This window comes from Brienomyrus brachyistius, unplaced genomic scaffold (genome assembly GCF_023856365.1).
Source record: "Brienomyrus brachyistius isolate T26 unplaced genomic scaffold, BBRACH_0.4 scaffold68, whole genome shotgun sequence".
NCBI classification, from domain to species: Eukaryota; Metazoa; Chordata; class Actinopteri; order Osteoglossiformes; family Mormyridae; genus Brienomyrus; species Brienomyrus brachyistius.
The window spans coordinates 760,809-885,538 of NW_026042343.1; the positions used below are offsets into that span (position 1 = coordinate 760,809).

The 124,730-nt window shown below is 44.6% G+C and overlaps 4 protein-coding genes, 1 long non-coding RNA gene and 1 other non-coding gene across 17 annotated transcripts; 3 read left to right on the top strand and 3 right to left on the bottom strand.

Moving 5' to 3' along the window:
* The first annotated feature begins 43,746 nt into the window (after nt 1-43,746).
* txnrd3 (thioredoxin reductase 3) lies at nt 43,747-54,113 on the top strand. Its single transcript, XM_049002432.1, has 16 exons — nt 43,747-44,139; nt 44,935-44,995; nt 47,179-47,288; nt 48,346-48,450; nt 49,041-49,113; nt 49,196-49,315; nt 49,475-49,617; nt 49,877-49,992; nt 50,530-50,755; nt 51,208-51,300; nt 51,516-51,592; nt 52,092-52,248; nt 52,360-52,467; nt 52,604-52,699; nt 52,779-52,913; nt 53,102-54,113. The coding sequence occupies exons 1-16, from the start codon at nt 44,026-44,028 to the stop codon at nt 53,162-53,164; spliced, it is 1,797 nt and encodes a 598-aa protein (XP_048858389.1). The 5' UTR covers nt 43,747-44,025; the 3' UTR covers nt 53,165-54,113.
* A 7,484-nt stretch (nt 54,114-61,597) lies between these two features.
* LOC125725495 (carbohydrate sulfotransferase 11-like) lies at nt 61,598-83,973 on the top strand. Of its 3 annotated transcripts, XR_007387503.1 has the most exons (4): nt 61,598-62,109; nt 76,387-76,457; nt 78,428-81,608; nt 83,445-83,973. XR_007387503.1 is itself a non-coding variant. In XM_049002445.1 (3 exons), exons 1-3 carry the CDS (start codon nt 62,016-62,018, stop codon nt 79,277-79,279), a joined length of 1,017 nt encoding a protein of 338 aa, XP_048858402.1. In that variant the 5' UTR covers nt 61,598-62,015; the 3' UTR covers nt 79,280-81,703. The 3 variants fall into 3 exon arrangements, 2 of the variants coding, with proteins under 2 accessions (XP_048858402.1, XP_048858403.1); XM_049002445.1 differs by lacking the exon at nt 83,445-83,973 and having other exon boundaries at nt 78,428-81,703; XM_049002446.1 differs by lacking the exon at nt 83,445-83,973 and having other exon boundaries at nt 76,390-76,457; nt 78,428-81,703.
* Nucleotides 71,917-71,990, bottom strand: trnat-agu (transfer RNA threonine (anticodon AGU)). Its single transcript has one exon. It is a non-coding gene; the product is annotated as a tRNA-Thr (tRNA).
* Nucleotides 81,649-100,116, bottom strand: LOC125725491 (solute carrier family 41 member 1-like). Of its 4 annotated transcripts, none has more exons than XM_049002436.1 (10): nt 98,642-100,116; nt 91,407-91,514; nt 91,253-91,324; nt 89,875-90,019; nt 88,477-88,623; nt 86,797-86,941; nt 85,841-85,920; nt 84,259-84,393; nt 83,971-84,119; nt 81,649-83,215 (listed from the first exon to the last, which is right to left on the bottom strand). In XM_049002436.1, exons 1-10 carry the CDS (start codon nt 98,981-98,983, stop codon nt 83,042-83,044), a joined length of 1,497 nt encoding a protein of 498 aa, XP_048858393.1. In that variant the 5' UTR covers nt 98,984-100,116; the 3' UTR covers nt 81,649-83,041. The 4 variants fall into 4 exon arrangements, with proteins under 4 accessions (XP_048858393.1, XP_048858396.1, XP_048858395.1 ...); XM_049002439.1 differs by lacking the exon at nt 98,642-100,116 and adding an exon at nt 93,924-94,109; XM_049002438.1 differs by lacking the exon at nt 98,642-100,116 and adding an exon at nt 93,855-94,109.
* LOC125725501 (uncharacterized) lies at nt 84,240-86,916 on the top strand. Its single transcript, XR_007387505.1, has 3 exons — nt 84,240-84,343; nt 86,429-86,638; nt 86,783-86,916. It is a non-coding gene; the product is annotated as an uncharacterized LOC125725501 (long non-coding RNA).
* A 2,870-nt stretch (nt 100,117-102,986) lies between the features above and the next one.
* aldh1l1 (aldehyde dehydrogenase 1 family, member L1) lies at nt 102,987-120,239 on the bottom strand. 7 transcript variants are annotated; one of them, XM_049002424.1, is made up of 24 exons: nt 119,868-120,093; nt 118,945-119,062; nt 118,641-118,786; nt 118,115-118,349; nt 117,641-117,806; nt 117,262-117,363; nt 116,149-116,238; nt 115,655-115,792; nt 114,163-114,288; nt 113,946-114,037; nt 113,232-113,379; nt 113,001-113,120; nt 112,165-112,292; nt 111,642-111,792; nt 110,734-110,804; nt 109,813-109,918; nt 108,467-108,554; nt 108,264-108,357; nt 108,072-108,171; nt 107,698-107,796; nt 107,322-107,487; nt 105,361-105,466; nt 104,591-104,790; nt 102,987-103,955 (listed from the first exon to the last, which is right to left on the bottom strand). In XM_049002424.1, the coding sequence occupies exons 3-24, from the start codon at nt 118,765-118,767 to the stop codon at nt 103,900-103,902; spliced, it is 2,709 nt and encodes a 902-aa protein (XP_048858381.1). In that variant the 5' UTR covers nt 118,768-118,786; nt 118,945-119,062; nt 119,868-120,093; the 3' UTR covers nt 102,987-103,899. The 7 variants fall into 7 exon arrangements, with proteins under 7 accessions (XP_048858381.1, XP_048858382.1, XP_048858384.1 ...); XM_049002425.1 differs by having other exon boundaries at nt 119,937-120,091; XM_049002427.1 differs by having other exon boundaries at nt 119,983-120,000.
* Between the last annotated feature and the right edge of the window lie 4,491 nt (nt 120,240-124,730).

Sequence of the window (124,730 nt, forward strand, 5' to 3'; positions counted from 1 at the left end):
ATAGAAAAAAATCTTGTTAGTTTTTTATTGTTACTCCTAATTGCATGTGTTTTAATGTTAAATTGTGCTTTTTTGAGCAAACACTTGCTACCCAGATAAATTGCTTTAAACATGTCTTGCACATTACTGTATACAAAAGACAAAAGAATGCTAATTAAACCATATTCAGATTATCGGAAACTTTTTCAGTCATATGTGGGCACTGAGGTCTTAACAAGATTTTAACAAGCCACTTGAAAGACCTTTTCCGTCCGCATTGAGATGTAACGATGCAACAGTAGTTCAGGCAAGACACACCTCCAATGTCTCCGGTAGGTTCTGTGAGAGAATATCAGGGGAAATCACACTCGGGCAAAAATTAGGGCAATAAAAATGTATAACTGGCAATGGTATGTCTGCACTCTCTTTGAAAGGTTAGGTATGCAACTGGAGACCATTAAAAACATTCCTGCTGGTCGTCCATTCATCTCACTTAAAGGGCACCTCATGCCCTTTTTTGAAAGGTGCCTTCAACAAGCTGTCACCTTCCCTGAGCTACCTGTGACCACAGTGCTTCTCACTCTTAGTCCAACTATCCCACCTCCAGCATTTCCACTGGGTATTTTTTGAAGAAGTCAGCCTGTTTCTATGCCTTTTGTATTAAACAATACATACATACCGTAACAGATATATATGAAATATTTCATCATAAAAAAAAGCCATTTACACTGAAATATTGGACCACCAGTTGAAAGGAGATTACTGCTATTATTATCAGTTCTGTATAACATTCCTGATTTGAACCTTATCTGATGCATCATGAACATGCCTTATATTTCCTGTAGCTCTCTGATCCTGATGAATGGTTAGTTAAAAGGTCACTTGACCACTTGACATGTGAGGAACAGCTGCAGCTAGAAGATGGACTGAGAATGACCTTCAGTTCACAAGTTTTAATTTTATCTTCAAACTGAGGTATGGATCAGGGGCATAGGAACCAGAAAGAGTGGGGGAAGACTTGTACCCCCCAATATTTATTTTGGCTGCACCCATCTCCTCGAAAAACTAGACCTTTACATTTAAAATATCAAGTTGTCCCCCAATATCAAATCCTCTCCTGCGCCCTTGGTCAGAACAATCAGCAAACCCTCCTCTTACATTAAAGGGCTTTGTGCCAGAGTTACGAATGAAGCAGATCTTTGGCGCCGGATCCAGTTATTCGATCTGCCCTAAAATGTGCCCATGGTATGAGGCATTTAGGACGATGAACATGTGGCCCGGCTGTCCTTCAGGCTCTTCTGTTCCTCAGTACATCGGCTGGCGCGAGTCTCGTCTGAGTAATGGGGGAGAGTCACTCTCATCCTCTACTCCGCGGTGACGATGTACTCAAGGCAGATAATGGTCTGGAGTACCATTCCATCTGCAGCACCCCGTCAGAATTTATAAAAGGGAAACAAGACTTTCTGCCTCTTTGAACAAGGCTAGAAAAGCTGGATCCAAATCTGTGGACTAGATCGCGTCCTCCGGAAAGCCGGGTGTCTCATCACTCCTTCGTGTTTCAGACCATTTCCTGACTTCCCGCCGCTTCCTGCTTCTTCCCAGTGCCGATAATGAAGGCGGGCGACTCCTGCCGCACAGAAGACTGAATGTCAATTAACTTCCCCTTCGTATCCTCTGCTTCTTAAACGTTGCCTGAAATTATGTGGAGGCGTGTCATTAAGCAATAAATTGTGTGTGAGCACGAGCTGGAGTGCAGAGATGACTTCCAACTTTATTTATTGCAATAATTACCGCACCTGACTTTACTTGATGTAGAATGACTGTGTTTTCTGAGAAGTTACGAACTGCCGGTTAAATTTCTTTTTTTTTTTTATTTGTCCCGACGCCGACTCTGCAGGACCCCACTGTTGGCACTGAGGCAGCCCCGCAGAAGCTGCATTCTGCTCATGTATAATGCAATTATGGACCACAACGTAGCCAGGGTTCTGGTGTCAGGAAAGCCAGCGTGTATTAATATTTAATACAGTTTGGATGACAGGGCTAAGAAATGAGCACAGGGCTACCATGCGACTGGAAATGCAATTTTTTTTTGTCCACTATTAAAAATGCTTATTAGCATTGAACGTGGCAGGATATGCATGGCGTACCTGTTCCTGTTATTCGGCAATGATTATACGAGCTTTTCTCCAGTAGCAAACAGTTAAAATTGAGTTTAAAAGGCCTCAAACCCACTATTAGGGATAGTGCAGGGACCGCCAACCTGTCCGTGACAGACGGAAGTGTCCATGCCAAGACTTCTCCACGGCAACATGATTCGATTGAGAGAGAGAAAAAAAAAAACTTTGTAGGTAACGTTTTAAATCTGCGGTAAAAATTGATATAAACTTTGCATCAGAATTCACCATTGTGATGACCTTTGGTTATGCGTTTTCAATTATTGACATGTAGCTAATTCTTATATGGTTTGTTTGCTTTGGCTACTTCGCACCAGAGGTGGCTATATAAGGTTGTCTAGGCCTTTCTGTACGTGGAGTGCAACCTCTCCTACCTGGCCAGGGTCCAGGCCCTGATAACTGTGGCTGCATGTTTACTTTGGCCGTGTGTGTATACGCGTAAAGCTTGTGCGTGCGTGTGTGAAATCCGTGCGTGGGAGGTGTCGTCACGTAGTGTGGCAGCCCTGCGTGCGGCCATGGTGACTGACGGCCACACGCGTGGCGTCCGTGCGCCGCGTGCAACCACGCTGTCAGCGTGCCCACGTGCCTCCCACCACGGACCCCGCTCTCGCCATCTGCTCCCAGGGTCAGTCGCATGGCGTCATTCTCAGGAGCGTCCAGGTGGTCGCTTGAGACTCGGGGGCAGTGAAAACACTCCCGCGGTGTCTGGGTGCGCAGACGGTATCCTGGCATCCGTCGCGGATCTTCACCGTGTACCGCTTGCCGGACGCTACACATACAGATACAACACGATTCTTCACAGAAAAACCCCATATCCTATAAATCCTTGGACCTGCCAGCCATGGGGTCTGGGAGGTCCTTGAAGCTATCATGCTATTCAGACGTGACTTTATTTTCAAAATCCCAAGGTAGGAGACACAGGCGATTTTACCGGGTGTGCAATTGCACCCCCTACTGGTCAGATGAAAATGCCATTCTATCATATTAAGTTCAATAAAAAAATTTATTTAAGTGTTCATTATATTTCAAAATGTGGTGTATAATGTATAATAATTTATTGTAAATGTATTTACTTTTTTTTTTTAACAAATGTACTTACCTGGAAATGATTGGTTGAGCGCTCTCTCTCTCACCTTGCACTACCTGGGAGAAATGCCTGGAGTTGCCTATGGGAGGGGAGTTTGCATGCTGGCCTCTTGGCGTTATCATCTCAGTTATAAAGTATCCATGTTCCTGTGGAGTGTATGTAAGCCCCAATACCTAATTGCCCCTTCTTGTGGTGAAGTAAGTTAATAATTGATTTTAGGTGTGATTTTGTTCCAGTGATATAGAGCATATAACACAGGCTACTAATATAACTTTGTCAGTAATGATATTTGTTGATTCACGGCCTGTAAACTTTTTATATGCCTCTCACTACCCAGAGTGACGTTTTTTTTGTGTGTGTGAGTAAATGTGTTTTAGCGGCTTGCAATGCTTTGGCCTCCCATCTAGGGGGTGCCACAGCCACACACCCTGTGCTTCCAGGGATAGGTTTGGAATAGAATAGAATCATGTCACAGTGAGGGACAAGTCAGCATACAGGATGCCTGGAGCTGGGGGTTAAGGGCCTTGCTCAAGCGCCCATGGACATGTGCCTATTCTGTCAAGGCTGGGGCTCAAACCAGCAACCTTCTGGTCACAGGCACAGAGGCTTAGCCCAGACACTGATCTAACCAAACTGTGATTGGACCGTGGATATAATGGGAAAGGCCCTGGATGGTAGCTGGTTTTTACAGCAGATGGGAAACCTCAGTGTATGACAACCGGCAGAACCGGAATCTTTGCCGCACGGAAATCTCAGACGGCACCTCGTGGGGGGGTGGCAGCATGAGCCTGGTCCCCCCCGCCGCCTTATCCGGCTTACAGCCTGTCCGTATTTTTCACGCCCAACAAGGGTCTGTGTTGTGACCTTTAAGAATTGTTTTGTCACACAGCCCCCGGAGCGAGTGTACACACAATCATACACTTCTCCCATACAGCCTCCCTACCCACCAGCCACCTCCACAGCTAAATGCCACCATGAATATGTTCATCAGGCAAGGACACCTCAAATGGTAATAAGTGATCTACATAAGGAGACATAACCGACGCGTGAAATACGAGCTGGGATGGTGCATCCCTTTCATTATCCCCTTTCAAAAGATTCACGTGGAGAAGCCAGTTCTGGCCGTGTAGATTAGGCTTCCCTGAAGCCCCCGAACTTCCTCATAGCCTTTTTGGCATTGATGCAGGGTTCATTACATCCCAAGGGCTTCAGATACAAAAAAAAAAAGGTTAGGTATGTTACCACAAACAAAGAGCAGACCAGCTAAATTACCGTGTCGCTTAGTGCTTGCAGTATTGATACGGATTCTTTTGGAGCCACATTTGATGTGTCTCGTGTGTGCATCTGACTGCCTTTGCTTCAAAGACTTTGGGGGGGGGGGGGGGGGCTTTTGTTTCACAGGAGGCACGTGTCACGGGAAGGTGAGTTTCACGTCCTTGTGGAAGTGCACCCCCCACACACACACACACACACACTCCCCAAGTCTTGGGGAATTTACATATTCTACCGCAATGTTTACCAACCGAAGTAGTGCGGAAAGGCACAGAGAGCCTGGCATTTGAATTCCACAATTTGTTTAAATGATTAAATTCCGATTTAATTTCTTCAAAGCGTCTCCTTGCTGTAACATCTTCCTCGCGGTTGACGGTTACCGTGCGAACGCTGCGAGGCCATTGGGGAATAACGATCTGATGAATAGACAAGATCATTCATCTCTGTCGGGTGTCGTGACTCACCCTGTATTTTTACTGCATGGATGAAAAGAGCTGGGCATTTAAAAAACAACAATGTGCACAGCAGCACATGAGGGGGGGGGGGGGTGTAATGAAAGATCACTAAGAACCGGTTTTTAGGTCAAATGTGCATAACTGAGAAAGTAAAGATGCCTTAAAACAACAAGCAAAGGAGATAGGCAGTAAAATCCATTTCTGTTTTTTATATTCAGCGTTCACCTTATACCTCAGAAAGAATATATGGAGTTCTTAAAAGCAATTTAAATGGAGCGGCATTCGTCACAATGCTTAACAAGAAGGAATGTGATTTCACTCGCTCTTTCCTCCATTTGAGCACAACATTGCAGTTATTACCGATCTCCATACTTCATTAAAGGAAATGCGCTCGGTGCGTTCTGCAAATGTCACGTTAAAAAAAGAAAAGAAAACGCTGTTCATTGCTGTAATTTCTCGAACGCACACACTGGTGCTCAATTTGGGGGAAATAATCAAAATTGAGATCTAATTTCCGTTTTCGCCCTGGGTGAGTGAGCAAGAAATATATAGGTTATATATCAGTGGAGGTTTCTGTAACCTGACTGGTACACGGCACTCTCATATCACTCGTCGAAGGGGGATTGAAAATCTCCCTTGAATTACAAACCTTCATACTACCGTAACTCACATTTGCACACAGGAAACCCTTTCATCTTTATCATAGACAGACGGCTATTCACTGGGAATGTTTGGGTGAATAGCAGTGTTGGTAAATACAACAGGTGCCTTTTTTCTAGTAAACATCTTTGAAAGCTAATTTTTAGGGGAATGTTGTGTTTTCGATTCCAGATTACTTTAAACCACCCATAAAATTCACGGCAGGTTTATCCAATTACATGAGGAGCAGCTGAGTCTGGATGAGTACAAGGCAATATGCATTTAAAATACATAAATAGGCATGCTAAGATATGGAGACTGGGTGAAAAATTGAGATTTTAATAGGTTATGTGTGGATGCAACAGATTGCATAAAAGTGAACACGCCCCAGTATTACAGGGTATGTGATGGCACCAATTTGGATTAAACATTTTAAGGAAGAAGTGTGTGTGTGTGTGTGTGTGTGTGTGTGTGTGTGTACATACACACACATTGAATATATAGAAATATTTCACAAGGAAGCGCTTGAAGATGGGGGAATAGTCTTTGATTGGGAAGGGAGAAAAGGCATATATCGATTAGCTGTGCACCTATAAAGCAGAGAAATTTGTTGGAGAATCAGATGGAAAGCGCTTTTAAAAGGCGAAGGATAAGTAGAGAAACCTAAAAAGAAGGGATGCAGTCACACCAAGGGAGGGGGGTGTTTATTCATGCACCCAGGGACTGCGGGGAGATTGGCTAGGCGGACAAAAGAAATGCGGCCAGAAGAGATAGATGAGTCTTGCGAGTAGCGCCTGTGCTGACTCACTACCCCCCGCCATCGTGCGGCCAGCCGGAGTCCCAGGCTATTTGGCGTCTCAAGCTCCGCAACGCTGCGGGGTGCTGCACCGCACTGAGCGGGCTTCAGGGGAAAAGCCCCACTGGCTCCAAACAAACGCAGCCATTTTACAGGGCAGCCGTCATGCTAAACGAAGAAAGACAGCTATTAATGGTTCCCCGAGACTCCCTTAATTATTATAAGCTGTCATGAGCAGCGTTCGCGCGATTTATTTGGGAAACGCAATGATCTCGTTCTCCCGATTAACTGTGACTAAAGCGCATCAATACGGAGCGAAGGCTGCAAGACTGTCAGCAGCTGTAACATCACGATAAAATCCAAATTAACAACGTCTTTTTGATTTTATAGTTATGCTACATGGGTTTAATGTAATTTGGGTTGTTTTATTATTCAAACGTGAAAGAAGACAGCTCACTTTATAAAAACTTCGTAAAGACGGAAAGGGTCGGCGGTCCCTCGTAGGTATTTACATTTGTACTCATCTTGTTGAATAAAAGATCTTTTTTTTCGATTTTGATTCGTGCAGAATATTTCTCGTGGTTAAACACTTCTGAAGCTTGCACGATGACTATGATTAAAATCGAAGAAGGATTTTTCTTATTGTTATCGACGGTCTATTATTGTGAGTCCTCACGCTACCTGCGTAACTCACCTGCAGTTTGAACGCAGCGTTACGCTCCGCCAGTAACTTTAGAAACATTTCATCTTGAACTTAGACTGACTCGGCCACGGTGATGAAAGTAACCTGCCGCAGGGAACAGAGAAACTTCTGCGCTCCTAATGGCATTTTCGTCATCACAAAGAGGTTTCTCATTGCGGCAGCTTTTCAGCATTAAACGGCAAACAAGTTCCTCTCCCCGTATTTCAGGATTACACAAGATCCATATAAAATTTATAGTTAAATGAAACGTTGTCTCGTTGCCCTACTACTACCTTCTTTTTACATTTGACATTCTTGCCAGCCACCTTCCAAATAAATGTTCATCTTGAAAAGCTAGCGGTACATCACTTAATCAAATACGCAACCAACACAGGCAAATAAATGGGGTAGGTAGTGTTTTGCACTATTTTACCATAAAATAGGTTTCTGGGGAAATAAATAAATAAAGTGAAAGGTCGGTTCCTTGCAGTGGAAACACTGTTTAATGTATAAAGTTTTCTGAACTGAATTCCCTTATCTGGAGTTTAATGGGACGAACTGTTAACACCACGGGACAGAACCGTTTCTGTTTTTTTCTGTGCGCCACACACACAGATTCACCTTGGCTGCATGAGGGGAGTGTTTTAGTATGTTTGTGCATTTTCTGCTATTACCGATAAAAACATAACACGCAGCTCTTGGACCTTGGGAACCTGTTTCCCGGCTTTAGTGTCAGTACACGCAGTATGAATATTGCATGGAATCGACAGCCGGTCCGGATTTTTAGCTGTCAGTTGCCACGTTGACATCGTACAGCGGGTCTCGGAAGATGTGCTGCTTGGTATTAACGGAGTATTCAGATCTGATGCAGCCGGCTTGCCACACGCACATGCGTGTCCTCCTGGCCGCTTGGGCATCGGCCGATCTAATAACCGCGTATAACACCGATCTTATAAGCAGGGGCGCCGTAAAGTTACAGTTAGGATGATTCCATGGGCCCCTGTTGCTGGGCCCCTAAAAATGTGGAACATAGCATGATTGATGGGCGCCCAGTATGACATGGGGCCCCGAAATCTCTAAGTACACCCCTGAGTGTAACTCATAACTTACCTTAAATGTTACACAGGAGGATTTCACTTGGGACACACCATAACTGAATTTAAATTCTCCGTAGTTCAAGTCAAGTCAAAGACTTTATTGTCAGTTCTGCCACATACAGAATACATACGAGGACTGAAATGACGTTACTCTCAGACCCCATGGTGACTGCACTGACAATGACAAGCAGGACAAGTATTCAAGTATATACATGTATGCAAATATATAATTGAACTAAATTAAATACTTTGTGCAAAATATATAAAGCAATGCAAATATGGTGGATTCGTAGTGCAAATGTCGACACCTATATTGTAGGTAAGTATGCAAAGTAAAATGAGTAATGTGGCTAGGGCTAGATATGAGTGAGTGGGGGTTATAGTACAGACTTTTTGGAGGCAGTGGGGTTAGGGGGAGAGAGGGGCAGTGTTCATCATCCTGACAGCTTGGTGGATGGGACTGTTCCTCAGTTTGGTGGAGCAGGTGTGGAGGCTCCAGTACCTTCTGTAGATGGTAGGAGACTAAAGAGGCTGTTCAGAGTGTAAGGGGGTGGGTGGGGTCTCCCAGAATGCCGACTGCTTTGCGGGTCAGGCCGGTGTTAGAGGGGTCAGGGGGGGTCTCCCACAATGCCGACTGCTTTGCGGGTCAGGCCGGTGTTAGAGGGGTGGGGGGGGTCTCCCACAATGCTGACTGCTTTGCGGGTCAGGCCGGTGTTAGAGGGGTGGGGGGGGTCTCCCACAATGCTGACTGCTTTGCGGGTCAGGCTGGTGTTAGAGGGGTGGGGTGGGGTTTCCCACAATGCCGACTGCTTTGCGGGTCAGGGTCGGTGTAATGGGAGGATGGGGTCTCCCACAGTGCTGGCTGCTTTGCGGGTTAGGCGGGTGTAATGGGAGGGTGGGGTCTCCCACAATGCTGGCTGCTTTGCGGGTTAGGCGGGTGTAATGGGAGGGTGGGGTTTCCCACAGTGCTGACTGCTTTGCGGGTTAGGCGGGTGTAATGGGTGGGTGGGGTCTCCCACAGTGCTGGCTGCTTTGCGGGTTAGGCAGGTGTAATGGGAGGGTGGGGTTTCCCACAGTGCTGACTGCTTTGCGGGTTAGGCGGGTGTAATGGGTGGGTGGGGTCTCCCACAGTTCTGGCTGCTTTGCGGTCAGGGTCGGTGTAATGGGAGGGTGGGGTCTCCCACAGTGCTGACTGCTTTGCGGGTTAGGCGGGTGTAATGGGAGGGTGGGGTTTCCCACAGTGCTGGCTGCTTTGCGGGTTAGGCGGGTGTAACTTGTAAAGACACCTTACACACAGAAGGACTGGAAGTCGAACCCTCGGCCCTGAAGCTGTGAGACCACCTTTAAGCAGAAACACTGAAATTGTGAAAGATTTTTCCCCTCCTGACGTCTGTGGCTTTTATGTGTGACTTTTGTGTTTGTGCAGTACGTGAGTTAAGAGCCTTTGTCTGTAAGATCAGCAGTTGAAATCCCACAGCAAAAAGAGAAGTCATATTACCCTTGGGGCCCTGAATATGATCCTAAACCCAATTGCATCAGCACCACTAGATAAATGGCTAGCCATGCAGTCTGACCCCAAGCATTCCCAGTGGGATGTATGCGTGTGTGTCTCATAATAGAGTAAGATGTGGCATGCTAAGATTGAGATTTCTTTGCAGTTGTTACCTGTACAATTGCAATAAAAGATATTCTATTTTTAAATAAACGTGCTGCAGAGTGCATTTTGCGACCCCAGGAACACATGTATCGATGCGAGGGCCTCGAATTCTTCTCACCTCTTCTGATCTGCTAACTCCTCACATTGCTTTGCTTTAAAAATAACAGAAGTGTAAGTGCTAATTGAAAATACCTACAGTGAAATGATGTAATTGGCAGTGGGAGAGAGTTTACAATGCTTGGAAATGCTCAGAGATGGAAAGTGAAATTTCTCTTTGTTTGTAGAGTTTGCATGCCCTCCTGATGTGTGTATCTTTCCTTGTATGTTCCAGAGATACTCTTTTTGTATGAATTAGTCATGTACTGTATGACTGACATCCCTTCCAGGGTCTCCCCTGCTATTTGCCCTCTGCTTCCTGGTGTAGGTGCCGGGTTACTGCGATGCTGTGCTGAATATGGGGTTATGCACAATAGATGAACAAAGAAGAGCAAAAGATATGGGTCGTTTGCTACCTTTCAAAAATGTCTTGTAAGTACCATATTTATGTCTCATTACAATAGTAAATCTGGTTGCCTTTCACACTCCTCCATCTTCCATACAGCGTATCTTTCTTCCTTATCGGTTGAAGAATCTTGCTCTTCGCAGCAACTTAGCTGCCCGCCCCGACAATTCTCACTGCTAGATTGTTGCTGTAGGGGGGAAGTTAAGGGGGGGGTGCATGCTTCTGCAGTGCCCTTCAGAGCTGGTTAGGAAAAAGTCCAGCTTGGGGCAGACACACCGCCTGGGTGTTCCCGCTGATGCAAGAGAAGAGATCAACAGCGGTTCTTTGGTTTCCAGTGGCGTTGTTTGGTTTTGCTTGTTTTTGTCCCATAGCACAAGCCAAACATAAGTGAAAGGCAAAGCTGCAGGGTATCGCTTGTTGAATTATAGGTAGAATTACGGGGAGAAATGTCACTATGGGTAGAATTCTAAACTACGATATATGGTTTTTGGCTCGTGTTTTATTTATTTAGTTCATGCCCTTTCTAGGGAGCTAGTGATAGGTGCAGCTTCCAAATTCATTATTTTCTCTGATGTTTTATTGATAAATGAAGAATATTAATTTCCGCTGGCCTCTTTATTGTTTGTTATTAATTATTATTTAGCAGCTAAGTCAGAGACAATCACAAAGAACCAGGCAAACAATTAACTCAGTTCTTCCTGCGAAGGGGAGAGTCGTTCCCTCCTTGACACTGGTGTTATTTGATATTGTGAAAGGGAAAGTCTCATTTTATAATTCAAATGAAGCAATTAAGTTCAGCTTCATAATGGCTCCCCGGTAATACATGCTGTCTATTTTTTAAGGGGGGGGGAGGTGTGTGAGGAAGTGACAGCCTCACTTTCAATCTATTACACCCCATTGACAAGAATCAGAAAGTGCGGGCAATGACCATAAGTTAATGAGAAAGTCGGTGTGTGAAAGAAATTGGCTTCAGTGGAGGTGGCTGATGGATCCCTGAGCCTGACTGTCCCTTGAAGGTGACGACGCTCCTCGCCTGATCCCAGGTGGTGGCTTGGCGGGGGGGGGGGGGGGTCAGGGAAATTCTTGGGCTCCCTGTGAGGCCGATAAATTCAGGGGCTTTGGGTGAGATTCTGGCTTCGTAAGACATGCGGATGTTTGGCTGGCACCTTTAAGAGACGCGAATACAGCCTACTTGGGCGTAATGAACCTCTTTGTGTGGCTTAATCACTAACCTGCAAGCTGCCCCATATGCATCAACGTTAATCACCAGGAGGTTTCATCGTTCCACCCTGGTTCAGGTTCCTTGCATGGCCAAGCCTGTTGCATGGTAAATACATTTGGGAATGGTGAGGAAGGTCACCAGTGTTAATTAAAGGTGAGGGGAGAACTTCAGTTTATAGAGGTTTGCATGATTTTGGTAACAGTGGGTGAGAAAAGGGGGAGGTGTAACCATCTTTGAAACCTGAATTATTGTGCTGATTCACTTTCCTTCTTGTGCTTCCCTGCCTAATTGTGCTGTCCCAATTCTTCCTGTCCCCATAACCTAGAAAAAAAGACTCCTCCCCCCATTCAGCGAATGACCTGTGCCATAGCCTCTCTCCCATGTCATCTGGTTTCTGTTCTCTTTCCGGAATGGACCACTTCCATAGAGGGGTGGATAGCCTCCAGTCTGGACCAAATATGTCTCTTCTCCTTGTGACGTCAAGTAAGAACTTCTGAATTTCTTCCAGCAAGAACAGTTTTTGTTTCCCTCCCTCAGAGATATTGAATGAATGTCATCATCAGCTGAACAAGTCTTTGAGAAGCGTATCCCTCCCCAACTTGGATTGCAACTTCTGCCTCCGACACAAATCCTTCACTGCTTGCAGACAAGACTACTGCAGGCTTACCGACACGATGTTGTTTCCTCATCTTCCGGTTTTAAAATAGAATTTAATTTTTAAGTTTAGCAGCACGAGACAGGCTCAGCGCCTCGGTGTGTCTGGTTAAACAATTATGACAGCAAGCTGTGATCAGGTGCGCAAATGTCATTTGCATCAATTGCATCTGTTGAGGACAGCTTGACAGACTGAGTGGATGTGGCGCAGTTTTGAAAGCAAATAAGAAAAATCCAGTCATTTATAACCCTTAAGACAGGTGACGTGGTTCATCTGTTTACAGAGCTATTTGATGCAGATGTTCCACATCCCTCAGCCATAAAGCCACGTTCTTAAAATGAGATTGACTTTTTTTTTTTTGGAGACCATGTGTGACTTGGGTGGAGGAACTCGGAAGGCTTGCTTGGCTACAGTAGTTGGCGCGTTAAGGATATAATCACCTTAAGCCATGTCTTTCTCTTGAATCTGTGGTTATTTATATGAAAAAGCACATCCTGCCTGGCGTACTGTTTTCTCACCCGTATCCCTCCTCTTCCTTTCAGCTGTTCGGAGAATATTAAACCTGCGTGTTCTGCTTTACATCACAATCTTATCTTACGGTACAGATTTAGCTCACTGGGGTAAATTTACATTTAGTCACTTAACTGGTGCTTTTGTTTGTGGTGGAGTGCTGCCTTCACCCATTTGCTCGGTTGGATGTACCGTACTCAGAAAGGTGCCACAAAAGGGCCTCGTTCTGGAACTTGACCCAGCACACTGGAGCTGCTATCCCATATAGTATTAGTACACTGTAGTAAATTGGGCAAATTATGTTCAGAAATTTTTGGCTGCAAATAAGGATTAATGAACCCATAGGAGTGTAACATCACCCATTAAACCAATATAGTACGGCTGGGGTGTCTGTGGTGCATTTTGCCTCTCGACTTGGTAACAAGATGCAGTCATTCTTTTTTTTTGTTCATTAAGTATTTTTACTAGCCGGTTTTGGGTGGTCAAATGAGCATTAGTGCTTAGAAGTGCTGCCAGAGCTGACAATTAGAGTCCACTTCATCAGTACAGTGAGAATTCACAGGGAAAGCCTAGTTCATCAGTGCAGAGCTCACTGTGAAAGTTCAGTTCAACCGTGCAGTCGGAGTTCGCTGTGAAAACACAGTTCATCAGTGCAGTCACAGTTCACTGTGAAAGCTCAGTTCATCGGTGTGGTGAGAGTTCACTGTGAAAGCTCCGTTCATCGGTGTGGTGAGAGTTCACTGTGAAAGCTTCGTTCATCGGTGTGGTGAGAGTTCACTGTGAAAGCTTCGTTCATCGGTGTGGTGAGAGTTCCCTGTGAAAGCTCCGTTCATTGGTGTGGTGAGAGTTCACTGTGAAAGCTTCGTTCATCGGTGTGGTGAGAGTTCCCTGTGAAAGCTCCGTTCATCGGTCTGGTGAGAGTTCACTGTGAAAGCTCCGTTCATTGGTGTGGTGAGAGTTCACTGTGAAAGCTCCCTTCATCGGTGTGGTGAGAGTTCACTGTGAAAGCTCCGTTCATTGGTGTGGTGAGAGTTCACTGTGAAAGCTTCGTTCATCGGTGTGGTGAGAGTTCCCTGTGAAAGCTCCGTTCATCGGTGTGGTGAGAGTTCACTGTGAAAGCTCCGTTCATTGGTGTGGTGAGAGTTCACTGTGAAAGCTCCCTTCATCGGTGTGGTGAGAGTTCACTGTGAAAGCTCCGTTCATTGGTGTGGTGAGAGTTCACTGTGAAAGCTTCGTTCATCGGTGTGGTGAGAGTTCCCTGTGAAAGCTCCGTTCATCGGTGTGGTGAGAGTTCACTGTGAAAGCTCCGTTCATTGGTGTGGTGAGAGTTCACTGTGAAAGCTCCCTTCATCGGTGTGGTGAGAGTTCACTGTGAAAGCTCCGTTCATTGGTGTGGTGAGAGATCACTGTGAAATCTCAGTTCATCTGTGTTGTCAGAGTTCACTGTGACAGGGTTGCCAGCTCTCACACATCTGGTGTGACACTCACATTTTCAGGCTCTCACACTCAAGCAAGAAATCTTACAGCAAATATATATTATTCCATCATAGACCTAAAATTAGTCACATCAAAAGCGTTGGGGCAGTTTGCAAATCATACAGACTATTTATAAGGAAATAAAACTCTTACATGCATGTAAATGAGTGTGCAGACTCTCGAACTGAAAATCTCACTCCAGCCAGCTGACCAAAGTTGGCCACCCTGCTGTGAAAGCTCCGTTCATCGGTGTGGTGACAGTTCACTGTGAAAGCTCAGTTCATCGGTGTGGTGAGAGTTCACTGTGAAAGCTCCGTTAATTGCTGTGGTGAGAGTTCACTGTCAAAGCTCCGTTAATCAGTGTGGTGAGAGTTCACTGTGAAAGCTTTGTTCATCTGTGTGGTGAGAGTTCACTGTGAAAGCTCAGTTTATTGGTGTGGTGAGAGTTCACTGTGAAAGCTCCGTTCATTGCTGTGGTGAGAGTTCACTGTGAAAGCTCCGTTAATCAGTGTGGTGAGAGTTCACTGTGAAAGCTTTGTTCGTCTGTGTGATGAGAGTTCACTGTGAAAGCTCCGTTCATCTGTGTGGTGAGAGTTCACTGTGAAAGCTCCTTTCATCTGTGTGGTGAGAGTTCACTGTGAAAGCTCCGTTCATCTGTCTGGTGAGAGTTCCCTGTGAAAGCTTTGTTCGTCTGTGTGATGAGAGTTCACTGTGAAAGCTCCGTTCATCTGTGTGGTGAGAGTTCACTGTGAAAGCTCCATTCATCTGTGTGGTGAGAGTTCACTGTGAAAGCTCCGTTCATCGGTGTGGTGAGAGTTCACTGTGAAAGCTCCGTTCATCGGTGTGGTGACAGTTCACTGTGAAAGCTCCTTTCATCGGTGTGGTGAGAGATCACTGTGAAATCTCAGTTCATCAGAGCAGCTCAATTTCATTTATGGTTGCTTTGAGTCACTGCGCTTACTGTGGAGTCTGCATGCATTTCCTTGTGCTCTGGTGTCCCCAGGAGGGCCTTCCTGAATGGATAGGCGCTCACCCCAGCCATTTAGATGAGGATGCTGTTTCTAACTGGGATACAACTTTTCTGAAAGTGAGAACATTACTCAGGGTGATAGCATGTTTTGCTACAGCTAGTATTATTTAAGGAGCAAATAATTAATTCTGTGTTAACTATTTTCATTCTTTCGTCATGGTATAAATTTCTGTAACTCATTGACAGTGTCTCCACCTGGGATTGCAGCACAATGTAAATATAACATTTAAGATACCTGATGTTTTCAGCTTTGGGAATGAGTGTAGAATTGATGATATTAAAAGTACATGTTTCCTTCTGGCTCTGGCAGTCTGAGAGTCACTCTCCACATCCATTTCTCATGGTGACTAATGTACATGTAGCCGTCTTCAGTCATCCTGACCAGCTTCTTACTCTTCCTCATTAATATTTTTCATTTCAAGTGTCTGCCTCCTGCCTTTGAGCCCATCCGACCTCTGCAACCTCTTAAACAGAGAAGCATGTTAATCCATTTATCTCGTTGCCACACCGCTTCAGATTTTTTTATTATTATTTTTTAAGCCTTAGCTGTGTGCAATTGTTACCGTGCAGCAGCCAGTGAGGAGATCTACTGTAGATGAACACACACACACACACACACACACACACTCACACACATGCACTCTGGTGCTGCCAGTATTTCATTGTCCGCCTGATGGCGTATGTCTGAATGAAGGTAGTAGAGGGAAAAACTCGTCTCACGCCAGCCTCATCATTTCACCTTGGATCGAGCTGGTGACATGAACAGGCACCTTGTCCCTCCATGGCATCTCATTAGCCTAACATCACACACCGGCAGGGTGGCCTCACAACGCACCCACAAACCCATGAGGTCAGTGCACACCCTACACTTCGGAGTTGACGGTGACCCTGTTCAGTGTGGGCCGTGGCGCAGCCCGTCGTCGAGTCACTGGAGCTCTGGTTGGACGTGGCAGTGGCAGTGGGATCCCACCCCCGCCCAGCACGGCATACAGAGCTATAAGACCAAGAGTCCAGCTCTGAATCTACAGGCAGACTCATCTGTTAGTGAACTGACTTGGACTTTAATCTGATATTTGGGGTTGTAATGACTTTCAGTCGAATGCTGATCTCTAAAAATAGACATATCCAAGTGGCGCAGCACTGTGCTGTAGCGGGCAGCACTGTAACCTCACACCTCCTGCACTGTGCTGTAGCAGGCAGCACTGTAACCTCACTCCTCCAGCACTGTGCTGTAGCGGGCAGCACTGTAACCTCACACCTCCAGCACTGTGCTGTAGCGGGCAGCACTGTAACCTCACACCTCCAGCACTGTGCTGTAGCGGGCAGCACTGTAACCTCACACCTCCAGCACTGTGCTGTAGCGGGCAGCACTGTAACCTCACACCTCCAGCACTGTGCTGTAGCGGGCAGCACTGTAACCTCACACCTCCAGCACTGTGCTGTAGCGGGCAGCACTGTAACCTCACACCTCCAGGACTGTGCGTTTGATATCCAGCCCAGTTCCTTTGTGTGCAGGGTTCCCATGCTCTCTTTGTATTTCCTCCAGCTCCTCTGATGTGCCCTTAGTGTGCGATTGTGCCAGTATGTGTTCTACAATGTCCTGGCTTTCTATCCAGGTGTCTTCTGCCTCACTCACACTTGCCTGTAAAGGCTCCACTGTCACCCTGGATAAGTAGGCGGATCATGGATGAAATACATAATGACAGTGAAGCAGCAGTAGAAAATGGGATTTATTTTAGTACATACAGCATCTCCGCAGATTACGATGGGGTTGTGTTCCGATAAACTTATCATAAGGCAAAAATATCATAAGGTGAACATGCATTTCAATACAGTTCCCCTAACCTAACAAACATAGCCTAGTCTACCTTAAACAAGCTTAGAACACTTACATTAGCCTACAGTTCGCCAAAATCATTAATACAAAGTCTATTTTATTATTGTAATTTATTGAATAATGTACTGAAAGTAACATTTACCCATCATAAAGTCGAAATGCTGTAACACGGACCATCGCAAACCAGGGAGCGTCTGTATATAGGTATTTCATATCTCAGCACCTGCAAATGGTAACTCTAAGTACAGGCCAGAGCTAGACTACAGCTGGATAGAAGTGTGTAACCAGTGTGCAAAGACAGCAGTCAGGCCAGCAGGGAAACGGGGATGCAGGTCAGCCACACACATCCCGCTGCTTTTGACGTGTCCTGGCAGACGGTTTGGCTTCGCCAAGTTTGATATGCAATTGGAAACTGAACCGGAAAAACACTACTTTGTTTTTATTAAATGATGAAAGACCAAAGTACATCGTCCTTATTTTTCTTTTCAGGTGTATTTGGGGAACAACAGCAACCTCTAATGTCAAAATTGTGCATCGCACTAGCAGGCTGAAGACAAACTCATTTATTAAGTGCTGGCCGTAATATGTTAAGATGCCAAATTGGTATTTTTATAAAGCTGAATATTCTTAACCCGCATGAGGAGTTAATTAACCTTAAAAAAAATCTATTATTTTTGGCCATTTATATAAGCAGTTGACAGGGAGAGACGTTTAAGGTAGAACAAATTAAACAAACTGAGTGCTGCAAAGCCAGATCATCCAGTACAGGTTTAAGGCAGCATAATCAACTGTTCAATTACCACAATATCGTTATAAACTGCATTGTTCACAAAAGTGGATGCATTACAAAGCAATGCTCACGGACTGTGGATGCTCACCACCTATTTAATATGCATTTCAAGCTTGCATAGTAAACATACTGAGTGTCATTTTCCAGAAAAGCCCCCTTTGCACCCATCCGGTAATAAGCAGGTTGCATAGCCGTTAAAAAGATGCTAAAACCTGACATAAAATTTCAGGGTGGTTTCCTCACTTACCTCAGCTCAGTGTTTGAAGTGGGGGGCAACTGGGGCCTGTACTCCTCATTATTCAGAAGATACGGTACTCAAGAACATTCCTGGCACTACAAAGGGAAAAAGGGTTTTTTGCCGCAATGTCATATTAATGGATAAGAAAATATACAGAGTCATTAAAATAAATCAATGAAGCATTAATTTATGTATTGTTTATAAACGAGGCATGGTGCCACTGTTGGCCTTGTGTAGAGGTACAACACCAGGGTTGTGGGATCGAATCCCTTTTGCGTGTGCCATCCTACAGTCTGAAAACATGCCATTAAGTGGGTTCGGTGTCTCCAGGCACGTGGGATCGAATCCCTTTGGCATGTGGCATCCTACGGTCTAAAAACATGCCATTTAGTGGGTTAGATGTCTACTGGGTTGTGAGATTGAATCCCTTTTGCATGTGGCATCCTACAGTCTACAAACATGCCATTCAGTGGGTTAGGTGACCAACCTCAACTTTGGTCAGCTGGTTGGTGTGAGATTTTCAGCTCAAGACACTCATGCACACACATTCATATGCATGTAACAGTTTTATTACCTTGTAAATAGTCTGTAGGGTTCGCACACTGCCCCAACACTTTTAGACTTGAATTTAATTGAATAATATGGATTTGCTGTAACATTTCTTGTGTGAGAGTCTGAACGCCTGAGTGTCACGCCAGATGTGTGAGAGTCTGAACGTGCGACTGTCACGCCAGATGTGTAAGAGTTGGCAGCCCTGCATCTCTAAGCAGCCCTTAGTGTGTCTGCACCTTCTGTTGGACTGACAGTCAGGGTGTCCCCTGCCTCGTGCCCTGTGTTTTCTGGGTTGAGCTCCCTGCTTTGCACAAGCAGTTATGGAAGATGCATGCATGGCGTGAGGTCAAAGTATCAGCAAAACAAAAATTTAGAAACTTTTCTTGCTTGTCTTGCGGCCCTGACCTGCAGTACAAGCTCAGATGGATTCTGAGCTGAGACCTTTTAATGAATTGCTCAGCGTAGTGTAAAGATATACGAGATTTTAACGCTGTTTTCCCAGCCTCTAGAAGGGGTGGAGAGGAAGCAATCAGAGACTCCACTGCTGTGTATTGGAAAATATTTCCCGGAGTCTGTAGCAAGACAGATGAGGCTGCCTGAATCTGACTCAACCTTGTATAAGAGCACGTAGCCAATGTAAAGGGAGATACAAATCAATTCTGATATTTCACCACCTGAAGGCAGCCGTCCTTCATAATCAATTTGCCCTCATCCCATCGCATTGCTGCTTCATAACTTCTTCATAACTCCACTCTGTCCGCGCCGTAATGGCGAAGGCCTTCAATCTTGCAGGCCAACCCTCAGCCAATCCATGCTCTTGGAGTGCTGCCGTTCAAATTGAACACCTGCCTGATAGTAGCGCCGGGATCGAGACACCTTATCAGCTCCCAGAAACAGATAATGCTCAGAGTACATTTTGAAACCCTAAATGACGGCCAGCTTGTGTTCCATACGACCAGGACAACAGAACGTTACCCATCTACAGTACCTGCTCCTACTTGGAGATTCAATTGAATTTGTATGGCCAGCATGTCTGGGGGGTGTTTTTTTCCCCCAGTAGTCTAAAACCTAAGGGGTTTTTATGCCTGTCCTCCACTGTCTCCTAGCTATTTTCGTTGCTTGTTGTGTGCTGCGTGTGTTTATATATGTATATGTAAAGTGCTCTTGGGCAACTACACTGGGAAGGTCACTCCATAAAAATGAATTGAGCTAGCATTGATTATTAGGCATTGTACCATTCTCTCTTAGTTATCCTACACAGTTTACTCTGGAGGATATTTCTGGCACAGAATTATTTAGGTTATGATAATAAGTTCCCAATTAATGAAGCAGCCTTTGTTTGGGTTAAGCTGACAGGTTCCTTGAGGACGGCATCGATCTGGTTCTATCGATATCTGGTGCGGACCTCGGCTTCTTTCTCAAATGGGCAGAGGGGATAAACATTTCCTGTATGTGAGAGGAAGTGGTTCATGTTTGCTTGTGTCACTGATCACATTAGTCTGTTACTGTTTTCACACTGAATGTATGTGATCTGTATATAGGCATGTGTGTGTGTGTGTGTGTGTGTGTGTGTGTGTCTGTGTGTGTGTTTGTGTGTGTGTGTCTGTGTGTGTGTCTGTGTGTGTGTCTGTGTCTATGTGTGTGTGCGAGCGGGTATACCTTACCTTATGGGGACACAATGTCCCCACAACGTGATGAATACCCGTTTTGCAAGAAGGGGCTTTATGTGTGTGTGTGTCTGTGTGTGTGAGCGAGTATACCTTACCTTATGGGGACACAATGTCCCCACAACGAGATGAATACCCGTTTTGTGAGAAGGGGCTTTGTGTGTGTGTGTCTCTGTGTTTGTGTGTCTGTCTGTCTGTCTGTCTGTCTGTGTGTTTGTGCGAGCAGGTATACCTTACCTTATGGGGACACAATGTCCCCACAACATGATGAATGCCTATTTTGCGAGAAGGGGCTTTGTGTGTGTGAGTCTGTGTGTGTCTACGTGAGAGTATACCTTACCTTATGGGGACACAATGTCCCCACAACGTGAGAAGGGGCTTTGTGTGTGTGTGTGTGTATGTGTGTGTGTCTGTGTGTGTGTGCGTGCGTCTGTGTGCATCTGTGCGTGCGTGCATGTGCTGTGTGTGTGTCTGTGTGTGTGTGCGTGCATGCATGTGTGTGCGTGTGTCTGTGTGTGTGTCTGTCTGTGTGTGTGCGTGCGTCTGTGTGTGTGTGTGCGTGTGTGTGTGTGTCTGTGTGTGTGTGTCTGTCTCTGTGTGTCTGTGTGTGTCTCTGTGTGTGTCGGTGAGTGAGTGTGAGTGTGCGTGTGTGTGTGAGTGTGTGTGTGTGTATTCCTGCCCGTCTGTTGAATATAGAAACAAAGTCCTGATCCTTAGACCTTGCTGTTCTCTCCATGCCATTAAATATTCAGCAAGAGTCTGAATTTTAAAAGGAAACAGTGAAGAATAAAACAACACTTAAAAAATCTGAAAGAGAAAAAAAATCTCATTGAAATTCTATTTTCATCCCACTGTGTCAAATTCCCTCCCTGATCTCTAACTTTATTCTGTAGATCAGTCTGTAGATCATATACTTTGACAGAGTAAAATACAAATATGCTGATTAAATACGCTGGAAAGTAAAGTAGTAAATAAATGGAAATCAAGGGAGATGTCATTGAAAAGGGAGACGGTCAAAAGTGGGGTAGACACTTCTGTAAAATGTAATTAGTTACTGTAAATACACACTTTAACCCTCAAAGTCAAGACATGCTTATAGGCTCTTCCCGGGAAGGCTGATTTCAGTTTGGAGTGACTGAACAGAGGACAACTCGAGACATTAAGAGTGGTTTGAAGAGAAAAGCAAAACAACTGCAGAAAGGAAAATTAATTAAAAATGTATTTTAAAAAGACAAGCATAAAAGGGTGGTTAACTGGAGAACAAACAAAGAAAATTAAACAATATACACCACACAATACAATCCAATACACAATATATTCCAAACAATAGACCAACAACTATATATGCCAAAAACATGGTACATACGTTGCAAAAATACAGACCACTAAGGCAAAAAAGCAAATAACATAAAAAATAAACGACACAGTACAATATAGACTGAAAAAAACAATATAGTTCAAACAGCCATTAAAACAAATTGAACAATAATAGCTAATAAAGAATACAGAATAAAGAATATGGGAGCAATAAGCTATTCAGACTTCCATTCTCTCAGATTGGTGAGTTTGGTTCTTATTTTGTTACTGTTGTTCTCTTTTGGTATTTTTTTCCAGTTCAGTTCAGCTCTGATGGAATCAGCAATCTGTGCTTCGCTAGCAAGTTAAAAATCTAATTTAAAGTGCAGCCTGGAAGATTTTCAAACTTTTATACCATGGAAGGGTAAATGTATATATTCATTTTACCATTAAATTGCATAACAAGCTAATCAACTAACTTGATATGGTAAAAGCAGAATTAATACAGTAAATAACTGGATTACCCTTTCAGTTTTCCGCAGCTGGTTCCTCCCACCATCCCCAGAAGTTGAAATTACTTGGTGTCTGTGTGTGGATGTGTTTCAGTGTGTGTATGTCTGTCCTGCAGTTAACTGGCATCCCACCCCTGGGTGGGGGGGGTGTATTTGTGTATCATGGGCTGTCAGTCCAAATTACTGTGTTCCTATGGTTAGATAAGCAGATATTTCAAAACGGATGGAATTATAAATGAATTATGTTGAACCCCTTATTGTATTTGTTGCCTGACATGTGCACAGCAGCCAGTAGCAGGTGCCGAGGTAAACAGTGGCATGAGTTTGTGTTGCTCTGCTGAGTTCTGAGTTCTCCATCATCCCGCACAGCACTGCTCTTGCTGACATGCTGCAGGAACAGCATCAGCTGAATGACATAAGAAATTAATTCGGCGCTAAGCTAAATTAATTCTAAGAAATGAGGCCGCTAATGGCGACAGGCTAGACGCAAACCGCAGCATCGATACATAGGGCCGCAGTGGGAGTGCTGTCAGAGGTTATGCTCCACACCTTCGGCACTGGACATTATTAGCATCTCTCAGCAGATTGAATCTCACCCATTAATGCAGTTTTACTGCTGTCATGAATCCCACTGCTCGTCCCAGCACTGCCTCATTCAGACAGTCCTATTTAAAATGTATGCATGTAAAATACAATCTCCCTAAGAGATCAATTAAAATCAATTGATTGATTAATTAATTAAATTTTTTAATCAGGGTATTAATTTCCTGATTCATTAATTTCTAATATAGTATTCTGTCTGGGATAACCCCTGCCTTCCAGTGCTGAGCTCCGCATTCACCATCACCCTGCACTGGAGAAGTGGTCTGCAAAGTCGATGGATGCATGGATACTTCACTGTCGACTCGTTCCCAGATTCCTTTCTCGAACATTCTTGCCCAGTCTGGGTCTCTGTGCAGTTTGGTAACTGTCCTCATGCCTGCATTACAGCCAGGACATGTAACTGGATAGCCCCCAAGTCTCAAAGTGCAGACCCAGCTCCTGCCATTTACATTTTCAAACTTAATATTAAGACAGTCATTATTAATGCCATCTCTTACTGTTTTTTGTTTACTGTTTACATAGTTGTTTTGTGTCGATGGCAGCATAAGAGGCAATTAACACGCACACACCTATCAGCTGGAATTAAAACCTGTTAATTACAGATGTATTTTTGTTTTGCCATAATCGTTTACGTCTTGATTTAAAATAAACAAAGAGTGGTATCTAAAATGGACTATTTTCAAACTCTTCATATTAATTTGCTTTGAGAACAATCAGGATAGTACAAGTTTCTGTTTAGGCTTTTAAAATAAAATTAAGTGAATATATATTGGTTCAATTAAAGCACACACACACACACACATAAACCTGTATTCATTTGAATAACCTCAGTTCTATAAAAATCTGTGATTGCAATCAAAAACTTAAAAATGCCAAAAGTCTTGTATTTTGTTCGGTTACTTATGAAGTTAGGGCTGGGTGGGGGTTAAGGTCGGCATGTTGGGATTATAGAAATTGTGTGTGTGTGTGTGTGTGTGTGTGTGTGTGTGTGTGTGTGTGTGTGTGTGTGAGAGCGTGTGTGTGCACGCGTGTGGTCCAGGTATATACCTCACCAGTTTCCTGCTCCCTATATGGGAAAACTCAATTTTACAAAAATCCATGACTGAAATGAAAAAAACTAAAAATGCAAAAACTCTTTTATTTTGTTTGGTTACTTGTGGTTATGGTTATGGCTGGGTGGGGGTTAAGGTTGTCATAGTTAGCGATAGCATTTTTCCCATAGAAATGAATGAGCAGTCCCAATAAAGATATGATTGCATGACTGTGTGTGTGTTTGTGTGTGTGTCAAGATTCTCATTGATCTTTATCAGTTTTGTTTTAGGCCAAAGCTACCTGCAGTACAGCTCTATCATTTATAATTAAAATGGCATCAACTTGACACGTCTGACATGTGATTGTGGCTCTTGAGGCTAGAGGCCAAGAAAGCGAGTGGGAACACGACGGAAGAAATTCTATGTATCCTGTTTCGAGGAGTTTCCATTGGGTGTCTTTAGAGGGGTGGGTGACTGGTGCCCTGATGGAGGGAGCTGGTCTCTCAGCTGCAGGTCTGACACGTTGTCCCCTACATACTGGCCCTTGGAGCATCCCAGCAATGATGAGCTGCAGGTTCCCACCCGAGGCTGTCATGTCGCAGGCCAGCGATGGTGCATGCTCGTCTGAGCGGCTTATCTCCTCCTCCAGCTGGACGTCGGAGAACACTGGGCCCAAGTATCACTCTCGTGCCTCCGGGAGCAGAAGGCGTCTGTCGGGCACCGGTGTGTTTCCTTAGCTGCCGGAGGATTCAGGAGCTGCCTTCACTCTATCCACTGAAGCAGCTCTGCCCCTTTTTAAGGACGAGAGCCTGCTGAACGGAGAGTCAGAGTCGAGAAAATAAGAACGTCGAGGCCCATGGGAGACGGCTGAGGACGCGGCACCGTGTAGCACGTCGCCGTGGAGATGGAGCGGCGGCTGGCCGGAGGCCAGACTGAGCATTCTGCCGTCATTCAGCAGTCGATATTTCATCACAGATGACAGGCTTCGCTCAGCATGTCTCTCAAGTAAAAAATCGAGTGCCTGCCGCAAACTGTAGCGGCACAGATTCTGTTCATACCTACATCCCCTTAGCCATATTCAGACGCCAGGAACACTGCGGCTGTGGATTCAAAACGAAACCGCTTCGCTTGTCACACTATTAACGTGCCCATCAGAATTCCCGCTTCTTATGCCATGTCAATGGTCTAGTGCTGTAGCTGATTATTTGCCTCTGACATGATTATTTCAAGGTAATTGTCAGGATACTGTGCACACCACAGTTACTCCAGTTAAGCTCCTGAAATTACCAGTTACTGGTTAGCCAGTGAACTGTATGTCGCAGCTTACTGTTAGCATTGAGTCTATTAAAACCCATTAGTGATGTAATGAGGGTTAAAATTGTTAGGGACCCTGGCCTACAAGCCGAAAGGGTTCTTATGCACTAGATTTTTGTGTAGCTCTGAACAATGTTTCCATCCTATCACAACAGTGCGTCCTATCCCAACAGTGCGTCCTATCCCAACAGTGCGTCCTATCCCAACAGTGTGTCCTATCACAACAGTGCGTCCTATCCCAACAGTGCGTCCTATCACAACAGTGCGTCCTATCACAACAGTGCATCCTATCCCAACAGTGCGTCCTATCACAACAGTGCGTCCTATCACAACAGTGCATCCTATCCCAACAGTGCTTCCTATCCCAACAGTGCGTCCTATCACAACAGTGCGTCCTATCCCAACAGTGCGTCCTATCACAGCAGTGCTTCCTATCCCAACAGTGCGTCCTATCCCATCAGTGCGTCCTATCCCAACAGTGCGTCCTATCCCAACAGTGCTTCCTATCCCAACAGTGCGTCCTATCCCAACAGTGCGTCCTATCACAACAGTGCGTCCTATCCCAACAGTGCGTCCTATCACAACAGTGCGTCCTATCACAACAGTGCGTCCTATCACAACAGTGCTTCCTATCCCAACAGTGTGTCCTATCACAAAAGCGCATCCTATCACAACAGTGCGATCTATCACAACAGTGCGATCTATCACAACAGTGCTTCCTATCACAAAAGTGCATCCTATCACAACAATGCGTCCTATCCCAACAGTGCGTCCTATCACAACAGTGTGTCCTATCACAACAGTGCGTCCTATCACAGATACATATTCTGCTGAAACACTGACTGGGAAAAAGTGATTTTTTTTTTGTTCCTGAATTTCATAATTTTTAATCAATTTTAATTTCTACAGTGATGATTATCGTTAGAATTTTCACATTAACCTTTTATTACCAAAGTTATAAATAATTATTGAGTGCGCAGGATGGAGAATATTAGTTATGGTCGGATGTACGATGCTGGGATACTGGGCGAAATGAATCATCATAAAAATAATTGACTTCTGCTAAACATCTAAACAGCTTTTTTTTAAATATTTATTATCATCTGGGTTTATTAATCCATGCTCAACCCTTCAGTAGGAAATCAGTAAACGCATTAACCAGCACATTAGTTTGTAGAGCAGCCTTTATATTACCATCTTGAAACACCTGAATCTCTCTCTTAGTTCAAAGGCCTGGAATGTTTCCAGGAGTTCGGTGGGCTGTCGGGAATAATGGGTGATCATTAAAGGTCCCATATCATTCAGAGCAGCTGTGATGTAGTGCAGAGAATTAGCCGAGCCCCAGTGCCTCACTGCCAAAAGAGAGAGTATGATATTAATAATTAATCGTATTAACAATAGAGGGTGGTGCAGAGACCCAGTGGGCTGGGATGCGACCTCATACCCTCAGGCTGCGGGTTTGATTATCACTGTTTGGTTCTATGCAAGAGGAGTTCACACATGCCCCATCGGGTCCCTCCCAGGAACAACGACATGCCGGTCAGGAGACTAGGTAGCTCCGGAATTCCGTCCAGAGTGTCCTTTGCCCTGTGCCCTTAATTTCTGGGAGAGTCTCCAAGCGCACCTCAAATCTGCATCGGATATTGGAACTTATGAAAGATAAATGGATTAATTCCATTTACAAAAATGTTGCATAACTGAGTTGTCAGAGGTGATGATAGATGCATCATATCACACCCATTTTAAAAAGCCTTTACATTCTAGAGTAAAAATGTATTCTAGAAAAATGTGTCCATTACTAATCATAGTAAAAGGATCAATGACCCAGAAAAAATTAAGTACCACTCACACGATCCACTGTAATGTAAGAAGGCTTCATCATTCCAGAGAAACACTTTGCTATATGAAGATCATTAAGATCAGACTTCCCGAATGTGGCACCATGTTTACAAATGATTGTGTTTTGTCCACATCCTTCTAATGACTGGGCTCTATGGATATCAGACTCTGTGCCGAAATTCCTGAGCCGAGCTGGGGGGGGGGGGGGGGGGGACTGTTGTAGCCTTTACCCAAACTGGCTGTTGGTGGCCATTTTCTCTCTCCATCCACTTGCACATGACCTGCCGGGTAGAGTGAAATAGTTTTGCTATAGCAATACGGCAGCAGGTGCCTTATTGTGCAGAGAGCACCCTGCCCCAAAATGCAGATCTCCTCGATCTCCGAGTTTGACCGCTTGCTTCCATGAAATCAAAGCGGTTTCGAGTGATGTTTCCAGAAGAGTGAACGTGTGTGCGGCACATCAAAGTAGAGAGAGGTGGGAGTGGAGGAGGAAACTGAGGTAGACATATGGGTAGGTGAGAGGTTAAGCAAATGCAGATGATTTTCCAAACTGGAATGGAGAGATCCATATAAAGAGGGGGGGGGGAATTAATGCAGCCATTCACCGTACCCAGGCAATTAATAAGGCTTTTCGGCATGCGGGTTTAATGGGGCAGAAGATTTATCAGGCAGAACCTGGTGCTTCAGCCAGGCAGCGATGCTATTCGTCAGTCGCCAAGGCCACGCCTTCCTGCCCCCCCCGTCCCCTGCCGCCTCATTCTTGAAACGGCAAAAAACCCTGAGCACTTGCTTACTGAAGTACGGCTAATCATTGCATCGCTGCGGCCTTGTCTATCCCGCTGCCTTCATTAGCGTCCTTTAAAGTAGATGGTCAGGATCACTGAGCAGAGACATGAGAGTGCTGACCGCCTGCATCGTTCATTTCTCTGCTGTATTTCCTTGAGTGGCAGGTCTCGTCTCGACCTCGGGTGATCGCGCTGTCGGTGTTTTCCTTTATCGCTGGGTAAAAGCACAGGAAAAGAAAAATTAGGGGGATTGTGCTTACACTGCGAGAGCACTCAGGCAACAAGTACTGCAAATTGGGTAACAAATTTCGGTGCTTGTTTTTTTTTTTTTTTTTGAATTGCATTGTAGCAGATGGTGATATTGTGGCCCCTGAAGAACTATGAGGGGATTACTGATGTTTTTATATCAAAAGTGGGGAGTACATTTTTATTTTTTTTTTCGCGGATGTAATAATTAAAGTAATAAGACGGAGGGTGCTACAGTCTGCTCTTCGGACAGTTGCTTCGGACCCCTGTTTCTGTACACCCACCCAATGAGCTTCACTGAATATACTGGTTTTGCAATGTTTGGTATAAAATGTGATATTGTGAGCCAGCAGCAGGCAGAACGATGCCTGGATCATCTGCAAGGATCTCGTGTTACCGTGTCACATTCCCATTGATAATCAGCCCCCCCCCCCCCAACCCCTCCGCCAAAAGGTGCTTATGGGAGTTTAACTTACATTAAAGTGTTCTGATTGCAGAATGAAAAATGATTGGTTCAGTGGGATAACCAATCAGATTGTAGAGGAGGTTGGTCCAAGCAACTAGAGAGAGAAGGCAAGACCGATCAACATTTTTATGTTTTAAGTCCAACTGACTGGTTTGATTAAGTAATTTACAAGAGTTAAACCGGCTCAGCCGGGCACATTGAAGAGGCTGCTGGAGAGGTTAAGGCCTGCTCTCGATGAGCTGCGGTTTGTCCACATATTTGACCACCTTAGAGTTTTTCCATGTGTCCATTGGCGGTTTATTGAGACAAGCTAAAGGTAGCTTTGCACACCGTATAGCTTCAACAAATTTAACGTAAGACAGCTACATTGTTGGAATGCCTTTGCAATAGATGCAATTCTGTGTACAGGCTGGATTCATTTGAACATCTTGATCGTGACACCAATACCACAGCGACATGCCTGTGAGTCTTATGCGTTCATTAGCTATTTAAAGGGGCCACAACCCCATTTTATTTTCATTGTTTTATAAAGGAAGTCTTTGTTAGTTAGAACAGTGCAGTTTGAACGAACCCTCCAGCCCAGTTCCAGCAATGTGGTAGACTGCCGATCCGCTGCATGTCACACTGTACCATTTGTGAATTGCGACACGCGCGTTACATTTTTTAAACTTCTGTAATGCTGCAATGCTAATTTCTTGTTTCTTCTCTCATCTAACTCATTTCATTGTAATTTTGATAAAATACTCATTACACACGTCAAATTGCACTTCAGCTGTGCTGTTGACTCATTGAGGATGTCGGGCCCTTGGACATGCAGGAAATACACTGGTAGAAAGAGATCACTGGAATATGGCACTGCACGTACTGGTACAGAAGAGAAAACCAAAGGAGGTTTCGACCCAGAAGGTGGCGTCAGTGCTGCTGATTGGACAGGACTAAGCCTTTGTTTTAACTTGAAGGCCGAAATGCACATTAACATGGTCAGAGGCCCCTTGGCTATTTAAGTTGCCCTGCTATTTTCTACAATGGTGAAGTTGTAGACCAGGGGGGTGGCAGGGACTGGAAAAGTTGTTTATTGGGGGAGGATTCAAGTTTTATTAAACAAGGTTAGCTGAGATCCATTTTTAGCAGAGGCCCCTGGGTTTCAGCCTGGGTAAACCTGTGCATTAAAGTGTCCCTGCTGGAAGGTCATTTCAGGAACACTGATAAACATGCTGTTAACACACGTTCCAGTGTTTCATGGGAAAAGAACGATTTTCTGATAAACAACACCTGTGTCTCAGACAGATGGCCGGCCTAAGAACTACATTGTAATAGGAACGGCGCTGCGAGATATCGGGTTGGACGCCTCTGTTCCCTTTGATTGCCTGGCGTGTCACTACATAAGGACCAGGCACAGGAACTGTTCAGAAGGGGCGTCTGCTTAACAGCGTGGTCAGCGAGGCGCAGGCCGCTGGGCCAAACCGAATCAGACAGGCTAAATTTGTTTTCATTCCCTTCTAACAGCAGTTATCCTTTGTGTTGCAATGTATTTAAAGTGATCCAACGACGGTCATTAAATCATATTCTTCCGCTTGCAGCGGTCATTTAGCCTAAAATACAAGCACAAGAGCGTTTCTTGCACAAAGTCATTTATTGTGAAAAATGAAAGCAATTTGTTATTGTTATTACTGCTGCTGGCGCAGCTACAGACGGGTGTCCTGCTTAGAGAGCAAATGGCTTATGGTCAGTGATTGCTGGATTATGAAACTGGTCACACATGGGTTAATTACAGTGGGTGGATTAATGCACGGGTGGTTGAACAGATAGACGGATGGACAGACTATGAAAAGTAACCGTGACTATTGTTGTTTGAAGAGCAGAAGGAGACAAGGATAAGAGTTTTCTATGCAGCATTTTGTCCACTAGATCAGAGGTTAGCACCATGGCAACCAACCTGCATCCATCATCTCTCCTATTTCCATGTCAGTCTTGAGGGTGTGTTAACTTTTTTTTGGTAACACTTTACATTAACTGCACCTTCGTAATGCATTCATAGAACATTCAGTGCACCTTCATAATGCATTCATAGAACATTCAGTGCAGCTTCATAATGCATTCATAGAACATTCTGTGCACCTTCATAATGCATTCATAGAACATTCAGTGCACCTTCATAATGCATTCATAGAACATTCAGTGCACCTTCATGATGCATTCATAGAACATTCAGTGCACCTTCATGATGCATTCATAAAACATTCAGTGCACCTTCATGATGCACTCATAGAACATTCAGTGCACGTTCATAATGCACTCATAGAACATTCAGTGCACGTTCATAATGCATTCATAGAACATTCAGTGCACCTTCATGATGCACTCATAGAACATTCAGTGCACGTTCATAATGCATTAATAGAACATTCAGTGCACCTTCATGATGCATTCATAAAACATTCAGTGCACCTTCATGATGCACTCATAGAACATTCAGTGCACGTTCATAATGCACTCATAGAACATTCAGTGCACGTTCATAATGCATTCATAGAACATTCAGTGCACCTTCATGATACATTCATAGAACATTCAGTGCACGTTCATAATGCATTCATAGAACATTCAGTGCACCTTCATGATGCATTCATAGAACATTCAGTGCACCTTCATAAAGCATTCATAGAACATTCATAAGCAGCATGCAAGTACACCTTAACATCCTATCAAACCTTAACAGCTTTAATTTGCATTAATACCACACATAATATGATAATAAAAATATTTTAATCATATAATCATATAATACGGATGCATTATAAAGGCATTGTGAAAATGCAGTTAATGTAAAGCTTGATCATTTTTTCTTTAACTTTGGCAGTTAAAACAGGTGGTGACCCAGCTGAACTGGACGTTTTCCTTTCTGTTTTCCTGTTCGGTTCTTGCAGTGCGGTGTCTCATTTCCAGCCTTGGGCGATGCTACCAAAAATGTATTTTTAATGGCCTGGCTTATGCAATACAGGTCTGTCCATCTGCAGGACCCAGGCAACACAGAATATAAAATCAGAATGTAACTTTTTTTTGATGAGTTATTTCCAAATGGATCCATATTACAGTCAGTTCACCCATAATGCCTCAGACCTTTAGAAAAAAATTAAGTTTGCTTATTTTCAAATTATGTGACCGTACCACAACTGGATTACTTTAAATTTAAATAGCTAAGCCTCACTGACAGGCCTTGAAGAAATATTTGAAAGTATAGATTTTAAATTATGCAAGTGAATTGACCATTGGAGGCTAACTCAAAAAATCTCCACAGGGGGAAAACACTGACTTAGATGGATTTATATTCTCGCCACATTATAAATTATAATTCTGCTGCGAAGCAAATCTGTTTATATTCTGCACAATTTAGCACAGAGCGCAACAGCCTGAATGCCTAAGTAACTTTTGATTCCTGCACTTTCCACGTCTTCAAGGTGTCATCTGAGCATCTCTGCCAGCTTTGTGCTTTCGGCACTCCGCCCCTCCCCCATTCATTATGGATCTTACCCCGACTCTCATTAATTTCCCAGCACCCTATCAGAAAAGACCCTCGAACCTCACACCTCAAATCTGTACCTATCCGCTAGGAATCTTGCCACCATCTTCTATGCCCAATGGGACACCATCTGACACACCCAGTCTCTGAAACCAGACTCCAGTGGTTCCTTTATTAAAATCACAGCTGGCTTCACCTCTGCCATTTCTGTAACCAATAAACCAGTCGGCTGCGCGCAAGATAGTTTACCATTTCCACTCTGGGTTTATCTGTTTCACGCGCCTCAAGAAATCTTGTGTCTCGCCATGCTTGTAAGAGGGTCAGTATAATGATTTATATGCCAACGTGGGTGGCTGATTCACAGCTGATGATGAGATTCCCCCCAGGGCGACTCAGTATGACCCGGCGCGGGCCTTGTGGTGAGATAAAGAGGGAGCCAGGCAGGCGAAAGCAAACAGTCATGACACTTTAGCGATTGCCCTCCGGGCTGTGCCCTTCAACCAGCGGGAGGGGGGGGAGCTCGTCTAGGTCTGCTGCTGAATTCTGAAATGTGTTCCTGAGGTGTGTTTTTGTTCCGTGGCTCTTAGAACGTCAGCCGGGGAGCGGTTCCGGCCAGTTTTCACAGGCTTTGAAACGCAGTCCGATTCACGCTGAACGGGCAGGTGACGTGTGAGCTACACCTGCCACCTGCTATTAGGTGTGTTTTGGTTTTCCTCTTCGGATAATGACAGACTCCGTTTAATGCGTCGGCGGCATAGAGTGATAATGCGCCCGCAGTGTGGCCGCTAACGGAAACATCATGTCGCATTTATGTCTTTTTTGCCCCCCTCCTTCTTTATTTAGAGCTGCCGCTGAGATTCAGCCCATACGTCTGTCACACGTGATGTGAAATGTGTCGTCGCTGTACCGGATTTTCAAAGCATCTGACTTTAGAAGCTGCCCAAAAAAAATTTCCGCTGGTTCTCGCCGCTGGCTTTGAATGCAACGTGACGCCTTTCCGTGTCTGACTAACTTCCTCTCCCCTTCACTGGATTCGCTCCATAGCTCATCAACTGATGATCTGGGCAGTTGGAAATAAAAAATAGAGCTGACTGAACAGTATTTTCTCTTCACACTCCCAGACGGTGGAAATTGCTAGAGCAAATTGCCCACAAAATTTGGGAGAAAAAAAATGTGGAGTTGATCTTCTCCTCAAGACCTTGATGTGATGTGACAGCTATTAACATCCCCATCTGGCCCATCGGTAAACTCTCCTTTCTGATTTGTTTTCTGCTCTCCAAATTCTTCTTCTCTCCTCTAACAATCATGACAGGGTATATAATTTCAGACTCATATCTGCTCATGTAACTTCCCAGGGCTGTCATCTAGGTGTTGACATAACGTCAATGTTCCTGTAAAGACAATTCGGAGAAAAGGTCACTTTTGATGATTTCGGCTTTAGCGTCAAGCTTCGAAGGCACGGCATCCCGATTTAGCTGGTTTCAAATTCGTTGATTGTGAAACAGGTACCTGAGTCTGCATCTGAAATAAGGGAGAGGCTAATAAAAGCGAGAACGCCTGATCTGCAAATGGTCGGGAAATGAGAAAATCAAGCCATCGATTCACAATCTGCATGCGGCGGTTACGTTTAATTCATTACACCCTGAGGCAAGTGAATGAATGGACAGGAGAAGGTCAGTTGATAACATCGGTGGGGGAGGGTGGGGGGGGGGTCAGATGAGTCAGAGCTTGTCATTAAGTTTGATCAAAGATCTGTCTGAAGGAGGAAATACACCTGAAGAAGTAAGTTTGCTAACTGAAACGCAGCAGAATTCTAACTGTATCTTTGTGCGAGAGTTGCTGTGTGAACTGACCCACGTGAGATGGAGCACAGGAGAAAGCGAGGGGTTCACTGGATTGGGGATTGGGGGACAGCGTTTCCCTTTTCTTCAGGGTTGACTGGGACACTGCACAGGGGCAGGATTGCAGGTGAACATGGGTGGAGGAGAAGGGTACATGGAATGGGAGTCCATGACCGGCAGCAGAATCAGGACAAGTGTACTGGCAGAGAGATAGAGCAGGAGGAATCGAGGTGTACAGTGTGTGTGTGTGTGTGTGTGTGTGTGTGTGTGTGTGTGGTGGGGGGGGGGGGTCAGGTAAATGCAGATAATGCCACTCACCTGCTTCACAGTATGCATTCAGTTGCAGTTTCCACAACGTAAAATGTTCCACTGAGTGTCTCAGGAAATCTTTGCTTATCAGACTGTACTACCAGTGAATCACTCAGCGCATGTGCAATGCCACCTATTTCGAATCAATATATGTCCATTTATCTGTCTTTTTTCGAGCAATATTTTGCCTGCAAAATTTATGTTATTTTCACAACAGTACTGTATGTATTTTGATTTTGGTCCTGTCTTGTGTAGCTGTGTCCTATGCAGTCTGTTACAAGCAGTTTCCTCTGGGATTATAAAGGTACTCGGATTCTAATTCTGATTCTAAACATAAACAACCAACAAGCTCAGTCACCTGATTCCCCCCCCACCCCCCCCCCCCCCCATTGGGACCTCCCCACAACTCCAGTCAAGCTGCCATTTCAACCAGTACAAACAGGACAGAGAGCTTAGCAGAATGATGAATTCATCTTTAATAGCTGCTGGTGTATCACTGGGGAGGGAGTTACTCTTTTTCATTAAGTACGCCGCAGCACCCCCCCCCACCCATTTTATTGAGATAATTGATTTCTCAGTGGTAACAAGGTATCGACCGAATGAAAGATTCTGCAAAGATAAGACCTTCGATTCAAAAGAAAGAGAAGTCAATACTTCAGCACCGGCCTTGTGATTCATTATAAAGGAATGACATTATTATCCTTACCGTGAAAATGCATGGAAAGTGGAATGTTTGTTTAAAATGTTTTTTTTTCTAAGCATTGTGTGCATTCAGTGTGAATTATTCGTGGGCAGTCTATTATTATACTGGATTTTGTAGTTTTACCAGCCCTGCTAACAGATTGATCCATTCATAATACTCAAAACATCACTTTTGCTTTTCTGTCATAATGAAGATGAGATGGAAGGCTGAGAGAGGGAGGCTGGCCACAAAATATCATTTTAATTTTATGTCTTCGGCAATCGCAGTGCATTAACACTTTGCGAGATGGCTCTGCCATTATGGGAGTGACAGACGATCACTGTATGAGGCTGTTAATCCAAACACCTGTCAGCCATTTTCTCCTAAGGGCCTATTCAACATTGTATTGGCACAAAGGAAATGAGTTAATTATCTGTGTTAATTTTTCATGGACAACACTGGCTTAAAACTGTTATTATATTCTTCCTCTCCTTTATTGACGTTGAAGAAAAAAACAATGGTTATTTGATTGAATTTAACTCTTTATTGTGTTCCTCAATTCAAGATAAAGTTATCAGTGTTCCACCAGCACTATATTCTTATTAATTTGAATCAACAAAGGGTGGTTTAAGCAAGAATTAAATTAGGACGTGCCATTCTCAAAATATAGTAATGAGGAAAAATACCATACTCTACTAGGGAATTCATTCAACAAAGCTAAATGCACATAAAACAGACATTACTTAAGAATTTATCCACAAGCTACAACCCCAAGTACTGTACACATGCTCTGATACAATGTGTGTCTGTGATGAATTATATGTGAGAAAGTTTTTAAAACACCAACTAATTAAAGAAAATCACACATCTTCAAAATGTAGCCATGCAAATGACAACCATTTTGCTTAACTCTTTTTAATTCCTTTTTTGGTTCATAATAATAAGAATTAATCCAATTGTTTTTGGGGGTAGAAAGCTCTCCAGTCACATCTTAAGGAAGGTTAAGGGCTGTGACTGTGTCTCCCCTAATCCCCTGTATGGTTCTGTTCTCTGACTTTAAACACACAGTCATTGTCGGGATTTACAGAGATAAACATCACCTTTTGACGTTTTATGAAATATGTCAACAACATTCAGAACTTTTTTGTTGCCGAAAACTAGCAATTAATACACTGTGACTCTACACAGCTGAGAGCTTTTGGAGCTTATCTCAGTTATTTCCGCTGTTGTTGGGCGTTCATGTGCAGTAACATGTTTAACAAGTTCAAGAGAGTAGGAAATTGAAGCCCCCAAGAAATGGGCTGATAAAATATTATCTCGATAAACTGTAGGAAAATATGTAGACTGTGAACCGTATGAAAACTGTGTATATAAACTGTATGACATATGGAGAAAAAAATCTGAGATTAGGCCTTAGCTTTTGACTTGCTATTTGCTGTTTTAAATAATAGTAGTTCTTTTTTTTTGGGGGGGGGGCAGTATTTTCTATATGATTTAACAGCACTAACAGTTGATGAGTCACAATGAAAGAAACAGGTCATCGTTTTGGTCCATGTACAGTCCTTGGAAATAAGCAAAATCCTCACAATGCTACTTCTGAAAGTCCCATTAAGTCTCGTGAAAAGGTTGGTGGAAAGTTTTAAATATGTCATTGATATTGTGTGTTGGGGAGAAAAACGAATTATTATCAGCTCAGTGGAAAAAGTCATCAAGCTTCCAGGTCAGGGGAACAGGGGGTCCAAAAGCCGATCCCGAAAATCACCGGACACAAAGCTCAGCGGCACTCCAAGCAAGATGCTGGATGCAAACACACAATCCTTAGACACTATCATACACTATGTGCACTACAGGCAACTGCTAACCTAACTGCATGTCTTTGTTCCTTCTTGAGTGAAAATGTTTTAAAGGTTTTAAAAATGCTTCTTTTTTGTGCCTCACAGTCATATTTAGCTTTAAAAACTTAATGTACAATGTGTGTCTTTTGTGTTGTTTTGTGCTGTGTGATATCTGTGTCTACCTGCCTTAAAGGAACAATTAATAAATATCTATTCATCTGATTAGATTATTGAGCAATGATCGGTAATTAAAATTTGTACAACAAACCAAACTAATAACTTTATTGTATTTTGTAATTTGAGGCCTTTTCCGAAACAAAAGGTAATGTCTCTACAAGGACAGCACTTTGTATCCGGTCACACATGCTCAGTGCTTATGCACAGCACAAATGCTTTGGTAACCATGAGAATTAAAAGGTTTTACAAGAGGAGAGTCAGAAAAAGGTGGCGTGATGGTTAAAGATATGTATTTACAGCCTGCTTTCTGGTTCACATCCTTAGAAAGACCTTTCAGCTGTGTGCTTCAGTTAAGCACATATACTCTGCCTGAAATGATCTATTCAGATTTTCAGCTGTATTTTAAAAATATGCTGTTGGTTTGGGGCGGCATGGTGGTGCAGTGGTTAGCACTGTTGCCTCACACCTCTGGGTCCCAGGGTCGAGTCTCCGCCTGGATTACATGTGTGTGGAGTTTGCATGTTCTTCCCATGTACCTCCGGGTACTCCAGTTTCCCCCCACAGTCCAAAGACATGCTAAATTACCCATAGGAGTGCATGTGTGAGTGAAGCCCTGCGATGGGCTGGCCCCCCATCCTGGGTTGTTCCCTGCCATGTGCCCATTGCTTCCGGGATAGGCTCCGGACCCCCCGCGACCCAGTAGGATAAGAGGTTTGGAAAATGGATGGATGGATGGATGGATGGTTTGGGTAACAACATTAGCTACATGGGAAACAATAGAAGGAAGGATTTCTTGAATGTTTTAATTATTAATTGTTTGCATCGCATTGACAATAGACACAATCAAAAGATTGATTCTACAGGTGTATTTTTTTTCTGCGACGTGCATGATTCTGCAGGGACTCTGCTAAGTATATAAGAAAACGTTAAATACTGGTCTGCCCTGCTGTAACTCCCAAGCCACGGTCTGCACTAATGACTACATAATTGCACTCATTGGGATTCAAACTGGGAAGGCAATGTGAGGAACAAAATTGCCGCGGCTCACATTTGCATACAAGTCTCAATTGTAATTGCAGGAAATAAATAAATAATAACTTTTATAATTGCCCTGAACTCTTACAAGGCGGATTTAACTTTACCTGTGGATGCGGAGAAATCTGAGCTGTTTACATAACAGTGGAAGGCTTACCTCAGGTGCCTTTCTTCAATTTAGTTTTACAATCTTCTTATGTTAATTTTAAAGCCTTGGGGGCAAAAGAAAACAGGCTTTAGAAGCCTTGGCGTGAATGATTATGTTAATAATTAATATAAATAGATGTCAATGCTCAGGATCTGAATGCTCTGACTTATTGTGGCAACACTGCAGCCTCACTGCACCGGAAACTATTCCCTCGGCGCAAGTTTAGAGTGTGACATTTTGCCTTGTTTTTCCCCCAGACTCTTCAGCTACCCCCCCATTTTACCAATATGGTCCTTTGTCTTTTTCTATGTGTTCTGGTGCCGTGACAAAGTTTCTGTTTCAGCTTCAAAGAAGATGGTTCTGGCCGACTCGTAATCAGTGAGAGACGACAAACTGAGACATGCCAGAAGTCCTGAAGTGGCTTCACAGAACTGGCTGGAGTTTCGACGACCCAGTGACACGTAGGGCCTGTGAGTCTTGGTTGGTGTGGTCGATACGAGGCCAGTCACTGGAGATACAACTGTTTAGCGGCTGACTTTCATGGCCTGAGTCATTGAGGGCTGGCATTAACTTGCAGGAGGAAGCCGAATAAAGATCATCTGCAACATCTCTAAAGTTGGAATCTTGGAATTTCCTGCCTGTAAGACATGACTTTTCTCTATGTATTTGCTAAGCTAGAGCAGGATAGAATAAAAAGTAAGATAACGGTAAGTTATCTTACCTCTTCTTCTATTTCATGTCACATAGGAAGATTAGATGAATCCTTTCTCACCTGTTGCGTTTTCTATTAAATTATTCATTTAAATTCTACAGGGTATCATGCTGGTTCAGTATGATGTACTGTGGTCCTATTTCTGCCTGGTCGTGTGTTTTATTTTTGCTGTCTGTGTCGAGTTTGTTTTGCTTTTTGTTTGTTTGTTTGTTTGCTTTTTGTTTGTTTCCTTTCACATGCACTCAGGTCACATCCTGTACAGGTTGCCCCCCTGCTCTGTGCTTCCTAAGATGGACTCCATCCTCTATACTGGATAAGTAGTTTTGGAAGATGGATGAATGCATTTTACAGACAGGAACCCCATTTCCCAATGTACATCTGACCATGTCTAGGTGAAATTGCTTCCAGTGCCGGTGTGGCTTCTGGTTTAGGCAAACAGGTCTTACCTTCATCTGAGAAGTGTCTTGGGGTGGAGTTCCATGACATTTTCCCTCCTCACGTGTCTTATGTTCCCTGAGGCCATTCCCAATGGTTTCTGAACAAAATTCGGTATGTTCCGCTTTACATCACCGATCCAAGTGTGGCAAGCCTTCAGAACCAGAGTTAATTCTCACTGCTCTTCTGTAACCTTACTATAAAGAGGCCACAAGCTCTTTGAAGGGAGATTCTAGCTGAGATCTTAAGAATGCAACGCTCATTCTCACTGCAGTGGCTTCTCTTACACAGGCCTCCAGATAAACACCTTGTTTTCATTTTTGTCTGTTGGGTTGCAGTGCTGTGATGAAGATTACAGGGCATCTGTGGAAATATCCAAACCTTTGTCGAGCTAAGTCTAACCGTACGGTTACAGGGCTAATTAGCCTACAGTTGATGAGGGCTGAGTTAGGGTTCCTTCTATTCCCCCTTTTATACACAGACTTCAATTAGCTTACTTAGTTTAATTAGTTCGTCTCCCTGCCTGTTGGTCCCATTTCCATCTGTAATGATTCCTAAAAAAAAACATTAGCTGTAGGCTTTTAGGCAACATCTCCTTTATATCTGATGAGAAAATGCATCATGTTTACTTAAAATTAGGTAAGCCCTGTCACTGTTAGATAACGAGGATCCTACTGGCATGTTCCTTGAGAGAACTCAGATGTAAGACAATGCCAAAAAGTAGATAAAAAAAAAAAAAAGCTCTCATGAAACGTGGACTTGCAAGCTCTCTGCGACTCAGCCACCACAGGAAATGTCCTGCCAGTTATCGTAAACTTCACGTCCCTGCCACTGTCTCTAATGGCATAATCTTTAATGACACATCCATGTGGTTCTTTACCTCTGGGCCCATCAGTCTTTAACTCATCATGTCAGGGGAAATTGGGCTTCTGGTTGCCTGTATTGTGATTGTTGACTGACATGCGTTTCAAGGAAAAGTCTTTCTTCATCTGACATTTCACAGCCAAGGCTCAATGACCATCTGGCGTAGGAGAAATCCAGCACGGGTAGATTTCCAGCTCCTTCTGAAAAGCAAGTATTCCCCTCATGCCCCCCCACCCGCAGTCCCCCAGGTCAACATGGAAGGGGCTTGCATTTCACTTCTTTGACCAAATAAACCAATTATAGTCTTCATCATATGACATCAATGCATTGGTCTGTTTTTTTCTCATTTCCAAACTCAAGGCTTCCAGCTATGCAGGGCAGAGGTAGTGTGTGGCTCAGCTATGCTTATGGTCGCAATTTTGCTGGTTCAAGCCTTGTTACTGTTGTTGTTGTTATTAATATTACTGTTATCATTGTGAAATACCATTCAATTGCTCTGTACAGCCTTTGCAGATGAACATATTCCTATATTTTGCCTATATGTATCTATGACATGTCATTTAACAAGAAGCATAAACAACAATTCAGGTATTTCAGAAATCTGTGCACTTTGCCGCTTAACAGAAAACACTGGTTTAAATTAATGTGGTAATGTCATGCGATTAAAACTGTAATTGGTTAAAGAAGTGAAATACAACAGTATGTAACTTTGGAAGAGCCTCTTGTCCTAACTTCTAGTTGTATTATTAATATTCTGTTCGCTTCAGATTAAAGAATATTTTAAAAGTAATAGGTTCGTTTAAGATGCTGCCTACCAGCTGCTCTAGAATGGCGAGGGGTCCAGTACTGCAACTATACACAACAGGGTCATGAAACAATCTCAGACCTCCATTCAGCAAATAGCAATTCAGCTTTGACAAAGTTTAAATGACGTCATTCACATTGTGCATTAAATAAGGAAAATATGTTATGTACCATTAACTGCTGCACGCATACTTTACACACAAGACAAGGACACTCGACTGAAGTGAAAATCTCCAGGAATTTATTTCCCTCCCGTTCAATGGGCGTTTTAAACACACAGGCATCTCAGAAACCTTTTCAGCTTCATGCTTTTCCCCCCGTGGTGAAAAAGGAAACTATGAAATTAGATAATCTTGTCAAATGTTTCATTGTTTTCCTCTGGGCACGGGTCTGTTGGGAGTTAGGCTTTGTTGCTGATTTCTAAACTCTGGGTTTTTGCAGCACGCCGTTTCAGTCCCAGCGGGAAACCAGGAATTGTACCGCCATTAGAAGACCTTCACACTCAGGTTGTTCCGCTGAAAGTTAACACGTCGTTTTTTACCTTATTTACAAAAACGCAAGTACAAAACATGCCAAGGAGGATTCAGGGGCAAACGTGTGGACACAAGGCTCCACTGCAAAAAAGTAAAAACACAAAAACACCTGAAACGTAGAAACGTATCTTTTTCACACGTTGTGCAAGAGTACCCTCTAGTGGAGAAACGTGACGCTTTCTTTAAAGTACGTCCACATTTTATCAGGCAATATCATTTATATATTTTAGGATGGGCATGGTGGTGCAGTGGTTAGCACTGTTGTCTCACACCTCTGGGACCCAGGTTCGAGTCTCCGCCTGGGTTACATGTGTGTGGAGTTTGCACGTTCTTCCCATGTCGTCGTGGGGTTTCCTCCGGGTACTCCGGTTTCCCCCCACAGTCCAAAAACATGTTGAGGCTAGTTGGAGTTACTAAATTGCCCGTAGGTGTGCATGTGTGAGTGAATGGTGTGTGAGTGTGCCCTGCTATGGGCTGGCCCCCCATCCTGGGTTGTTCCCTGCCTCGTTCCCATTGCTTCCGGGATAGGCTCCGGACCCCCCGCGACCCAGCAGGATAAGCGGTTTGGAAAATGGATGGATGGATGTTATATCCTGTGTAACCTTTTCTCTCACTATACCTCCTTGTCAAGCTTCATGTCATGACTTCTAGTTGGATTACTAATATTCCTTTAACTTCAAATTAAGGAATATTTAAAAAAAAAAAAAAAACAGATTCCTTTAAGATGCTACACGCTACCAGCCCTAGAATGGCCAGGGCCCAGTACTGTAACTATACACAGCAGGGTCATGGAACAATCTGAGGCAGTCCTAGAGTCATCATTTTTCTTAAAGAAGAGGAAATCACCCTAAAATAATAGAGGGGACTCATCAGTGGGGCTTTGTCGAAAGAGAAGATGGATTTAAAAGTGAGTGAGGAAGCAATTCGTGTCCTAGGAACAATTTAATAATGTCTTAGAAAAAAGGCTAAATAAATGTTATGGTACTGTAGAGGGAATGCGATGTCCAATTAGGATTCCTTTCGTCGACACCTAGATCCTGTAATATCCTTTTAGAACTGGGGTCTCAATCTCTGGTCCTGGGGGGGTGAACATTTACCTGATATTTGCAATCCTAAAATATTTAAATGACACAATATTGCCTGATAAACTTTGCCTGGCAAAGTTTTTGGTTTACCCTCATTTAACACACCTGCTTCAACTCCTTGTGTTAATTATCACACGGTTCCTGAGCTGAATCATTTGTGGTAGAACAGGGAAAGAACTAAGCTACACAGGGCTCTGGGCCTCCAGGACTGGGGTTTGAGACCCCTGTTTTAGAACGAAGTAATTATCTTCTGCATTTGCTAAAGCAAATGACTTGTAAATCGCACATGAATGTTTCTTACGACAAGTATTTCTTTCTCCACAGGTGATACCGTACGTGGGTAGTGATACCGTACGTGGGTGGTAATTCGTCGTGATGACCATGTCCCTTACAGTCCTTCATTTTCATTTAGTCATCAGAAAGAAAGAAAGGGCATTTTACTGATTTTGACATGGGAAAAAAAAAACATTGTACAACATGGAGAAAGCTGGAAGAAGATAGAGAGGAAGTGGACTACAAACTTCCCTTGAAAGTGTACTCTTAATCCGTTTATAGATTGTCCAATGAGTTGTCATATTGTCGTCGTGTATTTCTTTGTCGTGGGAGGTTGCTGAATGCATCTGTCTGTAAGACTTTCCTGGTCGATCGCGACACCTTCTGCGCCACCTCCCCTGGTCTTTAAAATACACCGTCACGACTAGGTGGATCCCTACGTTAGCCGGCATTCTTAGTAAAAAAACGACCACTGCCCTAGATTGGAGTATGGGCTCTACAAGGTGTTTCCTTCGTCCATTTTCTGTAACCGCTTATCCAGCGTGTCGGGGGATCCGGAGCCTATCTGAGAGGCTAATAATAATAATAATAACAAAATAATAATAATGCATGTAATTTATATGCTCCTATCAGGGCACTCAAGGACACCATTCAGTAATAATCACATAATACATGGTACCGGCGAAATTGGTCACCAACCCAGAGTACACTCACACGCCATTCCCTGTGTGACATATTCACACCTATGGGCAATTTGGCAACTCCAATTAACCTCGGCGCGTTTTTGGACTGTGGAGGAAACCCCAGGACGACAGGAGAACACACAAACGCCGCGCACAAGGAGCCCCGGTGGAGACAGTACACGACATCCCGGAGCCGGTCGATCTATCTACTTAGGCACTATTGCAAGACACGACCTCCTGACTATTTATTGTGAGCGTTTCACCTAAGAATCTGATCGCTGAATGTACGCTGTCGGCAGCATAATTTTAATTCAACAACGTACAATTCTCTTAGTGTTTGTGTTCATCGGTTCAGGCAAGTGCGCGGACAGCCCTCTATTTCCCACTTCCGGCTACAGGACACCGTCTCGCGAGTCATAGCGCGAGAACGTCGCGCGGTGGCTGAAGGAGGCATCCGGTCCCACTGCTGAATTTCTAGCGGGCTTCTTTGGTGAGCGGTTGTGTCGGTCGTTCGCTCATTTCAAGGCCACAACTTTTAACAGCTGACTCCAAGGATCGAAGTGCGGGCAGCTGTCATTACGCTGCCGGTATTTTATGTAGGTGGACTGAGAGACAAAGGAAGAGAGAAAACATTGCTGTACAGGATTCGTCACTTGGCGCTGTCTGGTAGTTGTCCGGGTATGCCTCCAACCGGCGCCGGCGAGCGGGGCGAACTCAAAGCCCGAATCAAAGAGCTCATCGACACGAACCAGGTCCTCATCTTCAGTAAAAGTTACTGCCCGTACTGCAATAAGGTAAAAATATATGTTCGTGGCTAGAAGGTTTACTAGAAAGTTGCGTTGAGGTTAGGTGGTGTTCTCAGCTTTTACTTAAGAAGTATCCAGTAACGCTTTAATTGGTGCTCATTATTCTTTAATTGTCGGTACAATCATATTTTTGTCTGGAAGACTAGGTAACACTACTGAAGGGATAATTATATTGAGTAAATCTTGCAATATTGCCTATCCGTGAGCCTGAACAATTACTTTACGCATTGTACTTATAAATACTGTATCTGCTTGCTAGCTAAAGACAAACGTCCGCATTCTTGCATCTCATTGTCTTGCAATCATATTTCAGTGGCGGGCTAACAATGACTTAATGGTGATATTGTGGCTCTAAGACATCTAGACTAATATAAACTTATCGCGATGGCAGGCACGGAGACAATGGGAGCACTCTGCAGTCCATTTGCGGTGTTCCCTTCCACAAAGACGTCTGTACTGAGTTATCCTAAAGTATCTCCTTGTTTGCCTCCCTCCACACAGTGCTAATGTTATCATCACCTTTTTTTAATCATAGCCAAAGAATGTCAGACTCCTGGAACAAGGCCTTTCATTTGAGGAGAATGTAGTGCGCTGCAGCCTTCGTTAAAAATCAAACGAATTTTAACATTTCCTTTTATTTCATGCTATGGATTTAAGTTGCAATCCTTCATTTCACCTTTTGGGAAAATGTTTTACACTACTTATTTCAGGACGTTATCAGTGTTCAGTTTTTCAGTTCAAGGAGTATGAATGTATTAATTGCGTGTTATTTTTCTGTGTAAGGTGAAGGATCTGTTCAATGAACTGAATGTAAAATACAGTGCATTGGAGCTGGACTTAATGGGTAAGTGGACAGCCCAAGGCATGTATAACTACTATTTTCTTCTTTACAGTTAATAATTTGAAAGTGGTTCTTTATTAACCTGAGCCGAATCCCACTAATTTAGTCTTAAGGAAAGTGAATTTACTGATTTGTTGGGGAAAATTATTGGCTGGTTTAAATATACTTTCACATCCACAAACAGATTGTCTATAGTGGGGTGCAGGGAAGTTTTGGGGGAGAGAGAAATTGGTGACCGGGCTTGCTGTGCTAATCCCTTTCTAGAGGAAATCCAAAAGGCACAAATCCGTAATCCTGAACCTTTCCTTTTCCCATTACTGTTTCAGTCAGTTTATGGATTTAGCTTTTCGTCTGTCCATATTACCAACCCTGACCCTCTGGCAGGGGAATTAATTCGCCAGATCTTGTTACCTGCCTATGTTTTGCATGGCCCTGTTCATTTTATTGCTGCAGTCTAGCCTGTGGATGTGGTGCAGTCTGTACCATTTTTAGGTGGTGAGTGGCAGGCTTGGGGTGGAACGGTGGTGCAGTGGTTAGCATTGTTGCCTCATACCGTTCAGACCTGGTCTCTGCCATGGCTCCATGTGTGTGGAGTTTGCATGTTCTTCCCATATCATCTTGGGGTTTCCTCTGAGTAGTCTTATTTCCCCTCCACTGTCCAAAAAGTATGCCTGGGTTAATTGGAGTTTTGAAATTGTTCGTAAGGGTGTGTGTGTGTGTGTGTGTGTGTGTGTGTGTGTGTGTATGAATAATATTTGAGTTGGCTTCGTTGAGTTGGTGCTCCATCCTGTGCTGTTCCCTGCCGTGTGTCCGTAGCCTCTGGGACAGGCTCTGGATCCCCTGTGACCCTAAATGTGACAATTGGTTACAGAAAATGGACGGATGGAGTGATTGGCTCCGACAAGGACGATATTTGCCACTGGGGACATGAGCAGACTGGATGTTTCTGACCCTCTGCCCAGCATTGTGTATCATGTTCCCATAGAATTATGTCACCATCACTGCTTTCAGAAGTGTTCTAATCTGTAACATGGATCAAAACAGAGCTTGCTGTTTGAGTCCTAAGTACATGGTCTAATAAAGGGTTATATATGTGGATTAACTTCACCCAAGGCAGGTGTATCTTATTACACTCATCACAAAGCATCTATGCTGTGGCATAGCGTGCTTAGGTTTTCACTCGATACTAGAAGTGTCTGGTTTTGAAACTTTTCGAAATATTGGCTGTGGATGTTGCAAGCCCTTCTCCAGAATGCCATTATTCATTCATGATCCTAAAAGGTTGCTTGTGGGTTGAAATGTCGTTTTTTGCTTTGTCATTCTCCTAAGACTGACTGTCTTGGTTATAAGGTGTCTTTGTATTGCAAAGCAAATTATGTTGTACAGTTAAGACCATGCAAGTCTCATATTGTGAAACTTGCATTACAACATTTTGCATTTGAATTCTATTGCAGTATTAGCAATGTGGAGCCACAAATTCTGCTGTGTCACATACAGTAAAAATCTTAAGTTCATGACACATTTCATTCTCTCTACATCTCTCTAGTATGTACTTCCTGCGTCATATCTTGAAGTTGAAGTGCCTATTATCTGATGGCATTTTTAAATCTGCTTGTCAGCAGCTGTGCTAACATTAGTCCTTTTGGAGGATTTACACTTGATCCAGGGTGTGTCAAAATAATCCCGAAACACTGGTTGTTATGCTGAATCTTTCCTCTATTACAAGCTGTACTTTCTTTAAGGAAACAGTTTCTAGAATTAATGTTAAATGTTTTTGTATTAATGTTGAATATTGTTCCCAATCTTCCTCTGCTTCGTATGTGGCATTCAGGATAGTATACGTCAGCTTGTTGTGTTATGGCTTTAGTGTAATTGGCCAAAATGGTAATTAAGCAATTTCTGTAAGGAAAGGCTTACGCTTGCATAAGATTTATCTTTTGACTGTAGCGGTTTTTACTGCTGCACTTATTGCTGATCATATCTTACTTCCTGTCGAATGTTGAAAGGCTTGCAAAAACTAGATTTATAAAGTATATCCTTGCAAATGATCCATCTTGATCAAAAATGAATCAGATTATGATGAGATTAATGGGGTATTTGACCACTTGATTGTTCAAAATATGGAATGCTAATTATCCATTTCATGGAAGTGGTCATTATTTTAATATAATATAACGTTTTCTCAGATGATGGCTCTGACTACCAAGAAATGCTGCTTGAATTGACTGGACAGAAGACGGTCCCAAATGTCTTTGTCAACAAAACCCACATCGGTGGTTCTGACAAGACATTGCAGGTGAGTTTAATAACTTTTAATGGCTCTATTTCTGACTAGTGTCACATTCAAGTGGAATTGCAATAATTATGCTTATTTTGCATTGTAGCAAAAGTTCTACACTTCTACAGTATTGTGCAAAAGTCTTAAGCAAAAGAAAAAAAATGTTTAAAGCTATTTATTTGGGAATTGTGTGTTTGCTCATTAAAATAATTTGACATTAGAATATATGGACATGAAAAGTACACATTCACACTATAACAACCCAACAATAATTTAATCTGTTTTACCAAAAGTTGCTGGTATATTGTTGGAGCTTCCCGAACCTCTCCCCAGTAGCATCTTAGCCGTTCCATGTATTCATTAAATACCACCAGTTCACTTAATTACTTAAATGACTTGACGAGGTAACTCTATAAAGTTCCATTATCAGTAATGGAAAGGTTTCAAATGTCTTGCTAAAAAGGCCATTTCAGATTATTAGGGTCGTATGTTAGAAGAGTTTTATATTATTATATATTAGTTTGCTCATATCTTAGTTTTCCAATGGATTAAGGAGGTAGCTGACCATGTGGTGGTGTTCATGGTTTAATATTGTCAAGGTTCCTCATACAAGTCCCTGAATTCAGTCTGTGTTTTTAAAGTATAAAATGTCCAGTTTGTTTTTAGAAAATGTTTATTGCAGCATGAACCTGCCTTTTTGTCTAGAAAAAGGCCATTTTGTTCACTTACGCATGGAAAGTTGAAGCTTTTTGCTTTAATTTTATTTCCCCAACTTGATCTCTGGCTTACAGATAAGATGCTTGCCAGATTGCGGTGTTAAAAAGCATATCTTGTATTTCATTTTGGTAATTAAAATCATTCTTCCTTTACAATGAATTGGCATCTTTGTTTTCTCGTTTTTCATTATGGTGACCAGCCCTTGGCACGGTGGGAGCATGCAGGCTGCCTTGCAGCCCCCGTCTTGGTGGCGCTTAATACTTCTCTTTTCTGAAATAGCATTGTGTGGTCACATCCTGCCTTGTCTCATCTGTCAGCCTTTTTTTTCCTGTCCTTTTCTCTCCCCCACCCCCAAAAGGCTCACAAGGATGGCCTCCTACAGAAGCTTTTAAGTGGCGAGGAGCCTTATGAGTATGACCTCATTGTAATTGGTGGTGGTTCTGGGGGGCTGGCCTGCTCTAAGGTGAGTTTTAGATAAATGCAGTCTGCCCTCCATAACACTCTAATACTGGACATGGCTGCTCATCATTTATTCCTGCAGGGTGCCATTAGACTTTTTCATCAGTGACTTTATCCAATATAAACTAAACAGACCATCTTCTGCAAGTGATTGGGAGTGTTTGTAGTTGTATGTTTAGCAAGACAATGACCTTTTGATTTAATTATTTCTTATGGACGACAAATATTGTGGTCCTCAAGGTTCTTAATGGTTGTGAGTAACGTTGCCAAATTCTTAGAATTTTCCCATTAATTCTCAGATATTCCCCTCCAACTTGGAACATTTCCTAAATTCCCCCACTTCCCATGGAATGGAAAGTTTTGGGAAGTTGCAGTCTCTTTGCATCCGTAGTTGTAAGATAAAAGCCACATCTTGATGAGTCTCTGAAGAAGTACTCCAGACTTCTACTGCCTCTAAGTGTAATATTGTGGACAGTGAAGACAGGCCACAGCTGGCAGTCATGTTTGTTCAAAGTTACAATTATCTTAAACTAAGACCATTTCCTAGGCCTCATGAGGGTTGTGTGCTGTAAAGGGTTTGGTTTTTGTCAACAGGAAGCCGCAAGCTTGGGTAAGAAAGTCATGGTCCTAGACTATGTTGTCCCCACACCCAAGGGAACCACGTGGGGTAAGTACCTACTTCTCAGATGTCTTGCTCTATTTTCACCCTCCAGTATTCGTCCGTGAGAGTTTGGCATTTGTCTCCACAGGTCTAGGTGGCACATGCGTCAATGTGGGCTGCATCCCCAAGAAACTGATGCACCAGACTGCCTTGCTGGGAACAGCACTTAAGGATTCCCGCAGTTATGGCTGGGAATTTGAGGAAAATGGTGAGTTGTTCAGGAAGGTATCTGCAAGGAGAGGGTCATGGATGTGACAGGTGTCCTTTAATATGGTACAATCTATAAATCTTTGATTTATATTTATGAATTTTAGGTCCTAACTTCTTGATTTTAGAGCCCTCATAGGTCTTGCATTTGTGTTTGCAGTCAAGCACAACTGGGACATAATGACGACATCTGTGGCTAACTACATCGGCTCCCTCAACTGGGGCTACCGGGTTGCCCTGCGTGACAAGAGTGTCAACTATGTCAACTCGTATGCGGAGTTTGTTGATCCACACAAAATCAAGGTCGCTCACGCACTCCACGTCTATACACATTCAAAACTTCATATATACTTGCAAAAATAACGACTGGTTTCTTTTGCTTTCAAGTTGTTCTAATTCTACGCCTGTGTGTAAATCACAGCAATGACTTGCCACGAGTTTCCGTTCATCGCGATTAAGATTTAGAATTAGCGTTATGTTGTCTAAGCTACTGAATATGAAGGAGCTCTTGGATGCATGATGGCATTGGCTCTGAAGAGCTTGATGCAATGTCTCCAAGCAGGCTACAAACAAGAGAGGCAAGGAGACTTTCCACACTGCTGCTACGTTTGTGCTGGCGACAGGAGAGCGCCCACGTTACTTGGGTATTCCAGGGGACAAGGAACACTGCATCACCAGGCAAGCCATATGACGGCCCCTCCCCACACGCACACAAAATCCCTTTTGCCATAAGTTTTGCTTTCCCAGGCATGCTAACTAAAAATCCCAATGAGAGGCCCATTGGATTTCCTGCCTTTCCTGAGGGTTTATGTTTTAAAGGAGCTATACTGAGCCCAGTGGTGCTGGTGGGTGGGGGCAGGGGACCACAGCACTCATGAGTTCAGCCTTGTCCTGTTGGCCAGCCTCCATAATGTTTCCAGGCTAATGATTCACTCTGATTGTCCCTTTGCTGCAGTATCAGCTATCCGTCCGTTATCAGAATCTTACTTCCTGCTAAACGGGGCAGTGACAGCGGTATATATGACACCCCCTCACTTACAAAGTCTCACTTCCACCTTCACTGCAGTTTTCAGGCAAAGAACATCATACATATGAAGATATATTTCGGGGCAAGTAAACAGCCACTGTATAGTGACTTGCAGTGAGGTGCGGACATGATGAATCCAGGGATTTGCTGCTTTTTACATTAGTTCACACTTGCTCTCTCACCCACAGCGACGACCTTTTCTCACTGCCCTACTGCCCTGGCAAGACGCTGGTGATCGGTGCCTCCTACGTGGCCCTGGAGTGCGGTGGCTTCCTGGCGGGGCTGGGTCTGGACGTCACCATTATGGTGCGGTCCATCCTGCTTCGTGGTTTTGACCAGGACATGGCCGACCGTGCCGGGCAGCATATGGAAGAGCATGGCGTCAAGTTCATCCGCAAGTTTGTGCCCACCAAGGTGCGAGAGCCCCGCAGGGCTGAACATATACCTCAAATGGTTATCCTGAAGAGCAGCGCTAATGTTACGGGTCCTTTCAGTACAGGCCTGCATTTCGCTGTAGCGTTTCGTTAAAAATCTAGACCTGAATAACCCAAGCAACAGAACTCTAAGTGTATATTCATATTTAACAGAAAAGAATCTTTGCACGAAATACGACGTCTGTTTTTCAGGGAACTTCAAAGGATATTAAATAAAGGTCCACAGCTGCCTTTGTGCATTTCACTAAATTTCGGCTTATAATGTCTATAGTCTTATGCCTAAAAAGGGATGTGCAAGTTAATTCATTTAGAGGTCTGCCTCCGCACAAGCCCTCAGCCTACAGCCACAAGTCACCCACCTCACGCCCTGCCAGTCATGCCTTGTGGCAACTATTTTGCCCATTTCCTGCATCTCTCTCTCTCTCTCTTCAGGTGGAAGAGTTGGAGAAAGGTGAGCCAGGGAAGCTGAAGGTGACAGCCAAGTCCACTGAGACGGATGAGATCATCGAGGGCGAGTACAACACTGTATGGAGAAGCTTCATTTCATCTTTATGCACACGGAATTGACTTAAAGCAAGAAGCAGCTATCCTATGTAATAATTATTGCCTTTATTTGTCTGTGAAGCCCAGATTTTGATAGAGTTCAGTCCAGATCGCTTGTCTTCAGTTAACCTGTCAGTCAGTCTGTTTGTCATTGTGTAGCTAAGATGACAGTGCGAGTCCCTTCTGTACATCCACAGGTGTTGATAGCAGTGGGTCGTGATGCCTGCACCGGGGGGATTGGCCTAGATAAAGCCGGGGTCAAAGTCAACGAGAAGTAGGTTCCCTTTTCTTGCCGTGTGACTGTGCCTTTAAAGACTCCCGTAGTCACCATGATTCAGCACAACCTGGGGAAGGGAGGGGCGGGGAAGGGGGCGGGGGACTGCTCAATCTGGCTCGCCGGCAATGCAGTGCGGCGTTGAGAATGACGTGCAGCAGGAATGTTTTAGTAAAGATCATAAAGGCATTTCTGTATGCTTAGCTGAGCAGTTACTGGAAATGCTTGTAGCTGCTCATCTAGGTGTGCTGATAAAAATCTGAAATTGCGGGTGATTCCAGTACAGGTTATTTTAAAATTGATATTTAAAAGATAAATCAATCTTGTGCTGTGGATATGGGCAGGAGATGCTCTGTGTGACGGTATTAGTGTGGTTAGTTCCTGCTTTATTAGCAGGAAATAGGGACACTGAATATTTGGATATGGTGGGATTGTGAGGCCCAGAGAGACCTTCTGCTGTGCGACGATCAACCTAACGTGAGCTTCTCTGGCCGTCCAGGAACGGGAAGATCCCAGTGAACGACAAGGAGCAGACGAACGTGCCGCACATATACGCCATCGGTGACATCCTGGAGGGCAAGTGGGAGCTGACGCCTGTGGCCATCCAGGCCGGGAAGCTCCTGGCCCGGCGCCTTTTTGCGGGCTCCACCATCCAGGTGTGGCACGGGGCAGGTGCACGGGGGGGCGGATGCGTGGGAAAGGGGGCACTCCCCAGGGCCAAGGCAACACGGGTACCGAAACCTAACCTCTCCCCACTTTGCGCGTAGTGTGACTACATCAACGTGCCCACCACGGTGTTCACGCCACTTGAGTATGGATGCTGCGGGCTGTCGGAGGAGAAGGCCCTGCAGCTGTATGGCGATGACAATGTCGAGGTGACGAGATGATATCTTTGTGTGGATAATGGGATGAATGTGTACAGAACACATCTCCATGGTCTTCTCGTTCATCCATATGGTTTTACACAGTTGTAACACATGTGTAAATGTTTGTTCTTTGTGTCCTCTCTAGGTCTATCATAGCCTGTTGTGGCCTCTAGAGTATACAGTTCCAAGCAGGGACAACAACAAGTGTTACGCAAAGATCTTGTGCAATAAACTGGACAATGTGAGTTTCTCCTCAGCCCCCTTCCTTTGCATGATCCCCTTCGTTTGTGTTTGTGACGCAAGGTCTACCTCCTTCCCAGGAACGTGTGGTGGGGTTCCATTACTTGGGCCCCAATGCAGGGGAGGTCACCCAGGGCTTTGGAGTGGCTATGAAATGTGGTCTGACTAAGGAACAGTTGGACAGCACCATTGGCATCCACCCCACCTGTGCTGAGGTGAGTTATGCCCTCAGCGGTGACAAAAAAAAAACGATAAACGCATCCTGGTGTTTATGTGAAGTACAGCAGAAAGAAATGACCGGTTTGGTTGTTCATTTACAGCTCAGGAGAGCTTACTGCTACTAGCCAGTGGAATCGAACATGCGTACAGGTGAAGGAGCACATTGTCTTACTTTCTGTTGTAGATCTTCACTACTTTGGCGGTGACCAAGCAGTCTGGGGGAGACATCAGTCAGGCTGGCTGCTGAGGTTAAACCCTGCTGTTTTAACGCGCTGTCCGCACCACCCTGAGCACGCCCTCATCCACGCCAGTCCTGTTGGCGGTGTGTGAGCCAGGCCCTGAGGCCTGAGAGTGTGGAGACGCGTAGCCACAAGGACAGCCTGTTAAACAGCGGGGTTACTCTGCTGAACCTGAAAAATCCCTGAGGAATCTGCTCTGAAAAGGCGTTTGCTGCTTGACGTCTTGGCCCTTAACCCCGTCACTTGTGGTGGGCCAGGACTGATGTTTTTTTCTGAACAGAACCAGGGGAACAACCTCGTCCAACTCCAAGATGGCCGCACTTCTCTGTGAGCTGTATGTTAGCCTGTTGTTTCCACGTGGAACGGTACTCTCCCTTTCCTCCCATCAAGGTGGGAGTTTGTCATGTGACGAAATCTGTTCCTCACAGTGACAGCTGGGGAAAGCAGCCGAGCCCCCCCCCATATACACGTGCACACACACATAATGTACCACGTTGGTTTTGTCTATCACTGTTCCACCCCAATTCATTCTCTATGAAGGCTGTGTAAAATAACTTGGGTTATGTTTTTTGGGTCTTTCACACTTTACTTGAATCGAGATCTGAAATAGCCCACATTCTTACCACAAGTGAGGAATATGTCTGCTTTTGACATCAAACAGAGACACTAAAGCTCAAATTGTCACCTTTTGTCGTATCTGATTTCATTATGATACGTTTCATTACGTTTGATTATTAAGTTAATGCCTCTTTGTATCGATTGGGTTTGAATACGATGTCGGTCTTTTGAAGTGTGTGTCCATTTGTCTTGCATCACTATGAACCGTATAGACAGTGTTTCTGGGAGAAGTCTGTATTTCAATATGCTCTTAGCAACTTACACCTGTTAAAGATGATCACTCTTTGGCTGGCATCTTGCTTTTTGTAGAGAAATAACCACAATAAAATGTCAGCCATTGTTGTTGTTTTTTGTGCGTTAGTAAGTTATAGCTTAGATTTAAATGGCAGAACCAGCCCAAAGAAATTAATTTTCCTTCATATTGTTCTACTGAGGAAGGCCTGCGTGTGTTCTTGTCTGAATTGTGTGCTTTCCTGTGTTCGCACACTTGTGTAAAATTCAGATCTTTTCCAAATTCCATCTGTTCTTGGTCTGCTCATGGTCGAAGGTATGTCTAGTGTATGATCCGACAGCTTCATGCTGAAACTGAAGCAGGTTTATGTCCCTCTACAATCTCCGGTGAGTGCATGACTGTACCATCTTCTCATTGTTTTGAGGGTGGTCATAGCCCTTAACACTGGATGTGCATCAAAGCAGCGGGATTCGTTTTTATGTCTGCACGCCCCCCCCTCTCCTCTGTTGCGGATTTGTGATGTTGCTATGGGAACTGCAGCGCCCACTGCAAGTTTAGCTTCCTGGAAATCAATGGTAGTTTAAGTATTATGACCCAGAGTTATGTCTCATCTGTTAATATTAATGTAAGTTTGTATAGGATTTTCATTCTATATTCTTTTGAGGGCAAGCTGTAAACCCCATGCCAGTGAAGCTCTGAAGTCTATCCCCCATTCTTCTGCTTATTTATCATGAATATGCGTAGTTAGTTAACCTTGTTTAAGGACAATGTGCCATTATTCTGTCCCAGAATTAAGTGCCGATGCTGTGTGCTACAGCCAGGGCAGTATCTATGATGCAGGAAACCAGTACATAAATTTCCACGCATTAGTGATGCAAATGAAACTGAGCAGGCTTTGGAGCGGCAGCGACACGCCCCTCTATATTATGTCGTCTCCTGTTTTCAGCTGCTGTGCCAATGCAGTCCTTCTGAGTGGAAAGGCATAGCTCCTGGGCTCTCACGTTACATGCGGTACCAGCCATAGCTATAACCTCACCTGCCAGCCGTTAGTTTGGATCCTACTTTTGTGACTGTCTTTAGTGTCCTGCCTCTGGGAGGCAGGCAGCCCCATATTTAATCTCACCCAGCTCTCCCATGTAAAGACGGTTTGGGGGCAGCAGGTGGCATTGTGGTTAATTTCAGGGACCACCACTGAAAATAAACTCCTTTGAAACGTTCAGCTGAATAAATATATCTGGCGTAAAATCGTGGGCTGAACATGTTCTAAGTTAGGAGTGGCCAGTATTCCATCGGGCCGCAGAGCACTGGGGATTTTGCCAAAGGGGTTGGTTAATTTCAGAATATTGGTAACTCTCTTATAAGTGTCTCTTGGTTAGTCTGAAGCTAACATAATATGTGCATGACTATATAAGAAATCGCCAAATTCTTAGTAATTGTCACAAACAAACCATTTTAGGTTGGCTAAGAAGGTGTGTTTCAGGGTGCAAGTTCAGAAATATGTTTTACTGGGAATTTTGAGGAACTGTCCCACACACAAAGGTCCTTGCAGGAATGCAAAGCACTCATCAGACTTTGAAATGGAGCTCAGCTCCAAGTCTCATGGCAAACGGACCAGGTTCTTGTCGCATTTGTCATAACAGCGAATGGTATATTTCTGAATCATTCCAGTGGAAGAGCTTCCTTTGTCCGGACTTAACTGGCTGGACACATTGATTTGTGTCATTTGCCCCTGTGACTCCAAGCTAATAAGTGCATCACCGCTTTGATTAATGGTACCTTGTCTATGATTAATCATAAAGTGAGCATAGCCGGTCCTTCCTCCATGATACACCTTCACATCATCACTCTCTGAGCACCCACACTCTGCCCAACAGTGCATAGTATTAGGTTTTTCTCCATCTAACCTTTTAAATTAATTGGGGTGGCTGCAAAACACTGATTTAAATGTCATATCTATGAAAGGTGACAATCTGTAGATCCTTTCAAATGATTTTATTTGTGACATTTAAATGAAACAAATTGCTACCATATTTACAAGCATTAGAAGTATTAAGACACGACCAAAAGAAATCAAGGGAGCAGGTGGGTCAGATTCAGTTCAACAAAAACGAACAGACGTAGCAGCAGGTGCTTATCTAAATAATTTGGCAGTGTTACTTCACCAGCCAAACACTTAGATATGCCTGTGAGTTTATGGTTAAGCAAAGAATCTTATGTGATGACCTAGATTAACTTCACTCTTTATTCAGAGAATTTTGCAACAAATAATCATTATTCCGGGTATAATTAAAGTGAAACACTAAAGTAAATGTCACTTGGACATAATTCAAGTCAATAAAAACAGGAACTCAGTTCAATGCTACCTGACAATTGTGACACAAACAATAGAAACTATCTGTTAGGCTTTTATATGTGTCGGACAAAACAAAAATTGTTATACATACAAATGGTAAAGCAAACTGTTTTCTGCCAGTCTGTGTGTGTTAAAATGGGAGTAGGTTAAAAAATTACCTAGATATTAATGTGTGATGGGTTGAAAATATTTGTTGGGCTTTGGTTTCATACCACTAAGAAAATGTTATCAGATCTCCTGCAAGGCTTTTGTTGGAAATTAGGAATTTACTAGAATTACTTCCTCTGTTTCTATTTTGGGAAGTCATTGTTCCTGGGATTGTGGTGACCTAAATAGTCATGTTTTGCCCCATAAGGTGTACACACCTGCCCCCTGTTGGTATTGGCTGAAATGTGCTTGAAAAGCTATCATCATGTTAAACGAGTGGTTCTCAATTCTGTTTCAGAATGTTTTCATTCTACCCCTGTGTTAATCAGACTCATATCCTTAATAGGGTAATAATGAATGTCGCAGGTTAAAAGCAGTATAGGTTGAATTGAAGACATTCAGGCAGCAGGGGCGCCAGGAAAAGGATCGAGAACAACTGTGTAAAACCATATGGATGAATGAGAAGACAAATTATGTTGGATTAGTACTATATTCTGTTTCATCTTGCAGTTGGACTGTTTTCGCTGCAGTAAAAATAAGTTCTGTCAGATCAATTTTTGCTATTTTAAAAATGCAATTTTATTTAGATTGTTGGCTTTTGTTTTTTATTTTTCAGAGGGGGGTTTTAAGTCATTAACTTTGTGATGCAGAAAAAAAATGAATGTTTTCCTTCGCATTAAGTAATTAAAAACAAATCAACACAGAACTTAAAACACTTAATCTACACATTCAGGGGTGGAATAGAGAGCTTACAGCGAACCGCATTCATTCTCCATCTGTAAATGATTTTCATGTTTGGGGTCAACATGTTTTTTTCTATTTGTTGTCCTCTGAAGATTACACCTGCCTCACTGATCCCTGAACACACTATCCATCTGAACAACTCAATGAGTGAAGTCTAAACTGCTAAACAGTCCTGTATTTTCTTATTGACTCGGACTTGTGATTCATAAGTCGCGTTTTCCCCCACAACTGTGGCACTGTCTTCAGAGTTTAATAAATAATTATCTTGTCCCTTCTGTAGGAGTGAAGAGGTCAATTTCAAGGAGAATGGTTTTGTAATTTTTCCTCCTCTTCCAGCAGAGGGCAGTATTGAGGTAGTCATCCACCCTAAGAACGGCTGTCTAAAAGCGAGACCATTTTTTTATACAACACCTGAGTTAAAGAATGAAATTCTGCACCTGAAAATATGTTATCACATGATATGAAAGGTGTGATGCTAAAGTGATATTTCAGTAAAATAGTACAGTTCTGCTGGAATCATTGTAACCAAGCCTAAATTCACCCGTGACAATTCTGATCCCTCCAAAAAGAAATAATAACTAGCTGTTAGAACCAATCAGTTGGTTCTTGTGTTACTATGTGAAAAATGAGGAGAGAACATCAGTCAAGTAGCAGATGCCATTTTTTATTTGACTGCATTCACCCCACTCAGGAGGCCAGGGAGTTTATGACCGACAAGCACACTCACATTAGATCCTTTAGCAGATGAAAGCTAAACTTAGACCTGAAGAGAAATGACTCTTAAGAGTGCTATATACACCATATTTACCTTTGCCTGATTTAAAAAAATATTCGTGCATAATAATCCTGCTGAATGTCATGGTGACTCGCTGGTTACCCTGTGTTCATATTGCATATCTCTGCCCTGTTTGTTTGAGGTTTACATGCACGTCTCGTGTGAGAGAGGTTTTCTCGCTGTACTCTGACTTCCTCCTGCAGTCCAAAGACATGCACACCTAAGAGCCACTGTGAACCAGTTTAACACCAAGAATTCTGCATAATTAATCAATCGCAGCAGGTTACAAGATAGGTGACCCCTCTCCCAGTGTCTCCCAGTGTGAAAGCTAACAGGCCGGGTGAGAACTGAGAGCAAGAGCCAGAGTGCAAAGACGAATCAGTATCTGGGCAACTTCTCCCCCAGGCCACTACCCTCCTAAACACGGTCGCCTGAGAAGCACACAGGATTTCTTTGACAGTATTTGAATTCTTTCCCCATGACATCACCTAAACAAAGTGGTTCTACTTTTTGTACATGGCAAATAAAAGGACTCTGATGAAGATCCATTTGGAATTGTAAATTATAATAATGAGTATGAATACTTTTGATATGTCTATAAAACTTGTTACCCTCTTATTGATATTTTTTCCTCACCCTTGGAGATCTCACTCTGATCCACAATTTGCATATGAACATTGCATATGTTTTTCAAATGAAAAAGATCTGAAAGTTTCAGCGATTCTGTTGAAACAAAATCTGTTAGCTCAGAAACCTTTAACATGCTTGTACATGATTTAACAAGTATTTTTAGTTCAGACCTTGTGCTTTAATCCACGTGATGCAAAACCCAAATGTTTAACTTATTTTAATGGCCAGTTATCCTCTTTGCTGTTGCTATACCGGATTTATTTACATTCAACTTACGTGCTTCCCTCGCCACCGTAATTTGCATAGCATTAAGCCAGAATGTATTCCTGTCCTGTCAGGTGGTGGGAAAGAGGGGGTTGGTCAGCAGCAGTGCAATATACCCCCCAGCTAGATACAGTGCGGAAATGGAGGTGCATATTTACATATTTATGCAAGAAAAAGTTCAGAATAAAAAGCTTGTGTTAGCCATTCCATGTACTTATTAAATTTCACCACCAGCTCACTTAATTAGTTTTAAAAAAGTCAATGAGATATTTATTAGTCATATGAGGTGTGCTGGTACATGGGTTTATTGGATAGTTGCTACAAATACAGAGGTGATTGTAAAAGAAGTTTAGAAATGGCTAAGCTAACACACTGTTTGGCACCAACATGAAGATCATTTAAACATCAGTTTCTTTGGCTGTGAAACACATTTGCACAGTGCTGTAGATCAGGCCTCATGGCTCAAACTCGGCATCCTCACTCCTCCGAGCCAGGCCAGGCGTTTCCGTGCACTGACTGGTTCACACATTAGGCACAACTAAGTGAATCCTTGTTTTAGTATATTCAGTTAAAGAAACTGATATTTAATTGCAATTCTGGGAAGAAAAATGACTGGAACTTCTTGGCAATTATGTCTGTCATTTGACTTTTCATGTTTGAGGTGTAGCAGTAATCCAGTGGTTTCCTCCTGCAGTTCTATAAGATATAGAAGTGAATTGACATTTCTACATTGTCTGAGTGTCAGCCCTGTAATGGGCTGGTATTTCAATTATGTTCCCCTTGTTTGTGTCCCTTGCTTCCATGTTCTCTAGCTGCAACCCTGTCCTGGATAAGTGACAGGAAGATGGATGGATGGATGGATGGATGGATGGATATGTGATATTTACCTTTCTTCTGCATGCAAAATACAGAACCAAATTGCTGCACACTATATCATTGCTTGAATACATTGCAATTTTTGTGGTACTTCAGTGGGAATTAGCTAAAATTGTTATCTCTGAGCACCACACCAAGCCAGGTAAGAGCGGAAGATTTGCCACCGGTCAGTGAGTGAATTCACAGCTCCCTGGATGATGTTCCTCCTGTTCTGCTCCTAGGAGATTTTGTGATGTCCTTGAATGAACCCACCACGAAGTTCAGGCAGCCTCCAATTGAGACAGCATTTTTTTAATCCACAAGGTGAAAAGAAAACACAGAGAAAAGGATGAGAAGAGATCAGTTCGTTTTCTAGCTGAACTGATAAAGAATGCTATGAAATGCTTTTGTTGTCATTGTACAGGTAGGTAGTATAACAAGATTTCATCCATTTCATATCTAATCTCGCTCTGCTATGAGAAACCAACAGGTAAAAGGCAAATCTTGGGGTCACACATTAGTCTGACATCCCTCAAGCGATTTTTGGGGTTATAGGTCTTGATCAAGGAATTAAAAGTGACAAAGTTTCTCTGCTTGTGTACAGTTTGAACCAGCCACCTTCCAGAGTGCAGAGCCCTAACCCACAGGGTCACACACTGCTGACTGCAGGAGTATGCATAGTTAATTTATGTACTAGTGATCTTTAATCTCACCACTAATAACTGATCAAAAATATCACTTAGTATATAATTCATGGGGGCGGCATGGTGGTGTAGTGGTTAGCACTGCTGCCTCACGCCTCTGGGATCGAGTCTCCGCCTGGGTCACGTGTGTAGAGTTTGCATGTTCTCCCCATGTCGTCGTGGGGTTTCTTCCGGGTACTCCGGTTTCCCCCCCACAGCCCAAAAACATGCTGAGGCTAATTGGAGTTGCTAAATTGTCCGTAGGTGTGCATGTGTGTGAGTGAATGGTGTGTGAGTGTGCCCTGCGATGGGCTGGCCCCCTATCCAGGGTTGTTCCCTGCCTCGTGCCCATTGCCCCCGCAACCCAGTAGGATAAGCGGTTTGGAAAATGGATGGATGGATATAATTCATAAGGGTGCTAATAAATAAGTAATTTTGAAACAAAATATGAGAAGTAGTAAGATGTCTGCTAGTAAAAATGTTTACAAGCATCATAGATGGCAAGGAAGGGGAAGTCCAAGTCTTCTGTACCAAACAGTAGATGTCATATGGATGGATAACCTTTTTCTCAATAGTAGATGGTGATATGGTGCCGTTAATGGTTTTGTGAACTAAGCCAATTAGATCCAGCTGGACAATCACATGACGTCAGCCACCAGGGGACGACAAGCAGAAATTCACCGATAGCAGCAATAATTAGATCAGTACTAAGCACAGTTTAAATGTATTAAAAACTATGCGAAATTATAAATAATAGCTAAATTACCATTTTGTTCTGATACTACATCAAATTGGCATATGATTGTGCAGTGTGACAAAATGATTGACAGAGCATATTCATGATTTGCTTAGAACCATATTTTATTAGTACATCTGGTTCTGCAGTAGTTTTGGATCGTTATAAAAGAATACTTAACACATAACCATTAACCTAACATTTAGTTAACATGCAAGTAAATGAACATATTTAAGTAAATATTATGGCATGATTGTAGTTTGTGCTTTTTATCGGCGTTTTAGATTACATTAATTCAATTATTTTTGTAATGTATAATTTACAATATTGGCGACATGCAGATCTGGTTTTCCGGCAGGCGGGACTGTGGGGGCTGTACGGTACTACATCTTTAACACTGAGAAGTAGGGGGGCAGCCATCGCGTAAGCAGCCCTTTGATGGGGCAGCCGGCCGCGCCGCCACTGCACCACGTAGCCGCCCGGCAACTGCCCAGCAACCCGAAAGAGCTCTGATCCTGCGGGGGCATCAGCGGGGCGGCGGACCAGCCCCTGGGGCTCTGCTGGCGCCCTGACTAAGGTGCACCCCGCGTTTCCTTTGTGCGCCTTGCAAGGAGGTGGACTTATCCATGGAGTTTTACATCTAAAGGAGCGATTTCCTCGAGCAGCCCAACGAAGTTCCAGGGCGGACATGCGGCTCCCCGCCGCCTCGCCTGCGCAGTCGGGCGCCAACGCCGCGTAGGACGAGCGTCGCTTCGTACGAGCCGCTGCCGGACAGGGGGTTCGGTTCGGTTCGGGTCACCTCGGCCGTTTCTGGGCGTCGGAATGAGAAACCCCCAGCTTTACCGGCTGGTTCTGGGGGGATGCCTGGGCTCCTTTATCATCGTGATCTTCTACTTCCAGATCAACTTGAAATCAGGTAATCGGGGAGTACGGTGCGCCTTTGCCTCGCTGTTTGCTGGTTTTGTCCGAAACACTGAGCAGCTTTATTTACCGCCGCCTCGTTATTAATGACAGTGATAGGGGGGGGGGGTTGGCGAAGTCCTTGATCATAAAGGTACTTTTGTGAAAGTGGGTGGCTTTTTGCCAGGTATGAGGTGCTGCATTGGAGCAAACGGAGAGTCTCCGGTCAGCTCCGTTAATCTCTGTAGCGCTGCGCTGTAACGTGAACGGCGTCCGGGGGGCTTCGACAATAATTCCATCATCTCCAGTTTCTGAAAAGCTTTCCAGTCTGCAAGGATGTTTCAGTTAAATACAACATACACTAACTGAATTTTTGCTCTTCGTCGTTGCTGTACTTATCTGCAGCATGTAATTACGTTTATGAATGATCTGCTGGATTTTTGTTTGTTTATTTATTTATTTGGGGGGGGGGGGGCATTCCAGATGAATTCAGCATTCACATCCTCCCGCACACTTCAGATATTGCGCTGGGCATCTTGTACTCTACAGAGTTTTATAAAAGCTATTCATCCACTATATTAACGCAGTTTTACTGATGAAGCTTGTGCGTGTCTGTGTGTGGGTGTGTGTCCGCTGTAATTTTAATCGTTCTTGCCAGTCTCACGTCCCCAGGCTGTGCGGTTTCAGACGTGGCACCGAAGGACGGGAAACCCCGAGCTTCCTGTATGTCTGGCGTCCTGCACCCCCCCCCCCCCCCCCCCCCCCCCCCCCCCCCTTACATTGCATGGCCTGTGCAATCTCTGGTAGATTCCACAAACTTCAAATCAAACTCCCCGCTCTGTTATTCATGTGGCTTTGGGGTTTTCTGGTTCAAAGTAAAAACGGTAAATATAATAATTGTGTTAATTAATATGATGCTGCTCGGGTGGGCGCACCCTTCACTGGGATCCTGTAGCGCATTTCAGCAGTTAGTCCTTGTGAGCAGTTTAAGATGTATAGCTGTTCTGATTTTATTCCATTTAGTTGCGTTTAGTCTTACCATCATTTGACATTTGAGCTTCAGCACAGAAACTTGGCAGAACTTGATACGCAGTGATGGTGTCCTGGTTTAAGTCAGACCTTCTTACTGTAACTCCAAAGGAGATGGACTGTCCTACCTTTCTTGGGGCTCTGTGGAAATGGTTAATTAGTTTTTATAAGCTATATTTCAGTAACCTGTTAGTGATGTATCATTCTTCATTCCATTCATCCATGTCTTCATCCATCCATGATCCAGCCCCGCGGATTTATTTGTCTGAATATTTACTGAGCTGTAACCTATGCTGTTTTCGTTCCCCTCTGTGGACACTTTGCCGCTTACGGCACATCTGAGTCGCATAAACTGTAATATAGTTCAGGAAATGGCTGGTTTGTCTAAACACTCCCACTCTTATGCTCTGAACTCTGCTTTTGGGCCGAACGGCACAGATCTGGCTGGTCTCGTTTGCTGCTGCAGCAAATTTTTTGATCTTCACTGTTGGAATTAAATCTTGGATCTGACTTGTGTGCTTGACGTCCATCTCTGTTAAATGAGGTCATTGCCTCTGCTGACTTAACCAGGCTTACATTGGGGGGGGGGTCCCATTCTGTTCCCCTTGCATTACTCCATAATATTCAGCATCTTTGCAGACCTAACTGGTTTCATCCACCTAGTCAAGAAATGTATCTGCAGGCCAGGAAACTTGCCGAAGTCTAAGATAATGATATATTATAATGCTGCTTTCATTATTTCAGGCATGAGGGTATGGAGTGATTGGCGTTTCTGTGGTCATCGTGCTAAAATAGCCACATTCATCTCCAGTCCAGTTAGCAGAAATACTCTCTGTGGTTTGAAGGATGACCAGTGTTTGGAGAATGTGCCTCAGCATAGCAGCAGGAGAGGCTTCGTGATGGGGGGGAGGTATGAGAGTGTGCATTGTGTAAAACTGCCTGTGGAATGTTATGCTTGCATTATGTTGTGAGGCTCTTCCCCTCCTGAAGTCCTGTGCATTCTCCATGTCCGCCGGGGCCCCCCTCAGCTTTCATCCCGCCATTGGAAACGCCCCCGTTGCAGATTTATTTCTTTTCCTTTTTGTGGCCTTGTGTCATTCTGTATGGAGCTGTTTTCCAACCCCCCCCCCCCAACCATACTAACAGCTTTGCACGCCCCGCGCCTCTGAAATATAGTTGGACATGCAGAGTGGATAAAAGAAAAGCAGGCAGCTTTGGACGTATCGTGTCCATCCCTGTATGGCTGGAGGAATTTGGCACCCCCAAATTCAGATAAGTCAGACAACCTTCCCCCCCCCAAGTTGCTTCAGGGACTAAGGGCCTTGCAACGGTGAAATCTCTCTTCCTATTGTGGGATTTGAACCAACGACCTTCCAATCAGAAGCACAGTGTTCAGCCTGCTCACGCACACACTGCTCCCAGTGGCTGTCATAACTGCTTCTTCATCACCATGACACTGATGCTCCTTCGTGGCTCTTGATGAACTTTTAGTGGAATTTGTTTCCCTCTGCAAAGTAGGATTGTTTCAGTCCCTGTTTTTGGTAACAAAATCCAATTCCTCTCTTGCTTTGGACCACAGAAGGTCTGCAAACTGACACCACAGTTCCTCCTATTGGGGCCTCCCAGGGTGGGGGAGAGGGGGTGAGGTGTTACGCTTGAAGGTGAGCCGGTCTCCTGCTGGCTTTTGGAGACTGGTGACGGCCTGATTGGCACATGTCGCCGCTCTGAGTGTGTAAACACAGGGCCTCCCGGAGCTGGGCTGTGAGCCCCATCCCATCCCCCACAGACACGCTGCTGTAGCCCCTCTCTGGGACTGAAAGTTAGACGCTATTACTGCCGCAAGTCTTCAAACATGCACAGACACACACACACACACACACACACACACACACACACAGACTGCAGGAGTCACTCCGCTCTCTGGTCATCAGGCCCTTCCTGCTGTGTTTTACACTGAAACCAAATTTATAAAGTGTCATGAGAATGGATGTACCTTCTTTTAATTAGGAGTGACTGGGGGGTAAAGGGCTTCCAGGTGGGGTTATGCATGGCCCAGAGAGCGGAGTTAGGGTTTAATAAGTGATTCAGGGCAGGTGACGGAGATTAAAACATGAATTTCTTTCTGGGGGGGGCTGTGCTCGTGCCTAACGACCATTAGTGAGACAGGCTGGGATGGACATCTGTGTGAGGAGATCGGTATCATTTATGGTTTTGGGGGGTCAGCGGTATGGAATAATCCTCAGGCTGGCTGAGATGATCTGAGAAATTTGGACCCATTGAGATATTTGTATACTTGTAAGTTATATTAATGGTTAGAAGGATTTATGAAGGATGATTAAACCATCCGTCCTCTAACCTGTTATCTGATAGAGAATCGATAGGGACCTGGAGAGAAGAGGACTATGGGTAGACATCAGTTTACCTTCTAGGGCTGCAGTGGGACCTCTGTACAAACATGTGGAAAGCATGAAAAGTCCAGACATTCAGAGCTGGGGGTGGGAGTTAAACCCCCATCCTTGGAGCTCTGAGGCTACAGGGCCCCTTAATGGACTGAATATTTCTTAAACTTGCGTTCTGAGGCAGTTGGACTGTGGCGACTGGCTCCTGGAAAGAACCCGGGGCGTTGTTGGCTCTGGGCCCCCATTGCTGCACAACAATGGATGATGGGGGGGGGGGGTGAAGATGTCGTTGCTTATGTTACGATGGCATGTAAGTCAAGGGAATCTCAGAATGCAAGGTGACACGATGCATTAATGTTGGGGGGGCTGTGATTTAGGCTTGCGCAGTATTTCATGTCTCAGACAGTCATTCTGTCCCGACATTTTACCACAGTATGCGGTATTGTGATAATATTTTCTAACGTTCTGCTGTTCTGATATTTTTTTGACATCTTTGCTTCGCAGTGGAATGTGCAGTTGAGGGCGTCCAAGCAAACAGGATCGCTGGGCCGGAGCTTGAGCGAGTTCCTCCAGGGGGCGCCAAGCCGCCTGAGGTGCCCCTGGTGTGCCCTTATCTAGCAGTACTCGTGGCAGCAATGGAAGCGAATCCTGTGCTTAGTGCACCATCCATTTCCCGGGCGTTTGGGGCCGGTGGAGCAGCCATGGCATTCAGATAGAAACCGCTGCTGTGAGAATGCATGAACACGTGTATGTGGTGTGTGTGAGTCACGTATATATTACATTGTGGGGACCAAATGTCCCCACAATGTGATAAAAACATGTTATTTTTGACATTGTGGGGACCACCTGTCCTGGGTTCAGGCTGGGTAAGAATTAGGGTTGTTAATGTTAGGATTAGGGGTTTCCCATAGAAATGGAGTCCCCACAGATATGAATATGAACGTGTGTGTGTGTTGCCTGGATAAACCCCGCACTCTACCAGTAATCACGTTTTCTCCTCATTGATAAAGCGTGTTGTTACGGTCATTTTTCCAAAGTCTGACCACAGCTTAACTAGAACGGCCAAAGACCTTCATACTTGTCCAAAAGAGACAGGAAAAGATTCACTGGCTTTGTGCAACCCGATAACCCAAGTAGTGTACTGGCTTAAATGAGAGAGGTATAAAAGATGAGAATTAATTCCCCACAGTGACCGTACCCCCTCCCCCACTCCGCGTCTCCCTCCTTTGTCGCACGGCCCTGCTGGCATGACACTGTTCGGCAAGAAGCTGCCAAGTCTCACCGAGGCGTGGAGGAATTCCTCTCCCGCCTCAGTGCAGCCGCACGCACATACGTTTGAAGCACGAAAATGATTCGCTGAGGTATTGTACAAAAGCCGCCGCGATTCGCTGCACACGCCAAATTGTATGTCGTTTAAAGACGGGGAACTGCGATCTCTTTGGTTCTCGGAGCATTAGCGAATAATCATCCAGTCAACTAGGATTGAAAGGCCAAGGATACAGAAATGTTAGCTCTTCCCTCCCACTGCCCTGGTGGGGACCTTGTGCAGGGATTCCTTCTTTGCCTGCACATAGGCTCCCCCCCGGTGGGAGTGGGGAGGGTCAGTCTGAATCGGTACCAGAGTTCAGGTCCTGCTGCAGTGCCAGGGATTCCTTAGCCAATATTTTCACGGTCTGGAAAGCTACCCATTTATTTTTTAAAATCCCCCACTGGGGGGCTCACAGGGGGGGGAGTGCTGATGTGTTTTGTTTTTGGCTGTTAATCTTGGCTCTGAAATAGCTTGTGTCAGATGCTAATTGATAAACCCCCCCCCCCACAAAAAAAGCTTAAATGTCTGAGGCTTTTGTGAGTCTCAGTGCACCAAGGCAGTTATAAATACCCCCCCCCCACCCGAGCAATGCCTGGCTGCCCCCCCATGGGGAACAGCTACCGGTCTGTTCTAAGCGGAGGTGCTGAGAAAGCACTCTTGCCGTGAATAGCCCTTAACACAGCCTGTGTGTTTACAGAGTGCCGCTCAAGACAGCCAGCACCTCCTGCTTTTATTTCTGTACCCAGCGTTCAGCTTGCAGGCTAATGTGATGCTTTGCTGTCACTCCCATGTGTTTTCCTACTTTATGTCATTGTTAGGAAGGATGCAATACAGATTAAAAGGTATAATTTCATGAGGCAGGGCGCCTATATCCAGAGTCGAGATTTGCTGGATTACTTGTTGAGATATTCCAATTTAAATGGGCTTAAATTTAGCCTCGACAGAGATATTAGGTGGTGCATTGGGCGGAGCTTAATTTCTGACGTCAAGCGCGGGGGCGTATCCCTTAGTCTGATTGGTGGAGGGTTTATGTCCATATATGGTATCATACATGGTTATGCCACGTGTTGCCGATAGGGGACCATTTGGTTTGGGAGTTAAGGGTTGCGGTTAAACTTTAATAGACTAAAAATACATTACATGTATTATGACAAGTATAATTTACACACGTTTACGTTATTTTATGCACAATTTAAAATTCAGAAAACTACTTGCCTCAGCTGTTTTTAATAAAAGATAGCGTTGTGTGGGGATCGTGGCTTAAGGGAGCCGAGCCATAAGAGCCGCAACTCCCATCACTAATATGGACACAACCCCTCCACCAATCAGAATAAGGCGTCAGAAGCGCAGCCAAATTAAGCTCCGCCCAAGGTACCACCTAATATCTCTCTCAATTACCTTAAATCCGACAAGTCCAGCTTCTTGACACAGACCCAGGATCTGTTTTATATTTGGATTTATTCTTTAATCTTAACTTTTCCTGGTATCTGCCATCATTAATCAGGGCTGGAGGGTGACTGTGGTTCTGTTATTCTTCAGTATTGTAATATTGTGAAACCCATTAAGTTCTTGGCTCTGAACTGGGCTCACTATTTGGACTGTATCGCTAAATTTACATTCACTGGCCACTTTGTTGGGTAAACCTAGTTGGTACAGACATTTTCTCTTGTACAATTTCAGTGGTGGGTTCATGAGTTGCGCTTTCTAAGAAATCTTTCTGTACACCAATGCTGTACTAAGCTGTTACTTCTGCTCTTGTGGTCTTCCTGTTAGCTTTAGGAAATCTGCCCATTTTCCCCTGCCTCCCCTGACTGGGTGTTTTGTTTATTGCGCCATTCTTTATAATCTCTGGACCTTGCAGTAGGGGGCGGTGTCTCTGTACCTGAGACTGGAAAATCGCTGGCTTGAGCCCCTCCCTCAGCAGAACAGTCATGTCTGTGGGCCCATGAGCAGTCATGCTGGCGGTTTCTACAGTAGGACCCCCCAAGCTATGGAAAGCACGGTGGGGCAGGCAAAGAGAAGAATCTCAGTATACCTGTATTCATACATACTTGTGCAAATGGAAAATAATGGTTTTATCATTATTGTTGATGTGTGAAAATTCCAGGCCTGTTTCTGAGGTTCTAGATACACCAGTACTGAACTGCCTCTTGATCCTGTGTACAAGCTGTGTGTATTGCAGCTACATCATGAAATGTACCTCATCAGCTGGCCATCATCTATGAGTTATGAGTTTTGAATCCTGCAGATTATCTATTCTTAACCATTTGGTGGCAACTGAATCCACTTAAGTCATGACGATTGAAATGTGATAATAATGTACAACCCAATTTGCCTCAGTGTTTCCATCGATCTAAGAAAAAAACAAAACTATTTCTTCTACCGCTTTCAATCCAATGAGAAAGAAGAGGAAGTGACTGTGTAAATTAGCTATTTTTAAAGTTTTTTTCAGGTCCAATATTGCGGTTTAACGGGATACAAAATTCATGCTTCAATACAAAACTTGGTTTTGGTTTCACCGTTCGGCGCAATTTCGGTGCAGCAGCAAAAACATAATTTGTCCTGAGATTATTTATTACAACCGCGAGTACAATTAGGAAGCGAAAACTAAAGGCGATGCGTCTGTCTTGGTGTCTATAACAAAACTGAGGAGATGCTTGTTTGTAAATGGTGACAAATGTATAACATTAAAAATACATATAAAAATCATGATGCGTTAGATCCCCTGTTCTCTAGTACTCGGTTTGGTCATCCATCTGTAGCTGATATCGCTTAAATGCCACGGAGAGACTTGCACAGGCTGTTTCCGCCTTGATCCAGTCGTACACACATTCGGATGATGTCGTCTCAAATGAGTTAACATATTGGATGTATTTTCAGCAACATATCCGAGTTTTGTATAACGGAGCCGACAGAGTGTCATACTGCTGTGTCGAAGAAATGAATTATGATGAATAATGTTACTGACTCCACAATTGTGGTTTGTCTGTCTGGACAGTCAGACCCTGGAAGCAGTTTTTACGTCATGTGTTGCGTCAGACTTAACAAGCAGATGGGTTCGAATCTGACGCAGTGGACAGGAACCGGCACAATCTGTGTGGTCTCTAGAGTTCTACCCCTTCTCTATATATTATTTTTTCTGGTCTTTACTTTGTATTGCCTGACCCCCCCCAGGTTTCTCAGATCCGGCGTGTGCCGTTTGCTTTGGTGCGATGTTCGGAATCTGGTGATTTTTGTTGCGAGCAGCTGTGTTCTCTCAAACACGTCAGAGACGGACAGCTGCCCTCGCATCTTCCTGTTAATCCCCCCAGGTACCGAATTCCTCCTGCCTGGCCGTAATCGTGAGTCAGCAACCGAGCTCAGAAATCTTCTTTATGGTCGTCACTTATGGATTTCTGGGTGATCTTTTGCATCTTTGTTGTCGTTTAGTTGGACAGTCAGGGCTCCAGCTGCCTTTTTCAAACTGTATTTCCATTTCTTCAGAATCCTCAGCAATATTGGGCTTTCTTTTTATTTTCATTCTCATTAAATGTCCATCAATTTCTACCTTTTTGTGTAAAACTTACAGCATCCTGTGCCGAATGAGAACAGCTACATCCATCAGTACTCTTCTTAAAATAATTTTCCCAAAACTTTTAGTGCCTGTCCCATTTAACAAAGCGTGCTGGTGAAGTGTTTTAGGATGAGATGGGGCTGTTGTCCTGTCTGAGAAAAGTCCAAGGTCTTAGTTTCAGTTCAGTCATTTTGCCACCATCTTCCCCTGTCTGACACCCTTAACTCAGCAGCTTGTGGTTCAAATATGAGGAAGCCTTCTGCTGGCAAGGCACAGAACTCAATGATTAAAATGGGTGAAGCGTGTATACAGGTAAAACTATGATAATTAGATTGTTTTACTTTAAAAACATCTGGTAAGCATCTGTGAGCTCCTATACTATGTAATTCCATTATTATTTTTCTCCAGAATAATTAAGATTGTATTTTAAAGTAAATTACGATAATCTAAATTAGATGATTACACAAAGGAATTTAAATGCTTCTCTGGATTTTTAGGAATCTAACCACGTTGCTTTGCCTCTTTATTTGGAAACGAGACCCCGTAACCCTGCAGCTACCACCCTGGCTGTCTACGGGTCACCTCCTCCACCCTCCCACCCCCTTACTCCGCATCACTTCTCAACAAGAGCACATTTGTGCCTTGATAACTCGTCTATGAAGCTGCAGGTTATTACTTCACATAATTGTGTCATGGTCTTGCAGAGTTCTGGCAATTCCATATTTGTGGAGCTGTGTCTGTCTGTCTCTAAATCTATATGTCTATTTCTACCAACCAGCCAATCCTCCTTTCCATTTTTGTGGTAATTCATACAACTACAGAGCCAGGGATCACAGTGATAAGGTCACACATTCAGGCTTTCAGAACCCAGATGTTGGGAGCTGGGCCCTGTGCAGTAATGTTCAGGAACGGTAATGTCCTGTTCCTCATCTCCACTTAGGTTCCTGACTAAACTCAAAGGCCTTTCCAGGAATGGCTCTAATCAGCTGTAACTCATCATCCTCATCATTTTCCTACCACCTCTCCTGCTGAGGGAGAGCCAGTTAGACCAGACCTCGGTTAGACTTTAGCTCATTCTGAGGGATCTCCAGATGTTCCCAAGCTGGCGTGTCCTGGGTCTGCCCCCGGGCCTCCAGCCAGATGGTGGCCTTCGAGATCTCTGCAGATCTTTGAACACCTCATCCTATCGCAGAGAGTGAGTCCAGCAACCCTGTGGAGAACCTGAATTGTACTCATGACCTCCTACTTTTGGTCATTTCCTCCAGCTCATGACCAGGGGGGCAAGAGCGATGTAGACTGATAAACTGCGACCCTCGTCATGATTCAGCTCCCTCTTTGCCACCAGTGACCCCTCTTTGCCCATAAAACCACAGTTACTGGACCAATTCGTCTGTCAGTCACACATTCATTCTTACCAAGATTGTCTGACTGCTTCTTTTTTCTGCATTTTGTAGTAAACAGTCATCTGTAATATGATAATATATATATTTTTTAAAATAAGAAAGTGAGGCTCTACCTTTCAAAGCCAACCAAAGGCACTTCTGGGATTCGAACCCAGGATCTCCTGTTTACTAGGCAGACGCTTTAACCAACTAAGCCACAGCACCTGTTGCATTTGTTCATAATACACTATAATAAAAAAGTGTTGGGACAATTTTTGGTGAATGTATTGGAAATGAAAGCTAAAATATATTATCATTCACACTCTTTGCTGTGACACTAAATTTCAGATGCATCCCATTTCCACTGATCGGATCATCTTCAAGTGCTTTTTAGTTGATAATCAGTATTGGAGTATGGCTGTTACATAACCGAATGTTGAAATAAATAAAGCAGGTCGGATACTTTCCGAATGCACAGTAAACCTTTTGTGAAGGCGATTTACATCCCTGCTGCTTCACACCCAGTGTCAAATCCCACAGGTGTGTGGGAGGTGCTAGTCAGATGAGGCCAGACACATGACATCATCTACAGATAACAGGCATGTCACCTTAAGGCAAACCTCCTTTCAGCCATGACTGACCCCTTGTGATTCAACAACAGAGAACCACGAGTGGAGATGCATCCTTAATGGAAGCCAATTTCCCCTTTAAACGGCTTTAATTTATGTGCCAAGGATGTCCTGAGGCACACAGTCGTACACGTTCATATTTTCCAAGTCCACAAAGCACATGTGGGGTATTTCTCAATATTCATACTTGACCGTACTTGTGTTCTTGTGTACCCGTTTTACATCACCTTCCATCGCCGAAGACCTGTTCCAATACTAAGAACAGAAATACAGAGGATGGTAAAAGTCTCAGGTGTCATTCTTGCGCTGCCCCAACCATCAAGGATACATCAGTTGCATCCTGGCCAAATGAAACCAATCCCATGATTCATTGTGTCCCAAGTTAATTCTTGGCAGGCAAGTTAGCAAAACTGCTCTTGCCAAGACCACAAGTAAAATCTTTGCATTCAGGGTATTAAGAAACCCCAATAGACTGTTGGCAGATTCCCACGAACCCTCTCATAGCTGTGCCAGGGAGATGAACTGCTCTGCTGTTTCACAGCTAAGCTATAATCCACATGGTTCCTCCTGAAATCTGGGTCTGACCATTAGGGCGCCCCCTCTGGTCCTCCCTTAAAAAACAGGAACCACCCCCTGCCCTATTTGCTAGTCCAGAGATACATTACTTGCCATCCTTAGCTGTAACTACAGAATTCATTTTGCTTTCATACAGCTATCAAAAAAGATTTCAATTAAGAAATTTTTCACATAATCTATAAACACTCACATTTCCAACCTGGATGGTTTTATTGAGGGCCCAACCTGTAGCTGAAACTTTTTGAGTTTAGTTTCTTAGCTGCTTGGGACGCAGTTGAGAAAACTGGACTGGAGGACTAACACAAGGCTGTGCTATAGCCTCCTGTCTTTAAGGCCTGGCTAAGTACCAGGCCCGTCCTGTTTCAGGCCCAGGCGGGTCAGCCGAGGATGCTGGGGACTCCCAGGGCCTGGGGACTGAAGAGACCCATTAATACATGGGTATTTGATTGACAGTTGCCGTGTCGCTTAGCTGGATAGCTACCACCTGGTTAACTAAGTACTCTAACTGGGTAGATGGGTAAGCTTTAACAGGGTGCTCTTGTTAGCTAAATATAAAACTACCTTGGGTGTTAGTCAAGCTATTTATGTGAAACCGCTGAAAGAGTAACACTGGGAGTCTTTTGCCTAGGTCCTTGGCAACTTGTGAAGAAGCTTTTTAATGCAGAATGAACACTCAAACTTCTGTATCCCCGAATCTCAGGGGCCACCTGGTAACTTGTGTCTGTCGGTGATGACTGAGCACCAGTGCAAATACCCAAGAGGAAAAATATCATTTTCATGCATATAAATGCAACTGAATATTCTCGCTAGGCCTGATCTTACAAGATGAACTTCACAGCAGAAAGCACGTGTATTTTCTGCCCTCTGGGCCTCCACTTGGACGAGTCTGTGACAGTGTGTTTACACGAACTTTTCCTCGATGATAGGAAAGTCGAGAGGCTTGTAGGAGGACCAGCCTGAGCATGACTCTGCGGCACAAATATTTCTTTTGGATAGCAGTAATAAATTTCTACAGATAAGTAGTGTTTTTTTCTTTTTGGTTAAATATTTGATTGAATCCAGAAGATAGTGGTGTGATGGCATCACGGCTGCTTATACCTGCTCCGTTTCTCATGTGCGTCGGATTTCGCCAGGACTATGACCATTATTACAGAGCACCTTGTCTTCCACAGAAAGGTGTCACACTGAACAGACTCCCTAACAGCTTGAGACAGGCTGAGAAAAGACCACAGTGCCTACAGCTAGACCAAGATAAAGGCCAGACCCTGTGGTCTCCAGGGGTCAGGGAGCTCTAGGAGCTTTTTATGTAGTATCCTGTGCCCCTTTACATGCTGGCGTACCCCACCTATATTCTCTCATGGTGATGGACCTTTCAAACGGCACTTTTCTCATGTGACCGTTGCAGCGTCCCCATCAATGGACTCCTTAGCTCCACCTCTGTTGGCAAAAAAGAAATTTTTTTAAATGACGTCAGACTTAAACAGCAGTTGGCTAATGGGAATTTCCAGTGGGTATTTACACAATCAGGACACCTTTTTATGAAATACTGGTGCTTTCCAGTAAGTTTGGACCTTAATTCTTGTGGAATCTTGGGGGCCTTAACAGTATAATAGTGGTTTGTGTGTTTACATGTTAAATTAATAAAATGGTATCACTTTACTAGATGGGGCACAAATACTTAGTAATAACTCAGTTACTGCTAAAGTACAAATCATGAACAAATACAGTCTACTGGAGGTAAAATATGTGTCACAATTCATTAATGACGAGCAAACATGAGGTCAGTATTTCACTTGCGTTATTCATTAATTGTTCCTTCAGTAGCTTCCAAAGGTTGACAGAATTAGCGGATATAGAAACTGTTTGAGATAAAACATAAATAATGATTCATCCATTCATCCATCCATCCAAACCGCTTATCCTACTGGGTCGCGGGGGGTTCGGAGTCTATCCCGGAAGCAATGGGCACGAGGCAGGGAACAACCCAGGATGGGGGGCCAGCCCATCGCAGAGCACACTCACACACCAGCCACTCACACACCATTCACTCACACACCAGCCACTCACACACCAGCCACTCACACACCAGCCACTCACACACCAGCCACTCACACACCAGCCACTCACACATGCACACCTACGGGCAATTTAGCAACTCCATAATGATTCATTAATGACAAATTAACATGAGATTAGTATGTAACTAAAACTTAATTTGTGGTTAATTTACACAAAAGTAAAAGCATGATACTATATTATTTGTTCCTCATCAAGTAAAGTGTTACCAATAAACTGTAACCTTTTTTAAACTTCTATGAATGTGTAACAGTTAATTAGAAGTATTACATAATATGCCGGCTGGAATTAAAATATAAAATCTGAAATATTTAATATGGCCCTAAATACAATAGACTACCCCACATACCTTTAATCACAGTCATAATCTTAAGACCTATAGATGACAACAGACAGAACTTCAATATACATGGAAGAGAGTGTTGTGTTACATTTAACATTAAAAATAGAGACTTAGTTTTTTTCCAGTTCACCAAATTGACATCCTCGTTTTAGATGTAGCCTTTTGGTTATGGTTCCTGTAGAATCGCCAAAGTTTAACCAAAATGAGCCCATTTACACACACCTGTCCATTCATTTCTACAGGGAACACCCCGGCTCTAACAATGAGCTTAACATTAGCAATAAGTAACCAAACAAAATGCATTTTTCTTTTTTTGATTGCATTCACATTTTTTTTTTTTTTTTTTTATAAAATTGAGTTTCCCCTTGGGGTCCAAAAAAGTGGTCCCCAAAATGTCAAAATAATAGGTTTTTATCACATTGTGGGGACATTTGGACCCCGCAATGTCATTTATACTTAAATATAAATATAAATACTTAAAATATATCTCACATAGACACGTAGACTCTTTATGTTTTTAAACTTATGGAAACAGGCTCTGATCTCTGAGTGTGTGTGTGTGTTTTGGGTGGGTATGGGCAGGCAACTGGGTGAGGTTCGCCTGCCTGATGTGTGCGTGTGTGTGTGTGAGCGGGTATACCTATCCTTATGGGGACACAATGTCCCCATAACGTGATAAATATCCGTTTTTTTCCCTTATGGGGACCAGGAAACCGGTCCCCATAAGGGAAAAAAACTCTATTTTATAAAAATCTGTGACTGCTATGAAAAAACTAAAAATGCAAAAACTCTTGTATTTTGCTTGGTCACTTATGGTTATGGTTAGGGCAGGGTGGGGGTTAAGGTTGCCATAGTTAGCGTTAGCATTTTTCCCATAGAAGTGAATGGTCCCATAAGGATAGGTATACCCTACATGTGCGTGTGTGTTGTGGGGGGGCAGGTGTGGGCAGGTCGCCAGGTGAGGTTCAGCTGTCTGATGTATGCTTCTCGTTCACAGCAGAGCAGTGGGCCGGCTGGCACTGGAAGTCCGGGAGAAGCCCCCTCCAGATGTTATACCACGGTGACCAGGCAAGTCCCCCCTCCACCTGCGTTTCATCATAAGCTACACAGCTTGTTTGGCTTATTTTTCATAAAACATGGAAAGGCTGAATACGGACTGCAAATGGTTACAACACAAAGTATGAAAAATACAAACCATGGACCCCCCCCCCCCCACAAGTAGGTTTATAACTGTAAAAATATGTGTACATAATCAATAACACTTATTTACATTCTAGTCGGTTAAGCCGCACAGTTAGTCCAGCACTGTACAGTGTGGCTGCTTTTACCAGACGGTTCATTGACGTTCCCCTTCCGAACGCTGACGCCTTCGCTCTGAAATGGTCGATAAAGCGGAGAAAAAACAGGGACGCCAGCGGTTAGGGTGACTGCCGCAGCTCGGATACGGCGACTGCATGAATTCCACGCAGTTCCTCTAGTGGGTGGATGAAACCAACTGAAATATTGTCAGAAAAACGTGAGAGTCTGTGTGGAGCCTGTTAGAAAAAGGGGAGGCCCAATGGTGCGAATTTACACCAGTGGCCAAACTTGTGGAAACGCGTAGCGTTTTCGTCATTACACTTAAAATACTGATGGTAAAATGTTTATAAGCAATCAAAGGATGTTAAAAATGTCACACACTGGAAGGTTGAATAAGTAACTGGAATAAAGTTCTGCAGTCTCTAAAAATTGGACGTGTTTCAACCATTCTGGCCACTAGTGTATTTCCTCTGAGCTCTGACTATACACAGAGAGAAGATGCATTACACTTTTATGGTCTTTAGCCAAGACATCTGAATTAGTTTTGAATGGTGATTTTTTTTTTCATCCATTAATCTGTGGTTTAAAGGTATGGAAACCTGACAGTGTGTTTTCCATCCAGTCCCTCCTCCCATAAGAGAAACAAGCAGCATCTGTCATATCCATGTAGCGACTAATAAACAGCCAGCAGACCACAAGCCCCACACAGGACTGAAATGTATCGTATCCGGCAGATTCCTGGAGTGTTAAATCTCTGGGGAAAGATAAGTCAGTTTTAAAACCAGAAACGGCAGATGGCGCTTGTGGTTGCTTTCCAGGATTCACTTGAAATTTATACCAGTCATAAATTAGTGGTTGTTCCGCCTGCGGGTATTTTCTGATTTGAGAACTTTCATCCAGCATCGTGCTCTACATGAAAGACAATCATGTAACTATGTGTAAGGGAGAGGAGGTAGAAGGGGCTGTGATGGACGAGGTACTGCCTCGTCTCCTGGGGAGTGTGACGGAACAGCTGCTGGCTCCTTCTGCTGGGAGTCTGAAGGAACAGTCGCTTTCTCAGCCCACAGGCCGGTTTCTAAACGTCTTACAGACCTTATGTTCTTTAAGCAAATGATGCATGAAAAACAAGGAACCGCAGACGGCAGGATGACAGCGTTGTGGAGGCTGTTGCCTAGTTCCGGACAGCTATTGATGTCCTCAGAACGATACCACAGACTAAACTTATGGTTCCCAACCACGGAAATGCAGGAGACACATCATATGGAAACACTGGACGAATATGTACAGCATTCACATTTTCATTCTTGATCATGTTGAAACGGGGAGCCCACACACACTCGTCACACACTCCTGGGGCGAGGGCTCATGCCTCTGCCTTAGCTCTGCATTGGTGGAGTTTGCACGTTCTCCCAGTGTCATCGCATGGTTTCCTCCAGGTTCTCTGGAATGCCCCAGGTTCCAAATACCCCATCCTGGGCTGTTCCCTGCCTTGTACCCATAGCATGTGGGATTCTGGACCCAAGCAACCTTGCATAGGACAAGCAGGAATGGATGACTGATGAATTATTTTGAAATATCAATCTGCAGCTCAGAATAAATATTAAAAGCAGGTAGGAGTGATATCAAGACACATTGGGGAAAATTATATCTAAACTAAATCAGTAGAGTTGTCCCATGCGGTCTGCTAGACTTGTTAGTATGTTGCCTGACATGAGTTCATCTTTTCTGTTTTCCGATAGCCTGAGCTGTCCATCCCACAGATGACCCAGCAGGCCCGGCGAGAGCTGCTGGAGGAGGTATGCCGCTCCTATACCCGGAAACGGCGCGTCCTCGTGCAGGAGGACCTCAAGCACTTGATCGTGGACGACCAACATGGGTTGCTGTACTGCTATGTGCCCAAGGTTGCCTGCACCAACTGGAAGCGAGTGCTGATGGTTCTGACAGGTGGGGGCCGCTACAGCGACCCGCTGCAGATCCCCGCCAACGAGGCACATGTGCCCGGCAACCTGCGCACGCTGTCAGAGTACAGCCCCGGTGAGATCAACCAGCGGCTGCGCAGCTACTTGAAGTTCGTATTCGTGCGCGAGCCCTTTGAGCGCCTCGTTTCTGCCTACCGCAACAAGTTCACGCGCAACTATAACACGGCCTTCCACAAGCGCTACGGTACCAAGATCGTCCGCCGGCATCGCGCCGATCCCCGGCCTGAGGCGCTGGAGCGAGGTGACGACGTCTCTTTCGAGGAGTTTGTGCGCTACCTGGCAGACCCACAAACGCAGCAGGAGGAGCCGCTGAACGAGCACTGGGAGCGCGTTCACTCACTTTGCCACCCGTGCCTCATCCACTACGACGTGGTGGGCAAGTACGAGACGTTGGAGCAGGACTCTCGCTACGTGCTGCAGCTGGCCGGCGTCGAGCACGAGGTGCACTTCCCTGCCTCCGCCCAGAGCGCCAGGACCTCGGAGGACATGGCTGCCCACTTCTTCCGCAACATCGGCCCCCTCTACCAGAGGAAGCTCTACAGCCTTTACAGAATGGACTTCCTGCTGTTCAACTACTCCGCTCCGGCTTACTTGAAATTCAGACTACATTAGCCACCCCAGCGGGGCTTGTGGGAGTATTATTTACACAAAAATGTTCTGAGGGCAGAATGAAAAATGATTGGTTTAGAGAAATAACCAATCAGATTGTAGAGGAGGTGGGGACTAAGACATCTGATTGGTTTAGTTGTAAAACTCCCATGAGCCCCGGCAGGCAGGTTGCCAGTTACTCAGAGCCTGCACATGTGTGTAGACGGTATGCTAGCATGTAAATTGCAGCACCTGGATCACTGTCAGCCGAAGGTGGTTTATAATATTTATCCCCTTTTTCCAGTGGGGTTTGGACTTCCCCGGTCCAGCAGTTTCCCTGTTTATTCTCCTGAGATTCATGGAAAAAGAGTTCATTTAAATAGTGATTAAAATTTTGATTTGACCGGAAGAGGAATTTGGCAAGGTCACACCCCCCACACGTGAAGTCATCATAAAACTCTAACTGTCCTCTTTAAGGAACAACAATAGAGTGACATGTTAAGTATGAGAGATATGAGCAAAAGCATAATGTCCTCGATGGAGGAAAAAATGAATTGCTGGATCTCAGGAGGATTTCGGAAACGTGAATATAAATACAATGACAAAACGGCAACATCCTGAACTTGGATATTCGCTGCTCTGTCCCACCTGGAGCCAAAACTTCATCTCTTCAGTGCCTTAAAAACACGGACCTGTTCTTTTCTTTAAGCATCATAGTGAGTTCAGAGATGGTGTTTGTCATATTTATATATTTCGCCCTCCACTGTCGATATATTTATTGCCGGCGAGTACTTGAGGGTCCCACACGTCGGTTACCTTATGGACGTGAAGACGTGTCCTTACTTTTTACTGCCTTTGGGAGGCGCCTCACCAGGTTTTGCTGGCTATAGTTGGTGGGTGAAAACAGGCAGCCTTCAGCGTATTAATATCATTCCCAAGGGAAGGAAACGGAGCCTGTTTTAAAAATGCACAAATGTCGTGGTGTTACTCCAGCGAGCCTCTGCCCTTCCGGTGCATTCCAGAGAGCTCTGAATTAAAAACTGCAGCTGTGTGCTTTCTGATGCCTCCCCTCCCCTCCTCCGAGGGCACCGTAAAATGGCAGATCCGCTGCAGTCACACAGGCCAATCCAGGTCTCGCTCTGTATCTCCTGAGAGATTTTCCTTAAATGGTTACTTTTCTGCCAGTACAAAAACAAAATCCACAATGTTGCATCAAGTAACATTTCACAGAAGTATAGAGGTACGTTACTTCAAGCAAAAAAGGACCATGGTTCGAGTGTGAATTTGATTCCTCTGAAATCCCACAGAACACAAAGAAAAGATGGATCACACGTTTATGTTAATTTCAGCCAAGAATTAGCCTGAATTAGTTTTAAATGGTATTTCCTCCTCCGCCCTCCCCCCATTAATCTGTGGTGTAAATGTCTGAGAATCTGACAGCATGTTTACCATGGAGTCCCCCCTCCCCCCATATGAGAGACTACAGCAGCAAGTAACATTTCATTGACGTGGGAAAATGATGCATTTCACTACCAAGAGCTGTGAATAGAGCGTGTGCCTTTGTCACTAACATGACTGTAGCACCAGGCCATGGGGACCCCAAAGTCCCGGGCTAATATCATAGTATAACCCAGGGCTACAGTCATAGTGGTTTACATGGTTGTTTGATCTGAGACACGGGAGAATTTGTTTTGATTTGATACCTAAGTTCCTGTTTCCAGTTTGCTTTCCATTGTTTGCCTGGGTTACTCAAGAGCAGTCGGAGTGTGGAGTTTGAGAAGCTGTGCCGCTGTGAAAGGGGGCTGGGGGGGGGTGGGAGGTAAATCGCTCAACTGAGGAAACAGCTGGCCGAATGAATTCACGCACAGCGGCGTCTTGGCGTCCTGCACACAAGTTAATTTGTCACTTTTTCAATAAACTTACCCCCCGTCAACTTGCCGGGTAAGAGAATCTCCTACCGTCATGAGTGTGACTCACCTGCCCTCCTCTCTGACCCCAAACGACGTTATACCTCAGTCCTCACATTTACACCCCAGTACTTTCATTTTGTCTTCAAAAATCACCGGAGTAATATTTATGCGACATCAATGAAGACTCACCCGCTCACACCGTCTGCTGGACAGACTCTTGGGTGGCAGCTGTCTGGTCCGACTTCGCTCAAATGACTCGAGGCTGCAATGCAAGAGACATCGGTCCTCCCCCAGGAACAAACGTATCTCCATAACACCATGCATATTTAACAGCAGAGGTGCTGTTAACACATGGCGGAAAAACAGAATAAACTTCATCAGGTCTCTGATTATTGTCTCACATCCTTAATGTCCAGCAGAACACGACTCGCAAAGACTCTCGGGTACGTTTCTTTTTTTATGAATAAGACACTAAGATTTCAGGATGGTTTCAGAATTTTTATTTCAAGTAAAACCAAAGTCATACTTCTAAATTCAAATTAAAAATTCTGATAAAAGCATAACGGGACAAAAAGAAAACAAAAAATACACACTGGGTCCTACAGTGGCAGCGTGGGTGCAGTAAGCAGTATAAAAGCACTGTGTAATTTGCATAGATAAGTAAAATTTGGGAATACATTGTCTCCAGTGTGGGAGGGTTTACAGGCAGCTGAGGAAACATAGAACGTAACAGGTGCTCTGAATACAGATTACGATCACGGCGAGCGAGAATCTGAGGCCAGGGCAGCACTGGGAAACGCGGGGAGGCAGTGCAGTCTCAGCACACTGGCTATCACACTGCAGTCACAACTAAAACGAGGGTTTCTGATGCATCCATGTAGCCTGAAAGCTAATTCGTCAGCCGCCGGACGCTGCTACGCTACTGCCTACCGTTGAGACTGGTCTCATGTCTACACGTCGGTTGTCCATCACATTTACGAGACTGACAGTAATTCCGAAGCACATTCCTGTTGTTTTTAGAGGGAAAACGCATGTCACTGTACAACGTCGACGTGAAACAGTTTGCGTTAAATTAATTTAATCAATTTCATTCAGAAAAATGAACAAAAACAATCAGGGATAAGGATCACAAACGTCTGTAAATCTGAAATTTATAAATGTTATATTAATCTTTCCGGATTTTCCGTAATGGGGACATGGCTCACGCTGAGAGGTGTTACGTCACAATGAACAGACCTAATCACCATCACAGCATGCAGACCATCGCGGGATGCATTTCGATTCGCACAAGCACGTGAATAATTAGGGAAAACAAACGCATTCTAATTGTTACAGTTACGCAGATTATATTAACAACGACAGCACTGCCACAGAGCTATTTTACAAACGTCCTGTGCTGGTGAGACTGCGGGGGGCTACGTGTTGAGGGAAGTCAGTAGGTCCCCTGTGTGAAAGGAGAGCATCGGAAACCTACCGAATCCTGCTAATACGAAATATACAGGCAAGATCCTCCCGCTTCAAGAAACAATCACATATATACAGAGGTGGGTAATTCAGGTCCAGAGAGTAAAATTCCAGACCGGGATTTTGTTTCAACCAACCAGCTGAGTCCTCTGTGACTGTGACTCTTTATGCTCGACTGATTGGTTGAAACAAAATCTTGGTCTGGACTTTTACGCTCTGCTCCTCAATTACCCAACTCTGCGTCTATGAGGAGCAGCCAAACTTCTGCTGCCCTCTGCATGACAGACGGGGACGTTACGACAAACCAGCAATACGGATTCTGTGAGGTCAGCTGCGCTATAGGGCTAACTGGACATCCAGCTATGGAGAGGGGGGTCGTGTTGGCGGTGAAGGTGGGGGTCCATAGGGGGTCTTAGAGGCCCGACCATTCTACCAGGGACACCACGCGGAAGCAGAGGGCCAGCAGCCCGGTACCCAGTAGGTCGCCCAGAGCCGTCAGGTACGGGATGGAGAAGTTGTCCGGATCAAGCCTCCGGCGCCACATCAGCCGCACCATCAGCTCCGCCAGGTAGAGCAGCATCCCCACCTGGGCGTGAAACATTTGTTTGGGAGTCAGTGACAGCTCAGCCGAAAGCAGTCATAAAGGGGGGAGGCTTGCATTTGAAAAATAATCCATAAGCGCTGTGCTGGGCTGGTCCTGAACCACAGCTGACTGCGCCAGGCCACAAGCAGGTGTGACGAACATAAATCATAAAAGCCACTGGTGGTTTCTTCAGTTCCACTGACATATTGGTTTAATTTCTTTTTGTTGGCAGGAACACGCTATAGGGACGCAGCGGGAAAGGTCTCCCTCTGGATATTTACAGTCTGCATAGACCAAGGCTGTGTTTGTTTAAGCGGAAGTACGATCCGAATCGTATGAAAGGACAAGAGTTCCTCAGCCAACTTCATTATAGCACAGACTGAAGCCCAACAGCTCATTGGCCGAAATATGTTTGATGAGTCAGAATGAATCTCTGCCCCCATATCTGGACAAGCGAGCTCAGTGGGATCCCACTCAGGCTGGGTTAGGGGACTGGCCAGCTGCTGGGGGAGCCCTGGGATTCATCTACTCACCTACTCGGAGGAGAGCATCTCAGTGATGGCACTATGCTGAGAGCATAATTTGAAAGTGAATTTGGAAGTTGTATCTTCAGCAAATTGTACCGGGTGCCGCGTTTCATAACAGATGATCATGCAATATTTTTGTGACAATTTACCAACTCCCCATATCCCCTCCCCCCACTCCTAGCTATCCTACTGGGGTGGTTTGACAGCTGAGGAATGTTTCAGAATGCCCACCTGCAAGAGAGCGGCAGACAGGTAGCAGCAGATGAACACTAGCGTGATGGCTGTGTGTCCCCCCTGCAGCAGGTGGATGGTGTAGAGGAAGATCAGGTGACCGGGGATAACCAGGGAGAACAGGACCCGGGCGGACTTAGAGTTCACACCTGTGGGGACACGGGGGGGGGGGGGGGGGGGGGGGGGATTAGGGAGAAGGAACTCTGCCTGAGACCACGACTGGTGAAAAGCTGTGATTAACGGGACATATGCGTGCGGCGCTTGCAGCAGTGCATGCAAGCTACTGACCCGAGGAGAAGAAGACGGCGTAGGGGTTTGGCCAGTGCTGCTCCATCTTGTAGGGCAACACACCCGGAACACTCCAGAAGTGCAGGTAGGTGGAGATACGACTGGCCTGAATAGCCACCAGATTTCCACCCACGCCTCGAGAGAATGCCGATACGGAAGGTCAGGTGTCTGCGGCCATCCAGGATTTTAGCAGGATATCAAACATCAACCCTAATTAGGAGAAGCACTATTTATAATACTCCAGAATTCTGATTTTTAGGCTTCCTCTGTTCTTTGACATTTTTCATACCAAGGTGAAATCTTGTTTGACCACAGGAGAAGGTCTATTAGGTTTTGCTTCAGGGTCTTTATCAAGGTCTTTCTTTACAGACTGTAATCTGGTGTTTTCATTTCCGATCCATAAACAAAGATCACAGCGGAGTCTAGCAAGGGCTCCCTACCAACCCTGGGTGAGCAACAGGTTTAAACTGGTTTTATAGGGTCACACTCGGCTGGGTTTTGAAACAACAGCTTTTTTTCTGATTTAATGCTGCGATTCTGAGGAAAAATAGGGTAAAGTCCTCCCAGAGAGTCATTTACTCTTTTAAGTGTTAACATAAATGCTAATTATGTTATTGTTTTCTCAAGAGGGTTACAAGATAAAAACTAAATGCGGTTCCCATTCTTTCTGAATTAATTTCTGCTTAGCTTCTGTGCCGATCCCAGCATTTCCCGCTCCCTCTTGTATCATCAGAGGCACATGATCAACAGGAACATTCCAGAGCTTGGGGCAGCATCCCTTTTTAAAAGCAGCCAGGGACTCTGATGGTTCTCCTCGATCCCGACAGTGAGGGTGGAATGAAATGAAGGGGAACCTTAACAATTTGAATCACTTGAATTCCCGTACAGCAACACTGGGGACGTCCCTCTGATGTTTTCTAAGAACTTACAATCTTGGTTTCCAGCAAGGTCCTTTTATTCCAAAACCTGAGTCACTGCACTATTATTATCACAGAAATATTGAAAGTCATACTGAAATATACTGAAAGTCAAACATGAGGCCACTCTCATGGGGGGGGGGGGGGCTTAGGCAGTTACCAAGCTGAGTTTGATGTTGCAGTAGCATTGTCAGTGCATACAGGTGTCTCACATTATGATACTCATCTGACCCTGATTAGAGTGATTAATCTCTTTATGGTTAAATATGATCATGGGGGGTGAGAGAAAGACTGGAAAGTCAGAGGTAAAATAAAGATAAAAGTGGAACATCCAGATCAGATGGACAGCGACCTGCATTTTTTGTGGCCAGTCGTTTGGGAGGTGAGGATTTCGCACCCCCTGGCCAGCCACGCACCCGCACTGCCTGTCAAATGGCTGGTTTTGGTTCAACTGCATCTGGTGTGATGAGTAACAAACCAGAGGAACCAGGCAGTGATCACACTCTCAGTTCAAACAAGCCTCTCGTTCGGTACCTATGTCGTTTCTTTCAGCTCTTTGTTTGCTGAATCAGCATTTACACCCAGCATTCACCAGTCTGGGAGTTCAGGGATGTTCAGAAGCGAGTGTAACGTGTAAAATCCCGCACGACGATTCTCAGACTTACCATTGATGACCGGCGTGAAGACAGCCATTCCCTCAAAGTTGGGGTCACTGACAGTCTTGTCCAGAATGAGGCCCCCAATACTGTGGACAGAGGACTACGTGTCACTAACAAAGCTAGAAAGAATTATGATGTTTTGTGGCCACTAGTCATCTAGTCCAATTCTCACCCTCTACCTTCCGCAATCAGTGAAGGGAACCATACAGTAAATGACTAACGATCATATGTGACCAGGCTTCTCCTCGGGCCCTAAAAATTTGGAACATAATTGGATTGATCTGGGTTGGTGACCCAATATGATATGCTTTCATAGAGCCCAGTATCTCCTACAGCACCCATAATGCTGCTGGACCATCACCTTGGAGTACTGCGACACATTTAGGTGGGAAAATATGTACTCGTATGGGAAACAGGAAAATAATAATAATCGATACTTTATTGATCCCTGTAGGGAAATTGTCTTTATGCCTCCTCAACTTGCTCTTTTTATCATAGAGTAAGTTGTTTTTTGTGAAGGGCTGGGGGTTAAGGGCCTTACTCAAGGACCCACAGGCTGAGGCTGGGTTTGAACCTACGACCTTCTGATTACAGGCACACAGGCTTAGCCCACGGAGCCACATCCTGCCCCCCGAACGTGGAAATGTGGAACAGAGAAGCCCTGTCGGAGCACTGCGTGTTCCTCCAGCCTGCTGACTCATGATGTGCTAAGCTTGGTTAACCAAGATACTCGTCATACTGGTTTAGCTGAAACAACTCATGGGATCACTGGCCACAGCTGAAGCAGTACGCTAAGTCACAGAGGTAGCATGTGATCTAAAGTCCATGCCGTTTTCCTTTCCCAGAGTTTTCTCTTTGGGTTTGCTGAAATCGCTTGGTCTGCATGGTGTCGTAACTATTAGGGCTTTTGCAGCAGGTTCTGACGCCTTTTGGTTTGATGGCACACAGTGGTGGACCGATACCTGCTAATGGACATGGCCAAGATGACAGGCTGCCACCCAGACCTCAGAACCTCACGGGTCTGGGGGCTGCGCCGGGCAAGGGCGACCCAAATCGGGATCAGAACCAGGAAGAACCCACAGACCAAGGGTGACAGGAGCCATGCCTCTGGATGGAACACGGAACATGGGGAGATAGAGAACATGTCATCAATGTCAACATACTGTACCAACACATGACTTTGTCCTTATCGCACATATTCTATTTTATCGCACGCATGTCCTCTTTGTACACGCAGTGTCCACTGTGCTTACAGTAAACCCAGAGCTCATACAAACGCTCAACCTACTTTACCCTCTACTGACCTCTATTGGTACATGTACGTATTGCATTTCATTTCATTTCATCTCATTTCAGTCCTTTAAATAAAAAACAATACAAGTAGCTCTAGCTTTCTGGGTTCCCGATTTACAAGTTTATATCTTTACGAGTATTTTCTGGCAAATTTATGGCAAATTTGTCAGTTGTGCCCGATTTGTACCACTTCGTTTCCTGACCCAATCTGACCGTGATAATATAGCAGGTTCATCTCTTGTACTGTTTCTCAGGGATCTCCACCAGCTCAGAAACACGAAGAAAAACAGCCCATCTGCTGAAAATCAAAGTGACCAAAACTGACTGTGAATGTTACAGATTTAGCAAAGAACTCTTTTTCTCCAAGAATTTTTTTGTTTAAATGTGCATGTATTTTTTAATCAAATGTTAATTCTAATAATATGGTTTTGTAAAAAATTATGACTTGCCTTATGGCTGGAACCAAAGTCATAATTTTTTGTTGGGAAAATGCCTCCCGCTTTACAAGTTCTTGATTAACGAGCAATAATTTGAAACAAATTAGCTCGTAAAGTCGAGAAATACCTGCAGTCTCTATCACTAATCTCCTTCATAAACAGATGAATTTCAACCAAAAATAGTCTGAACGAATAATATTTTAAAGCTATTTTACCTCTGTCCCTAGACACAATACAGTACGCTAAAATGGAACCCCACTCAAAACTGTTTAGCATTTAATTTGTAATGCAAGTTTTAAAGTTTTGTGCGAGTTGTTAATACTGAAGAATGTATGTAAATGTTGAAATTGTGTATTATTACCGAGTAGCATAACCAGTCACTATTGTGAAATGAGCAGTTTAAGATGATAAATTGTCATTGTTGACACACCACAGCACACAGTGCACGACAGTGAAATGTGTCCTCTGCATTTAATTCATATGTGACATTGTTACATAGCAGGGGGGCAGCTATTATTTTAGCACCCGGGGAGCAGTGCGTGGCTGGGGGGGGGTGGCAGTGGAGTGCAGCTTGCTAGTCAGGGATTCAGGGCACCCTTTCGATCACCAGCACACTTTCCTAACCATTAGGCCACCATAAGACCTTCCCACGCACCTCGCATTCCAAAAAGGCATGGATGGATTTTCCATTCAACTGCCTGACACTAATGCAACAAGATCCATTTTTATGCATCGAAAACATTTTTCTGCTAATCGCATTAACGCTTTCAGTAGAGATTTCTAAAATGTCCCAGAGAACCTATTGGTTCTTATTTTTTCTCTACGTTTTCATGTAGACACACATTTAACTACCTAACTACTCAGTGACGGTGTGTCAGTGAATGGCGTTGGCGCGGCTATCAAGAGACCCACCTCTGCAGCGGAAGAGAATGCTGCTGACGCCGGCCAGCAAAGACAGCGTGATGAGGTCACCCAGGCTGGCGGCGATGGGAGTGGCCACGTTGTCTGGGTTGACGCCCACCTTCCTGGACCCGATGATCACCCCCACCATCACCAGGCCTATAGAACCAGTAATGCAGTCAGACCTTAACATTGACGTTGCAGTTCACAGTAGCAGTCTATGGACCAGTTGGGGATTTGCATGTACAATTGCATTTTTAATTCATGTGCAATTCACAGACATGGAGGTGTTGATGCAGAACCTTAGCCTAAGCTTTCACTGCTATATATTCAAACATGACGACTATTAATGGAACAATGCCATATTGAATCAAGGTGACCTTCTCAGGATGAAACAGTCACAAGGAGGTGATGAGCTGTTCTCTGCATTGCAGAAACAGCAGTAACCACCCCACTGTGACCAGGAGGTGGAGCAGATGCTTGACTATGGCGTCACTGTGCTTTCTGGAGCCACTAGATTTCGTTAATTGTCAGACCCCCTTAGCATTGAAAGCAGGGTTGGTGAGAGCGCCCCCTCTGGTTGATGGTGGTAACGCAGGGTCAGAATTCTGCAGAGCAGTTTGCCCATGTCTGTTTTTGTCAAAGAAAAACACGACTCAAAGGGCAACTTTGTGATTTTTTTTCTCCATTGAGGCTCCTGTTGTTAGCTGTTAATAGCTACCGCTGACGCAAAAGAATTTCAGTTTAGTTTATTGGTCCTTCGGACTTTCAGCATCTGGAGTCCAAAGCATCTTCCGGCACCGACGGCCCTCAGCTTTCTTCCAAATAAAGACCCTAACAGCAAAACTAGCGACTTTCTGAGTGGACATCGGCGATCTTCCGGAGCTCGGCTCGCCATGATGGCCGTGCCCGTGGTCGTCGTTCCGTCTGAATAAACCAGTTGTTAGACGCGTCTCTGCTGGGTCACTCACATCATCAAACAACAATATGTCCTGGCATTTGGCTAAAGCTTGGAACGTCAGCTTTTATTTAATACGAGCTTCCTCTGCCCCTGTTTAATATCCTTTTTAATATCGATGTCATTTTTCTTTCATTTTGTAGAGGCTTTTGTCCAAAGCAAATTACATTTTATTTATCGTCTATGTACAATATTTTGTCTGGCATTAGAAAATGCATATACGGATGGATTTTTCTTATTTTTTTAAATATGCAAATTATGGTATGACATCATTTGGCAAGTTTTTTAGCATGTTTTGAGGGCTTTCCACTGAAATCAACAGGGTGTCTTCCTGAACGCTCTGATAAAAGCTGCATGCAGGAAGCTTTTCAAATGAACAATCAGCTAGTTAGGAACAGGAAGTGGGTGGTCTGACCCTGATGAGATGGGGGAAAGGTTTTGTGCGAGCTTACCCAGCAAGAGCGCTGCTGTGAATGCTGTGGTCACGCTACTCGCACACAGCAAGCTGGCGTTGTCCAGCGCCACCCTTCCGCGGGAGACCGCTCCAAGAGCTGCAGCCGTCATGGCCGCCAGGAAGCCGACCGCAGTAGCCTGCACCTGGGCGGAGGACAGAGAGCAGGGCAGGTTATAGAAAATGCTGGACCTCCCAAAGCCAGACCAATGCAGCCACTTAGCTTGCTTATCCCTTGGACTGGCTCTGGTCTGATGAACTACAGCCTGATGGTCTACAGCCATGGATTCAGGCCAAACTCCTGAACCAGCATTGCTGAGCATATGGGACAGAAATGACCGCAAAAAATTAAAATGGCACAAGGAAATACTGCTTTGGAAGAGTAGTTAATGTGCTAAAAAAAATGAAACAGCTGCATGAGACTTACAACAGCAGGAGATAAACTTTAAACCCTTGATAGGAGCCGAAAATAATCGTTAATCGGCAGCATCCTGCTACGGCTCTGCAATGTTTCTTTTCTGAGATGAATTTCTGACAAACGAACAGTTATCTTGAGGTTTAAGCCTGAGCCAGCTTTAGGACTGGATAAACAGCCTCGTCTTCAATTACGGCAGAATGAATCGAGCAGCTTTAAGGAATTAAGTGTCATCCTATAAAGTCAACTGCTGTGTCAGACACTCATCTCCAGCCAAGTCTTTGGCCCTGGCGAGACCCCGTTACAGGATGGTAAAAATTGTTACGGGAATTTACACAGGCATTTACAACGTGATGCTGTAACACACACTGAGATTCACAGAAGAGCATTTAAAATGTGCAGTTAAGACTGTGCAGCTGGCTAACACACACACACACACACACACACACATATATAGACACAAACATATAATATTACATATTATACAAACTTACACACGCACACACAAACTAAAATTTTTGGCCCTTTACAGAAATGAACGATGTAGGACGACCCTTGATCTTTGACTCTGTCCTGATGTCCCCTTCTGATCTCTGTGGACACTACTGTCCCACCTTCAGCTACATGCTATAATGGGAAGAGGGCAGTTCATCTTTTTATTGCCTCGGTCCCAGGGTCCTAGCAGGCCACATGTCTCTCTGCTGTGCGTGGTAGCGGCGTGGAGTTCGATCGAACTCCAGGTCTCCTAAATCTCCTGCCAGACGGAGTATAATTAACGTTTATGCTCAGGGCCTAAACGAGACAGGAATGAGGAAGCGATAGCTTACAGACGACGTCGATTCACTGTCTGAGCACCAGGGTGCACCGACTGCAGACAATGGAGTGAATTAATGGTGAATTATTGAGGAAACAAAGTTTTGATGCATCTACACTGGTGTGTGTGTCTGTGTCGCTGTAAGGCTACCTGGACAAGGGCAAGGTTACTGCACACCATCTTCCACTGCTCCTGGGGGTCGTCCATCTGCCCAACGTTGGCCTGCGAGACGGGGGATTGCATAGGGCTGTTACTGCTGCCACTGCACCAAGCATCCTGTCTCACACGGCGGCCTAACGCTCACTGCTGTGGACAGTCTCGACGCCAGTGTCATCTCCAGGTTCCCCTTCAGCCCCACCAGTGCTGGCACCAAGATGAACACCTCAGAGATGGTTTTAAACACGTCCCAGTGCTGCGGGGGGAGACAGAGCTGTGTGAGGTACCCGGCGCAAGTTAAGGTTGAGCTCAATCCTACGATACTACACTAAAAATGATGAGCGTCACCTCAGCAGCATTTAGGCCATCCAAATATTCTCCAATACGGTTTTAGTTTTAAAAATTCCTCTCTGTGGTCCTGCCCCATCACATCCATGTTGAGAAACACCCTCTTTTCAGACTCTAATCATTTTATTTACACTGACCGGTTGTTTATTAATAGCTAAATTGCTTTCAGCTGCTGTGATGACGCTTAGGAAACTTACAGATTTTCTAGAGCAGTCTTTTTTTCACAGAAGATACTTTCTCTGCAGAAATTCAAGGGTACAACAGCCGGAATACATGGGACTAGAGTGAGCCCTGAAGCACCAGACTGCCAGTTGCATGATTAATTTATAAAAAAAAAAAGACTAAAAACATTCTTGAATACATCATTTTTATAAATGCTAAAAGTTGAGAAATGTGTAAGATGTAGGGTATTTTTAGCTATTCTCAGCTCTGCCTTCCCCATTTGCTGCTAAATTACTGGAATTACTGGACAGACATCATCACGAAGTTCTCCCAGGACATTGGACATAGCTCCAGGTCTTCCTCTATCCTGAGAGAGAACAGGGGCGACTGTACTCCCTATTTGTCCTAGCTGCCAACCTGAACTGTCACCGGATGCGATGTCACCCTCCTCCTAATTCCCAAACTCCCCCATCCATGAATAACCAAGGAGGAAGCGATTCAGGCAGAAAGGGGGCTGTGAAAATAACCAGCATGAATTAAACAGCTCCCACAGTGGCTGGAAGCCTGGGAGCTGTGGCTGTGCCCTGGCTGTGTCCTCTTTGTGTTCGGTCTCAGTCCTGGCCATGTCCTGTCTGCATCTTATGTCCTGTCTGTGCCCTGTGTATGTCCTAACTGCATGATGTCTCTGTCCTGTGTAGGTCCTGACTGCATGCTATCAATGTCCTGTCTATGTCCTGACTGCATGCTGTCTATGTCCTGGTAGTGTCCAAACTGCGTACTATCTGTGCTCTGTCTATGCCCTGACTGCGTTCTGTCTGTGCCCTGTGTATGTCCTAACTGCATGATGTCTCTGTCCTGTCTATGTTCTGACTGCATGCTGTCTATGTCCTGGTTGTGTCCAAACTGCGTACTATCTGTGCTCTGTCAATGTCCTGATTGCGTTCTGTCTGTAACCTTTCTACATTCTTATTGCATGCTAACTATGTTCTGTCTGTGTCCTGTACACATGCTGACTATGTCCTGCCAATGTTCTGTCTATGTCCTGTCCTGGCTGCATGCTGACTATGTGCTGTCTATGTCCCTTCTAGTCCATGTCCTGCCTGTGTCCTGTTAATGTCTTGCCTGTGTCCTGGCTGGGTTCTGGGTATGTTCTGGCTGGGTTCTGGGTATGTCCTGGCTGCATCCTGGCTGCTGACTGTGTCCAATGTTAAATGAGCTGATATCATGACTGAAATGTTTTATGCTTTCCAATTTGAGTATATGTACTTAAAATGTTTTCCAGTGCAATATAGAAAGTGGTATTGTGGCATTAGTTTTAACAGCATGTCACAGGGAGCCAGAGAAGGAGGACAAGAAGATAGGGAAGGAAAGAAATGACATATAGGAGGTATTTTATAGACGGTGTGACCTCCAGCATTCAGACCTGGCTTACAGGCTGAGCTAAGAATGATTCATCCATACTGAGCAGCTTGGGATGGAGGTATGGGTGGTGGTGGTGGTGTGGGGGGGGGGTGATGCAGAACCCCCCCAAGCCCATGACGCAGCAGTTTTTACAGCTCGGAGGACACCACACTGACAGCCAGTCAGATGAGCGCCAGGTGGGAGGCGTTTGCTCATTAACATTTAATCACTTCCTATCAATCAGGCTGCAGCCAAGGGCTTTAGAGCCCGAGCGGGAAACAAAAAAATCACAAAAAAACAATGTACCGATTTGTGGAACAGAAAAAAATATTTCTAGATATTATGTTAGGGTTAGAAATTAGGGTAGATATTGAAGGATACTTCTGTAAAATAACATTGAATCCTGCCCATTGACCAGAAATACAACCTTCACACAACACATCTAACCTCAGTCAAAGCTTTTTCCATTTGTCATTATTATTTTCCCCCAATATGACAGAGGTACCATGAACTTCCCACCATTCAATTTCCACATTTGCCTATTCAGTGAGACACCCGTAAAAGCATGGCACCCCATTAAATATCCCCTGTGTAAAGCCTGCGCATGCAGACCCAGCCTGCAGAGCTCATTTAAAGACACACTCACACATGCACACGAACACAGATGCGCATCAAGCGCCCCTACTTGCACCGCGTCCATGACCACGCCAGCCGCCACCATGCCCAGGCCCGCGACCAGGTACGGCAGCAACACCTGGGAGGCGATCTGACCCGACGTCTCCGGCAGGAAGCCGTGGGCGCAGCGCGTGAGCCGGCAGGTGAAAGCGCGTAGCCGGCGGCCCTCATAACGCAGCTCCAGTTCAAGCTGTGTCACCGCCATCGGGCGCCGGAGGTCACGGGGGGGGGGGTCACAGGGGTCCCATCGGCACCAGGGGGGGGGGGGGGGGGAGGCGATGTTGTCGAAATCCTTCACAGCATGATCGAGTTTCTCCTTGAGAAAAATCGTGAAAGGACTCAGCAGGAGGTGTCTGACTGAGTGAAACAAATCCGGAAAGTCATGTCGAGAAGGTAGGAATACGGAGATCGCTGCCCTTAATGTCCTCCGGACCGGAATACGAAGAAATCTCCGCACAATTCCTCCACCTGTTGCTTCAGGTCTGAGTCAGTGTTGATGTGAAAACATGCCTCCTGTTCCTTGTTTGTTTTTTAGAGGCTTGTCCTTGTCCTGCCAGACAGAGGTCAGACAGACGGGGGCTCCGCCACTGGGCGTCCAGAGACTTCCTGCTCAGGCCTCGCTGGCTAGCAGGCAGGCGGCAGATGGCCGCCGGTCCAGCCCGGTTCGCTCCCCGTGCCGCAGGAATATCCACACCCGCCGCAGGAGGACCCCGTAGGAGGCAGCAAACTTTTTTGCCGGCCGGCGCTTCTCCCGCACGTCCACACCGTTACCCTCGGGGCCGTTCGTCATCATCGGGGCACGACTCAGGGAGGGTGGGGGGGGGCAGCCAGACTACTCACGGCCTCTGGAACATGAGGGACAGGTTGCCTGTAGCTCCTTGGGGCTCTAGTGCTGGCTTCGCAGTTACTGCCGGACTTCGCCCCCCTGAGCCCAATTCGACGTCCGTTGCTCCTTTGGTTAGAAGCGCAGCTCTGAGTCTCACGAGGACCCACAGCCTGTCGGACAGGTAACGGGGCCGTCTCACAAACAAGCCTGGTGTCCTTGGGAAGTCTATGGGTTTCCCAGTGCTCTACGCAGCCCCTCCGCTCTCCTGTGCCAAGCTGTGATCTCCCTCGGTCCGCTCCGAGTCACACGTTTCTCCCCCACGTCTGCCGTCGAGGGGCTGAGGCGACTGCTCCTTCCAGAACCAGCAGAGGTGGCCGAAAAGGAAATGAGAGAGGGAGCGAGAGAGAGGGACAGAGTGAGAGCAAGGAGGAGAGAGAGGGAGAGTTGGCGAGCGAGAGAGAGACAGAGAGAGAGAGAGAGATAGAGAGAGGGAGAGCTGGGAACCCAAAATGCTTTACCGGAAACCCCATCATGAAGCTTAATTGATTGCTGGGTTGGCGAAATAGACATAGGTTCTGGTGACTGAAGGACGAGTGAGAAGCTGTTTGAAGAGATCTAGGCGAAAACAGGCTGCCTCAGGGCTCTCAGACACACACACGCCACACACACGCGCCACACACACACACACACACACACACACACACACAAACTACACATACATATACAGGTTTGTAATAATATCCTACATGTAACCCCAACATGATGACCTTAACCCCTACACAGCCCTAACCTTAACCATAAGTAACCCAATAAAGTTCTTAGTTTCTTGACTGCATTCACAGATCTTTGTGAAAAAATGGTCCCCACAAAAAAACTACTTTTTATTACATTGTAGGGGATATTTGGTCCCTCACAATGTAATGTAAAAATAACCTACACATAAACAGACACATATACACACTCCTTCCCAGCCTCACCACCATCTAGAGAAACAAGCAGTCGTGTTGTTCCAGTTTGTGCCCAGATGACAGAAAAACACATGTAACTATTTAAAAGGACAACGGTAACTTCTCTGCCACCTAATTAATGGTCTGGCAAGCCTCCCGCGTGTCATCCCTAATTATCAGAAGCATCGATACCGTTAGCCCTGCACACAGCAGCACTTTAATAGCGCCAGTCCGTTCATTATGTCAGCTACTAGACGTCAGCCTGACAGCAAGAGCCATGTCTGTTCCTGGAACAGCGAAAGGCTGAAGAAGGCGGAATTATTGAAAATAGATAAATATATGTGACTCATATCACACCTGACAAAGATGGCCACTAAGTCAATGACAGTAAAGCTGCATTAAATAAGCGGGTGACACTCAGACAGAGATTTGGCCGCTTCCTGCTGAGGCTAAGGTGATGTGCTGAGCGACCCAACACACCTCATGAGGGCTGGGGACAGCAGCCCGGAGGCTCTGCTCTCTATTTCTCCCAGGGCACCATCTCCAACCCACCCAAATCAGGCCACAAGCCAATTAGAGGCACTTTCCGTTCATTTCGTTTTTTTTTTGTTTTTTTTAACTGCCCAGGAATATTTTCCCCAAGGATTTCAGGTGCTATTTCAGCGGCCCAGAGGGAAAAGCTGAAAATGTTCAGCTGACAGCTGGCGAAAGAACGGAACCAATGTCAACCCTGTTAGGACGCTGAAGAATCATCACGTCCTGAGACCGGGAAGGAAAGCCAGTGCAAACTGTAGGAGAAGAACACGGCATTCTGAATTAACTAATTAATCTGCCTGATGGATTCCCTGAATAACCCCCCGCTCCCTCCGGTAATATTCCGCAATAATAAACAGACACCTCTCAGCCGAAAGGCAATGGATAAACAAACAGGCAATTTCACGGGCGAGACGTTTCGTCTGTTTTTATGAATACCCCCACCCCCACATCTGCCAAAAACAAAGTGATATTTCGTGATCACGGCTTTACAGCACATAAGAAAGCCTGAATGATAATAAAATGTCGTGAAGTGTCATTTGGAGCAGCCTACAGCTCCGGACCGTGGGCAGACCACGCTCGCTCAGAGATCACGTCCCACCAGACTGCTAATCAGATCCAGCGGGACACTGTGACCTCCCGCTGCCCCACATATGGGTCAGTTTGTTTTTTTATCCTCCCCCTTTCTCCTCCACTCCAATGGTACGTTCCTATTTATTACTCCTGGACTAAAGGATAAATCTTGAGCATAAATTATTTTTAAAATACCAGGTGTTAGAGAGGGAGGGCTGGGGCAGTTCTATTTTAATGCAGTGGTGCCTAAAAAAAACAGTCGCAGTAGTCCAGGGGGGGGAAGGGATCCAGTGGTGTGAGAGATGAACGCACCGGATCCGCTCTGAAACACAACACGGCCACAGCCACACATTCGACTGCAGGGCGGCGCTCTACCACTACGGGGGACACTGCTATCGTTCATGCTGTGGGGTATACTGGGATATGGTACTTACCCTCAGTCATCCCAGGAAGGTATACAGGTAAAAAAGAAGAATGAATCAGTAAATCAGTACACAAGCAATCCTAGTAGTCAAAGCTATAATAAATGATTACAATACATAATAAACATTAATACAGTTGAATCCGCTTATAGCAATCATGTCTGTCTGGGTGACAATGATCACTATAAGCAAATGATCGTTATAACCGTATATTGTCGTTTTAATTGCCATTTGTATATTATGTTAATATAAGGTAATAGAACGGATAGCGGCACTATTTAGAGAATTTTATCGACTTTTTCAAAATACAGTACAGCTGTTTGAAACACTTTTCAAATTACAGTGCTGTACAAATTAAATTAATGAACTCTGTATAATTCAAAGTAGCTACAATACTGTGGTGCCGGCGGCATCTGCATGTCGCGTGGAGGCCATTCTACCAGGGAATGCCGGAGACGTACAGATGCATAAAATTCTGTATTTCTTTTCAATGTTAAAGAACGTTTTATATAAACTAGATGTATAGCGAGTGCTCAGGACTGTGAAAAGCTGTATTTTGTTCAGGCAAATGGGTCTGAGGCATTTCTTCGTATCATTTGAAGGAAGTAATCTACCACACAGTTAACCATAAAGTGTAAATGCAGGCGCAATGAGGCGCCGTAACGCTTTCTTAAATCATCATAATGCGTGAATTTCCAGCTTTGTCTTACAGTAGGGTGCCGAACATAAACTCAAAGAAACTGTTATTTAGATATACACTCAAAAAATACAAACGGGACCAGCGACTGGAACGCAGATGATATGCAACATCAAGTTCACTAGTCGGTTCTCCCTTTTACACAAGCTCAGTGGCTATAAAAACTCCCACGATTAGATGATAGAAATTAATTTCGCCCTTAGGAACAAAAGTAGCTAGCCTGATTTATCGCCAATGAAGGCTTCCATATATGACAAACCACAAGATGCCACTGCCTGAGCATGTCTGATGAAATTAACTTAATTTAGAATGCCGCTAGCCTTAGGAGGCTAGCAAGTTAATTTACAAGTTCTAGAGCACAGCACTGCTGTTTGCTAATCGTACTATACTGACATTCATTCAGCAATATATGCCGATTTTACTGCATTCTAATAGGTCATTTGCGCTGATCGCCAACACTGCTTCTTTGCTTGGAATAATGCCAAGGATGGCGATAGGCTGCATTTAAAAGTCTGTAAGCCTAGCGATGAATGTTCTTAAAATGTCATTTTATTAAGCATTTTAAGTATTTCAAATACACAGGATACAATCTATCAATCTATTTTGTTACAAATTGGCTTACATCTGATTCTTTCCGTCCAGCAAAATACAAAATGCTCAAAAGTAACTGAATACGCTTTCTAAACGCATTTAACTGAAATACTGCCCATCTCTGCCCGTAAGGAAATTCTCAGAACACAGAGCGAGCCACTTCTTGACAATATCATGGCTCAAGTTCATTCGATCGATGGATCTTACCCAAGTTTTCTGTAGCCTTTCGGGCAGCTCTTCAATCTCTCTGCCTTGATTTGTACGATCCAAAGGTATACAAAAGAAACTTAGATTCGGGGTTTTCTTGCTGCTGTTGTTACTCGCACCCCGGTAAAATGGCCGCTCGTTTTCATTTATGCGTACGTTGGACAATGACATCAGCTTAATACAACCCACTGTGGTTGTACTCAGTTCTTGCCTGATCTTTGCGTGTCTTAGATATTGTACAATTACCCGCCGTGTGTGTGTCTTACCATCCTTAGTGTAATTTCCCCGTGTTTCCTTGTTATTCACAGCTTTCCTGTTATCGCCGCTTATTGTTTGGTTCATTTAAGGAGTAAAATAAAGAACAACGGGTCAGTCCACCTCTTGTTTTCATTTGCCGCCGCGATATTTCATATAAAATATAGCTTATTGTAGTTTCACAGTTGCATCTCGGTGGCTCGGTTTTGGCGGTTTACCATAAGCTTCGACGAGTCTATATTTGTCATTGAGAGAAAATGACTTTCTTCTTCATCACGTTTTCTGTGCGCGCAGCATTAGCCTCAGATAGCTATAGCCAGAAGCAGACAAATTACTGCAAAGCAAAGCAGACTTATGAAAGTAAAGTAAAAAATAAGAAAATTTTGCGTTGTTATAATTTTATCTGTATGTTGTCATGTATTAAAAAAGCCCAAAATGAACACCGTAAGGGGACTACTTGATTATAATATGCTAATTATTCTGTCTCAAGCTTTTTGATCGATATATGCGGGTTCCACAGTACCATAGTATAATACTATAAATAGCATTATTATTATTATTATTTAGACGAATTATATTATGACTCCAATATATTACATTCGTCCATCTGTATTTACGAGGGATCGGTTCCAGGACCTCCTGCAGATACCAGAATATGCGGATGCTCAAGTCCCTTATATAAAATGCCGTACTATTTGCGTCCAAACACACATCCCCCCATATACTTTTAAATCATCTCTAGATTACAGCAAAACCTTGGACTGTGAGTAACGTGGTCTGCGAGTGTTTTGCAAGGCGAGCATTTTTTAAATACATTCTAACGTGATAAACGATCGAAGCCTAGCGATACGAGTAATACATATATGCTTTGTCCACCGAGCGTCACGTTATAACGACTGAGCCGATAGTTCTTCTCTCACTGCGGGATTGTGGGTAATCGTCTCGCTATGGGATTGTGGGTAATCGTCTCCCATGCTCGGTCTCAGTCGGCATCCCACTCTCCTATAGTTAAAGTTTAGTAGAAAAGCACCACCCGAATAAGGGCATAGCAGTGCGAGTGATGAATCTGTTTAACGACAATGCAATTTCCACATTTCCGCGAAATCGAACTGGAGGCAAAAGCGGCTGTCATTGGATAGGATCCTTGTTAAAGTCGCACAAAAAGAAAAAGAATCCAGTGAGCCAACAGATAGCAGTGATTCCATTAGTTATAGTGAAAGTCCATCCATCCATCCATTTTCCAAACCGCTTATCCTACTGGGTCGCGGGGGGGGGGGGGGGGGGGGGGGCGGAGCCTATTCCGGAAGCAATGAGCACGAGCCAGGGAACAACCCAGGATGGGGGGCCAGCCCATCGCAGGGCACACTCACACACTATTCACACCTTTGGGCAATTTAGCAACTCCAATTAGCCACAGCATGTTTTTGGACTGTGGGGGGAAACCGGAGTACCTGGAGGAAACCCCACGACGACATGGGGAGAACATGCAAACTCCACACACATGTAACCCAGGCGGAGACTCGAACCCGGGGCCCAGAGGCAACAGTACTAACCACTGCACCACCATGCCGCCCCATAGTGAAAGTCGTCCTACAAAATAACCCTCCTCTTCATCTCTCTTTCGTCTCCCTTGCACCATCCACGATTCTTCTCAAAGTGCAGGTTAATTTGTTTGATGTGTTTTTACTTAATATTTTGTATTAATCATTTTTATCTGAACATTTTTGGCTGGTGGGTCGAATCATCTGAGTTTCCATTACTTCTTATGGGAAAATTCGCTTTAATATGAGTGCTTTGGATTACAAGCACGTTTCCGGGACGAATTATGCTCGCAAACCAGGGTACCACAGTACTTGTGATATCTAATATAGTGTAAATGCTATACTGTATGGTTTAGGGAGTTATGACGGAAAAAAAAACGGCATATGTTCGAAACAGACACAACCATCATAATTTGTATAAAATATATAAGCAGACATAATATAAAACTACTCTCTCTCTTTACCTACACTTAATTTGCGTAGATTCAGTGCAATACTGGCACAAAGCAAATTCAGTTTTTGCTTTTCGGAACTTTCTGGATTTTTTTTAAAATATATTTTCGATCCACAGTTGGTTGAATCCATGGATGCAGAACCTGTGGATGCAGATGCCTAGATGTATTCTTAAAATTTTATTCCATCCACCCGTCTTCTAACCCTCCTGAGCAGGGTGCTGGGGGCCTAGAGCACATGCCGGGCAGCTCACCGCATTTTCCCATAAAATGATATATAATGACTAATGGTGTTAATCCTGGGTGTATAGAGTGGCATCTGGGACTTACCTGCGCTGTGTCCAGCATGGCACCCGCCATCACCATTCCCAACCCTGCCAGCAGGTAAGGCGGAAGCACCTGCACCCAGATGGCCGCCACGGACTCCTCGCAGCCACTGGTGGGAGTCGGCCAGGTCCTCTTCCAGGCCCCTGTAGGGGGGACGCCACGAGCCATCTGCCGTGTCCACAGATCTGCTGCTGTTGCTGCGGCCCCTCAACCTTTGATTTTTGGACCATCCCTAACACATGCCCCCCCCCCCCACCCGCCCCCACTGGAACACTTCAGCAAAACAAGAATTTAAAGATACCTGCCGCTACTTTTGTGCTTGGAAGGCATTCTGTCCAATGACCACAAACATAAAACAGCTTTCTATCGTAAAGAAACGTAAAGGCAATACGTGCAAACATGAGCAAATATGAAGCCCCATATCTACAGGTAAGAGCTTCTCTTCACAGCTACTGTGCCAGTTTGGTTTGGTTAATTTTTCATTAAGCACATTTAGGTTTCTCTTAATTGTTACTATCTGCTTGTAAACTGCTTATAACAACGTGGGAAATGGGTTGGCAAGTGTTTAAAGTGTATGCAGAGTAAAATGTATATTTACCAAATATACTGCACGTAATGTTTTATACTGTTAGCAAGTACAACTGAACATTTTTTAACAATCAATGTTTTTTTTCTCTATGAAAAAAAGTCTCAATGGTGAAGCGTAATAAGCAGGTTGGACCAGACCTGCCTTCCTGAAGCTATGGATCTATCTTGTTTTGAGCATCTCTGGAGCTTCCCAAGCCCTCATGGAGATGCAGCCACCCCCCCACCCCAGCTATGTCCATTGTCTGCCCCCACCAGCTTGCATCCTAAGTTGCCCACCTCAGCTGGCTCCTGCAGCTTCATTTCAAGGTCCCTCAAGCTTCTCTGAACTTCTCACAGTGGCACGGAGAGGGAGCCCGGCACCCCTGCGGAGAAACCTCACTTCGGCTACTTGTACTTAACTCGTTACCTACAGCTCATGACCATAGGATAGAATAGGGACGTACATTGGCAGAAGAACCACAAGGAGCCTCTCTGAGGATAATGTCCTCAGTGTGGTACAAAAAAAACACAGCATACCCTGGAATAGGGATACCAGGTCCCACCCCTGGAGGTAGTTCTGGGGGGGGGGGGGGGTCTAGAGGACTGGTGGGGGTGGGGGGCATGAATGAGAAAGACCCAGATACAGAATAACAGCAGCAACCAAACAGGAATCTGATTCATGATCCTGCCTCGCAGGACAGTCACACATATTAAAGTGGGGTGTTTAAATAACAAAGGAAGCATAAACATCCGTGAAATGTTGGTTTATCCAAACTTATCTTTCCTTACCGTCAGAAGCACCCAAAGGGATTCCTTCGGTTCAGAGTCTCGGGTGCAGATGAGGTCATGGTACTGTCACGGGTCAGGGTGCCCTGACACCACACATTCAGCCAATCAGGGCACCACCTTCGCCAGACAGCACTGCACACTTTAACACACCACTGGGGGGGGGGGGCTATTCTGTTTGATTAGGGTTCCAACGCCAAAGTGGCATGGAACATTTTAATAGGACGGGAGCTGGGAGTTTGACTAAACAGTTTATTATAGTGTACACAGTGAATTAAGGCATGGGGGGGCCGATATCAGAGCCAGTATTACACAGATTAATTATATTAAAAGCAACGCAAAATCAGTACCACACAGATTAACTTGTGCAACATATCATTTGTTCAAAGAAACAAAATGATATCTTACCCGGGACAATGCTCTAAATCCTATTAGTTTTATTGTCACTGAAATGCTGTAAAGCAAAAATATATACCAGGATTTAAAATACATCTTTTAAAAGGCATAAGACAAATGTCAACATTTCTGATGCTAGTGTGGGAGATATGGGGTTTGCTGTTGTATTAAAACTGGGTTGTATTAAAACTACCCCAGCCTCATGCCCCAAGCTGCCTGACATGGGCTTCCGGTTCCACCCCCACACCCCTGATCACATTAAGTAGTTAGATGATGAATGGACAGATGGATGGATGGATGGATGGATGGACGGCTGGGTTTTTAAAAAAATCAGGACAAAAACCTATTTGTATCAAAACATCCTTAAAGTCTTGGTTATAATAACGATCTACCGAGAAGTTTACCTCATACCAAGGTCTGTCATGCAAAAGTGTGTCATTGTTACAGAATAGGTACTCAGTTTCAGTAGATCAGTATGTTTGCTCTCATGTAAACACAAAGGTGGTCCCAAGTCTCCCTAAATTCACCCCGACGTGGACGGAGTTCAACCTACAATCTTCAGTTTCACCAAATTAATTACAACCAAAATGATCACTGCAGTGTGACACACCTTAGACTACGTACGTTTTCTTAGTAAAAGAATATCCAGTATTTCAGCTAAATAAGACATCCTCATTATCTTTCTTAACACCAGTACACTTTCTAGTGCAAACAAATGAATATCTAAGTTAAACTGAAAAATCCAGTGTATTTTTCATTTTCCAAACCTATGATAGTATTATTTGTTTTGTAAAACTCTTCAAAAATTGCAAAGAAAACAGGTCAGTGTGTCTCACAATTAACCAAAAGCCTGCCTCATTTCATGACTATTAAGAGTTACGTCTGTTCACAGCCTCAGAGCAGAGAGCACACTGGGATGTTGAAGTCCTCCGTCTCAGTACTCGACAGTTACGGTTTTCGTCTTCAGATATTCATTCAGAGCTTCCTCCCCTGGAGAAGAAGAAGAGAAATAAAAAGCTTACAGCAAGATCACACAGAAGAATCACACTACACCAGTGTTTCCCAACCCAGTCCGTGGGGACCCACAGTCAGTCCATGTTTTTGCTCCCTGGCAGACAGTCCACATTTTTGCTCCCTGAACTGTCTGTGGGGGCCCGAGGACCGAACCGGGAAACCCTGCAATAGTACATCATACTGGCGGCCATGCAACTGTGCCACCTTCTGCTCAGTACACCAGTACATCGTGTGGGGCAATGGGAAGCGACATGGCCTCCCACCTTGAGGGGAGGGGGTTCAAATCACGGGCCACCTCTTTATGAGGGAGGGAGCTTGCATGTTTTTCTCATACTGTGCGGATTCAAGGCCATCGTGTTAGGGGGTATGGATGCATTTCTCTGGCCTTACTCTGGTGGCAGCCGAGGAGGAACCCCCCCCCCCATCCCTATGCGGCAGAATGTACCGAGGAGGCTAAGATGACATTTTGTCAGAGGGTCCAGAATCCCTTGCTATGTCCCTGTGCAGGTTTCCTTAAGTAACCTGATTCCTCTGTCCAGCACAGGATCTGAGCCCACAACAAAGCAGACACAAACATGCCAACCCATGAATGTCGGGCTCATGGTTCTCACCCAGGTCCTTGCCAAAGCCGGACTGCTTGAAGCCTCCGAAGGGTGCCGCCACGTCTGTCTTGTTGTAGGTGTTGATGAAGACTGTGCCCGCCTCCAGCCTCTCGCTCACGTAGAGCGCCCTGCCGATGTCGCGCGTGAACACGCCGGACGCCAGCCCGAACTCGGTGCCGTTGGCTCGCTTCAGCACGCCGTCCACATCGCTGACGAGGGGAGAGCGCTTGCTGAGGTTGGTGACTAACCCTAATCCTAACCTTAATTTTTATGTAAACAACAAACCTAAGAAATACATGACAAAGCAAGGATATCCTGTGAATGTAAGTGACCTAAGCATGTACACACACACACACACACACACACATACGTTTATACAGGGGTGGAACTTAAGGACGTTCATTAGTAGCCAACAAGGCTAGTTCTGTGAAAAATGTAGTCCGACGTGCAATTTAATTTTTACTAGCCAGCAGGCTATTTCTTTGTTTTTTTGTATTCACCTTTTTTGTGAATAGGCAAGCTAAATTTACAGCCCGGCCACACACACACACACACACACACACACACATACACACGGGTATCATCATATTAGCAAATTATGCATTTAACTCTCTTGAATGCTGTTTACTTTAGTAGAAGATGTTGTATATAACATCACTGACATGATGATCACGTCGGTCCTTGGCCTGTATGGAACGCACCTTCTCTACCACCCCTGAAGTGAACCACATCCCAACCCAACTTGACCCCCCCCCCCCCCCCACGTGGCCTCAGCTCACCCCTCCTTGAACTTAGAGATGATCATGATGGGGCCGAAAGACTCCTCGCATGCGATGTACATGTGGTCCTGCACGTCAGTGAAGACGGTCGGCTCAAAGAAGAAGCCTGTGGTGCAGGAGAGAAGCAGCCTTGTTTTTACGTCCAATATTAGACTGTTTGAATACTTAAATTGGAGCAAAACCAGTATAGCCCCATGTGTGGACAGACTCTCCGCAACTCCAAGAAATTCACTGCAATATGTATATATAGTATCAGTCACGAGTTCAAGCATACCTACTAAAAATTAGGTTCCTAAGTGACAAAGTTTTATATATTAAATCCTTGAAAAGGAAAATAGCACAAACCACAGCAGTATTATTTTTAACGTCAGTATTCCTCAGGCTTGCATTCCTGAACCTTCGCAGTCATGAAATCACCCAACATGAATCACCAGCTCTTCTGCAGAAATTTCCAGAGAGGTAGGGTGCAGCTGGACTGGTCTGATTTGACCCTTCTGTCCAGTTGGTCCCATGATACACCAACGGGATCGAGGTCTGGACACTGGGCCAGCCGGCTCATTAGTCTGAGTCATCATTCCCGCTCCTTCTTTGCCAAGTAGTTCTTGCAGAATTTTGAGGTATGTTTTGGCTTGTTTGGCTTGTTGAGTTTGCCACCTAATCAACTATAATGCTGATGGATTCTACAAATATCACCAGACCATCACACTGCATTCCCCATGTTTACCAGCGGGAATCGTACTCATGTCAAACTCATGTGTTAGCAGACTGCAGATATGATACATGTGGGATACACACACTTAAATAACAACACGAAAACACCTTCGGTGCCAAAAAAGGTGAATCATGCAGACGCTAATGAAGACACAGCACAACCACAAGACTGCATGATGTTACAGAAGTGCAGTGAACAACAAACCGAACAGCAGCCAGTCCACAGAAAGGCTATAAGCCTTACAAACATAACATCCAATGCAGAGAGTCTGCAGGGAACCACGCGGAGTGATCACATCTACAGGGTATCAGCCTGAGAAGAAGGGAAGGTGATGATGCTTGTAATATACAAGTGTGCAACACTAAGAAACACAGGAATGAGAATAAACAAGAGACATTGTTCAGAACCACTCTACTTTACAAATTTGTCTCAATCTCAGCCCAGTTCTTTAAATCTGTACTTTAAAAGGGAAATCACATTAGATGTAGGGTAACTTCCCAGGTTATTTTTTTTAAAGGCAAGGGTACCCTGGGTCCAGGTTACCCCTCCCTGAGTCGCCTGATGTGTGTTTGGCCCATAATATGCGGTGCTACAGTCCATAAGGCAGACCTCAGCTCTTCAGAATCCAGTCTTTATGAGTTCTCCAGCCCATGCAAACCTCTTCATCTTCCTCCGATCCTAAACTGTGGATTCTTCACAGCAGTTGGTCCTGATTGCCCAGCCATCACCCCCACCCCCCACCAGCATTTAGTTGATCCTGGATTTCAGGTTAATCATCCATGTGACTCAGGTGCATAAATTCTCGCATCCTGATGTTTTTGGCTACAGCAGTTACAGACCCTTGCAAAGATCCCACAATCGGTCTTTTCAATTGGAGCACATCCCTTAAAGCAGTTATGGACTGTCTTTTTTGTTGCTTAACTAAGTGCATTTTGACATTTTATACTCAATTACATTCAGGAAGGACAAATTTATGCTCATGCAACCTTTATTTTGGTAATCAGCAACCCTAACCTCTACACAATAATTGGCAGCAAAAAGTTAATAAGACAACAGTTAACTTCGAGAACATCTAACCAAGGCACTTTCATACTTAGGCCCATGTTTCAGACTTGGGCTTCAGACTGAAATCCACTTACCTTTGGAGAACATTAGATTAAAATTCACATGATTTTCCCGCAGCTGTACACAAACTTTAGACGTGGCACGGTAAAAAAACTTGAAGACCACACAGCCCAGCTCCTCTCACCTGGACGATCCACCTGCTTGCCTCCACAAACCAGTCTGGCACCCTCCTTCACACCTGTCTGGCTGTACTGGACCAGTTTGTCCAGGTGAGCTTTGTGGTTCTGCGGGCCGTGGTCGGTCGATCGGTCCAGCGGATCCCCAATTTTCATCTTCTTCACCTCCTCCACCTACAGAGGCCACCCGAGGCACACGTCACACAACAGGCAGACAGGCTAATTTTATTAACTTTGCACAAGAAGCATCACCAAAGATCACTTCCAAAGTCTCATAATTTCAAAATTAATTGGAGAAGATTTAGCAGATATCAGCTTCTGGGCCAGAGAAAAGTTATGCAGGGAACATCCAAGGTGAACTACAGGTGACATTGAGATACCTACCACCCTCTGGACGAACTGGTCGTGAATGGACTCTTCCACAAAGACCCTCCCAGCTGCGATGCAGTTCTCCCCCTTGTTGAAGAAGACGGCACTCATGCCCTGAGAGACACAGAGGGTCCAGCAGTGAGCGACATCTCCTCCCACATCTCCTTACTGACAAAGGAACTCAATCATCATCTCACGTACCAAAACCAAACTCCAACCCTTCCTCCGCTCAGCCAATTAAATAAAATCTCACCCCACTCAAGGTGTCCCCTGTCTTTTCATGCATTCCTGCTGTGCCTCCTGAGATAGGTTCCAGACTCACTGGAACATGGATGGACGGATGAAATAAATGACATAATTCGACATGGTGAGCTCAGTCACGAACTCACCATGCGTATGGCCTTGTCCATGTCGCAGTCGCTGAAGATGATGAGGGGAGACTTGCCTCCCAGCTCCAGAGAGACCTTCTTCACGTTACTGACTGCGCAGCTGCAAGAGGCGAGAGCGCACAGGAGAGCCTGGATGTCACACACAGTGCACAGTGCTGCCAGCGGTGGTGGCTGGATTGAATCATCGTTTACCTCTTCATGATCTGCTTGCCGATCTCGGTGGAACCGGTAAAGCCCAGTTTGCGCACATCCGGGTGGTCAGACAGACGCTGGCCCACCAGGGACCCTGTGTGGTAATCCCTCATTACATCATTTACACAAAATGGCGCGTTAAACAGGGAAAAAGAGAAGACGGAATGCAGCATGTGACTGGACCGGCTGCCCCGGTTCTGTACCTGCCCCGGGCAGGATGTTGACCACACCCTTGGGAAAGCCAGCCCTCGCCGTCAGCTCTGCAAACTTCAGTGCGGTCAGAGGCGTCACCTGCTCAGAGAGGACTTTGTCATTCAAGGCGAGGGCTCTTAACCTAGGTTAGATCTGAGACATTATAGAACCCGAACAAACCAAGACCGGTAACTCTCATGCAAAAGCTGTTTCTGATTGACAGGAAGTTTATAAAGTGACGTAAACTGGCCGCAGCGCAGAGTGTAATGCAGGATTCCCCTAACCCCCACAGAGACCCCACGCCATTACACTTTACGGAGTACCTTAGAAACCGCCATGACCGGCTGTTCCGAATCACCCTACCCATTACTGCTGCCTACCGAATATTAATGCTACCTATTTCAGTTATAATTTTAATTATCTTACTTCACTCATCCTGCTCACTATCATTTATTCATCATTTAACTCCTTTTATTTATATATTCCCACCCACTGTGACTATTTGATAATTATCTCTGCTCCGCAGGGAGTTTCTCAGCCAGACTGCTGCTTTTCTACATGAGACGCCACAGACCTTCATGGCATATTTTCACAATGACAATAAAGGTGTCCTGTGTCTTATGGGAGAAAGGCCACTGCAATACAGAACTTAGGAAATCCATTTGAGTTTCCCTCACTGGCTGCACTGGGAAACATTAACAATTACAGATGGACCACTTAATCGGGCAGAAGAAAAACTTTTAAGCATTTTATGGCAATATTGTGGCCGACATTGTGATTGACAAGCAGCCACACGGATCACTCACTTCATCAGCTGCTGCAGTGAGCTTTATCAGAACCTACAGCAGTGAACCTACACGGCAGCCGGAGGCACATCAGGTTCGCATCATGAATAACATCACCACACAGCCAAAACGATCCCAGTCTTTAAACATATTGTTTCGTAACTTTGCTCAGAAACTGAACTACCATTACTGGTATTGCAATTTTATGTCTTGCTTTTAAAACGCTGCATGCCCTTGTTTAAAGTGTGATTAATATTTAAAGTTAAATTATTATTGTTTTTGTACATTATTAACGTTAAATATGTACATTTAAGCGGTTATATTACTCATTTGTTATTTTTCTACTTAAGGAAATCGTTGTCCCTCCCCCCAAAAAACCCACTGAAAAACCCAAATCGATCAACCTCTATTCCCAACTAAGCATCAGTGTTACACTGGGGTGTCTGAGGTCCCACAGGGATTCAACGCATAGTTTTGTGGTAGCAGGCCACCTAAAACTGCCATTTATGGTTATGTATAAATCTCCATAAACACTGGGTGTGCTAAAGGGGGCGCAGGGGTCACACACTCACCTGGGCTGGTTTAAGAACCACTGTGTTGCCTGCAGCCAGACAAGCTGCCGTCTTCCAGGCGAGCATCATTAGGGGATAATTCCAAGGAATCACAATAGCACACACCCTGAAAGACACAGCAGCTTCAACCAGGGAAACAGCAGCAGAAACCCTCACCCTGAAAGACACAGCAGCTTCAACCAGGGAAACAGCAGCAGAAACCCTCACCCTGAAAGACACAGCAGCTTCAACCAGGGAAACAGCAGCAGAAACCCTCACCCTGAAAGACACAGCAGCTACAACCAGGGAAACAGCAGCAGAAACCCTCACCCTGAAAGACACAGCAGCCACAACCAGGGAAACAGCAGCAGAAACCCTCACCCTGAAAGACACAGCAGCTACAACCAGGGAAACAGCAGCAGAAACCCTCACCCTGAAAGACACAGCAGCTACAACCAGGGAAACAGCAGCAGAAACCCTCACCCTGAAAGACACAGCAGCTACAACCAGGGAAAGAGCAGCAGAAACCCTCACAGAGTGGGTCTTGGGTATAAACTGTGCCGAAGACCACAAATTAGTTGTGATCAAATAGCTTTTTTAAGCTCTATAGTTGTTTGTGTCATTTTGGATTAAACAAAACGCTAAGCGAAAACAAAAACCCGCCAACAACAATACAATAATAAAAAAAAAAAAGATTTTTAAATGTTCATAGAGATCTGCCATGCAAAATAATTAAATGTAAACATGCTTAAATCGCCATTTCTCCCCCTCCTCTGGCACTCCGTCTATAATGATTCTGTTCAGACCAGTTTAAAAGCCGAGACAGTCAGACACTCATTTCCATAAATAATCACTGTCACACAGAGAATTATAACATGCTAATGTGTCACCCTGCCAAGTCCCATTGGACAGCCTATCACGCATCTGCGCCGGGCGTCTCACCCAATAGGCTCCCTCCTTGTGAAGGTGAGGTTACGACTGGGCCGGGCCTGATTGATGGGGATCGTGCTGCCCTGTGCAGGGAAGATGGAATTAGTCAAAATTAAACACCTGCTGTCATAATACTCACCCACTTTGGGGAAACAGGAAAATGACTTTGAAGCTGCCCTCAAAAGTGAGCTAAACGTAGCACCAGACAACCATCTGCACGGAGATGCACTACAGCAGCGTTTCTCAAACTTATCTGTCCTGGGGAACCAGTCATGTCAGGCTTTGGGGCTGCAGGACCCTGCATAAACGACTGGCCCCAACCCCCCGCCCCGCGAATGCGTATCTGCATTGATAGATGGATATGATTACTATAGATAGATAGTATTACTATTATTATTATTGTTATTATTATCATACCTGACCTGACCTGACTGAATTTTGATTGGTGCACAAGAGAGGCTCCCCGGACCGACAGGAACCCTCTCACGGACCAGCAGGAACCTTCTCACGGACCGGCAGGAACCCTCTCACGGACCGACAGGAACCCTCTCACGGACCGACAGGAACCCTCTCACGGACCGACAGGAACCCTCTCACGGACCAGCAGGAACCTTCTCACGGACCAGCAGGAACCCTTTCACAGACCGGCAGGAACCTTCTCACGGACCGGCAGGAACCCTCTCACGGACCAGCACCAGTTCACGGGCCATAGTTTGAGAAACGCTGCGCTACAGTACACGTGCATGTACTCCTGGGTTTCCCGACTGTTTATAGGATGTTTAAGAGTTTTAGGTTGTTTTCGCTGTACGGCCATTTTAGGAGTTAAAACAAACAAATGGTGGGTACCATGTTCGAGTGGATTGGCCAGTCAGTCACTAACATGGTACAGAGAAGGTCATTCACACAAAAGGCAGCCTCACTTGAATCTTGTCACACCAGCCGGCGAAGTAGCGGAAGGTCTGGATGGACATGCCCACGTGCGTCTTCAGGGCCAGGGTGTAGACGGCGCCCGAGTCGAGGGCCTCGATGGTGGCCAGCTCCTCCTGGTGTTCCTCCATCAGATCAGCCAGCCTGATTGTGGAAGATGATAACAGCACATACTGACACGTGTCGTGTACAGGACAGGCAGAGGATGGATATTCCGTTACCCAGGGTAACCTACAGCGAGAGAGAGAGATAGAGAGAGCGAAAGATAGGGAGGGAGAGAGAGAGAGAGAAAGAGAGAAGGAAGGAACGAAAGAAAGAAACAAAGAAAGAAAACAGAAGGCCGATACAAAAGGAAAGAGAGTGAGAGACTGTGTCAGAAAAAAGGGAGCAGGGATGACAGGAAAAGAGGAGGTAGGCAAAGAGTAAGAAAGGGGTAGAGAGAGAGATCGGCAGAGAGAGAGGGAGAGGCAGAAAAGGGAAGAGAGGGATGGAGAGCAAGCTGACAAAAGAGCCCACCTGTAGATCAGCCTGCCCCGGTCACGGGGGTTCATTGTGGCCCATCGCCCCTCCTGAAAGGCCCCCTTTGCAGCCGCCACTGCTCGATCCACGTCTGGCACTTGGGCCAGGGATACCTCACAAACTGCCTGAGGGTTAGGGTTAGGGTTAGGGTCACTGCTCGATCCACGTCTGGCACTTGGGCCAGGGATACCTCACAAACTGCCTGAGGGTTAGGGTTAGGGTTAGGGTCACTGCTCGATCCACGTCTGGCACTTGGGCCAGGGATACCTCACAAACTGCCTGAGGGTTAGGGTTAGGGTTAGGGTTAGGGTCACTGCTCGATCCACGTCTGGCACTTGGGCCAGGGATACCTCACAAACTGCCTGAAGGGGGGAGAGGGGGAGGGACGCGGCACAAATGTCTAGATATAGCAACAACACATTTCTTCATGGGTGCCTTTTTTGCTTGTCACTTCCTTAGCTCCCGTTTCTTATATTCTTAAAATATGCCGTGTTAAATACCACGTTTCAACGACGGCCTGACCAATATGAAACTTAGGTCTTCTGATAAATTACTCAGACTGTACGTTTTAATCAACAATGACCAAAGTATACTGAGGTTAGACCAATGACTCACATCAAACAGCAATCTCACAATGCTTCATAGTCCATTGTGTGTCTGTTGTGTGTCATCTGTCATGTCAAATGTTACAACTGTTATGTGTGTGCGCTGCTCCTCTATGCCTTTTAAATTGCCCCCCGGGGACAAATAAAGTTTTTTAATTTGAATTTGAATGAATTTCACCATCCATGTTGCTGTTTTCAGAGATGGACGGCAGTGGGTAATCTCCTTACCTGGCCATCATTGGGGTTAATGGTTTGGTATGTCTTTCCACCTTCTGCATCCACGAACTCCCCATTGATGAACAGCTGGTGGGGCATGTGGATGGTCATGTCGTTTACATCCCTCTCCACCTGTTCAAGAGACCAAGGATAAGACACTGGGCAGAGCGTGAAGGGGTCCCCCAGCCTCCAACGATCACCACTTCCTCAGTGGCACCATCTCATGGTGAAGAAGATGCTTACATAGTCCACCACCAGCTCCTCTTCCATGTCCTCCCCACGCAGCTTCCGCACACACGTCTGGATGAACTCCTGGAAGGTGGTGGCCATGTAGATGTCCTCGTTCTGAAGCTGAAGCTGGCTGGCCCTCAGCTTCACCTCCTCCACCAGCCTGACACAGCAGAGCAGAATCGTCTGATGTCTCGCAGATGCAGGAGCCTGGCAGCACAGGCTTACAAAAGAGAGTTACACGGACACAAGAAACTGCAAGGCTCGGGGTGTAGCCATCATGAACGGGCCTAAGTATGGAGAATGACATATAAAAAAAATCTCATGGGACCAAAGATCCTGAAAAGTAAGAAAATGAACTAGTCATTACAGAAAAGATCTCGCTTCATTATGAAAAAACTAAGGGGTGTATATTATATATAATAGAAAGAGTGTTTGTTGAATATATTAAATCAGAACTGTTTTGAAATCTTTAGGAATAGCACAGGCTTCCACTTGTCTGCAGGTTCCATGCAGCACAAAGCCAGCCATGGAAGACATGAGGTCAGGGGCGCTGTAAAGAGTAGGGGCCCCAATTTTTTTTAAATTATAATTGGATTGTTCTGGGGACCCAGAATTCATTCATGGGGGCCAAAATCACCCTGGCATGAGCTCATTGTCATTTTACCAAGACCTTAAATAACTTTGAATTCAGTTAATTAGTACAGCAGTAAAAAGAAAAAAGTCTACCTGACCACATCCATGGAGGCCGCGCCAGACTTGAAGAAATCCGTTGAATCCTCGATCACATCCAGGTTAGTCAGAATGCTTTTCCAGACAACCTGTAGCCAGAAGGGGAAAGGAAATTGCTAATACTGTCCCCCAGGTGCCCCCTGCCAATCCTCCCCTGGTGCAACATGGGACAGCGAGATGGCCGACGGAAGCGACTGCAGCTCGGCAGAAGTACCCGCATTTCCTCCGTGAACGCCTTCTCTTCCTCCGTAAGCTCAACCGCCTCGCTGCTTCCGGTGTGGAAATAGTGAGCGGCCGGAATCATCTTCCCGTCCTCAAACTGAAGGTTCTTCACCAGCAGCTGCAAACCACCACAGCGGAGAAGCAGCAGATGAAGAGACACAGACACACACCCCCTGGGCTCACATGTGTCTAACTGCACAATGAATATATTCTGTTATCTGACTAGAAACGGAGCTCAAATGTCATGTTCCAAGTGTAAGATATTTATTAATTACATAATTTGTTAACACTTTACTCAAAGCACCCAAGTATAATGCATTATGGACACCTTCATAATGCATAATAATGCATTCACAAAGTATTATAAACGTGGCTATATTTATAAAATAGCATAAAACACTGTAGCCATGGTCATTATGCATCATGAATGCTCTCTGTAGCTCATCTATAATGTACTACAGATACCTTTATAATGCATTATAACGGCGTGTATAAGCATTAAGGATGCTTTGTACTGCATTATAAAGGTATCTATAGTATATCTATAGTACATTATAGATGAAAGCTTCATAAGGCAGTCATAATGCATGATATACATGGTTATAATGTGTTATGCCTTTCTATGAATAAAGCCATATTTACAAAATGAATGTGAATACATTATGAATGCATTATTATGCATTATGAAGGTACCTATAATGCATTATACATGGGTCCTTTAAGTAAAATGTTAATGATTATTTTTATTAATTCGGTCTGTTCAGATGATGGTGAAAGCCAGTCCTGTTTCTTATTAGATATTCACAGTCACGCTTCACACATTATTTCACTACGTCTTCTTTGGCTGTATCTATCAGTAGAAAATGTTTCCTAAACCCTTCACAGACATTACGTTGTGTAACAATAATTGTGTAGAGCGTAGCTGTGTGACTGATACGGCAGCGAATGCGGCAGGGTGACTAAAAGCAAACCAACAGCCGGTGGAAAGCAACCAACTGTTCCATGGACCAACAGCGAGATGGCAAGTAGGGTAAGTCTGCAAAGTAAGTCAGCTGCACCGAAACACAAAGCTTCAATTCAACAGACAAACATAAGTATTAGAAAGCACCATGAATAAACTGAACTATTTGAAATTTCATGGATTCATGGATAAAACCAGTTGCTGAATCACATGTATAACTGGGGGGGGGGCAGACCCTTTCATTATCATCCATCACCCTCAATCAGTTGACTTCCTCTTTGCTTTCCAGTCTCTTTCAGTGTGGGTGGATTACATAACTCCATACAAAGAGCCCTTCTACCCCAGCCAAAGGTCAAAGAGTTTGGTTACAGAGCAACAAAGTTATGTCTCTGCAAACTGTGAGCGTCTGTTTCAAAAACCAATGCTAACAGCTGGAAGCTGACTTTTTAAAAAAAAAAAAAAAAAAAAAACACCACTGCCTTGCATCTCCACAGAAATCCCTCCCGACTCCTTAATGCCATACCGCCTTGTCGTCGTTGCCAAAAAGCATGAGGCCTCCCTTGGTCACCGAGGCGGGGCGCCTGGCGCCCGTGATCACCAGGGGCTGCCCGCTGGTCACAGCACCGTCGTCCAGCAGCGTGGAGCCAAAGAACGTCACTTTCTGCGGAGAGAGAACGACTGCAGTGTTCACTGCCTTACCTCATAACTCCCAGAGCGCTGAAATTTAAACAGCAGAAGGAAAGCACTGGCAAAGGGATGCATCATTATATTTTAAAAAGTCACACAGAGTATTCTTGAAAGTAAATCAAGTTTCCATGAGCTTTAGGTGATGTGCTAGGGGTGTAATATCCAAATCATTTTATTCCACTTAGGAAGAAGTAAACCACCAATCACACACAACTGAGACAGCACAACAACACCAAAGCAAAGCAACATGATTGGTTCACATCTCGGACATGCCGTAACATAGGGTATTTCGTCCAATAAGTAGACCTGGAGACAATGCAGCCTACTTACCTGACTTTCCACCTCTGCCCAGGCTCCTGGCACCTTGTCATTGCCTCTGATCCAGTTGTGCAAGGCTGCCGCAGGCTGGTTCCAGTCGATCTGTACCCAAATGGATGTTTAAAATCCCTGGTTTGCTTTTCTGCTCACGTGATTCTTTCTCCACTTATTTAAGATTTCATTTAAATTGCTAAACTGTGGGGGTGGTGCAATGGTTAGCACTGTTGCCTCACACCTCTGGGACCTGGGTTCGAATCTCTGCCTGGGTCACATGTGTGTGGAGTTTGCATGTTCTCCCCATGTCGTTGTGGGGTTCCCTGCGGGTACTCCGGTTTCCCCCCACAGTCCAAAAACATGCGGAGGCTAATTGGACTTGCTAAATTGCCTGTAGGAATGCATGTGAGAGTGAATGGGTTATTCCCAGCCTCGTGCCCATTGCTTCGGACCCCGAAGAAAATGGATGGATGGATGTTAAACTGTGTAAAACTCCCTCCTACACTGTTGGACATTTCACTGCAGCAGTTTAGACCAGCCATGTTTATGTGCAACATCATGGGATGCAAACCAGTAACATACTGGCCGAAAACCCATCATGTGAAGACTCCTCATCTAATATAATTGTACGCTATAACCATTAATAATAATTGATACTTTTATTGATCCCCATGGGGAAATTCTCTTTATGCCTCCCCGAGTTGCTCTCTGTAGATGACAGCAAGCTGGCTGTGAAGGGCAGCCACCCATATCGGCGCCCAGGAGTTAAGGGCCCTGCTGAAGGACCCACAGATGCGCCGAGGCTCAAACCGGCGACCTTCCACTGACAGGCACAGAGGCCAAGCCCACTGAGCCCAGCACTGCCCATAGCAAAAACGAGTCAAAAGTATGAAAATAAATTACACAGCAGTATTAAGTAAACCTCATGAATTTGTTGTTTTAAATATCTTAAAATCTTAAATGGTGATAAATGTGATATTAAGAAAGTTTCACTTTCATTGTTACTCTTCTTTATTGAGATGATGATGATTCAGGAATGCGACTCAGGAAGATCCACAGTCCAGGCCTAACACTGTCCTACAGTGATCTTAAGAGCTCATCTACGTTGTCTTCTGGCTTTGCTGCGCCTACCTTTGCATTCTCTTTCTTCTGAATCCCCTCGTAGGTGGCGCCCTCATCCGGCTGAGGGATCTTCGGAGCCCGGCCTGCCGCGATCAGTCGCACCGCTTCGACCTGCAAAGGCCAACCGCGCGGGTCACATGGGAAAGGTCTCTGAACACCACTGACGAATTTCGACAAGGGGTCTCTGGGTAACAGAGCAAAGTACACAAGTAAACAAGAAGAAGCACCTGCAATGGATGATGGGAAACAGGACTTTGAAAGTCATGGTAGGTGGGACTTTCACTTCCTATTGGCTGATTTTACTCGCTGGTTGACAGCATGTGATGATCCCATCCACTGCAGCTTTCAAAGCCTGTATCTTAAAGGGGTCATTCGGCCAGATACTCACCGTTCCTTTCACCCCCTCAGGAAAGAGGAACCTCTTGTAGATGGTGTTGACTGTGTCATCTGGTTCCACATCACACTGTCTCTGCAAGAGAATGGGTCCGGTGTCCAGTCCGTCATCTGCCCAGAACACTGTGAACCCAGCCTTCAGATCTCCATGGATCAGGGTCCTGGGGTGAAAGTACATATAAATAAATTAGCATATTGTTTGACCACAGCTGAACATTTCAAAACCCTCCACTGGGCAGACTCAACAGGTGACGTGAATCACTGACCGATTTAACTTAAATTTCATGATTTTATGGTTCCACGCTGATTCAATCGGCTAATAGCAGGCTACATTTCACCCATTTCCTGTTTCTTTCACCGAAGTGTCCAAGAGTCAAGAAGCACTGTAAAATTCTGCTAATTATAAGTAAAATGTAAAGTATAATAAGCTTAGCAAAAAGGATTGAAACCAGTTTATGGCGGAATTAACCAGTTTATGGCGGAAGCTCCTCGGTGCCGGGGCAGGAGAGAGGGATGGTAGATGATGGAGCCGTGTTTAGGGAAGTCTATGACTTCCATGGGGATGAACTGGGAGCAGAAGGGCAGGACATTGAGTTCAGCCCCCACTCCTTCGTACTGGTCCACCACCTCGGAGATGGCCTGCCCCTTCACACGCCACCGCGGGAACTTGAAGACGGCCACGCCATCCTTCTCGGCCTCTGCGGCTGCACAGCAAAAACACAGTGAGTGAGTCAGGCTGCGTTTTCCAGGTCTCCAGTCACCAGGAGGTCGTGAGTTATTATATTTTTTTATTTTTCAAATGCAGAACTGGACTGCAAATATAGGTGGTTCAAGAGACTCCATGAAATCACCAGTTACTATTTCAGCATTTATAGATTTTTTTAAGCTCCTTTGCAGATAATACAAATGGTTGCTAAGAAATGTTAGCATGCTCCACCAGCTCCCTTTTGCCCCCCCCCCCTCGGCCAATGCATGCAGGAGGGCCTAAGACTCACCCAAGGGGTCTGCCTTCCCGTCCTTGTCGGGGATGGTGAACACCCCCACAACCGTGTGCCCTTCCTTCCGCAGTTCCTTGTACACCTCCTGCCCGAACAGACTCTGTCCAATTACAGCGATTCTCATGGTGGATACTTACAAACTTCTGAAAAAAGAAAATAAATAGTTTTAAATAAATAAATAGGGCTTTAAATTGTTTTTTCCAAGTAAAATTTCTATGTTTAATATATTTCACATGTGTTCCACGTTCATATGTATCTACAGCATCAAAAGGATAAGGTATAGCAATTACTGATGTCATACCTAATACTGTTATTGGACGGAGGATGATCTCTTAATGAAGGTGTAAAATACTCCACCTTTGCATCACTTCAAATAATTCCATGCTCTGCGAGACCAAGCTCAGTTATTTCTCCAAGAACTATGAGAGACAAAATTCATTTTGCCTGGTAACAATGCCTGGTCTTTCTAGGAAAATGTGACCTATGCCGTTTTTAACTGTTCAGAACATTCAGATCCACGAGGTTTGTCAAGGACAATGTCCCACAATGGTGCTTTGACATTCCCTTTTAAGACTGCAGCAGCATTCAGACTCACATTCAATTAAAATCCACCGTCTCCTTTTAATGCATTTCAGTCGTTATCAGCTTATCTGCTTATATTACGGCTAAGGAGACAATGTACTATTTCTGACGTCATCAAAGCAGCTATAACAATTACGTGCTATACATGCATTCTCAAGTCCCTCTCCTCCCTGTTTTCATCATGCATTTAATTGGCATTAATTCTGCAGCTGCTACAAAGCAGGGAAACAAAAACACCAATGTAAAGAAAAGCTTCCAGTTTAAGCCAATCACTTTGCAGAATGGAGTCGTGCCTTCGGAGGTTTAACCAATCACAGTCACCCGTGGATGAATCTCAATGAACCGACGTGACAGTTCGTCAAATAAGCAAAAACTTCAAAGTAAACAGTCGGCCATTTATTAATATTACTGATCAGCAGCAATAGCATTCGTATTTATCATAGGCAAGTGAAAATTAAAAGGGTATACACTTCCACAAAGTAAAGTCTGCAGCTCGACGCAACTATCTAACATAAATGTCACGATTGACCTGACGTTGAATGAATGCAGCACGGCAATAAAAAAATTATTTTTTGAAAATGTGAAACATGTCTGGTTTAAAGGAGGTGCCAAAAACGCATTACAAATCATATTTTATCTTACCACAGATGCAGTAGCAATACAGCAGCGCAAAAGTTAATCACTTGCACAGGATTTAAAAAAAAATCGTACCAGTTCTTCTTTCGGTCGCAGTACTGGAGAGAGTAAAGTATCGTACCTATATATTCCGTCCAGTTGCGGAAACACTTGGCATAGGACGCGTACAGTAATTGCACAAGGTCTGAATAATAAGTAACATCACCAAATAGTTCGACAGAGGTAATGAAAGGGCGTAAACTTTGTACTTGCCTCTGGAACTTAAGAAAAGCTTTGTGTTCTCTTAAAGACACAGTACGCCAATTACCACCCGCCCTAAGATGGACCCCCCAAGCCTCCATCCTCGCGCAAGCTGCTTTTGTTAGATAAAGATGTCGCTTTCAGTTCCAGAAGCTTAACATCAGAATTGTGCACATTCATCGCAAGATTGGGAAACATCATTTATCCAAGACAAGCACATGTAATCGCTGTTGCGACAACGACAAACATGATCAACACTAGTTCTCCGGTCCTGTGGGTGTTTAAATGCACTCTATGTATGAACATATTGTACATATCTCCATTACAGCGCATAAATTCAATGTTTCTAGGTGTCGTTATATCATATTTGTTTAGTCCATATCCGAAAAGAAGGTTTATAAGCAACATAACTTGTCTGGATATGGATAAACTGCTAATCTATCTTATTTATTGGTAATTTTGTTCTTTGTTGAAGTAGCATGTCAGATAAGTATTATTATATACTTTCGCTTGGAAGTAGGCCTACTTGCAACTACTATTCACAAAGGGTACAAAACGTGTAGCTCTTAAATACATATTAACTGTAGAAATCTTTATGTCTACAGCCAAGCTTAACTTATTTAACTGACATAAAAGGATGTTGGGTTTTATAAAAGGGAAATACACTGGACATTAGAACTTTTATTAGCCCAATAAAAAATGGTTGTGAGAACAATCGTTGCACTGCAGTCGAAAGGTCTTAAAACAGTTTCTGAGCAATGGTGCTGTAAGACCATATTTACAGCATTACAATACAGCCCACTGCACAGAAATAACATAATTAAAATGATTATTTTATCAGTTGTTCCATAGCGTTTTATCACACATTCTTAGTGACACTGAAAATTCAGAACAGCACAACTTGTCACCGCAACCTTAAACTTTCTAATAAGACTGCTTCCACTTTTTATGCGATAAAAGTCCATTGTTACGCTATCTGGCTGAAAGTTGCTATCTTTGGTGTTCAGGAGCCAGGGGCCATTTGAGATGCCATTGACCTGCTGTGATAGCGCTGCTGATCCAGGGACAGGGGCTGAAGGGGGTGGGGGCCACAGGTGGAGACAGTCCGGTTCTGCCAGTCAGAGAGGCACAGAAGCGCACCACTTAGATCCGCCCATCTCTGGGGAACCAACCGGAACCACAGTTTATCATGCAAGATACTCAGCTCTCATTGCAGTGACACCCTACGCTGTCACACGCTGTAACCCCTTCAGTGTGCATAACATACATACATACACACACACACACAAACACACACACACACACACACACACACACATATATATATATATATATATATATATATATATATATATATATATATATAGGATACACACATGTTGGAGTGGAAGGTATTTATAATATTGCGCATTTTTCTATCATATTGTAAAATTATTCTACACACACTTCAGTTAAACTCAACTTTGTTCTGAATGTTGCTGAGTTAGTTATTGAGTCAGGCGCTTCTACAAAATCACCAGGTCATACCATGTCAAAAAATCGCGCTGTCCTTCAGTGGTACAGTTATTCATTAACGCAAGGCATAAGTCCTTGGCGTAACAGGATGTTCAACAGAAGAAACCCGTCGACGAGGTCCAACCAACGGCATCTGAACCCGCTAAGAAGAGACTTCTGAAGATAATAGAATTTAGAAAATGGACTGACGCGTTGATCTTTTATCCACTTAAGAGTAGAAACGGTGCGAGCATATATATATATATATATATATATATATATATATAAGACCCACTGTAACAAAACTATCATGCACATGTAAGCAAACAAATTCACATTACGAATGGACGCTTTGATACGCATCTATAACACACAAACCAGTTGTTACATACATGCACACGCAAGCAGACACCATTCAATACGTTTTAACATTCACTCTGCACAGCTGCGGCAGTCTGGGATTCACGACGAGGTTTAATATTTAATTTGACTTAGTTCGTTACCCCCCCCCCTAAAAAAAAACAAAAAAAAACGTTTACATTTAAATTAAGTTGTGCCCTCAACATCAAATTTTCTCCTATACCAAGTGTTTCAGCTTCTTAAGATGAACAAATCTTATATTTAACCACATGGGGGCATTTCTGTACTATAAACAAAACTTCAGTCCCCTTTAGCAAGCCGAAATAGTTCTGTTCCGCTAAAGAATATATATGCGGAGAAGCGAAACCATAATCAGTTATTACAAATACAAAGAAAGAATATTTTTTTTTATTCTAGCTGCGCTCAAAAGCCCAAGAAGAATTAAATAAATACGACGGCTGACTAACAAAGCCAGGAACGCGTGATAAAGTTTACACACGTCCTGCGGCTGCGGCTGCTTCCGCCACGTATTAACAGGTTAATAGTTTCCAAACGTCGCTGTAAAACGGCCCAGCGAGAGCTCCGGAACCGGCTTGCAATGGCACGTCCTCGCCGGGCAGGGCGCTGTTGAACACGCAGGCAGGGAGACAAATCTGCTTTCTCAAGTTTGTTTTAAATCCCGTGACAGTATGAGACACGTGTGGGAAAAGCTGGATTTAAACACTAAGTAAATATCCATAATTAAAGAGTACAATTTGGTAGCACTGCTGCCTCGTACCTCAAGTGTCCAGGGTTGAATCCTGCTGATATTCTTCTTATGAGTTTGCATGTCCTCCACATGTTTTGTGGATTTCTTCCAGGAACTCTAGCTTCCTCCGGCAACCCAAAGGCAAGCAATCATGGTAATTTACATCTCTAAATGCCATGCAGAGGACGAGCTTCCCACCCAGGGTGCTACCCTGCCATGTGTTAGAGTAGGATCTAGGTACCTTGTGTGCTGTTCAAGATAAGTAGAGGATGTATGTCCAAAATCAACGCCATCTATATCATCTGTATCTATTGTCCAAAAATCTTAAACTCTGGGAAATACTGAGAGGCAGTAAAGGGTACTATAAGGAAGACTGGAATGTAGCCTTCAATCAAGAATGCCCTCATTTCCGAAGAAATGCTGGAAGTCTGCTCAGCTGGCTATGGGAACGTGGCTGAGATGTCTCCTAGCACCTGTTTTATTCAGTACTGTTAAGCTAAGCAAAGAGCCCGGGTCACGCATCCCGAAACGACATTCCACAGTACGGATGGCGACGCTGCCATGCATTTGAGATCACCCAATATTCCATGATTCTCCTACGCCCAGATGGTTACTTGTATCTCTGTGTGTATTTTTAGACGTTCGGGTCACAGCGGTGAAAAGTGACTGTCGCTATAATCGAACACCCCCCAGCACTCACCACCACCCCCCTTCCAGGAAAGGCCAGGCACACCTGTTCCCCTCAAATCGCTTGCTTTCGGAGTCATGTGACTTTCACTTTCCAGGCCCCGCATTCGTGTAGCCCTTCCCATTAGTGCTGGCAGCTCTCGGGCAGCTCAGCAGCCGACGGGAATGACGGGAGGCCTGTCCGTGCCTCTCTCTGCGACCGACAATCCATCCCGCCTCACCATGATTAACGGTCGCACTGCACATTCCACGCATTCCGGGTGTAATGTGTGAATCTGGAAGATACGACTTGTTTCCGTTTTCAAAGAAGTGAAACTATTCATCAAGTGAACACAACAAGATGAGAGGTTTGTTGTACATTCCAATGACAAGCAAGAAGCTAACTATATAAATATCTGGATAGACATCAATGTGATACGCAAGTGTCTAAGGTAAATATAGATCAATAAATGTTACTTCGCTCACGAACCTCCCTGCCACATCTTCATGCAGTGGCCAGAGGAGAAGAAATTCCCGCAATACTTAAAGAACTTTCCAGACACAAATCTGGGTCCTTTACCACAATTCCATCATACATTCCTTGGATGCTGACAAAACCAGCGAAGCTCCTGAAGTGCAGCAGGTTTGGGAGCTGGGAGTCTGGCACAGTGCCGGCTGGGTCCAGCAAAGCAAGCGTGTGACCACTCAGCTGCCCCCCCACAATGCGTGACGACAGCATGTGAAGTTACCCCTCCTGCAGCACCCATAATTCTCATTTGCACCCCTCCCCCCCAAACACTAATACAGTTGTACTTAAGTAGCCCTTTATTGGGTGTGTGTGGGTTGCATTGGAACCCCGCTCTTAAGAAAACCATTTAGATTTTTTTATTGTATTTTTAAAATGTAATGGATTAGTCATATTAACTCTTCTCGGCGTGCTTTGGCTCTGCGTAATGCATTGAACGTGTGCCGAACAGATACACAAAGAAGCTTTTATTGTCCAACACCAGCAGACTCTGAGCAGTTCCAGATCGCTTCAAATGGCTCTTCTCAAGCCAAACATTACATAAACATGAGCACGTGGGGACACACACACCCCCAAGGAAAATTATAGAAAAACACCCCCCCCCCCAGCAGTTCAGTTCCCTCGTCATGCCTGTAAGCGGGCAGCTACTGGTTGACATGAAAATCCGGGGGCCTGCGGGTCCTCATTACATCTGACTCTCACACTTCAGACTCAGGAGCGACTCTTTATTCAGCCTCACATCCATGAAATTAACCAGTGATACCTGCAAACCAACATAACTGATGTAGGTAACGAAAGCTGCACCATCATGTAGAAGGAAATATAGTTGAATTCA

Coding starts and splice junctions, on each gene's coding strand:
- aldh1l1 (XM_049002428.1), bottom strand. CDS start 118,767: ATGAGAATCGCTGTAATTGGACAGAGTCTGTTCGGGCAGGAGGTGTAC. Junction 118,350..118,640: donor CGGGAAGGCAGACCCCTTGG/GTGAGTCTTAGG, acceptor TTTGCTGTGCAG/CCGCAGAGGCCGAGAAGGAT. Junction 110,805..111,641: donor GCTGGTGTGACAAGATTCAA/GTGAGGCTGCCT, acceptor TTCCCTGCACAG/GGCAGCACGATCCCCATCAA.
- LOC125725495 (XM_049002445.1), top strand. CDS start 62,016: ATGAGAAACCCCCAGCTTTACCGGCTGGTTCTGGGGGGATGCCTGGGC. Junction 62,110..76,386: donor CCAGATCAACTTGAAATCAG/GTAATCGGGGAG, acceptor TCTCGTTCACAG/CAGAGCAGTGGGCCGGCTGG. Junction 76,458..78,427: donor TGTTATACCACGGTGACCAG/GCAAGTCCCCCC, acceptor GTTTTCCGATAG/CCTGAGCTGTCCATCCCACA.
- LOC125725491 (XM_049002436.1), bottom strand. CDS start 98,983: ATGAACCAAACAATAAGCGGCGATAACAGGAAAGCTGTGAATAACAAG. Junction 91,515..98,641: donor AAAGGCTACAGAAAACTTGG/GTAAGATCCATC, acceptor CTCCCCCCGCAG/CACTGGGACGTGTTTAAAAC. Junction 83,216..83,970: donor TGTCTGCCGCTCTCTTGCAG/GTGGGCATTCTG, acceptor TTTCACGCCCAG/GTGGGGATGCTGCTCTACCT.
- txnrd3 (XM_049002432.1), top strand. CDS start 44,026: ATGCCTCCAACCGGCGCCGGCGAGCGGGGCGAACTCAAAGCCCGAATC. Junction 44,140..44,934: donor ACTGCCCGTACTGCAATAAG/GTAAAAATATAT, acceptor TTTCTGTGTAAG/GTGAAGGATCTGTTCAATGA. Junction 49,993..50,529: donor AAGGAACACTGCATCACCAG/GCAAGCCATATG, acceptor TCTCACCCACAG/CGACGACCTTTTCTCACTGC.